The sequence below is a fragment of the Doryrhamphus excisus genome, chromosome 8 (genome assembly GCF_030265055.1).
Source record: "Doryrhamphus excisus isolate RoL2022-K1 chromosome 8, RoL_Dexc_1.0, whole genome shotgun sequence".
Lineage (NCBI taxonomy): Eukaryota > Metazoa > Chordata > Actinopteri > Syngnathiformes > Syngnathidae > Doryrhamphus > Doryrhamphus excisus.
The window spans coordinates 10,261,136-10,381,209 of NC_080473.1; the positions used below are offsets into that span (position 1 = coordinate 10,261,136).

General features: G+C 40.5%; 3 protein-coding genes across 5 annotated transcripts; 2 read left to right on the top strand and 1 right to left on the bottom strand.

Moving 5' to 3' along the window:
* The first annotated feature begins 385 nt into the window (after positions 1 to 385).
* kcnab1a (potassium voltage-gated channel subfamily A regulatory beta subunit 1a) lies at positions 386 to 69,066 on the top strand. Of its 3 annotated transcripts, none has more exons than XM_058079718.1 (14): positions 387 to 1,041; positions 43,143 to 43,186; positions 52,631 to 52,668; positions 57,764 to 57,843; positions 58,975 to 59,019; positions 59,252 to 59,296; positions 59,429 to 59,472; positions 59,551 to 59,637; positions 62,619 to 62,704; positions 63,551 to 63,671; positions 63,784 to 63,878; positions 64,448 to 64,568; positions 64,662 to 64,750; positions 65,530 to 69,065. In XM_058079718.1, exons 1-14 carry the CDS (start codon positions 767 to 769, stop codon positions 65,617 to 65,619), a joined length of 1,260 nt encoding a protein of 419 aa, XP_057935701.1. In that variant the 5' UTR covers positions 387 to 766; the 3' UTR covers positions 65,620 to 69,065. The 3 variants fall into 3 exon arrangements, with proteins under 3 accessions (XP_057935702.1, XP_057935701.1, XP_057935703.1); XM_058079720.1 differs by lacking the exon at positions 387 to 1,041 and adding an exon at positions 16,175 to 16,707; XM_058079719.1 differs by lacking the exon at positions 58,975 to 59,019 and having other exon boundaries at positions 386 to 1,041; positions 65,530 to 69,066.
* ssr3 (signal sequence receptor, gamma) lies at positions 68,330 to 70,137 on the bottom strand. The gene is made up of 5 exons (XM_058079721.1): positions 69,915 to 70,137; positions 69,560 to 69,686; positions 68,873 to 68,971; positions 68,647 to 68,778; positions 68,330 to 68,571 (listed from the first exon to the last, which is right to left on the bottom strand). Exons 1-5 carry the CDS (start codon positions 70,045 to 70,047, stop codon positions 68,505 to 68,507), a joined length of 558 nt encoding a protein of 185 aa, XP_057935704.1. The 5' UTR covers positions 70,048 to 70,137; the 3' UTR covers positions 68,330 to 68,504.
* Positions 70,138 to 94,001: 23,864 nt separating this feature from the next.
* tiparp (TCDD-inducible poly(ADP-ribose) polymerase) lies at positions 94,002 to 118,599 on the top strand. The gene is made up of 7 exons (XM_058080227.1): positions 94,002 to 94,332; positions 95,079 to 96,077; positions 108,670 to 108,859; positions 109,058 to 109,245; positions 111,930 to 112,238; positions 114,608 to 114,865; positions 116,126 to 118,599. Exons 1-7 carry the CDS (start codon positions 94,259 to 94,261, stop codon positions 116,313 to 116,315), a joined length of 2,208 nt encoding a protein of 735 aa, XP_057936210.1. The 5' UTR covers positions 94,002 to 94,258; the 3' UTR covers positions 116,316 to 118,599.
* Positions 118,600 to 120,074: the final 1,475 nt, after the last annotated feature.

The following is a 120,074-nucleotide window of genomic DNA, read 5'->3' on the forward strand; positions in this document are numbered from 1 at the left end:
GGTTATGGGGAGGCGGCGGGAGGGGGGGGGTCCAAAGTAATAAACACACCCATTGACGAGTGCATCTATTTGGGATATAAAAGGCCACATCATGTTAAAAAAAGAGAGGGGATAACTGCTGGAAGACAGTCAAGAGAGGAGATCGGGACTAAGTGACTACTAGGGAATACTGGGACACAAAAGCGGGATGATGGAGGAAGGTGGGTGGGAGGGTGGGTGTGTGAGAGAGCAAAAGAGGAAGTGGGGAGAAAAGAGGTAAAAGGATGGAGAGAGACGGAATAGAAACAAAACAGAGAGAGAGAGAGAGAGGGAGGGGGAGCGAGGGTGGGAAAAATGTCCCAGATTCCCAGACCGTTTAATAGGGAGCAAAACCAAAGTGTGCCTCTAATGCAGACTGGCTGTGCAGAGGGCAAAGTGACAGTGTGTGTGTGTGTGTGTGTGTATTGGGCGTGAAAGAGAGCGCAGCGAGATAGTGACTTCTACGCTTGTGTGCATGTATGTGTTGCTCTAGTCATCTGCACGTAGAACATATGTGCCGATGGAAGAGCACATGTGCCTATTAGGAGCTTCATTATGGACTTTTTTTTTCCATATTCCCTGGAATTTTCTGCATTTGACTGATTTTTTTTTTTTACATTGATGTGAGGATTCATCACTTACTTTGCTCTGAGCTTTACTCACCAGCCCAGCACTGTGTGTAGGCAACAGGCCTACGTGGACTTTCCCGAGCGTGCACCTTAGTGGGAAACTAAGGAGGACTGAGAAGATGTACCTATACAAAGCAACCTGCCCGGATATCCCGAACCCTAAGCAGAAGGTGGCCAGAAGGCAAAGCGGGGTCCAGGCTCAGGGCCTCAGCCAAGGGAGGCTTGTCAGTCAGACGGGTACGGGCACAGGCCCCCGAAGCTGCTTGCCTCTGATGCTGTGGGCCACCAACAAACCAAATGCTGTTTTGGAGCTTAAACATCTGGAGGAGTTTCTTAACTTTCACTCATTGTCACTGCATGACTCCTTCAAGAACCAGACAGGCATGGTCTACAGGTAAGATCACCTCTGTTCTTTTATTGCTGTGTTGCAACCCCCCCACCCCCGTCACCTGTTGCACTTGCTGTCCTCTGTAATCCTTATTCTATTTGACATGTGGATGCAGCATAAGTTTGAACAACAGAGTAGAAAACAATAACATTCATTCACTAAGCCCATCTATTGTCTGACGTTACTATTTTTAGGATGCCCTCTGTATTATGCAACGTGCACAGGAGTATTGATTCTCATCGGAAACTCAGACTGATCGGTCCCTACATTAGTGTTTGTTGTGTTGGCACATTAGATTTTAATAGCTATTATTTAAATAAATTTTATTTTTGACAGCCTTGCATTGTTGCATTGGTGCAAACCTATTTTGACTTTATTATTTGCATAACTGGAGTTATTTTATATATATATATATATATATTTTACTTTTATTTTATTTTGTCTTCACTATATTATATATATATATATATATATTGGTGCAAACCTATTTTGACTTTATTATTTGCATAACTGGAGTTATTTTATATATATATATATATATATTTATTTATTTTTATTTTATTTTGTCTTTACTATATTTTAAATATATATTTTATATATTTTTGTTTATATATATATATATATATATATAGATATATGTATATATATATATATATATATGTATGTGTGTTATTAATCCTTTTTTAACCAAAAAGAATATCAAAATATAATGTTGTATCATTGTAAATCAATGTTTGCCAATTGAAACAATATCAATCATTTTAGTCAATACTAAATATCATCGAAAAAATACTAAATTATGTTATAAAAACATATTTATTTGACACAGATTCTCATATTCTGTATTTTGAGGTGTTTATAACCTTATTTTCTCCCTACTTTTGTACATAAAAAGCAGCCTAAAAGTGAGAGTTCAAATCATGTTGTATTGGCACATCAGATTTTAATAACTATTACTTAAATAATTATTATTTTTGACAGCCTTTGCATTGTTGCATTGGTGCAAACCTATTTTTACTTTATTATTTGCATAACTGGAGTGGAAATTTTGTTTTTATATATATGTGTGTGTTAATAGTCTTTTTTTTTTTTACCAAAAAGAATATTAAAATAGAATGTTTGCCAATTTAAGCAATATCAATCATTTTAGTCAACACTAAATATCCTAGAAAAAATACAAAATTATGTTATAAAAACATATTTATTTGACACAGATCCTTATATTCTGTATTTTGAGGTGTTCATAATCCTATTTTCTCCCTACTTTTGTACATAAAAAGCAGCCTAAAAGTGAGAATTCAAATCAAACACAATGTAGGCATCACAAAATGATGCTTTCATAATGAGGATGTGATTGGTTGACACAAAAAGGGGCCGGACAAGAAAATTAAAACAATTAAAAGAGAGCTCTAGAATCAATCAGTAAATGTTCTAATGGCAGACAAAAAGTGTCAACATTTTGATTTCAGTGCTTCAGTCATGATGTTGTGTATAGTCTTGTTTGATCGTCTATCAAAGAGTACAAAAAATAATACTAAAAATAATAACACCCCCTTAACATTTTCCATTGTGTTGGTGCAGAAGAAATGAGAATCTGATTCCGTAAAGCCTTCCATCACGGAGGGGGCAGGGTGTGTGTTGGCAAGCTGTATCCCTTTTGGGTTGACCTGGCTTTAGGGGCTCATATGGCCATGTGCTGTTAGCACTTCGCCCTGGGATTTTGGCATATGCGGGTTCAAGAATGTGTTTGATAGCTTGTGTTCATTGCCATAGTAACAATGTACTGTATGTATGGCATATAGCATAGCAGCTGGCTGCCCTGAAGGCGTAGTTTGCGTTAATTCACAGAATCCTTATAGAATCACTGGGTGTGTGTTCTTGTGTGTACATCTGGGAGTGACATAAAGATATGTCCGTCCATTCAAAATGAAGATGTATTATTAAGTCATGGATGGCTGTTTTTTACTATAGAAATGCCATAGACCTGCACGGCGGACGAGTGGTTACTGCAGAGGTCTCACAGCTAGGAGACCCCGAGTTCAATTCCACCCTCAGCCATCTCTGTGTGGAGTTTGCATGTTCTCCCCGTGCATGCGTGGGTTTTTTCCGGTTTCCTCCCACATTCCAAAAACATGCTAGGTTAATTAGCGACTCCAAATTGTCCATAGGTATGAATGTGAGTGTGAATGATTGTTTGTTTATATGTGCGCTCTGATTGGCTGGCCACCAGTCCAGGGTGTACCCCAGGACGTGATTGCAAACTGGAGGCCTACCCTAATTAAGGGGGGATTTTGATGAAAATAATGAGCAATTTAAGAAAGAAAATTAACATATATGAAGAGCAGGGATTGACGAGGCTGTGTTAAATATTCTGGAAGATCTGGGTTCATATAGGGTTTGGATGTTCCCCCTGTGCATGCGTGGGGAATTCCGGGTACTCCGGTTCCCTCCCACATTCCAAAAACATGCTAGGTTAATTGGCGACTCCAAATTGTCCATAGGTATGAATGTGAGTGTGAATGGTTGTTTGTCTGTATGTGCCCTGTGATTGGCTGGCGACCAGTCCAGGGTCTCGCCTGAAGACAGCTGGGATAGGCTCCAGCACTACCCCCCCGCGACCCTCATGAGGATAAGCGGTAAAAAAATGAATGCCATAGACAACAAAAGTGTAGTTAAAAGTCACTGAAATGTGAGTTAAGTAAGCATCCAATTAGTCTAATTACATTAGTATGAGTGAAAAAACACCTTAATCAATTAAACAAAAGACGCTTTTAACCTAAATGCAGCTTAAATTTAATCCCACACCAAATTCAATCAAGTTGCTGACCAAATGGATTCATCACACGGCCGTGATATTATTGGAAAATGCAACAGCATGTTGGGAAGGTCGCAACACCGACGGGACATTTCAGACCTCCGGGTTGTAGAAGGTCACATTTTCAAGCATATGTCATGTGAATGTGTGTGTGAATGTGTGTGTGTGTTTGTGATGACGGTCTAGATGTTTGACAGTCCATCAGATGAAATGAACCGTGCTGATAGACTAAGGAGTGAAGGTGACAGCGTTAGTGTCCCCCACAGTTGGTCTGTCAATTTGACCTGTCACATTTCACTCATAAAAATTGGAGGAAATATCTTTTACTCCAATTTCACGACACGGAGCGCAAATAAGTGCAGACGGCAACTATCATAAAAACTTCAACCTTCAACCTTTGTAGCAACTTTGGTGTTGGTTGAGCAAAAACTGGAAACAAAAGAGAAAAAGTTCGTACAAATTTAATACATTAAATTTGAAAATGAAAATGAATGAATGACTGATTGAACCTCTGTCTGCACTGCATTTTACTTAAGATTTGAGTAAATAAAAGTAAAGTAAAGTAAAATCCATTCATTCATTTTCTACCGCTTATCCTCACGAGGGTTGAGGGGGTTGCTGGAGCCTATCCCAGCTCTCTTTGAGCGAGAGGCGGGGTACACCCTGGACTGGTGCCCAGCCAATCACAGGGCACATATAGACAAACAACCATTCACACTCACATTCATACCTATGGACAATTTGGAGTCGTCAATTAACCTAGCATGTTTTTGGAATGTGGGAAACCGGAAAACCACGCATGCACAGGGAGAACATGCAAAGGGTGGAATCGAACTCGGGTCTCCTAGCTGTGAGGTCTGCGCGAGTTAGTCTGAGTCATACATTCATTCATTTCGTATACCACTGGTCCTCATTAGGTTTGCAGGGGTATGCTGGAGCCTATCCCAGTTGACTTTGGGCAAGAGGCGGGGTACACCCTGGACTGGTCGCCAGCCAATCACAGGGCACATATAGACAAACACCCACTTCACAATGGACAATTTGGAGTCGCCAATTAACCTTGCATGTTTTTTAAATATGGGAGGAAACCGGAAAACCACGCATGCACAATCACAGGGCACATATAGACAAACAACCATTCACACTCACATTCATACCTATGGACAATTTGGAGTCGCCAATTAACCTAACATATTTTTGGAATGTGGGAGGAAACCGGAGTACCCGGAGTTCTCCACGCATGCACGGGGAGAACATCCAAACCCTACTTATATGAATTCAGATCTTCCAGAATATTTAACACAACCTTGTCAATCCTGCTCTTCATATCTGTTAATTCTCTTTCTTAAATTGCTCATTATTGTCATTAGGATAGACTTCATTGCGTTCCAGTTTCCAATCACGTCCTGTAAGTGTATCCCCACAATAACTTGGTGTAGCCTCCTCTCTATTCCAAACATCTCAAAGCTGCAGCATCATAAATAAAGTGTGAGTGTCCAGGGTTAGTTGAGCCGAGAAGATCCTCTGACACTTTTGGCTCACAAGCTCTGATGAAACAAATGACTTGTGACAGCAACAAAGAGAACACCTGATGGGAAAATCTCCTTGGAGTTTTATGGTATGCTGCGCTTAATTGCTTTTTCTAATCTTCTCTTTGGCCAGCTCCAATTCCAGCACTCATTCTAAATTAGACATCGACTTCTCAAGGCTTCTCAAATTGTTCACACTATTTGGGACTCATTTCAGAATATTTTTACAATATTACAGCTGTTTTGAAGTGACCACGTCTATTATTTAGCTAAGCGTTTTACAATGCAATTGTTATTTGTTATTTAAAATTATAGAGTTGATATAGCCCACACAAATAGGAGACTACGGTTCGATTCCCTGCTTGGGTATCTCTGTGTGGAGTTTGCAGTCGGTCTTCAGCGGTCCACTCTCTGTACATGTCTGTAGAAGACACTAAAGAAGAAGAAGACTTGAAGAAGACTGCAAAAAAAACATATTTATTCATTTGAAATTATTCAGGGCTGCACGGCGGTCGAGTGGTTAGTGCGCAGACCTCACAGCTAGGAAACCAGGGTTCAATTCCACCCTCAGCCATCTCTATGTGGACCCGGAGAAAACCCACGCATGCATGGGGAGAACATGCAAACTCCACAATGAGATGGCCGAGGGTGGAATTGAACTCGAGTCTCCTAGCTGTGAGGCTTGCATGCTAACCACTTGTCCGCCATGCAGCCCTGCTCCTATGCCATAAAATAGAATCATTGCTAATTTAGATTTCTACCCAAATGATCAAAAAAGAGGCAGACGAGTGGTTAGCGCGCAGGCCTCACAGCTATAAGACCCGAGTTCAATTCCACCCTTGACCATCTCTGTGTGGAGTTTGCATGTTCTCCCTGTGTATGCGTGGGTTTTCTCCGGGTACTCCGGTTTCCTCCCACATTACAAAAACATGCTAGGTTAATTGACCACTCCAAATTGTCCATAGGTATGAATGTGAGTGTGAATGGTTGTTTGTCTATATGTGCCCTGTGATTGGCTAGCCACCAGTCCAGGGTGTACCCCGCCTCTCGCTCGAAGACAGCTGGGATAGGCTCCAGCACCCCCGCGACCCTTGTGAGGATAAGTGGTAGAAAATGAATGAATGAATGAATGTTTTTTTTAACATTATTAGAGCAGGGCTGCACGGAGGTTGAGTGGTTAGCACGCAAGCCTCACAGCTAGGTGACCCGAGTTCAATTCCACCCTCGGCCATCTGTATGTGGAATTTGCATGTTCTCCCCGTGCATGCGTGGGTTTTCTCCGGGTACTCAGGTTTCCTCCCACATTCCAAAAACATGCTAGGTTAATTAGCGACTCCAAATTGTCCATAGGTATGAATGTGAGTGTGAATGGTTGTTTGTCTATATGTGCCCTGTGATTGGCTGGCAACCAGTCCAGGGTGTACCCCGCCTCTCGCTCGAAGACAGCTGGGATAGGCTCCAGCACCCCCTGACCATTGTCAAGAAAAGCGGTAGAAAAGGAATGAATGAATGAAATCATTCAACTCATTTTCAAGGTGACAGTATTGCCTTTCAGCCAATCACTTTATTATTCTGCTAGAACTTGTGATAGTATAAGGACAGCTGTCAAGATGTCTTATTTGGAGTGATGAAGCAGAACATAAGTGGTACCAGCTTGTAGGCATTAAGAATCCCTGGAGGGAGGATATAAAAGAGTGTGCATGTCCATGAATGGTTAGGTTTGTTACAAGAAAGGCAATTACTTCTTGTATTATTGTATGTGAGGGAGGGTGCTTGTTGGTAGTCTTGCCGTTAGGGGGCGCCGTGGACTTGCTACACTTTTGAATGCAAGCAGTGTGTGTGCCTGCACAGATGAGTGTGAAGAGTGCATTGAACAGCAGTTCCTATGGACGCTATGACTTCCTATGAGTCATTTTAAAGGTGCAGCTAAAATTAACACTGCGACAAATACAGGCTGTAACATTAATATTTCCAAGCACGGTGCGCCTATGGGGTGAAAGCCACAAACAAAAGGTGGCACAGAACATCAGATGGGTTCTCTCATGTTGTGTTTGCTCACAGAAGATGAATTGTGTGAAATTGAAATATTTGCAGAGTGCTCTGCTGGTGTGGATTGAAAGAGGATGTAATATCCAACCACCATAGAAAAAGAATTTCCTATGTTTGTTATTAGTTACGGGCTGCACAGCAATCTAGTGGTTAGCGCACAGGCCTCACAGCTAGGAGACCCGAATTCAATTCCAACCTTGGCCATCTCTGTGTGGAGTTTGCACATTCTCCCCTGTGCATGTGTGGGTTTTTTCCAGGTTTTTTCCTCCCACATTCCAAAAACATGAATGAATGAATGTCTCAGAATATCTCGCAAGCCTCACTGCGAGGAGACTCGGGTTCGATTCCACCCTTTGCATGTTCTCTCTGTGCATGCGTGGTTTTCTGGTTTCCTCCCACATTCTAAAAACATGCTAGGTTAATTAGCGACTCCAAATTGTCCATAGGTATGAATGTGAGTGTGAATGGTTGTTTGTCTATATGTGCCCTGTGATTGGCTGATGACCAGTCCAGGGTGTACCTGGACCTCTTGCCTGAAGACAGCTGTGATAGGCTCCAGCGCCCCCGACCCTCGTGAGGAAAAGTGGTAGAAAATGAATGAATGAATATTATTAGTTACGGGCTGCATGGCGTAATGAACGAAATGAACGAAATGAACGAAATGAACGAAATGAACGAAATGAACGAAATGAACGAAATGAACGAAATGAACGAATCAATTGTTTTGACCTTCACAGTCAATACAGTAGAACAAAACTGGACATGTGGCTGCACGGTAGGCAAGTGGTTAGCGTGCAGGCCTCACAGCTAGGAGACCCGAATTCAATTCCACACTCGGCCATCTCTGTGTGGAGTTTGCACGTTCTCCCCCGTGCATGTGTGGGTTTTCTCCTGTTTTTTTCCTCCCACATTCCCAAAACATGCTAGGTTAATTGGCGACTCCAAATTTTCCATAGGTATGAATGTGAGTGTGAATGGTTGTTTGTCTATATGTGCCCTGTGATTGGCTGGCGACCAGTCTAGGGTTTACCCTGCCGCTCACCTGAAGACAGCTGGGATAGGCTCCAGCACCCCTGCGACCCTTGTGAGGATAAGTGGTAGAAAATGAATGAATGAATTTTACTTTACTTTTATTTACTAAAATCTTCATCAAAATGCAGTGCAGACAGAGGTTCAATCAGTCATTCATTCATTTTCATTTCCCCCCCGCGACCCTTGTATCAGCACTTTACTGACTGTATTCTCATACTGCAGTAAAGCAGAGCCTAGACTAACTCTGTGTGTGTATTTTATGGGGTTAAGATGACTTATAAGTTAAAGTTTCAGTGTTTTCCCTTCAGACCGATTAGGAAAAGAGAGGGCCAGCGTGGCCTAATATCACAGACGTGTCCATACATAATCTGTCCAGGTAGTGGCTACTGTGCATTGCGTATAGTAGCATTAACACGTCATGCTTTTCAGGCTTGGTGCAGCAATGCAATGTATAGTTGCTGCAACCCCCCCCCCCCCCCTTTCTCACTGCAGTGTTCTAGAAGCAGAGTACAGAACACAACTTGTGATTTTTATTTCTCCAGTCTGAACAATTACTGATGGATGTATGGACTCCATACATCTCTCCGTGCAAGTCACTCATGCCTTTGAGAGTCCTTTGTGTGCAACCACGACCCCCCCCCCCCCCACCCCAACCCATCCCAACCCACCCCATTAGAATCATTTCAGTTTTTCATTTTTTTTTCCAAGCAATACCAAATGCAATACCTCTCTACTTGTTGGGAATTAACAGAACTGAGGCGACTGATTTGGTGTGATGTAAGAACGCTACTTCAAAGCGACACTTCACCTTCCTGTTAACTTGACGTGGATTTTATTCTTCACGTTCATGGTTCATTTTCTATGCACCATTAAGTCATAATATTGTTTTTGTTACATAAATAGATCTATTCACTATTTTACCTTCTGGTCAACAACAGCGTAAACGTGTGTGTTGTCAAGTATGGAATTACATTAAAGCCCTCTAGCAGAAAAGTGCTAAAGCGTGATATCGAAAACGATTAAGGCCAAGCGTGGTTTCTGATTCTCGGCTCCGCTTGCCATCTCAAAAAAAAAAAAATTTGCCACTATGCCATTTAATTTGCTGCGTTAAAAGAACTGCCACCATGTGATATACAGTAAGAGTAGTTTCTCTGCTCTTAAATACATTGAATACAACAGTACACACACACCACCTCCATACGGTTTCCATAGTGATGCTATTACCCAGATGATGGCTTTTGTGCAGTTGTTGCCACTCTTCAGAATCAAGTGTCCATATCCGGAGACTCTTTAGCTGTAGCGTGGGGGTGTACATGCTCATTAGGCTATAATACTGCTGTACATATTGGAGAACAACTATTATGTCACACATTTAGTCATTTATACTATGCATGCATAGTAATTAATATGAACTGTATAGTGGGATGACCAATAAGAAGAATATTTATGTTTCAGATGTGATTTCAGATTTCAGATTTATTATAAAAAAACAAATAAAAATAACAAAAGTAATTTTTAAGTTACCATTCCTAGTTTTTATGCCCATTCCGACTACCTGAGAAAAGACCTTCTTTACTGCAACTGTGGTGTTGATACTCCATTCCAGTTTGTTGCTGATGTGGGTCCCCGGGAACTTGAAAGTGGACACCTATTCCACTTCCTGGTCATCCTAAGTGGACTTTATTCAGATTTTCTTATGGTGTATAGTTAGTACAGTGTAGTATAGTAGTATAAAGTATATGTTGGCATGTTTTAGATGGTGGTTGATTTAAGGCAGGCAGTAGTGGTGTATCGGTCATGAACGAACGAGTCAAAAGAAGTAGTTCTTTTTTGTGAAGTCACCGCAAATGCTTTTTTTTTTGATTGGTTGGAGAGTCAGTTCACCGTACATTTTGCAGGGCGGGACTATCTGCATACTTGCCTGTCTTGTCCTATCGTTGTGACTCGCTCTGTGGGTGGGTGGGGTTAGAAAGACTGAAAGACCGAGACCGACAGATTGACCGACACTGTCGGTCCGTTTACAAAAAAACAACAAATTCTTTTGACCCGTTCGTTCATGACTGACACACCACTCGTCATCACATGTTGTTGCACTGTTGAGTCGTCGGAATGAACGTGAACATGAGTGAATGGACTGACTCAACACGACTGACCTGTGACTCTATGCACAGGGGGAGATCATAGGCTAACGACCTATTGACCGAAATGAAAGAAAGGTCTATATGTGCCCTGTGATTGGCTGGCGACCAGTCCAGGGTGTACCCCGCCTCTCGCCTGAAGACAGCTAGGATAGGCTCCAGCACCCCCGCGACCCTCGTGAGGATAAGCGGTAGAAAATGAACGAAATGAACGAAATGAACGAAATGAACGAAATGAACGAAATGAACGAAATGAACGAAATGAACGAAATGAACGAAATGAATGAAATGAACGAAATGAACGAAATGAACGAAATTAATGAATCAATTGTTTTGACCTTCACAGTCAATACAGTGGAACAAAACTGGACATGTGGCTGCATGGTGGGCAAGTGGTTAGCGCGAAGGCATCACCCCGAGGAGACCCCAGTTCAATTCCACCCTCGGCCATCTCTGTGTGGAGTTTGCATGTTCTCCCTGTGCATGTGTGGGTTTCCTCCCACATTCCAAAAACATGCTAGGTTAATTAGCGACTCCAAATTGTCCATAGGTATGAATGTGAGTGTGAATGGTTGTTTGTCTATATGTGCCCTGTGATGGGCTGGCCTCAAGTCAGCTGGGATAGGCTCCAGCCCCGTCCCGCGACCCTCGTGAGGATAAGCGGTAGAAAATGAATGAATGAACGAAATAAACGTATCTTTTAACTGAATGAACCGGAATGATCTGGTTCACTGAAATGAACATTTTTTTCCCACCACTAGCAGGCAGGGACATTGGCATACACTAAGAAGAGATTAAAAATGTGATTTAAAACCTCGGTACGCTGGTGAGAGCACCCTGATTTCAGGATCACACTACCTCATATGTCTGTAAGGTGAGCGGAAAGTCAGCCATGGTTTTTCCGGGTTGAGCAGCATCACCTGATGGTCCTTCAAACCTGACAAATGAACCATTTAATTGTTATCTACTGCCCCTGTAGTTTGTTATGTGCGGGATTACCTGCCATACTCCCTGGTGGAGAAGTGGAAATTGATCCTTTCCCTGTAGGCTGCCTGGCCGCTTTTAAGCCCCTTTTGAGGTTGAGTCTGGCCTGGCCATATTCCTCCCGATCCCCTGACTTGAGTCTATACACTTTAGAGATTTTTTTTTTATACACAGTTCAATGTTTTGTCTCCTCTGGTGAGGGTCACATGGTTAAAATCACCTGCCACAATAAAACCCCCAGCAACAACAGAAAATGGGGCAGGTAATGAGGTCTACATTTAACTGAGTCCGGTGAGCAATGTCTTTTAATAATGGTGTTTGTGCTCCAGCTGTTTTTTTAATGTATACACACAGTTCGTCACCACGGGTCGATACTCCTGGAGGATGTAGCACGACCTGCTAGCTCGATCTCACAGATGACCATAACTGGACGAATGAGTTGTAGTTCATCCGTTCATCCGTCTGCTTGCAGTAGTCAAAATTATCTGTACATGCAATGCATGTTTAAAGATAGATGGATGGATGGATGGATAGATGGATAGATGGATAGATAGATAGATAGATAGATAGATAGATAGATAGATAGATAGATAGATAGATAGATGGATGGATGGATGGATGGATGGATGGATGGATGGATGGAAGGACTTTCTTTATTGTCATTGCACAATAACACAGTCGGGAAATTACCAACGAAATGTCGTTGCCTGGCTCCCCTATAATAATAAATAATAATAATAATGTGGAGAATTCATAGATGACATCAAATATGAACAACAATGTACAATGTAAACAGTAAATTGCACAAATAATTAAAATAATTGTATATATATTATTATGTATATATATATACATATGTGTATATATATACGTATGTATATGTATATATGTATGTATATACATTCATTCATTCATTCATTTTCTACCGCTTATCCTCACGAGGGTCGCGGGGGTGCTGGAGCCTATCCCAGCTGTCCTCGGGCGAGAGGCGGGGTACACCCTGGACTGGTCGCCAGCCAATCACAGGGCACATATAGACAAACAACCATTCACACTCACATTCATACCTATGGACAATTTGGAGTGGCCAATTAACCTAGCATGTTTTTGGAATGTGGGAGGAAACCGGAGTACCCGGAGAAAACCCACGCATGCACGGGGAGAACATGCAAACTCCACACAGAGATGGCCGAGGGTGGGAATTGAACCTCCTAGCTGTGAGGTCTGTGCGCTAACCACTAGACCGCCGTGCCGCCCCGTATGTATATACATATATACAGTACATAAATAGATGACATCAAATATGAACAACAATGTATAGCGTAAACAGTAAATTGCACAAAAAATGTCAATAATTGTGTATATATATATATATATATATGTAATATATTGTAATTTAGTGTATTAAAATATGGCACCAATTGACCATTTTAATGACAAGCTCTTTGTATGGTTTAAAGGACTGCTACAGAAGTTTTCTTTTAATAACACAGGCCATTGCTCAACAACTGAAGAAGAAAAACGTCCATGTGAAGCTGAAGTGAGAATACCTGTCAGCTTTCTTTCCACTCTAGAGAGTACCTCACTGTACCCGCACCTGATTTTTTTTTTAATTGCCTTTCCTTCTATACATCTATTTATTGATTTCTCAATTCGTCGCCTCCTATACGAACCAGACGAACCACAATTACCGTCTATTAAACCCACAATTACGCAGCCCAGTGATGGGTCGCTGTACAATCTACAATCACAAGCCTGACTTAACATGCTGAGTCGGTGTGTGTGTGTGGGGGGGGGGGGGGGGGGGGGGGGGGGGGGCGGTGAGATGGAGCAGGAAATGAATGAACATAGCTTCATAGTGTTCTCCATTACTTGACAGGTGGATGAGTCCAAGGCCGAGGCTCGTCACTGTAATAGGCTTACTCCTCCAGCATTCATGCCACATGGTGTCTATCATATATCATGGATACAAATCACAAGCAACACCCCCCCTGTGGAGTAAGACACAAACACACAAATGCATTCTAGCTACCCAGAATGCTCCACTACTATGGTAAGATAATTGTAAAGGGAATACATTATTCAGTAGTGTCCACCCCTATGCAGCCACAAGAGGTTCAGTCCAATCAGGACAATGGCATGTATACCCAGAAAACACACTTTTCTGACAGTGTACACACTGGACTGGTCACCAGCCAATCACAGGGCAACAACCATTCACACTCACATTCATACCTATCTACAGTGGCGTCATTAGGCCAGAAGGTCCACGGAAAACGACCTTCTGCACACCAATGTGTCTCTTATAAGAATTACTGCCTTTATTGGGATTCTGATAAACCTGATGTGGTCTAATCAGTTGCACACTGAAAAGTTTCAACAACACAACAATCAAAATGCTATTTTTTTTTTTGCCCAAAATAAGAAAAAACGCCTTGCAGGTTTTACTTTGCTATGTATCTCTGGAGACATCCCAAGCACTGCAGACTGCAAGTTAAAGAGGATGGGAGTTTATCTCTGCTGGTACCTATAGATACTGCAGAGTCCACTGGACCTAAATAAATGGCATATAACAGCCTAACACTTTTATTAGTATTTCACTGGGCTATGTTTACATGCAGTCAAATAATCTTATCATAGTCGGAATATTAGCAATAACGCTCTTGCATGTGGCCATGTAAACACCAAAAACCCGAATATTACCCCTGGGTTACTCCTTTTTGAATTTGAATATCTGGTCATATTCCATCATCAAGATGTTGTCCGTGCGTCGCAGTTTTGATCGGGATAATCCAATTGTTTACAATTACCATTTATACATATATATGCATGTAAACAGGGGCGGCACAGAGGTCTAGTGGTTAGCACATGCAGACCTCACAGCTAGGAGACCAGGGTTCAATTCCACCCTCGGCCATCTCTGTGTGGAGTTTGCATGTTCTCCCTGTGCATGCGTGGGTTTTCTCCTCACATTCCAAAAACATGCTAGGTTAATTGCCGAATCCAAATTGTCCATAGGTATGAATGTGAGTGTGAATGGTTGTTTGTCTATATGTGCCCTGTGATTGGCTGGCCACCAGTCCAGGGTGTACCCCGCCTCTCGCGGGATAGGCTCCAGCACCCCCCGCGACCCTTGTGAGGAAAAGCGGTAGAAAATGAATGAATGAATGCATGTAAACAGGTTTTTATTCCGAATGTTTCAGAAACCGGAATATTGACCTTATTGCGTGCATGTAAACAAAGTGACTGTTCCTCGTTGGACAAGACTGAGTCGATATCAGAAATAAGATGAGGAAACATGCTAGACTTGTTCTGATAGCAATGAAAAGGACATCCTTTTGAAGGACTTGATCCGGCCAAGTCGTATCATGAGTTATTCAACAGATTCTCAATGCCCCCAACAGCACTTAAACAGCACTATTCTCTGACGGAAGCGTCATATATTTTGCAAGGAAAGGCTCCGCATTAAGAGGATGACGTTGAAAGTGAAAAGGAGAGCAATTTATCAAGCTGATTTGACTGGAATAGACAACACATGTCATCCCCCCCCCCCCCCCCAAATATTGCCTTTGTCAAAAGACATTAGAAAGCTACGGGACCCCCTGAAATGCCTATATTCCAGTATCAAGGCAAGACTTTGACCAACACCCATCAAATACACTATTGTTATATTAGGCAGGGGTGTCACTCGGTTCTGAGTAAAGGGGGGGCTTAACCCCCTGGAGATGCACCCCCTACCCCTAAAATAGGCCTAATGACGCCACTGTGCATAGGTATGAATGTGAGTGTGAATGGTTGTTTGTCTATATGTGCCCTGTGATTGGCTGTGTGTACCTCGCCTCTCGCCCAAAGACAGCTGGGGTAGGCTCCAGCACCCTTGTGAGGATAAGCGTTAGAAAATGAATGAATGAATGAATGAATGGTCCAATCTGGTCCCATTACGTCATGTGACGTATATATTACAAATATACTAATATATGTTTTATATACGTACTGTACCTGCTGTAACAGGTACATTCATGACAACATGCAATACTTGTGTTTTTCTGTATTTTGATCATTTTTAACATTACTAGAACTTTTCTGTGCGCATTGATTGACATCTAGTGCTAATTCCGTCAACAACTACTACTACTACTCAACATAGTGAGAAATTATATGTACAATTATATGTATGTGCATTTATAATCATTCATATATTTTTAATTGCACCACATGTACACATATGCGTCTTCCTTCCATACACAAATCATGAAGTGGGTATGGGGGGGTTGTTTTGAGTGGGGGCTTGCAATCAGCAAATGTTGGCAGCCTGAAGATGATGCTGTAAAAAACAGAGAAAGAAGTGAGTGGCTAAAGTGCTAATGGCAGAAATGTAACCAAGCACCCTGGCAGGACCTCGGAGTGACTACCAACCCCCCCACCCTGCCCCCATCTCATGTCCTCCCTCACCTTTTCTCCCTTCTCTCTCACACACCACTGCTCTCCACTGTGAGAGCAGCAACAGCGCAGCATCCCTCTCTCTCTCTCTCTCTCTCTCTCTCTCTCCTTCTCTCTCGTCCTTCTTGCAACGTTCCCTCCAGCTCCTCTGATTGTCATTCTGCCGCTGGAAGCAGCCTTAGAAGCATCACATCGGAGAAGAAAGAGTCCAATGAGGGTGCAACTTGGAGATTCCCCACAGAAGTCCACAGTCTTCCATGCTTTTTGATGGCTGACCTTTACATTTTTCCGAAGCAACGCCGGATGGAAGAGTGTTAAAAGCTTTATTTGGCGTCACATGGAGACGCAGCAACCGAAGAGCTTCGCCATCTCCCGCAGAACTTGAACACATAGACTTTCTCAGAAAGAGAGTCTGACCTGTTTCCTTCGACCGCTTCTTTTTATCTCCCCATCATCGTCTAACTGAAAGATCCAACATGCAGGTGTCCATCGCCTGCACTGACCACAACCTGAAGAGAAGCAATGGGGACCACAGCAAGCAGAACGCCACCAGCCCCAGCGTGGTCAACCAAGCCCGGGCCAAGTTCCGCACAGTGGCCATCATCGCCCGCAGTTTTGGTTCCTTCACTCCACGCCACATCTCACTCAAAGAGTCCACGGGAAAACACACAGGCATGAAGTACAGGTGTGTGTATCTATGTGGTGCATTATTCTGTTGGCTTTTTCTAAAACTCTTCTTCCTTGTAATTACTATCACACTTTGATCAATGAAAGTTAGAATAAGTGTTGCAAAATTGTAGAAAAAACAGACATAAAACTTAATTTATTCATAAATGACAAGACAAATAACAAATTCATTGAGCAAGGTTAAAAAGCCATAGCATTTCAGTATGTGGAATCAAACTATGGAATGGATTGAGTAAGGAACTCAAACAATGCACAACGATGAGCCAATTCAAGAAACAATACAAGCAGTTGATGTTTGCTAAATACAAGGATGATGTGTTATATATATATATCACAATATTGACGGTTACTATGGTACCCATTAATGGTAATGGTAATATAATAATAATAATAATAATACATTTTATTTGTATAGCGCTTTTCAAGATACTCAAAGACACTTTACAAAAGAATGAAGTTGAATAGAGCAAGTAAACAGAATAAAAGACACACCAAAATACAACATTCATTGGTTAGTACACAGTTAAAAAAAGCGGGGGCGGGGCACAGCAGTCAGATATAGAAGGTTAGACATTAAAAACAGATTTAAAGAGGTGGGTTTTGAGTTGTTTTTTGAAGGTGGGAAGGTCAGGGCAAGCACGGAGTGAATGGGGCAAAGAGTTCCAGAGAGTGGGGGCAGCGATGGAGAAGGCTCTGTCTCCCCAGGTAATGGTTTTATTTCATTTGAACATGCATCAGATTACAATTGAGTGCATCCCATAATCAGTTCACAGTTCCACATGTCCGAAAGGAGTAGGAAGAAGCAAAGCTTATTAAATCCTACCCTTCCATCTGGTACTTTTACAATCAGTAACTGTTACATTTGTTCACTTCCTGCTTTCCTCATACAATTTAATGTTTTTTTTATTTTTAATTTTTAATTTAATTATTACATTTAAATTATCATATTATATATTTATTGTTATTAATTAATTATTTTTTTCTTTTTTTATTATTATTTTTATTTTTTTTTAATTTTTTGTCACGTACCAAAGTATGAGATGATATGATCATACAATGACATAATGGGTACCATAGTAACTGTCAAAATAGTGATATATATAGCACATCATGACTGGTTCAAGACTCTTGTTTGAGTTCCTTACTCATTATGTCACGATATGGTCATATCAACCCGTACTTTGGTATGTGTCAAAAAATTAAAAAAATAATAAAAATTATATCGGAAAGCAGGAAGTGAACAAATGTAACAATTACAGATTGTAAAAGTAGCAGATGGAGGAGTAGGATTCAATAAGCTTTGCTTCTTCCTACTCCTTTTGGACTGTGAATTGATTATGTGATGCACTCAGTTGTAACCTGATGCACGTTCAAATGAAATTAAACCATCACCATTACCATAACCTTCCAGGACTTATGAATAAGTCTAGATTGATATCTGACAATTACCATCAGCCCGCCTCTTCTCTCTATCTTTTTTCCCTTTCTACTCACCTCGCACCTTCTTTTTTGTCTTTACTCACCAACACTCAAATGTTCCAAGTGCCATGAATGGAATAGAGCTCATTTGCTTCTGCTTCTCTCCCACGCGCCCACAAAAAAAAAAAAAAAAGTACCTCACCGACTTTCTCTCTGCCTTTTGCCGCTTTGATGAGACAGATCTGCAGTGTGGGCAAAGCGTCTGAATTCATTTTGACCTCTGCCAACTTGTGTGTTTGACTCGCTCGCTCGGTCTCAAGCCGAAGAATCCTGTGTAGAATTCTCTCCGAGCTCTGCAGAGTATACATGAATGCTTGCATCAAGTGTGGGTGTACAACAGAGTCCATGGTGACAGATTGCAGGTTGAAAGTGGTGCTATTATAAATGCTTTCACGCTCCGTGGTGGCCACCAATGCAAAAGTAATTTCCACAGAGAGGCAGTACCAGTTGGCGTTTACTGTGTATAAATCTCAGTTTCTTGCTTTGAGTCACTATTAGTGTAGTGGTTAACTCAGCTGTGATGGTTGGAATGTTTACTGCCAGTTCGGAATGGAAAAACTTTCTTTCATGAAAATGGTTCCGTGTACTTTCCTGATGTTGGTAAATGTAAATATTCATTTCAGAATACTGCGGAAATGCAGGTCGTTTAAAGGACTGTTAATACACTCCTTTTTGAACTCTACTTCAATTACTCAGTGTGTGGACAATATGTAATCTAAGTGGGCTCCGGTGCAGCGGCAACAGTAATGAGAGCTGGGAAACAGGTGCCCAGTGTACTACGGACTGGTACCACACGGCCTTGTGTTGGCAGCGGCGACATACAATGACGGTGCGACAAAGAAAATGACTATTTGTCAGAGTCTTTTAAATACATTCATATAAAGAACCGATTCATGTTTTCACAGAGAAGTATGAAGTATTGCTTCATGAGGCGCAGTATAAATACGAGTGATGGATGGATGGGTGAGTGTAACTGATAAAATGACATGACACTTCCTGACAGGATTTGACTACAGGGCGCATTGACGAATCAGCCTTGACAGCAAACATGATTGACGTGTGTTCTGATAGAACCATTGTCTGAGTGGTCTCTGCTCTCTCCTTTTGTAATGTGAAACAAAAACCCAACCATGTGGTTGGGTCAGTAATCTTAGAATATTTTAATTGAGTTTCCATTCAAGCCTTATTAGTGCACCATTGCATTAAGCGGTGCCTTGGTTAGTGGCATTAATCCGTTCCTGGATGTCCGACTTAAACCAAAATGGACTCTAACCAAGACAAGTTTTCTCATAGAAAATAATGTAAATTCTATGAATCTGTTCCAGACACCCAAAAATGTTAAAACATACAAATTTTATTGACAATTTTATATATTTTATATATAATTTGATATATTTATATAATTATATTTATAGTTCTATATGCAGAAAATGATGCAAAAAATAATTACAAATGACAAAAAGAATGGACAGCTGAAAAGTTAACATCACCTTTTCATAGTTTTGCAAACTGTTCATTCATTCATTCATTCATTCATTCATTTTCTACCGCTTTTGACAGCAAACATGCAACTAAATATGTTAAAGATAAAGTTGGCGCCTTGGTTAGTGTCATCAATCCGTTCCCGGATGTCCGACTTAAACCAAAATGGACTCTAACCAAGGCAAGTTTTCTCATAGAAAATAATGTAAATTCTATTAATCGGTTCCAGACACCCAAAAATGTTAAAACCTACACATTTTATTGACAATTTTATATATAATTTTATATATTTATATAATTATATTTAGAGTTCTATGTGCAGAAAATGATGCAAAAATAATTACAAATGACAAAAAGAATGGACAACTGAAAAGTTAACATAACCTTTTCTTAGTTTTGCAAACGGTTCATTAATTAATTCATTCATTCATTTTCTACCGCTGTTGACAGCAAACATGCAACTAAATATGTAAAAGATAAAGTGGCGCCTTGGTTAGTGTCATTAATCCGTTCCCGGATGTCCGACTTAAACCAAAATGGACTCTAACCAAGACAGGTTTTCTCATAGAAAATAATGTAAATCCTATTAATCTGTTCCAGACACCCAAAAATGTTAAAACATACACGTTTTATTGACAATTTTATATATTTTATATACAATTTTATATATTTATATAATTATATTTAGAGTTCTATATGCAGAAAATGATGCAAAAAATAATTACAAATGACAAAAGAATGGATAACTGAAAAGTTAACATAACCTTTTCCTACTTTTGCAAACTGTTACTGCACAAAATATCATCTTATTGAGTGGAAGCTGGCTGGGTGAGTTAGTTAGTGAGTTGGTTAGCTAGTTGGTTAGTTAGTTAGTTAGTTAGTTAGTTAGTTAGTTAGTTAGTTAGTTAGTTAGTTAGTTAGCAGAGCATGCTAATTCGGCTGCGTGTATGCGACTCAGACTGTACGACTTTGTTTTGCACCATTGCAACTAAATATGTTAAAGATACAGCGTTGTCTTGGTTAGTGTCATTAATCCGTTCCAGGATGTCTGACTTAAACCAAAGTGGACTCTAACCAAGGCAAGTTTTCTCATAGAAAATAATGTAAATCCTATTAATCTGTTCCGGACACCAAAAAATGTTAATACACATTTTATTGACAATTTTATATATTTTATATATAATTTTGTATATTTATATAATTATATTTATACGTAGTTCTATATGCAGAAAATGATGCAAAAATAATTACAAATGATAAAAATGATGAAAAGTTAACATAACCTTTTCCTAGTTTTGCAAACTGTTAGTTAGTTCGGTAGTTAGTTTAGCAGAGCATGCTAATGCGTCTGCATGTATGCAACTCGGGCTGTACGGGTTTGTTTACACCATGTTGTTTACCATCCATTCATATTCTATACTACTATACTACGAGCGTTACAGTTTATATTGAAGGTGAAGTTTTGCGAATTTTCTGATGCCCCCTGGCGGCCACGGCGCCATTACCATTTTCCTATATTACCTAATGGATCAGCTGGCTCTGGTTTAAGAAGACTTCACTATCATTGCAGTTCTTATAGGCGCAATAAAAAATCCTCTTGTTCACTATAATGTTTCCTTGGCAGCTCGGAACGGAGGGAGTAAGGACACAGGAAGTCAGCAGGGACCAAGTAACACACAGCAAGACAGGAAGTTACTCAAAAAAAAAAAAAAGCACAATAAGGAATATGAGATACATACGTAAATTTCTACACATTTCCCAATTGAATCCATTGTCATAATCTTTTCTTTGACCATAATCTAAAATCATGCCTGGGTCATTTAGTTCAGAGGTCACCAGTCTTCAATTGGGTCCTTAATTACTGGTCTACCAGTCACTACTCTAAGCACCAGTGATTAGATGGTCAGTTAGTCTCAGTCATTGCATGGTTTACCCTCAGAATCTCTATATTATAGTATATAGTGCCCTGCAACTAAATGTTGTTTTTGTTTTGTTTTGTATAGATATAATTAAGATTTGACCGAAAGTGGACGCTACAATGCAAATAACCACCAAAAAAGTCATCTCGATTAGTTTCCTCTTTAGGCCTTTAAAGCACAGTGCTTCTCGGCATCAACAAGGAATATTGGCTTGTCTGAAAAAGAGGCTAAGAGCTTCTCACGTAATCCTTGCCCTCATGGAAACCCAACCGCCAGTTAACCTCATTAAATTGTTGACATTTCTACATCTGCGACTTGCGGCTTGAATGACATCTATTTGCTTGTTTTTAGTGTTGCTCTTTGGTTTTGATGGGCTTTTATATGTGCTTTTTCTTTTGTCCAAACACGCTCTTTTGCAATTTCAATGCTATTTTCTAAATAATACATTGCATGCTCCTACCAAAAGCCTGTTAGAAGGGGCAGTCAGCTGACAAAAATCCTCAAGATGTAAGTGCCCCTTTTCCTCTCAGGTCACTGAGTAAATAGCATCTAGATGCTATTTTACAAGGTGAGCTACAATTTTATTTACAGGAAATTTGCACGATTCATCCTATGAGAATACTGCGGTTGCTACTTTTGTATTCCCAAGAGGGAAAAAAAGTTTTATGTAGTATTATTGTCAAAAAAACCCACAATATTTGTTTGTTTATATACAGTGCATATTGTTATTTCTTCACATAGGAGCATTTAAACACATTCGTGTTTGAGCTTGGCTGAACGGCGGTCGAGTGGTTAGCGTGTGTGTTTTCTCCGGGTACTCCGGTTTCCTCCCACATTCCAAAAACATGCTAGGTTAATTGGCGACTCCAAATTGACCATAGGTATGAATGTGAGTGTGAATGGTTGTTTGTCTATATGTGCCCTGTGATTGGCTGGCCACCAGTCCAGGGTGTACCCCGCCTCTCGTCCGAAAACAGCTGGGATAGGCTCCAGCAACCCCTGCGACCCTCGTGAGGATAAGCAATAGAAAATGAATGAATATTTGAGCTGCATGACAATAGTCAATATTGCACTACAAAATGATCAGTATTGATCATCAATAGGGTTTTTTTTTTAATATAAAACACTGTTTTTTTATCATGCTACATTATGATGATCTTCTGCATACAGCACACTTCTACTTTTAGTTTCAAACAATATAAAAGAGGTAAAAATGATCACAAGGGTGAAATAATCCCGTTATGCCTGCTGGTCACGCTTCAAATTACCACATAACAAATAAACAACGCTCTCTTCTTGTTGCCATGGAAATCATGTCCTTGGCTCATCATTCAAGTCAGACCACATGTGCATGCTAACTAAAAAATAAATCTGCATTTTTGCTAAGCAAAATATGTGTGACACGGTTAATGAGAGTGATTAATAATTTATTTATAAATAATTGCAGATTCACACTAAATCGATGAACCGGGTTGTGTCAAAACATAATATGATGACAAACTGTGAATTAATATATGAATTGATGTAAATGAAACATCACAAAGCAGGATAAAAGGAAGCATAGGGAAAACCCTGCAGAAAAAGGCCAAAAAGACAGTCTAAAAATGATTTTATTCGTGCAAACCTTATCACATTAAACCTGAGGTATCCAAATCCGCGTACATTGCGTACATTTTTAGTTTAGCTTCCAATATGGCAGGCGTCATGTTGCGTTATTAATGCGCTGCGCGAGTACGACTGTGTTCTTAGTGTATATTTTTTATCACAAAACATTTTTGTTAGCCACCTGCTAACACATGGAAACCGGAATCATCAGCGGCTGACTATATTTCTTTGCTAACTTTGCTAACTGTTAGCGCTTTGTTAATTGTTAGCTCCTTGCTAACAGAGGTATCCAAATGGCGCGTACATTGCGTACATTTTTAGTTTAGCTTCCAATATGGCAGGCGTCAAGTTGCGTTATTAATGCACTGCGCGAGTACGACTGTGTTCTTGCTGTATTTTTTTTTATCACAAAACATCCTTGTTAGCCACTTAGCTAACACATGGAAACCGGAATCATCAGCGGCTGACTATATTTCTTTGCTAACTTTGCTAACTGTTAGCTCTTTGCTAACAGTTATTCCACAAGTCTCAATTTTGTTTTTATTGTGTATATGCACAAAATAATTCCAAACAAAAAAGTTTAAAATTAAAATTTTAAAAATAAAAAAAATTAACATTCAGGGTTATTTTTACCTTCATTGTCGACGTGATTGTGACAAAGTCTGGCAGTAAGATCAACACGGACACCAGTTATTTAGTAAATTCATGAATGTCTCTCAACTTTGCTCCATTTTGGATTATTTTGCAGCCGTTATCAAAAGAAAAGCAGAGCTATTAGGTGAGAAACAATTGTTTTCTGCATCTATATATCTGACACTATATTTATATTAATGACACTGGCTATCCATGACCAAGGTTCCACTGTATTGACTATATACTGTATACATATCTTGACTTCTGATGCAATTTAATGACGTCTAGCGTGATGGTGGTTGAACATCTGAGTTCTGACTTCATAATTAATTAATTAGAATGTAGAGGTTCCATTACGTGGTATAATAAACAACATTTGTCAAATTATCGCTACTGATTTGATTTGTGTTGCCTTGGTTAGTGTCATTAATCCGTTCCTGGATGTCCGACTTAAACCAAAGCGGACTCTAACCAAAGCAAGTTTTCTCATAGAAAATAATGTAAATCCTTAATTAATCTGTTCCAGACACCCAAAAATGTTAAAACATACACATTTTATTGACAATTTCATATATAATTTTATATATTTATATAATTATATTTATAGTTCTATATGCAGAAAATGATGTAAAAATAATTACAAATGACAAAAGAATGGATAACTGAAAAGTTAACATAACCTTTTCCTAGTTTTGCAAACTGTCATCTTATTGAGTGGAAGCTGGCTGGGTGAGTTAGTTAGTTAGTTAGTTAGTTAGTTAGTTAGTTAGTTTAGCAGAGCATGCTAATGCGGCTGTACGAGTTTGTTTACGCCAAGTTGTTTACCATCCATTTTCTACTGATTTGATCCTAATATGGACGTTGAAACTCCCATACCCGTGTTAGCTTTAAGTAATTACATTGGCTTTAAACTGCCGTCTTCATATCATCCTCTTTTTGGGCACTTTATTTAATTAAAAAGCAAAGTAACTTGTCAGAATGTTCTGCAGTGTAGTAGGAGGGAGATGTCAAGGGGAGGTGAGAGCCGAAAAACAGAGGCAGGATGATGTCACAGTTTTTTTTTACTGCAGGTACCTCCATATGTAGGGTGGATGGAGAAATATTGTGATCTTGTAATTACCCGTCCTAGGAAGACATTTGGATATCATTCATATCAAGTAGTGTAGTAATAATGGACTACAAGCTTGTCTTGTCACATCCATTGTTTTCTATGCACCGCTAACTGTAACCACAGTATGTCAACTTGTTTCATGTTTCATGATCAACGTGGAGGAAGAAGGTGCAGAAAGAGAGACATCAAAGATTCAAACATACTGAGGTGTTTTTGCCGTATTTTGATTTAACATGACACGACTCTTTGATCTTTGGCACGTTGTAACTCAAATATTATAATCCTGAAGGATGATGACAATGTTCATGCCAACGTTGCGTCTATTTCCGTTCACCTGCTCCTCCTCATTATTTTGCAGATTTGTCATTCCACTGAGGTGTTGCGAAATGATTCAAAGACATGCAAATTAGATACCAACATTCATTCATTAATTTTCTACTGCTTATCCTCACAAGGGTAGCGGGGGGTGCTGGAGCCTATCCCAGCTGTTTTCGGGCGAGAGAGGAGGGGTACACCCTGAACTGGTCGCCAGCCAATCACAGGTCACATATAGACAAACAACCATCACACTCACATTCATACCTATGGATAATTTGGAGTCGCTAATTGACCTAGCATGTTTTTGGAATGTGGGAGGAAACCGGACTCCATGCAAACTCCACACAGAGATTGAACTCGGGTCTCCTAGCGGTGAGGTCTGCGTGCTAACCACTCTTTCACCGTACAGCGGAGATACCAACATTCATTCATTTTCCACCGCTTTTCCTCACAAGGGTCGCGGGCGGTGCTGGAGCCTATCCCAGCTGTCTTTGGGCGAGAGGCGGGGTACACCGGAGTTCAATTCCACTCTCTGCCATCTCTGCGTGGAGTTTGCATGTTCTCCCCATGCATGCGTGTTTTTGTTTTTCCGGGTACTCCGGTTTCCTCCCACATTCCAAAAACATGCTAGGTTAATTAGCGACTCCAAATTGTCCATAGGTATGAATGTGAGTGTGAATGGTTGTTTGTCTATATGTGCCCTGTGATTGGCTGGCCACCAGTCCAGGGTGTACCTCGCCTCTTGCCTGAAGACAGCTGGGATAGGCTCCAGCACCCCCCGCGACCCTCGTAAGAATAAGTGGCAGAAAATGAATAAATGAGTGGTCAGCGCGCAGGCCTTGCAACTAGGAGACCGGAGTTCAAGTCCACCTTCGGCCATCTCTGTGTGGAGTTTGCATGTTCTCCCCGTGCATGCGTGGGTTTTTTTTCCGGGTACTCCGGTTTCCTCCCACATTCCAAAAACATGCTAGGTTAATTAGCGACTCAAAATTGTCCATAGGTATGAATGTGAGTGTGAATGGTTGTTTGTCTATATGTGCCCTGTGATTGGCTGGCCACCAGTCCAGGGTGTACCCTGCCTCTCACCTGAAGACAGCTGGGATAGGCTCCAGCACCCCCTCGGGACATGTGCCTTGTGTGAACCCATTAATGACTGAATGGGAATAAACCAGTTTACTTATTTCATGTTCATTCTACATGCTGGAACTCCCTTGTGTCTTTTGGATGTTTACATAGGAAATGTTTGATTTGGACCTCGAAATCAAATCACTGCAGTAAAGTTGTAGATTATTTTCCCTCCCACCCACACAACTCTACTCTCTTGCTAAGCTACATACAAATTGCATACTTTTCCTTGCATACTTGTCCTTGTGAGGAATTATAAATGGCTTTCTTATTACTAGTAATAAAGTGATGCCACTTAATGGCATCTTTGATGGTTCTTTGCAGCCAAAACACTAAATTTGGGGAAAAAAAACCCCACCAGAAAAGCAACAACATACCTTTTAAAATGTACATATTTCCCAGGCTACATTACAGGAAAAAAAAACACTGCGCGTGTTTGTATCCATATGAAGGCCGTGTAATTGACTTTCTGTCTCCATGGAGATGCGAATGACAGGAAAAGCTGCAAGCGAGAGGCTCTCTGTTGATGTGTGGGTTTTTCGTCGAATGTATGTTTGTGTGTCTTAGTGGAGGTTTTTGCGGTGGTGTTTTCATACAGTACACTGTGGATTTGAGGTTGAGTGTACAAATGTGGTGCTGAAATAATACACTTGGTGTGAATGTGTGTTATTATTGTGTTTGGTTTGACTGCTGAGGTGATTATGTCATCTGTTAAGATAAGCTATCACACACACACACACACACACACACACACATCTTGGTGAGACTCAGAGTTGAGATGAATTAAAAGGAAATTGAAAAGTGTGTGTGTGGCATTAAAGACAAGTGAGTGAAACAAGATGAGAGGAAGTGATTGAGTGCTATGATGAGATATATGGACGTCTATTCAATCACACGGTGTGCCAGGGACTCCCTCAGCTAATTGTCAAATAGCACCAAGATGGATTTGCTCTCCTTCCTCTCCGCTTTCATCCATTCCATCCAGTTACGCGTCAGCACGGCGGCACCAAAGTAAATCTTCCTGAGCAGAGTTTTGACCTCGGTACTCATTTTTATGCATTGCTTTCGACAGAAATGGCTCTTTGAACCCAGTAAATTTAGCTGACCTTGCTGTGTAGAGGTTACTCATCTGAAGACCATGAAAGTAACATTAAGATCATGAAGTAAACGCTGCATGAGTGCTGCCAGCACCGTGGAGCTGTAGTTTATTGAGGGGGAAACATGAATTCCAACATGTAATGTTGGAATTTCTGAAGCACAACAAAATTCCCTCACTACCTGGGCCGTTAGGCGGTTTTCCAATGTGATAATGATCTCAAACATACCTCCACGGTGACTTGTGCAGCATCTTATAATCAGTTTTAGTAATAAAATTAATCAATTAATTCATTACATGCGCTTTGTTCTGCCTGAACCTGCCAAAAAATAACAACAATGAATAAATTGCCTTTGTTAAAGGGGACCTATGATGCTTTTTCCACTTCAGTCATGATGTGCTATATATATATCATATATATATATCATATTGACAGTTACTATGGTACCCATTATGTCATTGTATGGTCACATCACCTCGTACTTTGGTACGAGGTACATTATTTGAAAAAATAAACAAAAAAAACAAAACAAAAAAACAAACAAACCTTAAACTGTATTATGGAAAGCAGGAAGTGAACAAATGTAACAGTTACTGATTGTAAAAGTACCAGATGGAGGGGTAGGATTTAATACGCTTTGCTTCTTCCTACGCCTTTTGGACATGTGGAACTGTGAACTGATTATGGGATGCACTCAATTGTAATCTGATGCATGTTCAAATGAAATAAAACCATTACCATTACCATTACCATTACCACTTTTCTGACCCATAAATGTCGTTAGAATGTTGTATTCTCGTGTTAAACGCTGCCAAAGTTTCAAATAATGAGGTTTACGCATTTGGAAGTAAGCCCTGAAAAAAGTTTGGGATGGTTTAAAACGCTCGGTTTCAAAAGGTGTGGTAAAAGTGCCTCCTTTGTGATGTCACAAAGGGGCGGACTTCCTTATATGGCCATGGCTATAAGCCAGATAAGCTCTCTGCCCTCCCCTAAGCTCTGCTTCCTCACAGGAATACATTAAAACAGACCGTTTTCGCAGGAACTATAAAATTTTAAGAAATACAGATGAATAGGTGCAGATTCTAGAAGAACTCTAAAGCTTTGTGTGCTGGTTATTGTGTGTAGCTGCTCTATAGGAGTCCACAAAATGTTCCCTTTAAGAGTGCATCACAGAGGTCTATGGTTTAACATCACTTTTTCATCTTTTTTCTATCTTCTTGTATAATTGTCTCTTTTCCCTGTGAAGAAACATGTGATCTGATCCGCATACAGCTGCATGACAACACACTCTCACACGTTGCTAATTGTAGCTTTATTGAACGACCCCCTTCCAATCTCCAGCCTCCCCTCCTTGGTTGGTCTGTACTCTAATTATCCCTCCTCCCCTGCTTCCATCTTTTCCCCATGCCTTCATGTTCCGTCCCTGAAGAAAGAGAACATGCGTGTTGATGAATATCAACTTTTGTGATAAAAGGTCTAGAAGAACAAAAGGCCGGTCTAAATGAGGTTTATTCATTATTATTATTTTTTTTATGAGAAAAGACATTCATTAACTGGCCAGTGTTATTCATGTGCTAGCATGGCCTGGAAACACTTTTTAACTGAGACCTTATTAATCACTCTCACTTCTTGACAAGCTTATAAAGACAGTAGATCAACACCCAGAAAGCACATACAACAGGGGTCTTTGATTAAATATTAAGAACATCAAAATCTGACCTTTTGATATTACATGTTATGTAAAATGATGACATTTCTTTCAGGAAGGAAGAACATTTAAAAAAATTATTTATAACATGGCAGCAAAACAGAGGAGTTGAGCACAAACAGATTAGCGTGATTAGCCCTTCTCACTTCCGCTTTCCTTACCCAACCCCTCCCACAGGTCAAAGGTCACATAAGTTCCCTTATAAGTTGTTGGGAATGAATTGTGTCTCACTCTGTTTTCTTCTTTATGCATTTCAAATCTCTACTTAGAAAATCATAAACATCCAACACTGCAAAATTTCTGCAATTTTTCAACCGATCTTACTTTTTCTCTCTCTCTCTCTCTCTCTCTCTCTATATATATATATATGTATATATATATATATATTTTTTAATTATATATATATATATATATATATATATATATATATATATATTTATAGCTTTATTTTTCTCTTATTAATTTTTATTATTATTCTCTTATTTTTCTTATTTTTATTTTTACTTGACTGCTGTGCTGCCCTCAAGCATTATTATATAATATAATATATATATATAATAATATATTATATATAATTTATATATTATAATAATATATTTGTAAAAATATATAATAATATTTTAAAAAAATATTTCACGGCTGCACGGCGGCGAGTGGTTAGCGTGCAGACCTCACAGCTCGGAGACCAGGGTTCAATTCCACCCTCGGCCATCTCTGTGTGGAGTTTGTATGTTCTCCCCGGTTTTCTCCAGGTACTCCGGTTTCCTCCCACATTCCAAAAACATGCTAGGTTAATTGGCGACTCCAAATTGTCCATAGGTATGAATGTGAGTGTGAATGGTTGTTTGTCTATATGTGCCCTGTGATTGGCTGGCGACCAATCCAGGGTGTACTCCGCCTCTCGCCCGAAGACAGCTGGGATAGGCTCCAGCAACCCCCTGCGACCCTCGTGAGGAAAAAGCATTAGAAAATGAATGAATGAATATATATATGCTTGTCTTAAGTGTTTTATACACAACAGCGCCAGATGTTTCTTGGAATGCTAACCAATACATGGACTAAAAAAAGGTCCCACTAATCTGGAGAACCGCAGTGGTTGTATCTTCTAATATAGCTGCTGCAGTGAGTTCTGGCTGAGTGAGCAGGAAAGCAACGTTGTGAATAATGCAGAGTGAAGTGATGAAGCTTAGCGTGGTCAGAGTCTATATGAACTCATTAGGTGCTCACATCCAAGTGCATGCAGGCTTGCTTATTTTCTGTAAGAACGTTGGAAGCAAGTCCTTGTTGATTGGTTCTGATGGTGGGGGATTTTCAAAGGGTTACTCGATGGATTCCTATTTGAAGCTATAGTAGAAGTGATTCCAGTCTTCTGTGAAGACTATACAAGTGAGGTCATGTGTAAGGTCACAGGTCATGGAGGTGTTGGACTAGAGAACCTTGATTTATGCCGTTGTCGAGCTTGCTTCGTGAACTCGGACACAGTCATACCGGAACAGAAAAGGTCCATAAAGGTATACAATGAAATAGAAAAGGTCAAAATGTCAAATGTTGATTTAACACTTCCTTTTAAAAGATAACATTTTTCTACACTATAGTTTTATCGCTGAAGGGTCTTTAGTTTGATATTGGATTTGTTTTTTTTTGCTTCTTTGCGTTACACATTAAATGTCAAATGCTTGCTGTGTTGTATTGTAAATCACAATATTCTAGTATGGACTATTCAAATACATAAAGTGGCCTGCTTCATATGCAATTCAAATTATATTATATATTCCAAAAATGAGGCCAAAGTCTCTTTGTGGGAGAAATATAGTAGTTGATGAAGGCTGATGGGGTGTTTACTTTTGCATATGATTCTGACGCATATAGAAACTTGACCTAGTTGATAGGGGAGGGACAATTATTTCAATCAGACATATTTTTATTTTTTCAAGTTTTGTAAACAATATCGGAGTATGTGTACGTCTTTGTTTACACTATGCCTTCCGTATTTGTCCTGATACCAGGAAGTTTTGTGTGTGTGTGTATGTGTGTGTGCAATTGTGCAGTCTATAAAGTATATAAAGCAGCCATTAAGTGAAAATCCATCCGGCGTTTCTACTCCGTGGGATTTATCGATTATGCCCCCCCCACCCCGCCATCACACACACCCATCATCCAAACTGATGGCTACCAAATCTGCTGGCTCTGACTTTTCTCTGCATCCCATAAGGAAATGTACATCAATGATCATATGACAGAATGCATGTGTCTGCACTGTTTGTAGCATGTGGGGTATAATAAAAATAAAAATAAAAATAAAAATAAAAATAAAAATAAAAATAAAAATAAAAATAAAAATAAAAATAAAAATAAAAATAAAAATAAAAATAAAAATAAAAATAAAAATAAAAATAAAAATAAAAATAAAAATAAAAATAAAAATAAAAATAAAAATGGCCTAGAAATACATTTTAAGGGAAAATAGGGGTCGGTGTCATATAACGTAATACCAACTGAGACATTCTTTTATACAGTAAACACATGTTTCACAATTTACTGAGCTAATTCATAATATGCACAGCTTGTACTACAAAAGAAGCTTCTGTAATGTAGTGTATCGGTCAAGACCTTATTGATAAAAGAAATGCTTATTGGGTTTAAATAATTGATCAGAAGCCTGGTCCCGTTGTTAAAAAAAAAAAAGTCCTGGGCTCAGCATTGTTTCCTCATCTACTGTACATGCTGTATTAATTAAATCACTTGAATGGTAGCTGATGTCAGGTGGTTTAAATATATCCGTGTCAGCTGTTTTTTTCCCCCCCGTTCATTGACTTTAATGCAATGCAGGAGACTATTATACGTACAATACAATGTTACCTTCACAATGGATTGTTTTCAATCAATATAAATTCCTTAGTTTTAGTCTCTGTAGTGTTTGTCACTATCCTAAGCTGTATTTGTTGTTTTTTTCTGTGTGTGAATGAATGAATGTGAATGTGTGAATGGCGACGGAGTGGTTAGCACGCAGACCTCACAGCTAGGAGACCAGGGTTCAATTCCACCCTCGGTCATTTCTGTGTGGAGTTTGCATGTTCTCCTCGTTCATTCGTGGGTTTTCTGCGGGTACTCCGGTTTCCTCCCACATTCCAAAAACATGCTAGGTTAATTGGCGACTCCAAATTCTCCATCGGTATGAATGTGAGTGTGAATGGTTGTTTGTCTATATGTGCCCTGTGATTGGCTGGCCCTGTGATTGGCTGGCTGTACCTCGCCCAAAGACAGCTGGGATAGGCTCCAGCACCCCCGCGACCCTTGTGAGGAAAAAGCAGTAGAAAATGAATGAATGAATGAATGAGAGGGACCCAAGTGGAAGAGTGAGGATACAGGGAGAAGAGATACAGAAGTACTTGGGGTCAACAGTTCAGAACAATGGGGATTGTGAAAAGGAGGTGAAGAAGCGTGTGCAGGCAGGATGAAACGGGTGGAGAAAAGTGTCAGGCGTGATGTGGGATAGAAGAGTTTCAGTTAAAATGAAAGGAAGGTAGGTATACAAAATTGGGGTGAGACCAGTGATGTTGTTTGGTCTAGAGACAGTGCCACTGAGAAAAAGACAGTAAGCAGAAATGGAGGTACTAGCAGAGACGAGGATGCTGAGATTCTCATTGGGAGTGACCAGGATGGATAGGATCAGGAACGAGTACATCAGAGGGACATTACATGTTAGAGACCTTGGAGATAAAGTCAGAGAGGCCAGACTGAGATGGTTGGGACGATGGTTGTCCAGAGGATAGATGCTAAGTTTAGAGCTGCCATGTTGGAGGCATAGAGTAAGACCAAAGGAGGACATGAGGGTAGTTGGTGTGACAGAGTTGAATGGAAGCGATTGATTTGCTGTGGCGACCCCTGAAGAGAAAAAAAAGAAAGAGAAAGAAGAAGGTATGCAGATCCTGCAAATGACCATACTAAACTATGATATGGCGGCTATGGTTTGTAATATTCCAAAAGAAAACTCCAGGAGAGATAAGCTGCTTTTTAACTTAATTGGGCCTGACATGTGAAGTAATGTTACCTGATGTCTCGACATCCAGCAGATTGTCTGAGCAGATGTTGACATGGAAGTGCAATTACAAATTTGCATTGATGGTGGTGGTGGGGGGATGGGGAAAGGGTATTAGTAAGAAAGCAACCGACATATAATGATCATCTCTCTGAATCAGTAACAACATCTCATTATAGCCACATGTTCAAATATAAACAAAATCAGTTGCTAACCTAAACCTAGGAATTGTAATAGGGCCACAAATATAACAAACAAAACAAGCAAAATTATTATTTTATTACACTTTCTTTTAAAAAATATTTAAAAAGTTACCATATTGAAGGAAATTAACAAATCAAAATAAACAAATAAAATTCAAACAAACCCACATGAATAGCAAAAAGAAAACTAGCTTGTCAATCCATTGTAAATCACAGGAGGTCATTATATGTAACAGTATAACAACATAACAATCTAACTCACGGTGTCAGCAACACTAAATTCATCACACATCAACTTAACACTCCAAGTTTACCCTACAAATAGACAAACATGCACCAATAGGAATTGTAATAGGGCCACAAATATAACAAACAAAACAAGCCGGCAACGCCGCTTTGGGAGTTCCACCCAAACAAATTATTATCTAATACATTATTACTCGCACCTAGGTTTGTTCCACCAGTGAAACAAAATTATATTTTATTACATTTTCTTTTAAAAAATATTTAAAAAGTTACCATATTGAAGGAAATTAACAAATCAAAATAAACAAATAAAATTCAAACAAACTTACATGAATAGCAAAAAGAAAACTAGCTTGTTAATCCATTGGAAATCACAGGAGGTCATTATATGTAACAGTATAACAACATTCGATGCAGTCAACAACACAAAATTCATCACACAGCAACTTAACACCCCAAGTATACCCTAGAAATAGACATAATGATCATCTCTCTGAATCAGTAACAACATCTCATTTATAGCCACATGTTCAAATATAAACAAAATCAGTTGCTAACCTAAACCTAAACACCTCCTTGTTTTTTGGTCAAAAACCGGAAAAAGTTGCCAGGATTGACCGATGTCAATGAGCGTTGACAAATCACCGATGTTGCATGTCATGATTGAAATGACATTATTTAGTCCTGCATCTCATTTGCAACCATCCTCGTTCATCTGTCCTCAATGCTTAAACCCCCAACATGGAAATCAATGTCATGTTAATGTAAATATGGGGGATTTAAAATGCCTTCAGTGAGCCCCGGTTAGCTGTTACCAGGGTCTGATGTATACCTGCTGGATTATAATATACACGATGCGAGGTGCTTCGAAAATCCCAGTCGCTATTGGCAATTTATGTAGTATTACTAGTGTGTTGTATTGATCTGCTTTGACTTGAATAACTTACCGTAAAGCTGTTGTGAATATTTGTTGCAGTAGCTGGAATAACTGAGCAGTAACACAAGAGTGACAAACGTCTCACCCCCCCAACGGAGCTTATCTGACATATACATAGAGGATCAAGGACGTTGCAAATAGAGAACTGAGATTCACAGACACAAGAAGTCAAGATAAAATGATACTTTTTAGTACTACTTTTCTAGGATACTATTAGAACTGAGAGCGATATCAAGGAAAAAATGATCACAGCCGCTTTTAGGAATGTCAAGGAATGTTAAGGTACGTGCATTAAAATGTTCTTTGAATTTGACAAGAGGCAGTCTGGCAGGAATATTGCTAAAAAAGACTGAATCTCAAACAAGGACATTGCTGTCTTTGTCTCCTTCTGTGATATCGCAGCACATCATCACAGTAATACAACGCTCGTTCACAGGTTTTCCATCAAGTTTGACACGACTCAAATTTCCATCCGCCGCACTGACTATTGAGTGGAATTTAACTTATATAAACAGACGTGACAGGCAGAAAGGACATTGTACATGATGGATATTATTCTGCTTCAATATAAATGCAGCTTCAGCAGAAAATTAATGGAAGTTTTTTAAATATTTTTTTATGTGGCAGGGAGCTGAACAGTAATCACTTCTTCATCTTGGCTGGTCGAAATGTCTTCTTGTTCTTTCCTTTAAGACAAGTTTCCATAATGTTTGGACTTTAGGTCACCTGATAAAAAGCCAGTCTGATGGACTGTGAGATGGACTGATAGCTGAAATGTTGGATTGTCCCTCAAAAAGTCTACATCAGGGGTCTCAAACTCAATTAACTTCGGGGCCACTGGAGCTCGAGTCTGGGTGAGACTGGGCCGCATCAGGTTCCCCCCCCCCAAAAAACGCATTTATTAAAAACAAAAAAAATAAAAATTTGGTTCCAATTTTCTACAAGAAAAGCTAGTCTTAATTTTTATTTTTCTACACAAAATAAGATGAACATTTTTTCTGGGTACATTATACCATACAGCATCCATATCAAACTTGCGTGGGCCGCACTAACATTAAACTTTCATATCAAGGCGGGGGCCTCAAACCGCGTGTTTGAGACCCCTGGTCCACATATTGAACATTTTGTGTACATGTAAGTATGTTGGGATGCTATATAAGCTACAGTATTGATCAAAACACCCCCACCAACAGGATAGCAACCCGGCTGACACATTGAACATTTAAAGGGGACCTATTATGCTCATTTTCCAGCCCTTTGTATTGAGTTGTGGACTCCTATAGAGCAACGACACACAATAACTTTCTTTTCGTCCAACACAAAATCCAAAACTCAGCAATGTTGTTGATGCAGCACATTAGAACAACCTTTATAGAAACCTATGGAGCAACATTAGAGAACAGTTTCTTTGGGCCCGGAGTCAACCGTTGATTTGCACCTCAAAAAGAGGCGAGATTCCTTTCAAGACAGTATCCAATTTCTGGATAGGGAGGACTGCAGGTTTGAAGTGTGTCACTTCAAGGTTTGACAATCTGCAAGGACAATTGTGCTTCTCATGACCGTAATACATCGATGTTTTGTTTTCTACAAAGTTCATATTCAAATATGTCGCTACTCACAAGACAGAAGAGAAAAAATAGTGTATGTTAAGCAGATTAGTGAAGTCTAGTGGGACCCATTGATGTATAAGCGACCCTGCAATGTCTTTAAAAAGTATGTTTTATTTAAGACATTGTAGTGGAGAGCTCCAGGGAAGCAGCAGTCAAGCTGAGCAAAGTCGATAATGAAACCAGAGGGGAGACAGCAAGAATGTAATGGAAATCCAGAGCTGAGGAGACACAGGAGTGCACAGGACACAGAGGCACTCAGGTGTTAAGCGGGGAAAAAGAGCAACGAAAGTTTAACTTGACGCGGAGATGGACAAGGCCAGTTTCAGGAACTCTGCAGGGAGGAGGTATTGAAGCTATATGAGGTGTCTTTTATAATTGTGTGGCAACACGAGGGTGATTGGAGGTAATTTTAAACAAAACAAGCCGGAAACACCGCTTTGGGAGTTCCACCCAAAGAAATTATTAAAATTCAAACAAACTCACATGAATAGCAAAAGGAAAACTAGCTTGTCAATCCATTGTAAATCACAGGAGGTCATTATATGTAACAGTATAACAACATAACAATCTAACTCAGGGTGTCAACAACACTAAATTCATCACACAGCAACTTAACACTCCAAGTGTACCCTAGAAATAGACAAACATGCACCAATAGGAATTGTAATAGGGCCACAAATATAACAAACAAAACAAGCCGGCAACGACGCTTTGGGAGTTCCACCCAAACAAATTATTATCTAATAGAGTATTATTGACACCTAGGTTTGTTGCACCAGTGATACAAAATTATTATTTTATTACACTTTCTTTTAAAAAATATTTAAAAAGTTGCCATATTGAAGGAAATTAACAAATCAAGATAAACAAATAAAATTCAAACAAACTCATATATGTATAACAACATAACAGTCTAACTCACGGTATCAACAACACTAAATTCATCACACAGTAACTTAAAACTCACATGAATAGCAAAAAGAAATCTAGTTTGTCAATCCATTGTAATTCGCAGGAGGTCATTATATGTAACAGTATAACAACATAACAGTAAACACAACACTAAATTCATCACACAGCAACTTAACACTCCAAGTATACCCTAGAAATAGACAAACATGCACCAATAGGAATTGTAATAGGGCCACAAATATAACAAACAAAACAAGCAAATGTATTATTTTATTACACTTTCTTTTAAAAACATTTTAAAAGTTATCATATTGAAGGAAATTAACAAATCAAAATAAATAAATAAATAAATAAATAAATAAATAAAATTCAAACAAACTCAAACATGAATAGCAAAAAGAAAAGTAGCTTGTCAATCCATTGGAGGTCATTATATGTAACAGTATAACACCATAACAGTCAACAACACTAAATTCATCACACAGCAACATAACACTCAAAATATACCCTAGAAATAGACAAACATGCACCAATAGGAATTGTAATAGGGCCACAAATATAACTATATACACTTTTCTAATTGTTATACGTAAGCACCACTGCTACATTCCCTTTTAATCCTGGCCAGCAGAACTACACAAGGCGACCAGAAAGGGGCCGCACATCAGCACCAACAAGCAAGAGGGAGAGGGAACGACACAGCCATGGTTGGGTCCAACTCTGGCATCGAGCTTGCATACACACCAGCACAAAGAAAAATCTATGATATATAACATGCTATGCTATTACACTGCTTTGTTATTATTTCAATGATGAGCTCTTTATGAGGTTCCTAAAAAGAACAATTCCTTCATTTTGCTCTCAGTAGTACATGATTTACTGCACTATAGCACGACTCTTACTATGGGAATAGGTCTAAACAACTGGGTCACAAAACAGCTGAACACACTCATTTTAGCGGTGCGGTTTTTATTTATTGGGGACTGGTGCATGTGGAGCTGACTCAACATGGATTCTCATGGTGTCTGAAAATATGTCATCCATCCAGCGTCCCTTTGTTTATTTTAGCTGCTGAATGATTAATCACCTAAAATGTGTCTGTTATCAGTTTCCAGCATATTTCATTTGATTTGTGAGTGTTGCATTTTATCACTGTCAGACATACTTTCCTTTTTGTTTTTTTGTTTTTTGTCAAGCTGGTGTCCCAATTATTAAATAATGCTTAACTAGGCAAATATTTTATGTTGTCACTGGAATTTAAATGATAGGCGAGAGGCGGGGTACACCCTGGAGTGGTCTGCAGCCAATTGCAGATAATGACATTATTACTGCATTTTATGTATACTTTATGTGATCTGTGATATTGATCTGTCATTGATTTAGGTAGAATGTGAGGGTGAATGATTGATATGTGGCCTGTGATTGGCTGGCAACCAGTCCGAGGTGTACCCCTCATCTCCAGCATACCACCCTAATGAGGATAAGCGGCATAGAAAATAGTGGATGGATGGATGGGTGGCAGTGGTAACAGAAACGGACACAGTGGCTATTTCTAGGGTATACTTGGAGTGTTAAGTTGCTGTGTGATGAATTTAGTGTTGTTGACACCAGGAGTTAGACTGTTATGTTGTTATACTGTTACATATAATGACAGACAAATCGGAGGCAGGAAAGTAAATAATTAATTTTTGAGTCAGGGGACTTGTTTGTTGTGGAGAAAATTAAAAGATATTGGATTTTGATTTGGTCAGGAAATATGAGGAACGTGACCAATGAAGAACAGTGTTGCAGTCGAATTTTTGAGGCAAATATAACTGTGTCGAGTCTAAAATGAAGAGCTCAGGTGGCCTCCAGCGTGGAGTCCCACTCTGTCAGCCTGTTTTCCAATGGATGGAGAAGTGTGTCGCACAGTCTCCTGGGGCTCACTTTGCTCTGTTCAGAGTCAAACCGGTCATGAAAGTAAATCTCAAGTGGGCGGCGTCCGTTTTATGAAACGGAAACACTGGCCTGGCATTCTGACATTATTACTCAGTTTATTGACATATGCTTTATTGACTTTTTAATAGTGGAATATATAGGGGAGTGTATTGGCAACAATCTGGTGATACGATACGTATCAGGATACGATATATCACAATATATCACAATACTGTTAACAAGGCAATTTTTTTTTTGTTTTTCTTGTAGTTAAAGATTATTTTCCTGGAAAAAACTGAATTACACCAGCAATATGCACTTACTAAACATATTTTTATTCGATTAGAACAGTATGTTATGCTGTATCACAAACTTTTCTCTGTAAAAACTTAAAGTGTAGCATTTGGATAAATAAAGCTTTAACATCCAACTTTAAATTTACAAAAAAAAACAAATAAATTAAATTATGTCTCAAGATCCTACTCAAATGTTCACATTCTATTAGCTGTGAAAAAAGTATACAGTACTGTATACTGTATACAAAGAGTATACAGTCCCTGACTTATCCACCATCAGAACAGTATTTTTGTGGAACAAAGTAACTAACATCAGTAAAAAGTCCTTTTAGCATGCTTGAAATAACCATTATTTAACAAAATAGTGATATCAATTTGAAAAACAAAATACATGCAATATCACAGTACTACTTTTGTAGTATACAAAAGGACCTTCGCATTGCTTGCTAGCGGCAGGTCCTCATGGTGTCTCGCTAAGCAGATTTGTCGTGTTTCCCGAATACTTTATTCAGGCACGACACATTTTACAAACGGCATGCTAAAAAAAACATGCTAGGTTAATTGGCGACTCCAAATTGTCCATAGGTATGAATGTGAGTGTGAATGGTTGTTTGTCTATGTGTGCCCTGTGATTGGTTGGCCAACCAATCACAGGGCACAAGCTGTACCCCGCTTCTCGCCCGAAGACAGCTGGGATAGGCTCCAGCACTCCCCGCGACCCTCGTGAGGAAAAACAGTGGAAAATGAATGAATGAATGTTGGTCTATGTGTGCCCTGTGATTGGTTGGCCAACCAATCACAGGGCACAAGCTGTACCCCGCTTCTCGCCCGAAGACAGCTGGGATAGGCTCCAGCACTCCCCGCGACCCTCGTGAGGAAAAACAGTGGAAAATGAATGAATGAATGTTGGTATCTTGGCTGTACGGTGAACGAGTGGTTAGCGCTCAGACCTCACCGCTAGGAGACCCGAGTTCAATCTCTGTGTGGAGTGTTGCATGTTCTCCCCGTGCATGTGTGGGTTTTCTCCGGGTACTCCGGTTTCGTCCCACATTCCAAAAACATGCTAGGTCAATTATTCATTCATTCATTTTCTACCGCTTTTTCCTCACGAGGGTCGCGGGGGGTGCTGGAGCCTATCCCAGCTGTCTTCGGGCGAGAGGCGGGGTACACCCTGGACTGGTCGCCAGCCAATCACAGGGCACATATAGACAAACAACCATTCACACTCACATTCATACCTATGGACAATTTGGAGTGGCCAATTAACCTAGCATGTTTTTGGAATGTGGGAGGAAACCGGAGTACCCGGAGAAAACCCACGCATGCACGGGGAGAACATGCAAACTCCACACAGAGATGGCCGAGGGCGGGGACCGAACCCTGGTCTCCTAGCTGTGAGGTCTGCGCACTAACCACCAGACCGCCGTGCCGCCCTGCTAGGTCAATTAGCGACTCCAAATTGTCTATAGGTATGAATGTGAGTGTGAATGGTTGTTTGTCTATATCTGCCCTGTGATTGGCTGGCCACCAGTCAGGGGTGTACCCCGCCTCTCTCGCCTGAAGACAGCTGGGATAGGCTCCAGCACCTCCGCGACCTTTGTGTGGAAAAGCGGAAGAAAATGAATGAATGAACCTTGAATAAATACCATATACAGTCTATGATAAATGCCTAAAAATATCAATATCATACTTTTTTAATACCGATACAGTATCATGGGATATCGCCGAAACTATATTTTCTTACACCTCTAGTATGCAGCATCTTATAAAGAGCTGTTAAAGGTTCAATGATTAAATGACTTTTTTTTTGGACGAGCCAATGATACTACTATGGAAAGTATGAGAGAAAGTAAAGCCTGTCCGTCATCCGGCAAATGAAAACATGTTTAGGTGGAAATGAATAGCCTCATTGAGGGAGAAGCCTTGTTATGCTAGATGTGTTTGGAAAAGTGATGACAGGGGTTTAAAATTTCAATAAATATTTGATGGGCCAGGATGGTTACATCAATGTGTGTTTCAGAATATGTGTGTGTGTGTGTGTGTGTGCTACGTGGTTGTGTGTGCCTTTAAGTGTTTAAAAGAGCCTTTTGAGACAGATTACAAATGAGGGAGATGATGATTTTTCACCGCATCTCCCAAGAGGGGGAATCTTATTTTCTTCCTTCCTGCGTCATTGTCTCATCTCCTCTGTGATCCTCTTTGATGTCACTCCCCCATCCATCATCAGATTTTTCTAGCTGAACAATGCAGGGTACGAGTTCATCAGGAAAACATAAAGGCCATACATACCTGGATAACAGCCTGATTCAAGACCCTTCAAACTGAAGTCTGCTTTACCACCAAATTATACCTGTGAATCTTCCTTTCACTTTCACTTCACCGCGTACCCAAAGGAAAACCACACAAACAAGGGAGGACATGTTAGTCATACTCACACGGATACTGTGAAAAACTGTTGGCATCTAAGTCATAAACACTTCGTGTTGCTACAAATCATCCTCCTCTTTACTGCCTCGACGATGCTGGTGGGCCGGCTTAGCTAAAGAGCTCATGTCTTGTGGTTATTTTAAACGGGATTGAGTGCATCATTCAAAATTCATTACCTATAGATGGCAAAGTAACCATTACGATATTGAATGATACTGAAGTTGCATGTCCGGAATGAATCACTTGAGGGGTTTTGAGAGGCCGTATTTAAAATTACAAATGAGCTCCGTTCCTACGACTGTCATGTAAATTGGAACTTGGAACTTAAATTGGAACTTATACCAAAGTTCATTCATTCATTCATTCATTTTCTACCGCTTTTCCTCATGAGGGCCGCAGGTGCGGGAGCCTATCCCTGCTGTCTTGGGGCGAGAGGTGGGGTACACACTGGACTGGTTGGCAGCCAATCACAGGGCACATATAGACAAACAACCATTCACACTCACATTCATACCTATGGACAATTTGGAGTCGCCAATTAACCTAGCATGTTTTTGGAATGTGGGAGGAAACCGGAGTACCCGGAGAAAACCCACGCATGCACGGGGAGAACATGCAAACTCCACACAGAGATGGCCGAGGGTGGAATTGAACCCTGGTATCTAAGTTATAGAGTAAAAAAACAGTTTTGCACACCCAAAAGGGGCGTTGCAAAGAAGGAAGAGACCAGTTTATTGGGAAAAGGAAGTCTCAATGATGCAACCACTATACGCTGCTAACTCATCACTGCATTTCAAGCCTTACTTTCACTTTGACACAGATATTTTTTTTTTACTTTTGTGACAGCTCAAATATCTAAACAACTACATTTTACATCCAAATAACAATTTATTTACAAATATAACACCATGAACTACATACAAGTTTCACTTTTGTAACTGAACAATGCATAACCTTCTGCACTCATGTGTGATCCCTGCCGAGGTCTTATAAAATGCACTTCTGCCACCTAGTGGTCGTGTTTATGGTTGGAAAATTGCTCTAAAGTGAAATACATTAGTGTAGAGCTGCATCATCACCTATTTTGGCTTTTTGTATTACAAAATGTAAAAATATTTTGTTAAGATTGGCCGTTCGGGTTTATAAATATGTATAACTACATTGTTGTTATTAAATGAGTTAATTTCACGTCAATTCTTACTTTTTTACTTTTTTTAATGTGTCCGTCACAAATTTGGGAGACATAATGGAGGTCTAAATTAAAAAATTAACTAAAAGAAGAAATAAAAAGTGCAAATTTATTAGCTTTAAAAGTTTTATACACACAAAATGTAACTCAAATATTTATTTTTCGATGTCATTATTGCAGGAACCTGGGGAAGTCAGGACTCAGAGTGTCATGCCTCGGACTTGGTAAGTAAACACCATTTCCCCTTCATTTCTTTAATGTCTCAGTCAGTGGGAAATTTGTTTAGCCATAACTACTAAACGCTGCAATGTAAGCAAGTTACTACAACACATAAATTACACTCAGTAAAATTAAAATGTCTCACAATAGTCCTGGGAATGTTTGACTATTAAAGTCTGGCAGGTTTCTAATTAAACCAACATATCTACTGTGACATGACAATATACACACACCTTTATTCATTAATTAGCATTTTATGAAAATTGATCGAACTAACTTTTAAATGCTTGTATACACATACACTGGAGTGCCATCTAGTGTGAAATTAAACACTCATTCATTCATTTTCTACTGCACAAGGGTCGCAGGGGTGCTGGAGCCTATCCCAGCTGTCTTCGGGCGAGAGGCGGGGTACACCCTGGAGTGGTCGCCAGCCAATCACAGGGCACATATAGACAAACAACCATTCACACTCACATTCATACCTATGGACAATTTGGAGTCGCTAATTAACCTAGCATGTTTTTGGAATGTGGGAGGAAACCGGAGTACCCGGAGAAAACCCACGCATGCACGGGGAGAACATGCAAACTCCACGCAGAGATGGCCGAGGGTGGAATTCAACCCTGGTCTCCTAGTTGTGAGGTCTGCGCGCTAATCACTCGACCGCCGTGCCGCCCTGAAATTAAACAAAAAATTAATAATGGCAAAGTGGACGAGTGGTTAGCATGTAGGCCACACAGTCAGGAGTTCGATTTTCTGCTTAGGCATCCTGTGTGTTTTCTTCAGCCCACATTCCAAAAACATGCTATGTCAGCATGTTAGGTTAATTGACCACTCTAAATTGTCCATAGGTCCATAGGTATAGTGATGATAAGCGGCATAGAAAAGAGATGGATGGTGGTTCAAAAATCGTACCAATCAGAGTCATTGGTCCTTTTCCGACTACCTTTTTACCTAGGTGTCTCGCATACCAGTTCGATGCTGTTTCCTCCTAAAGTAGTTCAAATGTAGTCAGAGAGTTCTCATTCAAAGTGACGGAGCTGCGCAGTACAGAAAAGGTCAGGCTAATGCCGGCAGTCTGCCACATGCTGCGCCTAGGGCGGACATGATGCTGACAAGGAGAAAGGGGCTAAGGAGAAAGATGGAAGAGATGTTGCCAAGATCAATCCGTGCATGGTTGTGCGTGTGTGTGATATTGAATGACTAAATAGAATCTCTTACAACTGAGCAATAATGCGTTTCAAGTCATATCCTCCCAAAGTAGTCTTAGCGTTAAAGCAATTAACACCGCTTGTCCGCAAAAAAAATCATTCAATAGATCAAATTATGCAAATTGGGACTAGTCGCTTGAAGGATAGTCGGTTAAAGTGCCCTTGACTGACTGAACTTCCCAAAAACTGCTAAGGGGAAGAAGCCACACGGTTGAACTTCACCCCTCCCACACACACACACTGTCATCAGTTAACATGTCTGAAAATGATGTTGTGACCTTGACAGTGAGTGTCTACTTTAGAGCGTGACAACATTTAGTATGCAGGCAAAATAAAGTATAATAATAATATAATAATATAGTATTATAATAGTATAGTATAGTATTATAATAATAATATAGTATTATAATAATAAGTATTTTTTGTATTGTATTATAGTGTTTTTCCACATTTATGATGGAGTGTTTTGTTGAATTATAGTTCAACTATGGAATTGATTGAAATGGAAACTATGGAATGGATTGAGTAAGGAACTCAAACAATGCACAACGATGAGCCAATTCAAGAAACAATACAAGCAGTTGATGTTTGCTAAATACAAGGATGAAGAGTCTTGAACCAGTCAGTTATACTATGGTACCCACTATGGTACCCATTACGAGGTACATTATAAAAAATAAAAAAAAAAAACCCTCAAACTGTATTTTGGAAAGCAGGAAGTGAACAAATGTAACAGTTACTGATTGTAAAAGTACCAGATGGAGGGGTAGGATTTAATAAGCTTTGCTTCTTCCTACTCCTTTTGGACATGTGGAACTGTGAACTGATTATGTGATGCACTCAATTGTAATCTGATGCATGTTCAAATGAAATAATACCATTACCATTACTATGTGTTACGCACAATAAAAAGCAAACCTCAGGCGCTAGTGGTCCCCAGGCTGCACTTTGGACACCCCTGATCCAAATAAACAATTGTGCTCTACTAAAAACTGTTAGTACACTATGTTGTAAATGTTAACCATCCATGCACTGACTGTGTTATGAGCTATTTAACAATTTGCGTTTTACATTTTAAAAAAAGTGGGAATATATTGCTTTTGTAGACATTGCTATTGCTTTTTTTTTGGGACATTGATGTAAGCTGCGTCATAAATATGTGTGAGTACCTTTCCCCAAGTCTCGGCAAAGCACGCCCTTCCGTGATGTAAAAAAAAAAAAAAAAAAGACATAAAATGAAAATAAGATAATAAACTTGGACTTTACAGTGTCAATATAGCAGATCGCATTGAAAGTTTCATTCTGACAGAGCAGAACAGAATATACTGTATTTATACAGTATGTGTGTATATGCAGTATACACAAAAGCTATACAATAGAAATTCATTTTTTTACGGTATTATAGTGTTTTTCCACATTTCTGATGGAGCGTTTTATTGAATTATAGTTGTACTATGTGCTACGCACAATAAAAAGCAAACCTCATGCGCTAGTGGTCCCCAGGCCGCACTTTGGACACCCCTGATCCAAATAAAGAAATGTGCTCTACTAAAAACTGTTAGTACACTATGTTGTAAAGGTTAAGCATCCATGCACTGACTGCGTTTTACATTTTTAAAAAAGTGGGAATATATTGCTTTTGTAGACATTGCTATTGCTTTTTTGGGACATTGACGTAAGCCGCGTCACAAATATGTGTGAGTACCTTTCCCCAAGTCTCGGCAAAGAACGCCCTTCCGTGATGTAAAAAATAAGAAATAAGACACAAAAAAATAAACTTGGACTCTACAGTGTCAATATAGCAGATCACATTGAAAGTTTCATTCTAACATGCTTTTAAGTACAATTACAGAGCAGAACAGAATATACTGTATTAATACGGTATGTGTGTATATGCAGTATACACAAAAGCTATACAATAGAAATAAACAATTATTGAAAGACTCGTTATCGGCTTTTCTTAGAAAGGCAGCACAGAATATTAAACATAAATCTTTTCCCATTATCATTCTGTTCACTTTTACTCTATTGGCTATTTGCATCTTTGACAATTTAAACTGCTTATTCCATAGAGATAGAACACAATTTAATAGATGCATTCGTCAAATATTCTCTAGCAACTCACGCTATTTTTTTCAATTTGCAATCCTTAGTCAAATTGGGGTGGAAGGACGGGGTGGTGGATATATAATGAGGTTATTAGGGAATCAATAGGAACTCTCAGCACAATGCCGCAAATCCATCAGGCAGCTGCTTCACTGTGACGTCAACACGCATTGCTAATTGGTTTGGGACACATGCACACAAATCAATGAATAAGTTCATGAAGTCCGCCATCAGCACTTCTGGCCCGGGTTATTATTGTCCCGTTTTTTGTGCATGTATGCATATTTCGTAATAATAATAATAATAATCCTTTTTACACTTTGCTAATGATCTTTTACGAACAGATGAGGTATTGTAGCGCTGGATACTGTTTGGAAAGGATAAAGTCATGCAGCGTTCACTGTGGGAATGGAACTGGAGGAGTCGCCCTGATGGAGTGGGTGTGGTTGTCCATAATGGACAGTGTCCAGTGTCCTCCTGTCTGCCTCCAAATGAGTGCAGATAACTTGTTTGGCTTTCGGAGCTCATTTTGTCCATCCGGTTTATGTCCTTTTAGCTGGTGCTGCTTCCCCGAAAAAAAAACACAGCCACACAACCCGGGGCCTGACAGACAAGTAATCAGTAATCCAGCTAACAGTGGATGAGCTGACACCAATCCTGAGCAGCTTCTCACTCATCAGAAAGGGATGGTTGATGTTAAAGGCCTTAAGGTCTTAGCTGAGCCAGCACAAGTCTCTGTAGAACCGTCATGACGTGTTATGTCAGGGAAACCAGTCTGAAGTCATCAAGACCAGATGGGATGGACTTATTGGGCACTGGCACTATGCAGGATGGTTTTCATCATGCTGGTATACTTTCTAGCTTTCAAATTTCCTGTCTGTATACGACTCTTTCAGAGGACGGACATCCCAGCTCTGCAAACACCTTCTACTCTGATGTCAATATAGGCTAAAAAAATTACTGTTTAAAAGGCATAATATAATGAGAAAAGGTTGAAATGTCTAATAATAACTAATAATTATATTATTAGTATATATAAATACAATAATATTAGTATATAACAATATATTAGTAATATATTATATTAGTATATAATAGTATATATGATATAATATAATTATATAATATATTATATTATGTTATATATTATTATTTTATTATATATCATAATAATATATTAGTATAGATATATAATAATATTTTTAAAAAATATTTTACGGCTGCATGGCGGTCAAGTGGTTAGCGCACAGACCTCACAGCTAGAAGACCCAAGTTCAATCCCACCCTCGGGCATCTCTGTGTTCTCCCCGTGCATGCGTGGGTTTTCTCTGGGTATTCCGGTTTCCTCCCACATTCCAAAAACTCCAAATTGTCCATAGGTATGAATGTGAGTGTGAATGGTTGTTTGTCTATATGTGCCCTGTGATTGGCTGGCGACCAGTCCAGGGTGTACCCTGCCTCTCGCCTGAAGACAGCTGGGATAGGCTCCAGCACCCTCCGCGACCCTCGTGAGGATAAGCAGTAGAAAATGAATGCATGAAATATTTTACCTTGATAGTCCAAAAAGGCAGCACAAAATCATTTCCTGCAGATTATCTTGCTCTAATTGTCTCCTTCCTCACATTGGCCCCACAAATGGTTGGCAATCTGGTTTGGAAGACATTCTGAAAACATAACTGGGTTTTTCAACCTGGACAAATAGTGTATTTTTAACCTGGGTTATTTTTTGCCAATGTTGTTCTGTCCACATCCCGAAAGCAGCAGACAAAAGGCAGACAAGACAGAGAAAATCTCAGGAGTCAATTGTGATTCAAGTGTTGTTTTGGAGAAATCAATAGAAACTGAAGAGGCAGTACAGTAGACAGGGTCATGCAACACACCCAGAAATAGGACCAAAAGGATGTTGTGTGTTAGGAAGAATGACGGCGCAGTACACAGACGCACATGCGTAACCAAACTCAAACCCAACTTCTCATTCCCCATGTTCCCGTCTTGTTTTGTAGTGGGGTGAGCGTCATAAATAGCGATGCTCGTGCTTCATGCCTACCCAGATTTTTCACCAAAAACGCAATACACCAATATGGACTCCGATTTTGATGAGCTAGAAGACCCTGACCATTCTAAGAAATGATGGCAATGGTGACCAGGGACGCACTTTGTCCCTTATTACCTTGAAGGTCAAAACTCAAGTCTGTAAAATGTCAATAGAGTCCACTGATGACAGCTTGTCACAGGATAAGTCAATCAATGCCAGTGTATCTGATTGCTCACCTATCAAACTCATTGCCATTCCACTTCTCTGGCTGCTACTTTGCCTCACATTGGCGGAAGCTAGCAAGCTAGTCAGCGTTATCCACCTAGCTTCTGATCTTCGGAGACCAAATGTGACTTTTTAACCATAGTCAGTAAATTTGATTGCAGATGATAGGACTTCTATAAACCACATTAAACTATGTGGGCGAGAGGCGGGGTACACCCTGGACTGGTGGCCAGCCAATCACAGGGCACACATATAGACAAACAACCATTCACACTCACATTCATACCTATGGACAATTAACCTAGCATGTTTTTGGAATGTGGGAGGAAACCGGAGTACCCGGAGAAAACCCACGCATGCACGGGGAGAACATGCAAACTCCACACAGAGATGGTCGAGAGTGGAATCGAACTCAGGTCTCTTAGCTGTGAGGCCTGCGCACTAACCATGAGAGAATGACCGTGCAGGTCAGGCATGGCATCTGTAAAGCTGGAGATGCTGAGTCAAACTAAAAAGTGGATGGCCAGAGCGCTATCCACTTGGTCACCGTGCAGCCGCTCACAACTGTGAAATGCTAATTTACGAACTTTTAATCGTGATTAATCACTAATAAATAATAATCATAATAATGCTAATAAATTCCCTCGCAAGCCTTTACTGCCATCTCTCGTCTTGACAGTGAGTGCACGGGGAGAACATGCAAACTCCACACAGAGATGGCCGAGAGTGGAATCGAACTCAGGGCTCTTAGCTGTGAGGCCTGCGCACTTACCAAGAGAGAATGAACCGTACAGGTCAGGCATGGCATCTGTAAAGCTGGAGATGCTGAGTCAAACTAAAAAGTGGATGGTCACAGTGCTATCCACTTGGTCACAGTGCTATCCACTTGGTCACCGTGCAGCCGCTCACAACTGTGAAATGCTAATTTACGAACTTTTAATCGTGATTAATTGCTAATAAATTATAATCATAATAATGCTAATAGATTTATGTAAAGCTGGAGATGCTGAGTCAAACTAAAAAGTGGATTGCCACAGCGCTATCCACTTGGTTGCCTTGTAGCCGCTCACAACTGTGAAATGCTAATTTTAATCGTGATTAATCGCTAATAATAATAAATAATAATCATAATAATGCTAATAAATTTATGTAAAGCTGGAGATGCTGAGTCAAACTAAAAAGTGGATGGCCACAGCGCTATCCACTTGGTCGCCGTGCAGCCGCTCACAACTGTGAAATGCTAATTTACGAACTTTTAATCGTGATTAATCGCTAATAAATAATAATCATAATAATGCTAATAAATTCCCTCGCAAGCCTTTACTGCCATCTCCCGCCTTGACAGTGAGTGCAAGGGGAGAACAAACTCCACACAGAGATGGCCGAGGGTGGGATTGAACTCGGGTCTCCTAGTTGTGAGCTCACCACTTGTCCACCGTGCAGCCGTAAAATATTACGCACTGCATTCCCCCTTCCTGAGATTACGGATGCTTTGCCAAAAGCTCTTCCATGCCAACCGAAAATAACGACCTTAACTCTGATGCATCAATCGGTCAGAATGTTTTTTCAGTCAGACTTCTGTAGTCCATCATAAAAAAACAACAAAATAAAACCGAAAAACAACATTCCATCTTAATACACTTTGTATGTATGTAGTTAAATGTTTACTTTAAATGCTGCATTGCTGCAGGAAGAAGCGTCACAAGGTTATCAGATTTACTATTGTTGCATAGCAACCTTAACTTCAGCCACCAACCACTTTTCCACCTGCAGTTTCCAGGCATTTGTCATTCATGGAAATTCAATTTCTAATCCAAGAGAGAAAAAAAAAAGGTGATCCCATATTTGCAGTGGCCTTGACACTTGAGCTCGGCAGAGTTTTGATCCCACGCTGAGCCTCCCACTCAGACACAAACCAGCGGCTGGACTTCCGCAGCAGTGATTATAATTCCACTACACTGGAAACAGCTTTAAAGGGCTGACTGAACACACACACTTGGATGTAGATGCTATACATTTTACAGTATATGTACATATATATAGTATGTGTTTTTGTAATGGCTGTGTATATACATGAGACTTAGTAAGATCGCCATGGTTACTGATCTCAACAGTTTCTCACATCAGCCGTCGACTTCAAATTCTGTTGTGCATAGCGGCTCTCCAGTCATGTTGGCAGCAGCAGGACTCATCTGCTTAGTGCTACAACAACAACAAATCCAATAGCGTCATCTGCAAGTTAAATTACACCTCTGAGGAACCGATGACACTGATGTGTCGTAATGCGAGCATGTGTCTAACTGTGTCACCGCGACCCGTGGGTTGATGACAGTTCAGGGCAACAGAAGTCGACAGAGAGAAAAGAGCCAGGCATTCAGGTCCGGAGATTTATACATACATATCAACAGGTGGTGTCAAGAAAGTCAGAGCTTTTCTTTCTGTCACTCACACAGCAATGACCTGGAGGGATTCAACCAGCAGTCGAAAAATGCTCTCAAAGTTTGGGCAAGGTATCAAATAGTTGGAAGGTGTTACGACCAAAACAGTCAAGCAGCTAAGAATTTTTTTTCTACCAAAAACGTCTCTTGAAAAAAAATGGTCATATTATATTTTGGTTAATATAAGTACATTAGGGGCTGCACAGCGGTCGAGTGGTTAGTGCACAGACCTCACAGCTAGGAGACCAGGGTTCAATTCCACCCTAGGCCATCTATGTGTGGCATTTGCATGTTCTCCCCATGCATGCGTGGGTTTTCTCTGGGTACTCCGGTTTCCTCCCACATTCCAAAAACATGCTAGGTTAATTGGCGACTCCAAATTGTCCATAGGTATGAATGTGAGTGTGAATGGTTGTTTGTCTATATGTGCCCTGTGATTGGCTGGCCACCAGTCCAGGGTGTACCCCGCCTCTCGCCCGAAGACAGCTGGGATAGGCTCCAGCAACCCCTGTGAGGAAAAGCGGTAGAAAATGAATGAATGAGTAAATTAGGAGCTACACAGCGGTCGAGTGGTTAGCGCGCAGATCTCACAGCTAGGAGACCAGGGTTCAATTCCACCCTCGGCCATCTCTGTGTGGAGTTTGCATGGTCTCCCCGTGGGTTTTCTCCGGGTACTCCGGTTTCCTCCCACATTCCAAAAACATGCTAGGTTAATTGGCGACTCCAAATTGTCCATAGGTATGAATGTGAGTGTGAATGGTTGTTTGTATATATGTGCCCTGTGATTGGCTGTCCACCTCTTACCCAAAGACAGCTAGGATAGGCTCCAGCACCCCCGCGACCCCTGTGAGGAAAAGCGGTAGAAAATGAATGAATGATATCATTTTCATTTTATTCTCGTTCTGACTAATGACTATCAACTTGTGGTGCCGGGATCAGAAAAAAAAATCCAAACAATTCTGTTGCTCTACTTCTGCCTTATCTCTTTTTCATGCAGCCCTTGCAATCCCTTGAGCCAGGCAAATATAAATCGATGTTTGTCATGGTGTTTGTATTGCAAAGTCCTCAGAAGTTTAGAATGCTGAAACAATTTCGAATGGGAAACATTTTCTTGCACAACAAAGCTACATTAAAAATTCATTGAGGAAATGTGGATTTGTCTCTTTGCATGCCTTTTTGTATGTAATCAGCATTGTTTACTGGCTAATAAGGAGTATATACTATCTATCTATCTATCTACACAGTGTTAAGTGGAAGTCGCACATGGTGATCATCCATCACAGGACACATTGTTTCTCTCGGGAACATGACATCCTTGTTAGTTTGCTCCAGCAGTTCACAGCTCACACACAAACATGCTGATGCACCATTACCAATGAATTCATTACAATATTTAAATATCCTTGTCGCTTTCTGTTTTCCTTTCTCCAGGTACTTGGGTGACCTTCGGTGGTCAGATAACAGATGAGGTACGAGACATTTTCCTTTAACTTTCATGCTTATTTCATGTTGATTAATGTGTCTTGTTGTGCGTACTGCACACTCAAATGAATATTGAATGGGGAAGTTAACGAACTGTGGCAATTAGGGATGCGGCGATCAATGAACCAGTATCAATCAGTATCAGTAGTTGATTTCTGTTAAATTTCATGTGATAGACACATGCGGATAAATGCCTTTCAACGCCGATCACCTATGGCTACTACCATTGTTAGCTACATTAATCCATGCGTGCAGTGTAGTGTCTTGCCCTAACAAAAGCCTTGAGTAGTATCCAGCGTTTCCCGTAGGATTATTTGAAGCTGTGGTGGTGGGCTGCATGGGGGGGATGGTCTGGGCTTACCAAAATCAAGCTAGCGAGCTGTCACCAGAGAGGCAGTGAGAGGCAGTGTTTATATAAAAGGTATAAACAAAAAAAAACAGAATGTCAAATGAGATTGATCGGTACGTGACAAAAATAAAATAATAAAAAAAAAACCTATATTAGGAAAGCAGGAAGTGAACAAATGTAACAGTTACTGATTGTAAAAGTACCAGATGGAGGGGTAGGATTTAATAAGCTTTGCTTCTTCCTACTCCTTTTGGACATGTGGAACTGTGAACTGATTATGTGATGCATTCAATTGTAATCTGATGCATGTTCAAATGAAATTAAACCATAACCAAATGTGAGTGATCACACATGTTGGCATAGCTAGGCTTAGTCTGTGACAAGCTGTTGTTAAGTCATTTTCAGATTTTGGGGCATTTTTGACCCACAGAATATTGAGTTTTAGGACTAAGCATTGAAACCATGTAAAGAAACCTTTTAAGTCTTTATAAATCATCAGTAGAGCATAGGGTGGTTCAGAGAAAAAACCTGATTTTGACTGCAGAACGGTGACTGACGTACATATTTTTTTGTTTTAGTGACGCCTTAAACAGCTGAACAGTTGTTTTCTTCTATGAAACAATAAAATCAACACAGGAAAAAAGATTTTGACACAAAAATAATTCCTTTTATATACAGATTTAGAACATAACAAACAACATAATCATCTATTTACAGATGTTTGCATGTGTTTGAACTAGGAATGTTACGATCCTGATAATCCATGCATGAAATCGGCCACTACCAATACCAATACCAATACCAATACCAATACCAATACCAATACCAATACCAATACCAATTCCAATACCAATCACATGCAAGCATGTGTATATGTTTAAATCGGTGGCCGATGATGATCAAAGCACCTCTAGTAAATACATATTTTTGGGGCCCCTGGCAGTCAAGGGACCATGGAATTGTCCTGACATTCCCCCTTTATACGGCACCCCCATGCGGCATTCATCATAGATAACAAATGTATAATTAATCCATGTGATCACTATCGGATGATTGCAGTCCTGGATGATCGGTATCGAAATATTTGATTTGGTATTATGTAATTTGTATGTGGACACAAAACGTCTTGAGCATGTGTTTTTTTTTTCTAGTCTGTTACAAACTTAACTCCAAAGACTGGACATTTGAGTTGTTTTCTTGCTCACATGAACTTAATCGTAAATGTCAGCAGCAAGTACCATCGTCATTGCATAGGCTAGATTTTTTTTTCTTGAATTCTCACATTTTTAATGAAATTTCTGGCACTTGCGACTATTTTAGTAGCTTAAAAACAACCAAACAACACAAATAACACTCAGAAATATGCAGTGCACTTGAATGCCTCAGGAAGGAAGGTGTCCCAAATGTAAAAGAACCACTGTCCATTCTCTCTGGGGACAGTCTGGTTGTGGTAAAACATGAGCATTATTATCTTGGTAAATACAGAATATTGATGCAATTATTGAATTATTATGCATGTGGACCTACAACTGTGTAGCAATTATATTTATATAAAATCTATGTGAGTATATTATAGTTAAATCCCTTGACGATCAACTCTAATATGCCGTTGCTGTTACTGCCAGGACTTTCTCTGTCGCACACATGCACACAAACACAGTGTTACAAAACAGAGTACACCTCGAGGGACACACAAGCTTATGTAACTGTATCATGTCTTACCCTAAAGACTCTGATGGTATGCCCCAAGCTTGGCACCCTCCCTCTAAGCTATTATTTCCTAGTTCAATGTCACTGCTAACACGATGACACTTTTACAGTTTCGGTTCCAATGCTGATGTGACTGCCTCAAACAATACATTGTGGGTGTAAAGCTGGTGGAAACCTTTAAATCCGCAAGTAGACACAAAGCTATGTGCGTCTTTTTAGTGACAAAAATAGTCAGAGTCGTGTGTTACAAGAGGGGAAGAGAGGATGACTGGGTGGACAGACAACTCCAAGCCATCACGTGGGAAGCTGTTGGCTTTAAGAGTGCTCTGTTTCCTATAAATACATACAAAATATACCGCTTGTCTAAACCAGTCTTCTCTGCCCACGTTAGAAGCGTACAAAGTAGCTGAAAGACTTCATTCCGGCCAGTTGACCATTCCTTTAAAGGGTAATTTTTCGACCCTTTGTATTGAGTTGTGGACTCCTATAGAGGAGCTACACACAATAACCCGCACAGATTTCGCAAAATCTGCACCTATTCCAGCTGTATTTCCTTTGATTTGTGCTTCCTGCCAAAACGGTCTGTTTTAATTTATTCCACACCCACTTCGCTGTGGTTGGTCACACACCCAAAGTGCTTCCTAACTACAAACCATGTAAGGAACTCTGCCCCTCTGTGACATCACAAACAGTTTTACCACGCCTTTTCAAACAGAGCGTTTTGAGCCATCCCAAACTTCTTTCAGTGCTCACTTCCAAATAGATCTAAAGATGAATCCACACATTTTGCATACATTGGGTCAAATGCGGGCAGCACGGCGGTCGAGTGGTTAGCGCGCAGACCTCACAGCTAGGAGATCCGAGTTCAATCCCACCCTCGGCCATCTCTGTGTGGAGTTTGCATGTTCTCCCCGTGTATGCGTGGGTTTTCTCCGGGTACTCCGGTTTCCTCCCACATTCCAAAAACATGCTAGGTTAATTGGCGACTCCAAATTGTCCATAGGTATGAATGTGAGTGTGAATGGTTGTTTGTCTATATGTGCCCTGTGATTGGCTGGCGACCAGTCCAGGGTGTACCCCGCCTCTCGCCCGAAGACAGCTGGGATAGGCTGCAGCACCCCCCGTGACCCTCGTGAGGAAAAGCGGTAGAAAATGAATGAATGGGTAAAATGCAGTACCAATTTCTGGGAAAAATTTCGGGCAGAATTAATGAAAATTCTTTAGAGTCATGGTGGTCAAAACACTAAAAAAAGATGTTAGTATGGCTGTTTCTTTTTAAAATACATCTACTCTTTCCTTTAATTACAATTAGGCTTCGGGCCAATGCACACAAACTTTGTTAGACAGTACCTGCCGGCAATGAGAAACTTCATTGTGATAAATGATTATTGGCTCATTGCTGGACTTTGCTGTCAGCCATTAATTAAGGCTCATTTGTTTCTGTTGATTTCAAAGCACTCGGTCAAGAGGTGTCTCATCAAACTTGATTCCATCTCTAATCCCTCATGGGGTATTACTGTCACCCTTAGTCTTGTCTTTACAGATGGTTTAACTTAACAGTATTAAGACATTACTCATTGAGTTAATTGTTACTTTCGCAGTCCTTTCTGGCTAGCAGGACAATAACAGACGATACATATTTGATGATGCGTTTTCGGTAATGCCTGTAAGGCCAATGTTGGAAATGCGCAAGACGGACACATGTGAAAGCAGTAGCATGAAATCATCTCAGGATTGCATGAGTTGTCAATGGCAGGTTTGTGTTGACTCAGTGTTCACTGCACAATTTGGTCATTTGTTGCAGCAAGTTGTTGACAACTTGATGACGTTCAGTTTGCTCGACCCAACTTCCTATACACCTCAGGGAAGAACTAAATTTGAAACACTTCTATGCTAGGACTACGTTAAAAAGCCATAGCATTTCAGTATGTGGAATTACTATGGAATGGATTGAGTAAGGAACTCAAACAATGCACAACGATGAGCAAATTCAAGAAACAATACAAGCAGTTGATGTTTGCTAAATACAAGGATGAAGAGTCTTGAACCAGTCATGATGTGCTATATATATCACTATATTGACAGTTACTATGGTACACATTATGTCATTGTATGGTCATATCACCTCGTACTTTGGTATGTGACAAAAATAAAAAAAAAAAAAAAAGAATTTTTTTTACTATATTTGAAAGCAGGAAGTGAACAAATGTAACAGTTACTGATTATAAAAGTACCAGGTGGAGGGGTAGGATTTAATAAGTTTTGCTTCCTCCTACTCCTTTTGGACATGTGGAACTGTGAACTGATTATGGGATGTACTCAATTGTAATCGTTCCATGTTCAAATGAAATAAAACCATTACCGCCTAGAGAGTGAACTTGTATCTACGTCACTATAAACGAAATTTTTCCTTTATACTGGACGAATGTCACTGCAAAGAAAGACACAAGAGTTCAAGAAGCATGATTCTCCATAGATATATAGTTTGACTCTTGCTTGAAGTACATGGTTTTATTGCTATTTCCTGATAGCATCTGAGTCTTATAATGACAAGATGATGAAAGATAGAACCCTGGAAGATGGCATCACATTGAATATGTCGTCATAAGCTCACTAAAATTGCCAACCCCACAGGGAAATAGACTGCAGTCATAACTACTAAGATATTTATCACTTATTTTTACTCACTTGTCATGTTTATGTATGTAAGTAACGAGAAGCTATTTAATTTTAAGGGCTAATCCAATTGAGCATTGCCGAGAAAAAAAAACCTATACACAATTGTACAGTAAAAGAACAATACTATGTGAGCCTAGTGTGTTTACTATCTCATAGTGAATATTTTGATGCTCTTGACGCTCAAAGGCATCTTCCTTGATCATGCAACCTTTTTGTCTACTTTGGTTCAGTAAATGTCAAGTAACATTGATCTCAACGACATGGACATTCATGGATTGTGCTTGTTTGCCTAATATTTACCCTTCATACAGTATCCAGTCTTTGTGTATGTGTCCTCCCACCAGGTTGCAGAGCAGCTGATGACTATTGCCTACGAGAGTGGAGTCAACCTGTTCGACACAGCTGAGGTTTACGCGGGTGGCAGGTGGGTGTCACTTGAGCCTCTCACTTTTTATGTGCACTTTAGTTCCTCTTAAAGCAATATGTAACAATTTCATTCTAAAGTTTCTATGTTTAACTTTTGCGTTGAACAACATTAAGGTATTTTGTTGGGATATAACTGATTATAGCTGTGTTGGACAAAGAAGTAATCTACCTAAAAAAAATACCGTATTTTCCGGACTATAAGTCACACTTTTTTTCATAGGTTGGCTGTTCCTGCGACTTATACTCCAGAGCGACTTATAAATGAAAAAACTGTTTATGTTACATAAACACTGGACACCTTTACTGTTCATGTTTATTTTTTGTGTAGCTGAATAACCATTGTGTTAGCATATTTTACACCTATTCAGTTTGTTCTCTATTCTTTTATTAATGTTAGATTTTGCCTTCCATGAGGACGTAATGTCTGTTTTGGTCAAGTAGTTTGTAAAATAAATTACCCGTAAATTTAAATTAAATTACTTAATTACTCCAGTGCAACTTATGTATGTTTTTTTCTACCTAATTATGCATTTTTGGCCTTGTGCGACTTATACTCCGGAGCGACTTATAGCCCAGAAAATACGGTATACAAATGAAATTACACCTGATAGCCGATGAAAAAGCTGCAAATGATTGTGGATGCGTAACATTAATTTCTAATTAAGAAAATTACCCAAAAAGTACAAAAACCTGTGTAAAATGCTACATTTTACATTTTCATTACATTTTTTATAGTATTACTGTCAGACTTGAAATTGGATTACGTAAGGACTCAAGCTATGACAATCATTTTGTACTGCTTATCCTCACGAGGGTATGCTGGAGCCTATACCAGCTGTCTTTGGACGAGAGGCGGGGTACACCCTGGACTGGTGGCCAGCCAATCACAGGGCCCATATAGACAAACAACCATTCACATTCACATTCATAACTATGGACAATTTGGAGTCGCCAATTAACCTAAAAAAAATCCAGGGTTAAAACCCAAAACATCATCCCAGAGTCTTGTAATGGTTTGTCTTATTATAGTGTGTTACCTCGGGAGTGACATTTTATTGCCTATTTACAGGCTATTTGCGCTACTATGTGTAATTGTAGTAATGAAAGCGCTGTTTGTTTTACCTTGCAGGGCCGAAGTGATTTTAGGAACCATTATTAAGAAGAAATGCTGGAGGTAATGACAGCACAATACTTTTGGTATCACTCATTCCATCACACCACCTTGGGGGCGATGCAGCGAGAGAGGCAGCTAGCTATTCACGTAATAGTGTGGACAATAAAGCAACAAAATGTAGTCAACAAAATTGAGTTGGATTTTTGTAAACTAGTTCACGACCGCTTCAAAGTAAATATTGCACAAGCACTGTCTTTCATCTTTTTTTTCTCCCCTCTCTGTTATTTTGTAGGAGATCCAGCTTGGTCATCACAACCAAACTCTACTGGGGAGGAAAGTAAGAAATATAGGATTAATTTAACTTAATTAATTTATTTAACTTTTTCTGAACATATGTCCCAATGTGTTGCCAATTTTATTTTGTCGGATCAGGAAACTTTTTACATCCTTTTGTCTTTTGTGCCATCAGAGCGGAGACAGAGAGAGGCCTGTCAAGGAAGCACATTATTGAAGGTTTGGTGTACACACACTAAAGAAAAATCGTTGTGTCACCAAAATAAAAACCCACCCTAACCATGTGTCTCCTCTCAGGTCTGAAAGGGTCTCTACAAAGGATGCAGTTGGAGTATGTGGATGTCGTTTTTGCCAACCGGCCAGACAGCAACACCCCCATGGAGGGTGAGTCAGCCATGATACATCCAACATTAAACACCATCTTTGTTTATGTCCCGTCAGTAGTGTAATGACGATTTCCTCTGTGCCACTTCCTATGGTGACCTTCACAGGGACATTTTTAAATGTGTCATAATATTATTTTTCTGAAAAAAAAAAATATAGATATGCCGCATGTATCCAAGAAAGACACACTATAAACCTTACAATGTTATGTCCAATGAGTGTCCAAGCAGAAGCTTCGTAAGATTTGTCAGATGAAAACATGAACGCCCACTTCACTACTAAGGATCATTGTTACTGTTGATTTTTTACCCATAAATTAGCCGTATCATTGTTCAAGCCGCAAAATTTCAAGTGTGTGAAAAAAGTAGCAGCTTACAGTCCATAATTTTATTTGTAGTGTTCTTGATTTTGACTATAATTCATCTTTGTTTACGTCCCGTCAGTCGTGTAATGACGATTTCCTGTGCCACATCCTATGGTGACCTTCACAGGGACAGTTTTAAAGGTGTCATAATATGATTTTTCTGAAAAAAAAATTATATATAGATATGCCGCATGTATCCAAGAAAGACACACTATAAACCTTGCAATCCTACATCCACTTGGTGTTGTCATCATCACACGTTATCTCCAATGAGTGTCCAAGCAGAAGCATTCGTAATTCTACACTTAATCAAACGTAAGATCATTGTTACTGTAGTTTTTTTTTACCCATAAATTAGTCGTATCATTGTTCTAGCCGCAGGGTTTCAAGTGTGTGAAAAAAGTAGCAGCTTACAGTCCATAATTTTCTTTGTAGTGTTCTTGATTTTGACTATAATTCATTATTGATGTGCATGTTTGAATTTCATTGACTTCAGTAGTGATTGCATGGTTGCTTTCAGCATATTTTACCCACTTATATGCAAGCTTCATATATTTTTGTAATATATATATATATATTTCTATTTAATTAAACTTTACGATGTATAAAAGTCCCTTTACAAGTTTGTCTTCCACCCCCTCTCAGTTTGTGTTGCCAAGCAGCAATGAAATGTTAGCGCTTGAGTGTTGCAGCCTGGCAGGGGGCAGGAAGAAGCTTTTACCAGCACTGTGCTATTTGCTCTGGCAGGATGCTGCTCACTGGCTTATCGATGCTACATGTTAATTATCACTTATCATGTAGTTTATAGTCACAGTACTGTTTGAATATTCTCTTTCTTTGTTGTTACTTCATGTCTGTTTTCAAGATTGACTTTATGGACTTTCCGGCAGTGTTTGTATTCCAGTTATGTTTGACATGTTTTGAAAAAAATACAACAAAAAAACACAAGAAAAGCATCATCATCTTTGGGATCAGATGTGAATGAGTTGTGGAAATGTACTTACTATTGTGTACTTACTCTATACAGTGGAACCTCGGTTAGCGCGCGCCCTGGTTAGCATGTTTTTTGGTTTTATGTCAAAAATGCGCACCACTATTTTGCCTCATTTCGCATACATGCTCCTTCTTTGTTGTTACTTCATGTCTGTTTTCAAGATTGACTTTATGGACTTTCCGGCAGTTTTTGTATTCCAGTTATGTTTGACATGTTTTGAAAAAAATACAACAAAAAACATAAGAAAAGCATCATCGTCTTTGGGATCAGACCTGGATGAGTTGTGGAAATGTACTTACTATTGTGTACTGACTCTATACAGTGGAACCTCGGTTAGCGCACGCCCTGGTTAGAATGTTTTTTGGTTGTATGTCAAAAATGTGCACCACTATTTTGCCTCAGTTTGCATGCTGTTGTAGTTTTTTGAAAAAAATTCAACAAAAAACATAAGAAAAGCATCATCGTCTTTGGCACCAGACCTGGATGAGTTGTGGAAATGTACTTACTATTGTGTACTTACTCTATACAGTGGAACCTCAGTTAGAGGTGGTTAGAATATTTTTTGGTTTTATGTATATTGTTTTTTTTACTATTTTGCCTCAGTTTGCATACATGCTCCAGTTAGTGTACAATATGGCACATGTCTTGTTGTATTATTAATACACTGTGTGAGCCCATCGGTATTCTTAATTATTTTTTTAATCAGAAAACATCATTCCTTATTAGCATCCGTTTAACAAAATGCCTGTCTATGATGTCCTCAGCTGGTAACAGAAAAACCTTTATCAGCGAGTTGAGGCATGGGCAAAAAGGTGCCTTTTTCTAAACTCCCACCAGTTTGGTTAGTTATTCCCTATCCTGCTCTTAACCGATATACCATGTTGTTTTGCTAGAAGCACTAAGATGAACCTGATCCTATCTTGCTGAGGGAGGTTGATGTGTAATTAGAGTGAGGAACATGGTGATGATGAATGGCCCTAATGACGGTCTCTAGCCTGAGTTTTTGTTGGCACGCTCTGTCAGCAGTGTTGGAGCTAATTGCATCATTAGAGCTGTGTCGGCTTGTAATGTAAGCTTCACTACGTGAGCTTGTTAGTTTTGTCCTTTGGTGGCATCAACGATGAGTTGTCAGCTAACTGCCTCCAAAATGAAGACTGGTGCCCACTCTTAAGTTTACAGTCATTTCTTGTTTACTTAAAGGGATAGTTTGGAATTTTTGCCATAAAGTTGTATGACATCCCCGTCAGCAGTGTAGTACATCAACTGTGACTTACCCCTACTTGGTCCCTTGAGCCCAGTTCTGGTCAGATTTCAGAGATGGGAAACACAGTTCTGGTTAGTTAGTGGGGTTACTTCATTAAAGAGTTTGTCATGAAAATGTATTACTCATATTGCAAACTCTTTACTGAAGTAACCCTAATAACAAACCGGAACTACATTCCTCATCACTGAAATACGAACAGAACTGGACTGAAGGGACCAAGAGTAGGGTAAGTCATCGGTGATGGGGATGTCATACAACTTCATAAAAATTCCCTTTCACATTTTCCGATAAAAACTATAGCCGGTTGCTGCTAATCCGTGCAACCAATTGATGGTTTACATTTGTATGTATGTTGACAGAGATCGTCAGAGCCATGACCTATGTGATCAACCAAGGTATGGCAATGTACTGGGGGACGTCCAGATGGACAGCCATGGAGATTATGGTAAGGAGTGAATATTTTGATATATTTTTAATATTATATCTTTCTCTTGATATAAATCCATGTTTCAATTTCATTACTTCCATGTGGTGGTGGTTACAAATCTTGCATTAAAATACAATAAAGTGAAACAGTGTCTACTCCTTGGAAGTGGAACAATCAAATAATCCACTACAGTGCAACCTTGGTTAGAGTACGCCCCGGTTTGCATATGTTTCGGTTTATGTAAAAAATGTACACCAAAGTTTTGCCTCAGTTTGTGTATCCTGTCCCAGTTATCATACAAAAAGGTGAGTTCAACTCTGTTCATAACATATCTATGTTCTTTTTGGAATGAAAATCAGTGGTTGACTCTGCAGTTCTTTGCTAACGAACACATTTACGCCACAGTAGAGCCAACTATGTGTCAGGTGCCACGATTTTGTGTTAACATTTTTGGATGTCCAGAACAGAATAAATGTATTTGCATTATTTTTTTATGCGGGAAACTGATTCGGTTAGAGTACATTTCGGGTTTCATCTAACCGTTTGGAGATAGAGATTCATGCTCACTGAGGTTTGACTGTACTATTGTACAGATAGACAGAAATGAAAAGTAGTTCCGTTAGTGTTTTCTCTTGAAGGACACTGGGGATGAGAAACTATAAGTGGGTGGGAACATTGCTTTGATACCATTTGAATTAAATGGCACAGACTTCTCCTTCTTTCCTCTCTTTAAATCCATCCCATCACTGTCTGCCTGTCTTGTTCTTTCCCCCCTTTTTTTTAATCCTTTATCGTGACACTGAAGCACACTAATGAATCCATCCGGCTCTCCCGATGCTTGATCTGTCTTTGTTTTTTGCGCAGGAGGCGTATTCTGTGGCGAGACAGTTTAATCTGATCCCTCCGGTGTGTGAGCAGGCAGAGTACCACCTCTTCCAGAGGGAAAAAGTGGAAGTGCAACTGCCGGAACTTTATCACAAAATAGGCAAGGAGTCTTTTTTTCCCCTCATCATCTTGTCATATTTTTAACTTTTCACATATTATATGATAATGTATAATATTCTTGTGTCCCTTTCTGCCTCTTTCTTTCGAGACAGGAGTTGGAGCAATGACTTGGTCTCCACTGGCGTGTGGCATCATCACAGGAAAGTATGAGAATGGCATTCCGGAATCTTCCAGGGCCTCCATGAAGGTACCCGTGCCTCCATTTGATTAGGATTTAATTAGATATTAAGACTATAGTTGGACAAGAGAAGACAGGCAATGCCCAATGGGCACTTCATTTGATACACATACACAAACTAATAACATCCAACACAAGCTTCTAATGCTAAATTTGGATTGACAGGCGCAGAGAGCTGTTGATTTAACAGCGTATTTATTATCATGGTTGCGGTGTTGACTGCATTAGGCACATTGGGGTTTCTGGTCACCAGATGGCATACTTTCATTTAGCGATGTAATAAAATTAGAATACAGCAGATCCCTAATACAGTATAGTTTTTCCTGTTGGCTAAATTAGAACATGGTTTGATGGTGCCATCTGCTGGGGTGGAAGAATGCAGCTTTGAACCCAGCAGAAGGCACTGTCAATTCATTCAATAATTCCCAGCACCGGAAGATGCTTTGGCAAGAGTACTCGTTTTTTGGCTCGTTTTTTGCACTGTGTTGTCCATCACAAACTAGTCAGTTTACCCCAACCCCAAAATGAGCATCATATTTGTAACAGTTAATGTATACTCTTGTTCTCTTTCCTGTTAGTCGTATCAGTGGTTGAAGGAGAAAATAGTAAGTGATGATGGAAGAAAGCAGCAGGCTAAGCTGAAGGAGCTCAACCACATTGCAGAGAAGGTGGGCTGCACGCTGCCTCAACTGGCCGTAGGTAAGGACTTCTCAGACAGCTTTGACTGTTGGTGTTTAGAGATTTTTTTTTCACTTATATCTAACTCATGCTCTTTTTTTCTCCCCTTTGCAGCATGGTGTCTAAGGAATGAAGGTGTAAGTTCGGTCCTGCTAGGAACATCTAACCCTGAGCAGCTTACAGAGAACCTGGGGGCCATACAGGTAAGAACATGTATGATGAAAGTGAGTACAGCCATCACCTTTCAGCAACCATCTTAATCCATATTCTCAATACTTCTCATGCTGTAGAAACAGCACGATGGACAAATGTTTAAGTCTATCCACTTCTCAAGGGAGCCAAGGCTAGCCAAGGCTAAGCTTAGAAAATAAGACCATGACCAAAGAACAAAGACCGTGGCCATTATCTGGGGAATGAATCCATGAATCCCAGGCTAGTGATCGGAATTTCTATGCAATTATTACATTTTTAATACATTTAATACACTTTTCCTCACAAGGGTCGAGGGGGTGCTGTAGCCTATCTGTGACAGGCGGGGTACACAGTGGACTGGTCGCCAGCCAATCACAGGGCACATATAGACAAACAACCATTAACACTCACATTCATACCTATGGACAATTTGGAGTCGCCAATTAACCTAGCATATATTTGGAATGTGGGAGGAAACCGGAGTACCCGGAGAAAACCCACGCATTCACGGGGAGAACATGCAAAATCCAGGGTGGAATTGAACTCTTTGTATGAAAAAATAAGGGAAATATACAGCACTGGGCCTTTTCTCCCCGTATTTTTCCGCGAGACATATGTAAGTGTTATGGTTGGCAACTATGGTTGTGTTGTGGGTGTGTGTCACGGTTAGTAAGTGAGTGTATTGTATCTGTGGTCCTAATAAGTTTACATCCAAGTTTAATTCCCTTAGTATTATCTGTACTGCACCTCTGTGTAACTCTTATCTCAATGGTGTCTGTCTCCTATGTAGGTCCTTCCTAAGATGACGTCTCACGTGGTGTCAGAAATTGACCACATTCTGGGCAACAGGCCATACAGTAAGAAGGACTACCGCTCTTAAGTGCTGCTACAAACTTGCACACTGCAACTACGGACCTAATGGGCCATTTTTTCCCTCTTGGTTGGCCGCAGCCAACCTCAAGACCGGAGCGGACCCAAGCTGGCATTGCATGACCTCGTTGGTTTGCTCGGTTTTGCAAGGCTGAAATCGGGGGCAAATCTACTCAGCCTTTGTTGCAGATGCTTCTAGTTTAGCTTAGTGGCCTGTTATGGATTTAGATACCAAGAGTGAGCCTACTTTGCTTAATGGCAGCACAGCAGGAGCATTACAAGCAAAAAAAAGTGCCTTGCATGAGAGCAACTTGGAAGTATACAGTGGAAAGTTGTGAGCGTGACTCCTCCCACTCATACTCCCATATTACTTGTTCAGTTACCATCCGCCTGTTTTACTTTTTATCACAAATGTGACAACAAATGAAGCTAATTAACACCTGAGATGAGTTCAATAGCATCATGTAAGTTGCTATACCAATATGACCCCTTTTCTACTACCTATGAAATATATTAAGTAAAATTACACTGCACATACAAACAAATGATCAAATGCATGTTCTGAGTTTCCTCTTTTACAAAGCACATCATTCAATGAAGCCGATTGAAGAGGTTGTCTTTTGGCGAGATGGAAACGTCGCCCCCTGTGGTGAACCGAGGAACTACAGAATACACAGAGGCTAGAACAAAGTGGACACTTTTTCCTCCCGGTGCATTTCTTATTTTCTGCCTATCAATGCAACCTACATTGCTAAATGAATCAAGACAGCACAGCTCATATTCTCATAATAATTCTTAATGTCTGTAAAAAAAAGTATTGGTCTAGATTAGTCATATTTTCAGATATTTAATGTATATATCTGTACTGTAGAAAACTAGGGTATACCTTTGTAACATATTAACAGCTACCCAGAAGCCCTGCACAGGTTAGTATATGAATAAGATGTAAATAATTGTTTATTTGAGTTGCATTATTTAGTTGCTCATCCTCCTGTGGGTTTTGCGTAGATACAGGGAAATGTCTATTATAAAATAGCAACAGGACATTTTGTATTTTCATTTACCGCATATAGTTAGAAGTGGAATGTGACTATGAATCATCAATTCTGATCCTGGCCATTAATATCAGACTAAACCCTAGCGCTCAATAGAACTTTGTAATTTAATAGCATCAAAATGCAATATTTGACAAACATTCAATGTAAGTTAGTGGAATTTGTCAGTAGATTTTGAGGAACAAATGTTGGCCTGTCAATGTTTGTGTTTGTGTGACATTTTCACCACTCAACTGTGTGCCTTGACAAGAGGAGCAAATAATCAGGGATGTTTTTCAAAGTAAAAGTTCTTAAATGTGTTTAGGGAGGAATAAAGTCAGATGTGAAGACAGTAGATCCCTGAAAATAGTGGGAAAGCCTGCCCATTTGTGCTTTTTATCTAAATATAGGCCCTTGTTTTGCAGAAAAACCCACCTTGTCAGTAATGATTTAAAAATATTTGATAATAGCGGTCTTAAGTATACCGGAAGCAGTCAGAGCAATTCGTCTGCTCTTATTAGCAAAGAACAGCTTAACAAACAATACCAAGGACACGTGGTGCATAGCCCCGCCCACCTCTCTTGCTCACCATCATGGCGGACTTTCTGCTCCATAGCTGACTCGACTCGGTTCCATTCTTTTGTGGTGGAGTCTGCAGTCCTATTTAACTCACACAATATAACAGGTTCATCAACTCGAACCACTTACTCACAGCGTGATTAACACAAACATAAGGTACGTACCCAAACACGCTACAATACAGTAAATGTTGGTTTTTAAGATTTGAATGGCTGAGCGCGTGCGCTTGTACCTTGTACTTCCTGTTGGTGGCACTACATCCAAACAAAAAGAGCGGTAATGACGCTGAACGATGGATACTTTAACGAGAGGTGAACTGTAACAGCAATTTTTTAAGTTTAAAGGGGACCTATTTTGTTTTTCCCCACTTTTCTGACCTATAAATTTAGTTTAGAGTGTTGTATTATCGTGTTAGACGATGCCAAATGAGGCGAGTTAAAACTGGGGGTGGACTTCCTTATTTGGGTCATAATTAGGAAGTACTTTAGGCCAGTGACCAATCACAGCAGAGTGGGCCCGCCCGGAGGCGGGCCGTGTGTGGAATAAATTAAAACAGGCAGTACAGACAGGAGACCACAACTCAATACAGAGGGTCGAAAAATGAACATAATAGTTCCCCATTAAAGTGTCAGCTTGTGAAGCATGTTGTAAGGCTTCCAAGCATTTAGCTTGTTAGATTCCTGGCCTGAGTCAACGTCAAGTTAGCAAGAGGTTTTGGAAGGGGAGGAATGACTTTGTACTGCCGCCTAAATGCAGCACAATAAGTGTGTCAAAAATAGAAATCTCAATTACTTGCTTTTACCTAGTATTCACATGTGCTTTCAGAACGTACCCCCCACAGACAGCGGGGATCTACTGTAGTGAATGAACAGTTGGAATAACTGGTGGAGTTTCCATTCTTGTTTAAGATACAGAAAATCTCGGATCACATTTCAACATTTCTGGCAGAAAAACTGAGATGCTTTTTGCGTAGGTGACACACCAATGATAACAATGTGTAAATATGATGTGATCCTGAATAAACGCTATGCTAATGGAAACATTAGTACGTGTTGTTGGCTTTGTTTATTCTAAGTTGAGTATATTCACCATGTAAACACATGCCGATCAAATATCACTTGTCATGTTTATTGTTACAAAAAAGAGCAGACACCTGGAAGAAGACACTCCAGAAAATTGATCATGAATTTCATGAAAATGAAATGTGATATTTCCGCCTCCCATTTAACAGAACTCGAGTGAAAAACTATTTAACCCAACGCTGAATCATCATCATCCTCTTCTACTTGGAGCCAGTGGACAGCAGAGCAATCAGTCCAGAAGAAGCACTGATTGAAAGGATGTAGTTGCTGTGGAGTAAAAGGTGTGTTAACACGTTGTGCATATACATATAACACTACATATGAAAACTGTTGGGTACATACACAGTGGGGTTGAAGTTCTTGAGCAGGAAGAACGATGCGACGATGACAAGCACCAGGAAGAGAGTGTTGTTGTAGAAGATGGAGAAGGTGGTGGCCTCGTAGTCGGCCACCTCGTTCTTCTTCCACAGGATCCTAATCAAACACAAAATATAACATCAAACTCTTTAATTGCTGAATTAAAAAAGGTGACAGCCCAGTACTGATACGGTGCATATTTTTTTATTACCTCTCGTCTTTTTCCTTGCGGGACATTTTACGATTGTCGGCTTCTGACAACTTCCTGGTCACCTCCTTGGAAACGGCATCCTCGCGTTTCTGAGCAACTCTGTAGAAGAGTTGGGAAAAAATTTAAAGATGTTAAGAATTAAAGCTTGTGTCAGACTTCCTGAATCATTCTGCAAATGTTACATGACCGATTACATTTGAAGCATCACAGAACGTATAACTTGTGCATATAATAACCACCAAGCTATTGAACAATATGGGTTCGTTTAATGCACAGCAAAATTCCCCTGCACAAGGGAAAACCCTAATAATAAATGAAGAACAGTAGTACTAGTCTGTGTACATAATATATAAATATCGGGGGTGGCTTTGAGAAAAACTTGTGTTGAGAAAGGCTGCTCATCTTGTCTGATTCAATTATTTTTCAGGTTATTAGCTTAGCATTCTGTCACACACACACACACACGCAAATGTTAGCCACACATATGACTGTTCTTCAAAGTAGTTAAGCTCCACATGACAGATGATTGTTATTGTATGAAAAGAATTGCTGTATCCTGCAATAGTGCTAGCCAAAAACTTAACATACATTACAGTCTAAGAACAGAACTCAATTCATTCACAATGAACATTTCAATAACAAGATCATAGCAGCCATCCTATTCAAGAACAACAGTTTGCATCTTACTTGTGTTTGAGAACAAACTTGACGTTTTTGTAGGCGAAGGCCACCAGGTAGGTGCTGACCAGCGTCATCACAGCATACAGGACTGCAGACTGTACCAGATCCATGTGCCAAATCCTCCAAAAAAGCCCTAGAAGCAGAGACACCATCAAACATGAGAAACACCATTCAAGTTAATTATGTCCAGTAGCATGCGAACTGACATTAGCATGTGTAATTACTCGTGTTATCATACGTTAACTTCTGTAACTAGTAAAACACACGTATGACACAAAACGATACTAAAATTCAATATTTTTGCATGCATGATGACTTCCCTGAGTACAACAAATCAGGTTAGCAGGAGCTAACTACTCACAGATGGGGATGGCAGAAACAATGAGCGCATTTCCGTAAAATAGCGCGGTGGACTTCGCCGACAGGTTTCTACTGAAGTCCTGCAGGAGCAGGTCTTCTTCTGACTGCTGTTTGTTGCTGACTTTTGGGGCCATAACGGGGTTAGGAGTGTCCTACCGGCTAACTAACTCTCAGCAGCGGACAGAAGAGGACTGACACGTCGGTAGGAGAGCAGAAGAGGGACGCGTCAGCACTAATCCGGAAGTACACGACTATCTTCTTCGCGCATAGAAACTAGCCACAGCGTAGAACCAATATCGCCATCTAGTGAAAGAATAGGACCACTGCAGCAACATAGTAAAGAGTCCCCATGAATATGAATTAAAAAGAAACCATGTATATTTTGAAGTATATAATAGAATCTGACAGCACCAAAAAAGTTAAGATAATAAACAGGGAATAAAAATGTATACATATATCAAAGTGACTGTAAAAAAAACTACAGTACTTAAAATATCATAGTAGTGAGTTAGCATGACACAGCTAATTGTTTTCTCTTCTTGTTTGTCGTGCTTTTTGCCACATCATCTCTTATTATTACACTTACGTCAGCATCTTTTTAAATGAAAAAAGCCTTCATTCCAAGAGTACTTTCTCAGATTCTTCTCTTTTTATGTTGTAAAACGTACAAATTATCGGAGAAGTCTTTAATGCTCCTAGAGAAAAATAGTATCACTTTGCTTTTGGTTAAAGCCAGGCAAGGCAATATATTTAATATAATTAGGAAGTCACAATTTTGCATGTATATCATGCAAATGTTATCATTTTTGGGTCCAAAACACATCAACAAAATAATCTAAACTTGGGGTGAAGATAAAAGGACAGGGGAGTCCAAAGTGCGGCCCGGGTGCCATTGGCGGCATCTGACTTGTTTATTATTGACCTGCGCCACATTCTAGAAATACAATTAAAGACTAAAAACAGCAAAAAAACAAAAGCACAATGTGAAAAAATTTAAATGTTGATATTTACTAATACTAATATACTGATAAGGCTTTTAAAAAGATATATGATTTTTTTATGAAATATAAACTACATTAAAATATCAAGGAGCCTTTCTTTTTTCCTTTCTTTATAGAAATCTTACTTCATCAATCATGCTTTATATTCTGCCACATCAACTCTTATTATCACCCTTAAGTCAGCATCTTGGTATATGCGCTACTTCTGTATTATTTTTTAGAATAAATGCCTTCAGGGCTAAAAAAATAACTTTCTGGCTTGTATGCCACAGTTCATTCTCCATTTTTGTCTTCCTTCCTCCTCCTCCTTGCCATCCTATACTTCTCTTTTTATGTTGTAATACATACAAGCCAAAGGAGAAGTCATTACTAGACTTCCTCCACACTGCAAGGTTTACATTTCATCCACTAGAGGTCTCTATCAGCATGACACTCTATGAATAGCCAACCATTTTGTGCAGCACTACATGAATAGTGTGAATGAATTACTTACAAATGAATTTATAATGAATTACAATAATTTCTTCCAGTAAGCCCCTTGGTCACATGAGCACCTTTTCATCATCTGATTGCTTGATCAGAGCAAAACTGAAATGTATGTCTCTGGTGAGTAGATGTATTTTATATAAGTATATGGGTTATGTCTTGGTCATGTTATTAGATATTTATTCTCAACTGCTTCGGACGATGTTTGTACTCTTATTCACCAGGTCATGTCCAGCATTACATTTGGCTGAGTGTCAACTTTACAAGCACCGGTGCAAGTTAGTAGTTGTGTTATGGCGACCCACTCGTCTTCATAACACAACGCATACATTGAAAAGATCAGTATTAATAATTTATTGAGTACAAGTAGTAAGTAAATGGATCTAATCTATACAGGAGAAACTAAAAGCACATCTAAAAACTTCAAGGTAGGGCTTAACAAGAAGAAACTGATGTTTGAGTTGGTCACCTGTTCAGACACAGTCTCAAGTTCTTGTTTTTTAATGCACAAGATTAGACACATGCAATCCAGAAAATTATATGTAAATGTTACACTTGGGGGGCGGGGGGGGAGGGGTAATAAATTGACAATAAAAGCACAAATACTGCAGATTTCAGAAAACAACAAATGGAACGATACAGCACTCTACAAGAAGCAATGAAGTCTGCAAAATTAAATAATAAAAAAAATAACAATAATAATATTACAATGATAATAATAACAGGGGAAAACGACTGTGGCATGAACATGATTATAACTTGCAAAAAGGGGTAGGCATTTATAAGCTTTTGCTTCAGCCTACTCCTTTTGGGCTTGTGATCAGATAGTTGAACACAAATGTAAATAATGGAAAGTTATATTTTGATTGATGTAAGAAATGCACTGTAATGTTTCATATATTTGCCCAAATTAAAAAAAAAAAAGAGTGGAAGCTGCATAAACCCCTCCACAATGCAACCCAAACAAAAATCTTATGTTATGTGGAAAGTGAGGAATTATAGCATGATGATGCTTTGGGAGCAAACAACGCTTGCAGCCATATATACAGTATATTCATATCATGGCGTGATAAGCGGTCGTTGATATCAAACATACCAGTATGGCCTCACAGGAGCTCATTTTTCCCCTTGGACTTGTCATCCAATCATGTTATTTGCTGCTGGAGACCAGTTGAAAATAAGCACAGAGATATTTGACCTGCTGTTGCCCCCGCATCAGTTCTTAACCCCCTGCTGTGCTGCTCGCTTTCTTAACTCTGTTTGCAGCAGCAAGCAGAAGGCTATATGTGTGTGTGTGCGTGTGTGATGCATCCAGGCAGGTTTGCGTGATGTTCCTGTCTTTAAATGGGGTAGAGCTTAAGGATTAACTGTGCACTTCAGGGGTGCATGAAGGAGGAAACTAGAAAATGGGAGGAGGAAAAGATCCCAAATGTGCTGCCAACACAACGCCAGGATGGCTCACTCACTCATGTAGATTACTTTGGCACACACTGACACACACACACACACACACACACACACACAGACCCGACACCTTCAGCATGGTCTGCCTGGCAATGTTGTGACTGTAGCCTGCAGTATGAGCATGACAGTTCTCTTAAGTAGAGCCCTTGTTTTCCCATTCAATGACTTTGTGACACTTGCCTAAAGCTAAGCTGTGGGAGACCTACTTTACATCTGCATGCCACATAAACATGGTGTGTGTGTGTGTATCAAGAATTCTGTGTAAAAATATCAGTGGTGTGAGATTAGTTTCACCAGTGAACTCAAACCACTGTTTGTATTTCCACAAAAATTCTTTCCATAGGAAATCATGCAAATACTAATATACTAATACTGATAGTAATACTACTCCTCTGGCGTTACAAGATCGGTACTGGCCTCAGTATTACATAGAGCACGAATTGCACAACTCATCCAGACCAAAAGTAACAATAATTTTACTTTACACAACTAAAAACCTGAACAAAAGATGGTTGATCAACAATCACTTTATTCAAACAAACAACCACACCATAACATCCCTTTTCCTGGCTCATCCAATCAGTACTCTGGATACATTCACAGACTCAGAGACTATAAAAAAGTAGAAATTGGACAACTAAATTTAGCGTGGCCATGACCTAAAGTAAAAAACTTTGAGTTTTGGCCCATCTGCGCAATTGAGTTTGACACCCCTGTAATGATGCATGCCCTAATAATATGCACGGACCTTGCTATATTTTAGTACCAACAGAGATGATGTTGACCGGCCAACAGAAGCAAAAAGAAGTGAGCTGTAGCTTTAAGAGGGTTTTAAACTTGAATTTGCGACATGCCATTTTGCACATTAACTCATATTTAGTCTCCAAGCTGGATTGAAAAAAATGTCAGTTTTCTACAACACATCGCTTTCTTCTCCCTATTAAAGCTGAGAGGGCGCTAATGGAGACCATGACTGTGACTTTTCTCATGAAATGTGACTATAACTACATCAGAGCTAATGTACTTGAAACAGCAGTTTAAGAGGGCCTAAAATAACTTTATATTGCTCCATAACAGAGCACATTCGCACAAGATTGCATGCTTTAAAATAAGTCAGTGGAATTTATTTGTATTTAGTTGAACTTACAAAGTGTGTTGCAGACAAAAATGTTGCAGACAAAAAAAGAATGTGACAAAGTATCAAATAAAATTGACATGGAACTGATGGAATCTATTTATCTGGTTAGACCAGTGGTGCCCAAAGTGCGACCCGAGGGCTATTTGCGCCTCATGGCTTTGTTTTAATTGGACCACGATGCATTGTAGAAATAAAATTAAACAAAAAAAACAGCAAAAATATAGAAAGATAAAACAAATAGAGTGAAAGTATAGTGTTCCTTTGCTCTATCGTACAAAGTTCACCTTTTCCGGAGCCTGGCCCTTTAAGAAGAATTGCATTGAAGTTGAGTGTCTTTCTCTTGCCTCCGTCGTTTGTCTGCACTGCCCATTGTCTTCCGCGTTCAGTGGTCTCAATGGTCTCGCTCTGCATGCCGTCTATCGTCAACAGAGCCTGTTGTGTTGTTGCATGGATGTTTCAGATCGTGGGTTGGAAACCGCCCATACACATGGCTATATCACTATAGCTCCAAAAGGCCTCCACCATCCCAGTGCCTGTAGATGTGGCATGATGCCGTTCACTGGACTAACAATACTGGCCTTTTTTGGGTCCTTTATATAGGCCTCCAAAACCATTCATTCATTCATTTTCTACCGCTTATCTTCACAATGGAGTGCTGGAGCCTATCCCAGCTGTCGTTGGGCGAGAGGTGGGGTACACCCTGGACTGGTGGCCAGCCAATCACAGGGCACATATAGACAAACAACCATTCACACTCACATTCATACCTATGGACAATTTGGAGTCGCCAATTAACCCAGCATTTTCTCCCCGGAGAAAACCCACGCATGCACTGGCTGAGAATGGAATTGAACTCAGGTCTCCTAGCTGTGAGGCCTGCGAGCTAACCACTCGACCGCCGTGCAACCCCTCCAAATCCAATTCTTCGTCCACTTTTGCAGAAACCAACCCATATGCAAAGAACCGTAACAACATGACAACTCATCATTAGCTCAACGACCCGAGCACTAAGTCAACAATAAATCCACAAGGTATAATCATAACCCTCCTACAAGTAGAAATAGACATACATTTCTTTCCACAGAGAAAGATGAACATTTTGTATTATTAGGATATATTATTATTTATTAGTAATATAAAATCAGTATGTGGATCAAGAAGATACGCTGTGGCAACTCCATAAAGAAAACACCAAAAGAAACAAACATTACAACGAAGAACATCACATAAAATGTGATTAAATGCTAAAATTTAGAAAAAAATGAGAATACGTCAATGATGTACAACATTTGGGGACGTTCCACTCTCGGAATTTTTGGGAATGGTTATATTTAACACCTAAGTCATCCTCCATGAACCACTAATAATACCATTTCCACCTTTTAACAGAGGGAGGGCTACTCTTCCCTTTAAAATGTCACCACTAGGTCTGTAATTATCATCACTCCAATGGCGCCATGAAGGTACATCTACCATCAAATGTATGTGATCTTTTTACAGCTTCTACATTTAAGAGAAACCCCCCCACACACATTTGTATCTTCTTTGTTCCCTGTGATTTATGATTCCCCCCTTCTTTAGCACAAAGGCCCAGAGGAGTACGTAATCTGCTGTAGACCAGGGTGCTTGTAGTCGGGGGTCTTATTAGAAAGAAGTGAAATAGGTGTCCCTTAAAAGGACATGTGTTTACACTTTATGCCCACTTAGACCATAAAACATTTCCTTGCCTTCAGGCTGTGTGAGTGTGTGTGTGTGTTTGCGCATGCTGCACACACATGTGATCATGAGACCACAAAGAACAACTTAAGTCTGCAGTCACACGTAAAACACATACTGATAATAAAACACCCTAGAAAGTCACATTCCATTGTAATCCAATGGTAGCTTTGTGGATTCAAATGACAAAAATCAATTCCGTTAGTGCTTCTGTCCCCCCACCCCCACCCCCACCCCGAATTGGTGTGACTCATACCGTACGTGTGTAGGTGTAGACATTATTTATCAGGTCAGCCAGACCCGGGCGTTGAGATTCATAACTATCCGGATTGCGATGACACAGGCTCAGCTTCCCGAAAAGTTATGGTGACCCTCCAGGCAGAGCTGAGTCCCAAAACAAACTCACACGTGGTTTCCATTCCTTCAGCCCGATAAACCACAGATATCACTGTGTATTTTTACAACAACCGCTAGATAAGAATGGGCTGATGTCTTTTGCTATGCGCATGTGTCCGCTAAGACACTACACAGTCCTTTACTTCTTAGATGAATTACATAAGTATATAAATAATATTTCACTTTTTACCTGAGCTACTGTTACTATAACATGACTCTACTTCATCTATCACCTTCAGGTCACTGGTGTGTGTGAGTGACAGGAAGAAAAGCTCTGACCTTCTACAGAATTCAACATTAATAGACGACCCAGAAAATACAATAACTAAGGCACGGCCACTTTATTATTCATCACATTCACCAGAAAGTTTCATCAATATTTTTTGCATAATGCTAGTCACAGAGACAAAAAAAAACAACAAACAAACAATTTTTTTTGGCTTGGCGACGGTAATACCGCTTGCACGGAGAGTGTGTGTGTTTCTCGACAATGTGTGGCGACATAAGGGCTAACCTGCTGCCAACTTGCTTTGCATCAGCAGCAGAACGGGAGCGGAGAATGTTGACATTTTGGCAGAGGACCGTTTGGCATCTCAAAGGTCACTGCTGTGGATTTTTGGTGCAGTGTGTGCGTGTGTTTTTGTGTACACTTGCCTGCCAAAAGCTTTTAAAGTGTGTGCCTTTCTTGTCGATTCTGTGTGAAAAAAGCAACAGTGAGCGATAAACAAAAGGTGCAGGAAGTGCTGGACACAGCACAAACAAAATAGTAGGAGTCCCCCCCCCCACACTAAAAAACACATACATAAGACTTGATGCTAGTATCTTTTATAAAATAGTGTATCATACTGGTGCATGATTAGCATGGATATTGTTTATTTGCTTACCACAATGAATAGCAATAACAAGTAAGTAACAAATAAGAAATAATGTAAGTATAGTATAGTAAGTATAAAGAATGGGGTGGAGGACACAACCCTGTGGGGTGCCCCTATTGTGGTGAGTTAAGTTGCTGAAACATTCATTCATTCATTCATTTTCTACCGCTTTTTCCTCACGAGGGTCGCGGGGGTGCTGGACCCTATCCCAGCTGTCTTCGGGCGAGAGGCGGGGTACACCCTGGACTGGTCGCCAACCAATCACAGAGCACATATAGACAAACAACCATTCACACTCACATTCATACCTATGGACAATTTGGAGTCGCCAATTAACCTAGCATGTTTTTGGAATGTGGGAGAAAACCGGAGTACCCGGAAGAAATCCACGCATGCACTGGGAGAACATGGAAACTCCACACAGAGCTGGCCAAGGCTGGAATTGAACTCGGGTGTCCAAGCTGCGAGGCCTGTGCGCTAACCATTCATCCACATTGTTATATATCAACACAAAAACACCACATTCTGTGAGATTTGCAACCGTGGAGGGGTAGAATTGCATATTTCCCAGCATGCTTTGCTATAATTAAATGTTTTTTTTGTTTTTTTGAAACATAAGGTAAAAGTAAATGAGGTAAAAGTGTCCAAAGTGGGGGCGCAGTTCATCTGTGTATGTTGCCAGTGTGTTCTTATCGCAGGTGGGAATGCCCACAAACTGGTGATATTTTGGGAATAAAGTCCATAGACCGCACTGCTTGAAGTCACTAGCAGTAATAAAAGCAGCATCAGGGTGAATCATATCTAGTTCGCCAATGACGTCGTGGAGTTTACAGATCGCTACTGTAGAATTGGCTCTCGGGGGCTGAAAACGTAACAATGAATTCCCTTGGTACACAATCGGGCCCGCATTTCAGCAGTAAAAACACCCCATCTGGCAAGCGGTGCTTGTAAACGGTCTGTATGTCTCCACAACACAAGTTGTTGATAAACACACACGCCTTACCGGAGGCTGCGGTCCGGTCTCGGCGGATTCTGGGGTATTGTCTGAAAGCCAGATCTCAGTGAAAATTACAGTGCAGTATTCTATTATTTTTCTCTATTTTGGATTACTGAGTGTATGTTTATCCAGTTTGTTTTCCATAGACTATTTGGCAGTCCTTGCTCGAGCCGTCGGCGGTCGATCATTCTATACAGCACTTTCATTGGTTATGATGGAAGGATTACCCTTTGCACTAGTTTAAGTGTTTACATTACTGTGTTGTTTTTTAGGCCCAAAAATTAACTGGAAACAGTGTTCCTGGCTGGCTCGCCATCTCCGTTTTAGATCATCCCGTAGCTGTTTGATGGTGATGGGGTCACAGCTGGCAGCTTTTTAAATGAAAAACGCATTTCTCTATGGTACAGATGAGTGTGCTTGATCTGTTCTTGAAACATTGCAATAGTTGATTATGTGAAATAAAGAATTGTTACATTTTGTTAACTAAGGTTGACCTATGCAGCTGTACTGTTGTTTATCATTGCTCATGAATGTACCAACGTGCTGCACACCATATGGGAAGGCTCTTTTAGTAGTCAAGAATGAGATGAAGATGAAACATGTGTGAGCTAACAGGAATTCTTCTTCGGCTGTCTTCATTGCTATGTGTGAGGATTGTATGGTCTAATTGATAAAACGTTGGCAATTACTCATCTTCTTTTATCTTGCATGTGAATGTTCGGCCTGGCAAGCAAGAGTGCATTCACACACACACACACACACACATACGCACACATATATTCATGCACCCATACCCTTATGCAGTGATGTGCTAAGTGTTGCTGTCCCTTAGCGCTGTCTGTTGCAGTATTATAGTTCATCTTCACCACTTTTCTGTATCGGTCAGTTTGCTGCTGCCCCCAGTTTCCCCTTGAAATACTGCAAGTGTGCTTATTATATGCTATATAACAACTTATACTTATTTTTTTAACCTTTCATAATGATTTGAGGTGCATGAGAAAGTGGGAATATAACCTTCACTGTCTTATTAACAAATAAATGTTGCACAACACAGCAAAAACAGACCACAGAACCCATGTTGTCATTAGGAACAAGAAAGACGTCCATAAACCCGTTACTGAACATTTCCTGTCTCATGGTTGGGACTCTGTGAGGGTGGCAGGACTTGAGCAGAACCTGATTTAGACCCAAGATGAAAGAAAGAAAGCTGAAAGAAGATGGATTTACTTATTACAAAGAGCCCTCTCGAACGTACACGGAATAAAAACAACTAAATTCTTGAATCCAGATAGAATCAGACTGCGTAAAGACAACAAAAAATATTTTTAATTCCTATACAATTAGATTGAGTAAAAACAACAATTATTTCAAATTACATTGAGTAAAAACAACTAGATTCCTTAATTCATGTACAATTGCAAACGGGCACAACATTAGGAATGTAATTAAATAATTAAATAAATTAATTAAATAAATTTATTAAAATCATGTATTTAAAAAAACACATCCATTTCATTTCATTTTATTCATCTTTTCTTATTAAAAACATACAACTCATTATTTAAACACCATAAAAACAAAACTAAAATACATTTATTACAATAGAATAACAAAGGCGACATTAAAAACTAATACAGGGGGTTGGACGGAGGTCCGATATGGGAGGAGACGCCAGCGCCTCCGTCAACCACAGGGGGACCGGGGTGGCAGGAACTACCGGGGGATGGAGCGTGCTCCTCCTGCCCCATCCAGGGGACGGGCTCAGACCCTCCCGCCTAACCCTGACCCTAACCCTAACCATTTCATTAAAAAAATACATAAACGAGCTGCCCACAGCCACACCTATTAATACCAATGCTTTTGGATTCATACAAATGAGAGGCCCCTGTGGTTGTTTGCTTATATACACCATACCACAATATACCTCTATAGAAGTTACTGTGGTTAACTGAATATAGATACATAGGATAAATACATGAGAGCTCCTCCATTGTTGTTCTTTGTTACAAACGATGTCCTGAATGCTGTTGGAGAAGCGGGAACACCAAATGCCAGCCGTGCCAGTATTGTGCATTAATTGTCTACAGATGAGCTCATCTTATATGCATCTCGACTCATTTGCATGTTAAACACCACCTGAAGCAGATGTGTTCAACATGGAGTCAAAGAGACACTGTAATAAATATCATGAAGCTCTGCATGCACATGTGCATCTAAGACCTTTTAAGACCTTTAAAAGGACTTTTCTTTTTGTGCATGCGTGCCACTTGGATGATGTATTCAAAGTGCATGTGAGAATCAAGCGTGTGTCCAATTCCACTGCTAGAGGTTGACATGTTCGCATGAGAGTGTGAATGTGTGTGTGTGTGTGCGTGCGCGTTACTGACTGAGACAGAGGTTAGAGTCTTATGGGAGAAGTGTTGTTGCATGTTTGCATGTGAGCATCCAGCGGCATAAACTTGTGCGTGAATGGGCGACTAAATGAGAAGTGGACTATAAGGTGGGCCAAGTGTATGTGTTTACATGCGTATAGTGTTGTCCTAATGAAATGTGAAAGCCCTCCAAGTCACCTCTGCCAACCCCCCCCTACTACTACTCCACTGAATACTGTCTGCCCATCTCTTATCCCACTCACACACAAACATGCACGCAGGGCTCGTGTTAACATGGAAGCGTTAGCGTGGAAAGAGGTGGGTCGCGGACCCTCGTTGTCTCCGTACCGCGAGGCGATGCTCTCCCTGGGCATGAGTTAGTACAGCTGGCAGTCCTGCAGCCTCCAGACACACACACACATACCCACACACACACATACCCACACACACACCATGCATGCAGACAGAGGCACGCGAGGCTGTAGGTCATGAAGCTGCTGGCATGAAGAATAGACGGGTCTGACACCAGAAAAGCAGACAGCCTTTCTGACACGCACGGGAGAGCATTAGCAGCATATAGAACCATGTCGTGTTTCATTGTGACTGTGTGTGTGCAGACACGTTAATGTTGGAGAATAACAACACATTTCAGTGTGGGCATGTGTGAACCTATTACATCAACAATGACACCATGCTGCAGTGTGCATAGGTGAATGTCAAGTTAACATTTATGACTCCCTCAGACAATTCTTTTAACAACTGTACAGGTTACAATGCACTGTTTCGCATAAATTTTGTTGTTTTAATTTTCTTTTTTTTGTGTCATGTCCTGTTGCTTTGCTGCTTTGCTTATGCTTTGCTTATGTCGTATAACTGGGCTGCACTGACCGCACAGCTAGGAGACTCCAATTCAATCCCATCCTTGGCCATCTTTGTGTGGAGTTTGCATGTTCTCCCCGTGCATGCGTATTCCGGTTTCCTCTCACATTCCAAAAACATGCTAGGTTAATTGGCGACTCCAAATTGGACATAGGTATGAATGTGAGTGTGAATGGTTGTTTGTCTATATGTGCCCTGTGATTGGCTGGCGACCAGTTCAGGGTGTACCCCTCGTGAGGATAAGTGGTAGAAAATGAATGAATGAATGAATGTCTTATAACTACATTCTATCACAGCTCCATTTTTGCACCTTGTATAAATACTGCATAAAATCCATTTTTGGAAATACCTTAATCTGAACATGTTTTGACAAACAAATACAGTATCAGAATTGAGGTAAAAGGTGTGAATTATTGAGAGAGCGCACAGAAAACAGTGTAATAAAGCAGAGACATATAAATCCTATGAACTCCCTGTAAACCCACCAGTATGAGATCACTTCCTGACACTGCTTTGAACGTTCCTGGAATGTTTCCAGAAATTCCCTGGATAACAGCTAGGGGTCAAGTGTTGTGACAGTGTATATCTACTGGTATAATGTGTGCATGAGGGTGCTGAGGTGGGAAATCTGATTGGGATTTTTATCTCACTGAGACAATACAAGAAGATGCCCGTGTCATCCAGGCTTCATATATAGCTTTGCGTTTCAAGTGATTTTTTTTTTCACACTATAAAGGACGCACTTTAGAGGTGCTCATTTTTCAGCCTTTTGTATTGAGTTGTGAACTCACTAGAGAAGCTACACATGATGATTGTTCTAAATCTTCCAGATTTTGCACATCTTTGTGCTGCGTTTCCATGGATTTCCCAAATGGTCAGTTTAATTTATTCCACCAACAGTTTGACTCCAGGCACACCCATTCCAGTGAGATTGGTCACACTCCCAGGCCGTCCAGAGCAGTGTTGGGCATGTTACTTTAAAAAAGTAATTATTTATAGTTACTAGTTACTTTAAAAAAAAGTAACTGAGTTACTAACTGAGTTACTCCACTACAAAAGTAACTAGTTAGCAGTCAAAGTAACTATTCCCCCCAAGTCAACAGGTGTTTCTGTAGGGTTGCTCACACAAGACATGGACAAAGTCTTTTTTCGGCGACATAATGTACATTTTGGGCTGCACGGCGGACGAGTGGTTAGCGCGCAGGCCTCACAGCTAGGCGACCCGAGTTCAATCCCACCCTCGGCCATCTCTGTGTGAAGCTTGCATGTTCTCCCCGTGCATGCGTGGGTTTTCCTCCCACATTCCAAAAACATGCTAGGTTAATTGGCGACTCCAAATTGTCCATAGGTATGAATGTGAGTGTGAATGGTTGTTTGTCTATATATGCCCTGTGATTGGCTGGCGACCAGTCTCTCGCCCGAAGACAGCTGGGATAGGCTCCAGCACCCCCGCGACCCTCGTGAGGCTAAGCGGTAGAAAATGAATGAATGGTTTTGGAGGCCTATGTAAAGGACCCAAAAAAGGCCAGTATTGTTAGTCCAGTGAACGGCATCATGCCACATCTCCAGGCACTGAGATAGTGGAGGCCGGTTGTAGCTACAGTGATATAGCCATGTGTATGGGCGGTTCCCAAGCTATTTTTGTACATTTTACCTTTGACATCAACGAGGTTAAAGTAGTGTCTGTACTTCCATTTGGCAAACGCTATCCTCCTCACTTGCCATTTCTCGCTATGCTGTGTCGCACTTTGGACGTGCTCTAAACACCAGTCCATCCAAGTTCTCTGATTGGCTGAAGACGAAATCTTACTAAATCTTAGCCAATCCTCATTGCTTATGTGGTTATCTCACCCCCTCCCTTGTCACTCTGAAACACTGCGCTGCAGATTAGTTATGAAGTCAGTGGTAAATTTTTAGGCGGCTTCAGTAACTAGCAGTAACAGCGTTATTCTGACAGTAAAAGTAATTAGTTAGATTACCCGTTACTGAAAAAAGTAACAGCGTTAGTAATGCTAGTCAGTAATGTTAGTAAAACGTTATTTTAAACACAGTTATTCCCATCACTGGTGCTGAGGATTTCAGGATACATAGGTCTGCGTTTACTGAGTACTGGCAATCTGCAGCCCATTTAAGGAACGAGCCATCAAAACCTTATTTCATGGCTTTTTTTTCCAATCTGGCATAGTTTAACACAAGAATACAACATTGTAACAACATTTATAGGTCAAAAAAGTGGAAAAATCATAATATGTCCCCTTTAAACCTTGCAATTTTACCTGCACTTGATGTTCACAACATTACTTGTTAGCTCCGATGATGAGACGTGAGACGAGTTCAACATCTGCTGCCGTCCAAGCGGTCCAAACAAAATCTTACTTAATATTTGTCAGATAAAAACACTATCACTGCACAAGACTTCAAACTGTGATATAAGCGTCCATGTCACTCAACTTCCTGAAGTTACACTCTAAGCATTACGGCAACTAAAACTTCAGAAGCACTTTTCATCACAAAACCGTTTTTACCTTTACATTTACCTTGAGAGTTTAGACAGTAGATATAAAGAAACCTGTCAGTGAATCATACTGTCGAGTTCTGAGGCTTTGCAGAAGGTCAATAGGAGGCAACACATTTTCCACATTACCTCCTCCTTCCTTGCTATTGCTGCTTTTACTCCCACTCCTGTCTCTATTTTAGTGTCCTCCTCTCACATTTACTCCACTCTTCAGAGCGATAACTTCCACTCTCTGCTTTTATTACCTCTGCGGCAGTTTGCTCCATCTCATTTCACTTCATGTCATCACGTCATTTTTTTTTTTTTACAGAATGATGTAGATACAAATGACATTTTCATTTGTTCATCATAGCAACTGTAAAAAAAAAAAAACAACACTCTTGAAAATGTGTGGTTTGAATGAAAAAAACATCTGTGAAAAACCTGACATGAAACCTCACATTTGCGACTGTCCAAATGTATATGTTGACAGGAAGACCTGCTGTTGCCATGCAGGACAGAATGCTCGTTTATTGCTTTCGCCCCCACCTCTGTCTCTAAGCAGAATGTAGAGACAAACACACACAAGCATTGTCCTAACATTGTTATGCGAGTCTGTGTTCATGCATCCATGGCAACCATAAAGCAAAAACAATGTTAGACATTAACTTATAGTGATTGAGCAAAAGGTGAAGGGTCATACATGTTTGCACATGTTTTGCATGAGTGTCCACCGGTACACGTGTTTCCACGGCTGACTCACATGATCTTTGCGGTAATAATGTGTAATAGATTTACTTTTCTGCTTCTTTACACTTTAAAGTATATATGTACGATTCTTTCCAGTCACATTAAGGCAGCAGTGACATCCAGCACCTTTGTAAATACGCACGAAACGTTATCGCTAAGCCACAGGCTTCTCAAATGTGAATTATTTTACCTTCTGCTCTGATGCTTTTGTATCCTCATCATTTGAACTGATGGATGATAGTCAGTGAAAGACAGAGAAATATAATATGACAGTGTGTGTAGATGAAAGGAGACTCACAAGACAGTAGATGATGAAAAAGCTGGATAAGAGACGCCGAGGAACAAAGACGAGGAAACAGGATGCAACAAGGACACACGTACAGTCAAAATAATAGAAATAGAACAATAACTGGGATGGCACAGAAGAAAAGTGTGATGACTGCGTTCGTATGTAGATATAAATCTTATAGATGTGTTTACTGTGCAAGATATGGACACAGGAAAAGTATTTCTTATCTAAAAATCCATCCATCTTTTATGCTGCTTATCCTCACTAGGATCGAGGGTATGCTGGAGCTTATTCCAGCAGACTTTGGCCGAGAGGTGAGAGTCACCAGCCAATCACAAGCCAGATACCATTCACATTCGCATTCATACCTATGGACAATTTAGAGTTGACAATTAACCTAGCATGCACTAATTCCCCCCCAAACCGTCTTTAAGGTTCTGTTATAGTAGGATTTAGTGATTAGCACCACTCAGGTCCACCACAGATATCTTCCAAATATGTCAATAAAGAACTTTTAGGATTGATTTTTGTATTTTCATTTTGCATGAATTTATAATCGGGCTGCATGGCGGTCGAGTGGTTAGCGCACAGACCTCACTGCTAGGAGACCAGGGTTCTATTCCACTCTCGGCCATCTCTGTGTGGAGTTTGCGTGGGTTTTCTCCGGGTACTCCGGTTTCCTCCCACATTCCAAAAACATGCTAGGTTAATTAGCGACTCCAAATTGTCCATAAGTATGAATATGAGTGTGAATGGTTGTTTGTCTATATGTGCCCTGTGATTGGCTGGCGACCAGTCCAGGGTGTACCGTGCCTCTCGCCCGAAGACAGCTGGGATAGGCTCCAGCAACCCCTGCGACCCCAGTGAGGATAAGCGGTAGAAAATTAATGAATGAATGAGTAATTAGTAGCGGGCTGTACGGCGGTTGAGTGGTTAGCGTGTAGACCTCACAGCTAGGAGACCCGGGTTCAATCCCACTCTCGGCCATCTCTGTGTGGAGTTTGCGTGAGTTTTCTCCGGGTACTCCAGTTTCCTCCCACATTCCAAAAACATGCTAGGTTAATTGCCAAGTCCAAATTGTCCATAGGTATGAATGTGAGTGTGAATGGTTGTTTGTCTATATGTGTCCTGTGATTGGCTGGTGACCAGTCTACAGCTGAGACAGCTGGGATAGGCTCCAGCAACCCCCGCGACCCTGGTGAGGATAAGCGGTAGAAAATGAATGAAGTTATAATCTCCACAAGAAATATCCAGTGTTAAAACATACTACTGGTCATTAGCATTAGCATGCATACAAACTGTATTTGTGTCATGTGATGCTAAAACAAATATATACTGGAGCTTGACTCTAAACAGACAGGGTTGTTATTGATTTAGCAGCCAATCCAACCAACTGAAGTCTCGAACTGAAGTGTTTTTATTTTATTGATATGTTGTTTTTGGGGTACTGTTCCTTTAAGAGTTGACTGCGTACAAGTGAATGACTAAAACAAAAATGCACAAAAACAAAATCCAAACAAGCTTCCTCCTGGAACAGGCTGTGTTTGATTTCTAAGGGTGCACTGCACAATCAACCAAACAGGGCACCGCAACAGGATTAAAAGAACAACAAAACTTACCGTAACAAACAAACCGTGGGGTCACATGACACTCCAGCTGGGTGCTGCCAGCAACATGACTAGGGTGTATGTCAGCTGCCATAGCAGAATGAAACTGATCCACGGTAACAAAGAGAGGGCTCGGTCTCTGACTGAGAAAGGAAAGCTGCAGATCACGCTGCTCTGACTGTGTGACACATTCAGGCGCTCGCTAAACTAAGCTCATACGGGAAGGGAAACCAAGGCTTAATCTCTACTCCTAATCAGAAGCCACCGATCGATCTTCATGCAAGGACAGAAACAAATCCTTTTAAAACAAGACAAAAGATACTTTTTCGACTATTGGAAAGAAAACCTTGTATTGAGGAAGAGAACGTGAAAGGTATCTGTGGCATTCCAGCCCTTTAGACCTGCTGGGCTGGTTTGTGGGTCATTAAAATTCCACTCCTCCTCTCTTGAAGCCTCTGTTTGTGCCCCAAGCGACATGTTGGCTCATGTCCACCCACCTGCCCGGCCTCGCCTTCCACCTTTGCTGTGTTATCTCCCCGTGGCAGAGCACATTGCGTACTTTGAGTGTCGGGAAGGTTAGACTCCATTTCCTCATGGCGTCTGTACTGAGTAATGGATGATTCCTCACCGTTTGGTTTCCACACTCAGAGTTGGTCACCACTTATTTTTATCTTCTTTCATACTCTCTTTCCTAATTTTTTTTTGTAGCCATTTTGGTGCCTGTTGCGTCTCTGCCTTCACTGAACCATGTCAGGCAGGGGTGTCCAAAGTGCAGCCCAGGGGCCAATTTTGGGGGCCAATCACTGCATATTCTTTAATAACGAATTAATTGATTAGTTAATTATATTGAAATGGGCTGCATGGCAACCAAGTGGCTAGCGCGAAGGCCTCACAGCTAGAAGACCCGAGTTCAATTCCACCCTTGGAGCTTGCATGTTCTCCCTATGCGCGCATGTTTTTTTTCCGGGTACTCCGGTTTCCTCCCACATTCCAAAAACATGCTAGGTTAATTGGCGACTCCAAATTGTCCATAGGTATGAATGTGAGTGTGAATGGTTGTTTGTCTATATGTGCCCTGTGATTGGCTAGCCACCAGTCCAGGGTGTACCCCTGCCTCTCGCCCAAAGATAGCTGTGATACGCTCCAGCACCCCCCATGACCCTCGTGAGGATAAGCTGTACAAAATGAATGAATTGGCGGCACGGTGACCAAGTTGCTAGCGTGCAGGCCTCACAGCTAGGAGACCCAAGTTCAATTCCACCCTCAGCCATCCCTGTGTGGAGTTTGCATGTTTTTCCGGGTACTCCGGTTTCTTCCCACATTCCAAAAACATGCTAGGTTAATTGACAATTCCAAATTGTCCATAAGTATGAATGTGAGTGTGAATGGTTGTGATTGGCTGGCCACCAGTCCAGGGTGTACCCCGCCTCTCGCCTTAAGACAGCTGGGATAGGCTCCAGCACCCCTGCGACCCTTGTGAGCATAAGCGATTGAAAATGAATGAATGAATTATTTTGAAATATATCACACAAATAACAATGTGAAATGTCAAACACCTTAGCACTGGACTGGTTTTAGCTTAGTGAAGAATATGAACGTGTCCCCCTGAATCCTTCAGGTTTTCAGCCCTTGTGAGCGCCACCACTATTTGTATCTGTATCTGTTCACCCATCTGAATTATCTGTATTCATATCTGTATAATTACTTATAATCCCTCCAGTTGTTAGCCCACAGATATTATTGTTTGCTGATGAACAACAGGCTTTGGGGAAATAAGACAAACTGACCCATAGCACACACACACACACACACACACACACACACACACACACACACACACACACACACACACACACACACACACACACTCCCTCCAGCCCTAATCTCCTATATCCCACCTCCAGCCAAGAGCCAGGCCATGCCTTTGATCAGCATACATTGTCAAGGCACAATGGGTGACCTGTGTGTGAGGCCACAAGGTGGGAGTGAGGGGGTGGGAGGTCTCAAATTGAAGTGGCGGATATTGTTTTGCTACTTCCTGCCCTCTATGCTCTGACCCAGGGGAACCTCAACCAAGGAGCCTTGTGTTTAGCTGACCCTCAACCTCTACCCCTTCTCTTTTCATTCCTTCCTCTCTCCTTGAACCTCGGCTATACATTCATGCCAGACAGTCATCAAGACCACCAGAGTGCACACACACACAAACACACACATTCCTGCAAGGTCTCCATAGCAGCAGAAGTCCTTGATTGCATGCAGCATTAATAAGTAAGGATCATTCATAATACCGCCTACAGAGAACATACTAACTCCTTATTTTTAAAATCACAAATACTTAATCTTGCTGATATAGTTAATCTTCAAACAGTTAAAATAATGCATAAGCCTAAAAATAAGCAATTACCTAAAAACGTCATCCAATACTTCTCTACAAGAGAGGAGAAATATGATCTCAGGGAAGAACTACATCTGAAACACTAGGACTATGTTTAAAACCATAGCATTTCAGTATGTGGAATCAAACTATCAAACTAAATACAAGGATGAAGAGTCTTGAACCAGTCATGATGTGCTATATATATCACTATATTGACACTTACTGTGGTACCCATTATGTAATTGGATGGTCATATCACCTCATACTTTGGTACGTGATAAAAATAAAATTAAAAAAAAAAAAAAAAACAAAAAAAAAAACCTTAAACTATATTAGGAAAGCAGGAAGTGAACAAATGTAACAGTTACTGATTGTAAAAGTACCAGATGGAGGGGTAGGATTTAATAAGCTTTGCTTCTTCCTACTCCTTTTGGACATGTGGAACTGTGAACTGATTATGGGATGCATTCAATTGTAATCTGATGCATGTTCAAATGAAATTAAACCATCACAATTACCAATAGTTTCAGCTTGTAGTTGAACAACACCAGCTCACTTGTCTTTGTCTATTTACGTCAGGGCTACCCAGCTGTCCTTTGTTATTTATAATTTTAAACATGTTACACATATATTTAAAGATAAATCTCTGTGTTTTTATTAGGGGTGCTCAAATCGATCAATCGTCAATTGTATTGGCCGATATCAGTGAAAAAGCACAGTATCGATATCGGCCAACACTTGCTTTATAAAGCCTCTTCTACGCATGAGGTCTGTTATAAAGCGGAGCTGACCACCACAGTACCATTAGTACCAGTAACTTCCACCACTTATTAAGGGTGCAGACATTTCAAAGCAACATAAACACTACAACATTGTGTGGAGCAGATTACAATATTTCTCTTCCTGGCCCTGACAAGCGAATCAGAAGTCTGATTGGCTAAAAAACAAAAACACATCCCCCTTGCTAATATTGTGTTTGTATTATTATTTAAGTTGTCAACAAAGAACTATTTTGCACTATGTTGTGTTTATTACTACTATTTTATTACTAACAACACTGTTGTACTTCTTGCAACCACTTCTGTCCAATAGGAGGAAAGAATGATGTCAGGTGGCGTGCTGTGACGCATTTAAAGTCGGTACGCTTGGAATTTTTTGCATCTGGACAAGAACCACAGCAGTAGGAAAACACATTGTTTATTCAACACATCAACTGATTGGGACCAGAATGAGTAAACTGACACTTCTTGTCATATTCTTCTTCTATTGTCTGCTATGCTTTGGAATAAGCATAGTTATCTGATTATAAAGTATCCTATTGAAAGCCTGTTCAATCCCGCAATCTGGGGTTCACTTTTCCTGCCCTCACAACACAACAAATTTGGTTTGCTGGTCGCAGTCAAAATAAAAATGTGGGCCCGTGTTAGCGACCTCATGCAGGCTGTCTGCATCAGCGTGTTTGACAATAGCATGTCACCGCCAGTGACAGCCTCGTCGATGTCAGCACTGCTGGGAACAATACTAATTGATGTGCTGCAATATACCCTCATGTAAACTGGTCTCAGTACAGTATAAAGCAAAAAAATATGAAGTTATTTTTACCCACCAAGCATTGACGTTAAAGAACGGAAGAGGGAATGTCACCTGCACATTCTTGCTGTAATAAGTGCAGGCATGTGCACAGATCAGATCCTAATATATACACATTCCAATAGTAACCTTATTTAAAAGGTACTTTTTCTACCATTGCTAAAGTATGGTGGTGTCAAGCCACTATGGATCTAAAATTTTCATTTGACCCCCTTCTGACAGCCATTAAACACACAGAGTAATATATTATAAGCAGCAAAGCCAAAATTGAGCTAACTGTGCCATGTCTGCTATGACTACAATTTCTATGTATTAAAGGATCATGGCAAGGTAACGCTTTGATAGAGCGTCCTCTTAAGACGTGTTGAGGCTTGAACAATGCTTCGTCTTCGTCAGAATGTTCGACATCTGTCGGTATGCGACTGAGCAATTACTCTTTTAAATGTCAGCTGCTCCCTGTTTAGAAATGGGCAAGCCTGTACTTTCCCTATGACCAACTTTAATTTCTACAGGCTGCTTTGACAACCCATCAGTAATTTTGCTCATCTGCTTGTCCTGCAGCTGGTGCAAATGTGATCTGTGTAGGGTTTGTTTGAAGAAACGTTGCACGACTCGCTTCAAATTGCGAGTCGTATATATATATATATATATATGTCGAGTGGTTAGCGCGTAGACCTCACAGCTAGGAGGAGCAGGGTTCGATTCCACCCTCGGCCATCTCTGTGTGGAGTTTGCATGTTCTCCCCGTGCATGCGTGGTTTTTCTCCAGGTACTCCGGTTTCCTCCCACATTCCAAAAACATGCTAGGTTAATTGGCGACTCCAAATTGTCCATAGGTATGAATGTGAGTGTGAATGGTTGTTTGTCTATATGTGCCCTGTGATTGGCTGGCGACCAGTCCAGGGTGTACCCCGCCTCCCGCCCAAAGACAGCTGGGATAGGCTCCAGCACCCCCGCGACCCTCGTGAGGAAAAAGCGGTAGAAAATGAATGAATGAATGAATATATAGTATATATATATATATATATACATATATATTAAAGGAACAGCACATATATACACTTGCACAATTCAATATGTCTGAAAAGAAGTAGGAAGAAGCAGAGTTTATTGTATCCTACACCTACTTTGTGTTTAATAAGTCATTCACACTACGTCTTTACCACTTGTGATGTTTTTATTGACAATATTTTCACACTTGAATCATAAATCATTAGTTTAAAGTTTGTTCATCAAGCATCATCAAGCATTAAAAAAAGGTGACAAAATATCCCAAACTTGTGTATACATTCCAACGTGTACCTAAACAGCAATTAGTCATTGTACACCCTTGAGAGAAATCCACACTATAGAAACTGCAACTGTTTGGTGGAGCTGGCTTTGTCAGCAAACAATGAAACCGTGGCTGTGAGGCCATGCAGCACAGCAGGTTCCTGGAAAAACCACTTCTGGTTAAACAGGGAGTAAGATGGAAGCAGTCGGTAAACTTTGAAACAACAAAAGCAAAACCGTATTGCTGCCATAAATCTGTTCTCCAATTACCCCCAAAATCAGGTAGGGAACTCACTGGGTTTTCCATATTTTCAGTCATTAAGTGTAATTTTCAGATTCTTGCTTGAGGAATAGTAAACCGCAAATAACCCCATGTGTAACGTGGGTTTAAGTGAACCACACCTTTTAAAACATCAGCAAATATTTGACAGTGCACTTCATGTACCAGCAAATCATCAAATATTAAAGGTCCGCTATCATGCAACTTGACTTTTAGTGATGTTCCAACATTAATATGTGTCCCCAGAACCTGTTTTTCATCATATAATGAAAGAAAAACCTACTTTTTCGTGGATATCATACCCATACCCCATCACTTCACAGGGGACAAAAAAAAAGTGTCTACACGTTATGAAAAAAATATGAAGCTCTGCCAACTGTCTGTTAGTCAGCTACAGACTATGTTTATATATGTTTTAGCAGGATTGTACAAAAACTGCACAACCAATTTCCACAAAACTGTCTCATTTATTACTGTGCGTTCTTTGTCATACAGCAATCATGTCATGTTACCAGAATGTTGACTAAGGGACAGCATGTGTAGTTTATTCTATATATAAATTATATATATTTTGGTAGACTGATGACAAAATTGGTAGAATGATCAAACCACCTGAGAGATGGGTCTTGGACTGCCTGCAAGCGGAACACATGAACGTAACCAGGCCATAGCATAGCAGCACCCAAAATACTATATCATAAAAAAATCCAGTTCAATCCAAGCCCAGAGGCGTAAAGTCAGTCGTTAAACGTACCTAGCTATTCTCAACAAAGGCTCATTACAGTTGGGGTGAGGTCTTCAGAAACGCCCTCTTGACATTATGCAATGTATATAGTCTTTGTTATATCTCCGCTGGTAAAATGTCATCTGGGAAAAATGACGCCATGGAAACAATCTTATTTGACCCGGAAGATTTCATGTTCTTTTAGTCTTTTGTGACTTTTTGTCCTACAGACTATAGTATGCTCCTTTTTCAGCATGAGTAGGTTTAAGAAATGTAATTATGTTTTTTTACACTTGGTCTAGAGAACCCAATTAAAGGCATTTTAATATTTTATCAGATAGAATTGGAGACCAGGGTTCAATTCCACCCTCGGCCATCTCTGTGTGGAGTTTGCATGTTCTCCCTGTGCATGCGTGGGTTTTCTCCGGGTACTCCGGTTTTCTCCCACATTCCAAAAACATGCTAGGTTAATTGGCGACTCCAAATTGTCCATAGGTATGAATGTGAGTGTGAATGGTTGTTTGTCTATATGTGCCCTGCGATTGGCTGGCGACCAGTCCAGGGTGTACCCTGCCTCTCTGGCCCGAAGACAGCTGGGATAGGCCCCAGCACCCCCCGCGACCGTCGTGAGGATAAGCGGTAGAAAATTAATGTGACGAAGAATGAAACAGAATGGCATTATATGTACTTTTCAAAAATAAAAACACTTTTTTGTTTACTTTACTTTATTTGCCTTTTATTTAATCTCCAAATGTATCAGATCATTTTGCCTGACCCTGTATAAGTCGGAGTGTTGAATGAATGTGAATGTGAATGGTTGTTTGTCTATATGTGCCCTGGGATTGGCTGGCGACCAGTCCAGGGTGTACCCTGCCTCTCTGACCCGAAGACAGCTGGGATAGGCTCCAGCAACCCCCGCGACCCTCGTGAGGATAAGCATTAGAAAATGAATGAATGAATGAAAAATAATTTTGGTTCAAGGTGCTTAAGGATGTATTCACACTATAATGTGGTATTTTGGTGCATTTTGACAGGACACAAAATAAATAAATGAATAAATATTACTACTACTACTACTAATAATAATGATCATAATTATCATAATAATTATATTAAAAATAATAATCTATTTTTGTCAATGGATAGAATAATGCTCATAGTGGTATACATGCATTAAGTCGGTTGGACTGCATATGTGACGTATTCATTGTCCTATCAAGCTAAAGATTACAAATCCCTATTCATTTTGCTCCAGGACTTGAAACAAAGACCCTTCCCACCCCCCCCGCCCCTCAAAGGCAAATTCACACACATGCACCTTCTTCCGACCACCACTAGACGCCTCCTCGCCTGCTCCGTGGTGGAGCTCTGCAGGACCGGATCTTGAGTCCCGCCCTCCAGCAGGTTAGGAGGCGGAGCTTTGGAAGGACTGTGGAGAGGAGAGGCGCAGAGCGAGCGATTTTTTTTTATGCTGTACGGCTCAACTACACGAGGCGAACTAGACATGAAGTAGAGCGGAGACAAGAGCAATGAGAGCGGCGGGGGGGCAGCAGAAGGACAAGACGAGGCTTTGACGCGGACAATCGTCTTCTCGTCCGCCGCACGGATACCGTGGAGCTTTGGCACGGAGCCCCGCCGATGTGCGCACCAGCCGATTTAACGCACCAAAGAGGGCAGAGACTTGAAAGAGCTGAAAAGGCTTTATCGCACAAGTAGGTCGTTTTGATGTCTTTTGTTGTTGTGGGGAGACTCGGTTTGGGGGTTTGTGGGTAGCTACGAAGGCTAACACGGGAGAAGTACGCTAGCTAGGTGGGTGAAAGGCAGTGCCCGATGCTGTAGTGTCGTGGGCTTTTTTGCCGCTGTTACGCCGCAGTGGATGTGTGTGTGAGAGAGAGAGAGATGGTGTGTGTTTGCGTGGACTACCGTGTGTGTGTGTGTGCATGAGATGGTCGTCTACGTGCAAAGTTGCTCGGTACGCCGCACGTAGACAACCGCGGTTGCCTATCGGACTCTGGTGATCAAAATACACCATCCCCGGAAAGAGAGAGTTAGTTGATTTTTATCTCTTCTTCTTGCTTGGAGGCACTAAAACATGTCATTTGAAAGAGCTTTGGAATAAAAACGACATTATATAATTGTCACAAAATAAACGAAACCGGCTACTGTGCGCCGGTTTCTCTTTCTTCTCGCTTCATTGAGCTCATTATCTATTTTTTTTTAAGTTCTCCACGTCATAAGCCTCGTTGTTCCAGTCATAGTCACTTTCTTCAGGTGTTAATATCAGGTTTCATTTCAGCACATAGACAGCGCAGACTCTTTCCAGGAAAGGAAAGAGAACTGAATTCTATTAATCATTGAATAAAAACCAAATGAGTGACTTCATGCTGGGAAAACATTAAAGGATCATAGATGTTACCTTTAATGACTACCTCTGTATCTCTTCTTTCCCCCCCATCAGGACTGTTGAGAGTTACGCAGGCAACATGGCTAAAACTTTGCACATTCTGCAGAAATCCACAGACGGTGTACCGACTGGGATCTCCCTGGATGTGAGCTTAAATGTGGACGAAGGGGAGGATTTCACGGAACAGTCGATAGTAGGACTCTCAGATAAAATACCTCTGGTGAAACCGTATTTCAAAAAGAAACAGAGGAAATTAGATGCCAAATGCCTTCACCGAGCCTTGGAGGAGCCCATTTTGACTACTCTACTCAGCAGCGACATACCGGGGGATGGTGTGTTTGTGCCGCGGAGCCAGGCTGGACGCACCCCAGGGAAGTTGTGTGCGGCGGCGGCAGCGGCCAAACAGAACTGCATGGGTCCAGTATGTGGTTTGAAAGACTCGCCGGCTGCTGACGACACTGCATCGGGGACTGCGGTATTGATGCCTGCAGGCGGTGATGTGGAGATGGCTGATACTACTGCGGAGCTGGAGGAGACGGAGCGGCGAGGGGAGCGACCCAAGACCGGCCTCAGGGCTTCGGGGAGCCAGTTGACAATAACGTCTACCAGCAGGGATGTTCCTCCGATAGTTCCACCACAAGGTTCGCACCAGGAGGGTGCCATCAAAAGTAATGACCTCCAAGCCCCCGCTGTTAAAGACTGCACTGCCCTCCAGGACACCCACCCCCTACTCTTGCAACCCCCTCAACCTGATAAAGGAGAGCTTTTTCAGGATAAAAGTGAAGAGGCTTCCTTGGACCTAGTCTTTGAACTGCTCACCCAGCTTCAGTATCACACACACCAGTCAGATTCGGTGGACATTTGTGTGGATTTCCTCCAAGGACAATGTGTTTATGGTAGTGACTGTGCCCACCACCACACTGTCCTGCCCTATCACTGGCAGATCCACAGGAGTGACACTCAAGTGTGGCAAAGCATCGCTGATGAATCCCAGGAACAGTTGGAGAGATTGTACTGCAACCCGGACAATGACAAAGTCAGGCTGAAGTATCAGTAAGTACCACCCCCACTGCTTATTGTTTACTGTAACACGCCTTTCTCTTTGTTTATGCCCTTAACACCCCCCCCCCCTACTAAAACTTCCATTTTGTGTACATTTTTGCATAAAACCTATAAAAATAATGGCTAGATATTCTTGCAAGAATTTGCCATTCGGAATAATAATAATATTAATAATAATCTGTAAAATCTAAGTGGTTAGCACGCAGACCTCACAGCTAGGAGACCAGGGTTCAATTCCACCCTCGGCCATCTCTGTGTGGAGTTTGCATGTTCTCCCTGTGCATGCGTGGGTTTTCTCCGGGTACTCCGGTTTCCTCCCACATTCCAAAAACATGCTAGGTTAATTAGCGACTACAATTTGTCCATAGGTATGAATGTGAGTGTGAATGGTTGTTTGTCTATATGTGCCCTGTGATTGGCTGGCGACCAGTCCAGGGTGTACCCCGCCTCTCGCCCAAAGACAGCTGGGATAGGCTCCAGCACCACCGCGACCCTCATGAGGAAAAGCTGTAGAAAATGAATGAATGAATGAATGAATGAATGAAATACAGGGCCAAATTTTGTATCAAGTCTCATGCCCCATTCTGTAGCAGTTTAGCTTAGGAAGTGTTCAAATGCTCACATTGCTGTCTATTCCCCATGTGTAGAATAGCATTTTTACAAGCCTATGTCAGCATAGGTACTCCCTATATGCAAATAATATCTAAATACAATAAGGCATATACTACACATGGATGACAATAGATGTCTATAATGTGATTAGTTCTACGGTGTTCTCCAAAGGCTACTGAGCTGTGAATGGACAAGTTCCAATGTCATGGCGACAATAGCGCAGTAAGATGATATGCTGCATGTGGACGATAAGCGACTTCTCGTTGAAAACGTTACACTTCTCCCTTTTTCTGTGTCGCCATTGCTGACAAACTGAAAGCTTTGACACCGCTCCTGAAGTGTGTGAGCGTACGGTGGTGGTGGCGGCACAGATGAGCGGTAGCGAGGTCAAACTTGTTTTTTTTAGGTAATAATACCATGTGTGAAAGCAATTATTATCCACTCTAGGCGTGTTTTCTTATTGTCTGTACAAGTAATATACCATCTGACCTGCTATCTTAAACTCCGTGATTCATTTCCTGTATTTGCCAGCCCAAGTCAGCTCTCTGCTTGGCTGCAGCTGTGTCCTAAGCAGACTTTAGAGCACTCATGGCAGGGAGTAGTGAACTTCTGTGACCCCCCTGTGCGGTCACTGACACAGCCGCACTTGGCAGCTTCTATCCCTCGCTCGGTCATAGACATGCACACAATAGTGTATACACTTACACACCCCACACGCACGCGCGACGCTCGGCACGCAGATGCTCACACGAATCAGATGAGAGAAGCTCAGCGGCTCGCAGCTCTCACACGCACACTGTTTAGCAGACAGAGATAAACCTCTCTTTCACTCTGCTCTCACACGCCCACAAAGATACACTCACACATACACACACGCACACACACACATATGCAAGCACTTGGCAAACTCTGGTGGGGTGACATAAAGGAGCATGCTGTTTCCTGCGGAACTGAACTGTATGCATGCATAGTCACACACAATAAGAACAAGCACGGTGACCTTGTTCTAAGTAGAAAAAGTACCCCAAAGACGCTGTTTACACAACCTGTGTATTTACGCATCAATACAATATTTAACATATTAAGCATTTGTTAAATTAATAGCTTGCCGACATCTTTTTAAAGGTAATTTTTGGTACAACTCGTGTTTGTTTTGTTATCCACATATATATTTCACTATCTATAATCCAAATCAGTGATTGGGTTTGTAAGCATGGTTTAGCTGGATTCCATTCCCAAAAAAATCTAAGCAAAACAAAAATAAATATCACATGACAAGGCTCTCTGTATTGGTCAACAGATGGCAGCTGGGATAGGCTCCAGCATACCCGTGACTGGGGATGCCGCGATCCAATCACATGATAAATAGGGCTTAATCACGTGATTTCAGACTTGATCGGAATCGGACGTTATCTCCCGATCGGGACTTTGCTGTACAGTATATAGTTAGCCTGAATGCTAATGTTAGCATAAATAAAAACACTGAACACAATGAGTACAATATAACACACACAGCTCTTAATAATGAAATTAAAACCTCACCTTTATGGATTCCCGTGATGGAACATGGGATATTTAGCACACAGAATTATGTTACACAGAACAAACTTTTAATTCATGTTTTTTCAGTGTCGAACAGTGCGTGTAACACAGCTAGTTAAACAGTAGCCTACCAGAAAAGTCGTTTGCTGTCCTCATCCTCCTCCTAGGAACTCATTCCACTAAAGTCGTCCTCTTCTCAACTGAACTTCGTCACAAATTAGCTCTTCAGTTTGAGTTGTTTTCTTGATCATGCAGTAGTCAAACTTTCGAAACCTGTTGATGATAGTGTAGCATCTGAGGTGTAGGAAAAAAACTCACTTGTACCCTTACCATCAATGTAGCCTCTAAAATCAGTCTTTGGCAAGACAAAAACTCACAAACTTGTCCAACTTGTCCATTATGTTAAGCGAAAAAGCCAAGTTGTTAATTTGCAAATTGGATCAGTTCAAAATTGGAACTCTTTCTCACCACAATTAAACCACACCGAGTGTGTCTCAGACATACACCAAACACAGGGCAGATTGGTTTGGTCCAAACTGAAGTTGGATTTACCGTAATTGTGATCAAACAAAGCACACCAAGGATTAACTAACCAAAGAGTGCTTGCAACAACAATTTGGATTGTTCAGTTTAAACTTTAGCGCCAAAGATGACAATATAAAAGCAAATTTACCCATTAACCTTGGAAAGTTCAGTTACTGTTCAGTCAACTTCAATGCCCGTAAGTTCCCCTAAGGAGAGTCTTCGTGATATTCGTTCATAATTTACAGAAACCTTTGAGCCACCGTGTGCTTTTTGTTTTTTATGAAATGCATGGCGGCTCAACTTTCACGTGTATGCACAACGATTGATGTCAGTTGTTGACTTTAACTGAAACTCTATGCAAAATACTCCTCAAACAGGATGTGCACCTGGTGATGTCAAAGCAAATTTGGCTGCGAGTCTCTTCCACTCTCATTCAGTCAGACAGGCTCATCTGGCTCCGGTGACAGAAACTGAGCACGCTTACATCGCTGTTAAAATGTGTGTTACATTTTTTTCATCACTTCTCATTGTGGTTCATTTCTTTCCATGTGTTTGTGTTTGTCGCAAGAACCAAATGTGTATTTGTATTTTTTTTTTTTTTTTAGTATAACAGCCAAATTTGAAACCGACTTCTGCAGCCCTGACCTGACCCCCTAAACAAGTTTGACTGTTGGTAGACTGAAAACTTAACACTCAAGTGAAAAACATTCATTCCAACAGCACATGACCTCTCACTGAAGAATGACATACCACTCTCGGGTTCACCAGGTTAGCAAGTTTGGCTTGTTTTAGACATTGACTGGCTGTAAAATAACATGCAAGATCTGGATTTTTCCAAATGAAGAAAGAAAATTCAAGATTTAATATTCTGCATTATTCACTTTGCTCCTCCACTCATTTTGACTGATCCTATAGTTAAAATAAATAAAAATAAATAGATGGACAAAATTGCATCTCCGCTTCAGAGATGAGAGGTGATCTATGCATTCATTCATTTTCTACAGCTTTTTCCTCACAAGGGTCGCGGGGGTGCTGGAGCCTATCCCAGCTGTCTTCGGGCGAGAGGCGGGGTACACCTTGGACTGGTCGCCAGCCAGGGCACATATAGACAAACAACCATTCACACTCACATTCATACCTATGGACAATTTGGAGTCGCCAATCAACCTAGCATGTTTTTGGAATGTGGGAGGAAACCGGAGTACCCGGAGAAAACCCACGCATGCACGGGGAGAACATGCAAACTCCACACAGAGATGGCAGAGGGTGGAATTGAACCCTGGTCTCCTAGCTGTGAGGTCTGCATGCTAACCACTAGACCGCCGTGCCGCCTGTGATCTATGCAAATAGTGTTAAAGTTTTACTGGACTTGATCATGAGGGTTCATCGTGGTTCTGGTCCATTCAGCTTATTGCTGGGCTGAATCTCTTTGATACTGTTCTTCAGTCGGCCTATTCATGATGATCACTGTGGTTACCGCAGGACAATGATAAGATCGATTACCAGTTAAAGAGCAGCAGATGACTTAACAAGCTTGTTGTTATAGCAACACAAGCCTATTTCACTCTCAACCATGTGAAGCTCATGAGTTTCTGGTTCTTATTACGTGCAGTAAAGCCTGGGTGTAAGTGTGTGTTCTGTGCTGCACTGTTCCCATGTGTGAATAATCCGTAGCACAGGTTAATCCCATCCATATGATAAGAATGAATGAGGGGTCTACTTAATCCGCCTTCGCCATGAAGTCAGCAGTGAGGGGGGAATGTTGCAATCATCACTTCTAAAAGTGGGTCTGTAATAATCCTCATCAGTTCGTTGGCTGTACTGTACTGCCACGTGTGTGTGTGTGTGTGTGTGTGAGAGAGAGAAAATGAAAATAAAATAAACCAACACATCAGTACTTTTATTTCCATGATTTCGACATAGCATGCAAGTTTAGCCTGAACAGGAAAACAGGACGTCTCATTCAGACATTCAACAATCAAGCCAATTTCCTGCAATATTTGTGTAGTAAGGGCGTATTTTCAGACATAAAAGACTTCTGGCAATTTTTTGCTTAACCTCATGACAAAGTGTGTGTATGTGTGTGTGCGTGTGTGTCTCCTAGGGTGTGTTCTTGTGTGTTTGCAGGCAAGTGAGAGATTGCGATAGGTCGGCGATAAAAGCCCTGCTTGTCATTAACTGACATAAAGAGTCACCGACCACGAAGGGCAACGTGACCTGAGACTACACTGTGTGTGTGTGTGTGTGTTATCGTTTATATGAAATTATGGTTGATATTTAGATAGTTTAGTGTCCTGACATTAAAAGAAAAATCAATATGGTCTTATCTATGAGCACATCTTCTCTGCTGTGTTTGTGTGTAAACATGATGTGTTTGTTGATGTGTGTTAAACCGGTGACTTAACGTGGTATATTAACATATAATGTATATATAGACATAGACATAGACTTTCTTTATTGTCATTGCACAATAACACAGCAGTGAAATTGCCAACGAAATGTTGTTGCCTGGCTCCTGTGTAATAATAAATAATAAATAATAATGTGGAGAATAAATAGATGACATCAAATATGAACGATGTACAGCGTAAACAGTAATTTTATATTTTATTTTTTATATTTTTTACAAATAATTTAAATTTTGTATACATACAATTTTATATTTAATTTAATATTATATTATTTTTTATTATATATTATGGATATATATTTTATATATTTTATATTATATATAATATTTAATATTAATATTTAATAACATATTATATACATACAATATTGTATACATACTATATCAATTTGTACCATAGGAAATAATGCATATCCAATCATGGTGGTGGAGATAGTTTCACATTGGACATTGGATATTTGGCTCTGTAGCTACAGCGGTAGTTCCCCCTCACTGTAGCCGGACTTCTCTGTCTTTGTGCGCTGATTGTTTCGACCAAGGACCTTCAATAAATTACGATTGTGTTGAGGAAAGTTTGTGTAAAAAAAAAAAACGTCCTAAAAAGTCCTATATTCTAAATCACACAACAATTTTCCACAGTATTTTCCGTGCCCATTTTTTCCAATTTTATCTTTTTTTGGATGGACTTTTGTTGGATTTTTTGTTACAAAAGCCAAACAATACTTTTGGACATGCTGTATAATAAAGTAAAACGTTTATTAGGTTCAGCCACAACTCCATTCCCCAAACTCTCTTCCTGTTTACATTTTAGTGTAAACAAAGCGATCTCTCACAAGATTTGCTCAGGCATATTTTTTTTTAATGTGTGATTAAACCAAGGAGGAAACGGACCAAACCAGTTCACAAACAATGGTTTCACTCTAGAACATGTCAACAAAAGTTGTGAAAGCATCTGAAACTTGTCAGTTAGAATGTTGGCTCAAACCAAGACTATATATATATTTTTTATCATATACAAACAGTATATACTGCAGTCTGCCTTCATTCCTGTGATAACCTTTTAAAACCGCCAGACCTTGGGTACCGGGGACATCTGTTATCGTAAATTGCTGTTTGACCACCTCTCCTTCCTCACGTGCTTTCAATCTCGAAAGGGATGCCTGACACATGATACTATTTTCATTATCTCACTCTTCTCAACTTTGACTCCGCATCTAAGTGGTGTTCCCTCCTCTCTCTGTCAGCTGCTGAAGCTGATTACATTGTGAATGTGCCTCTTATGTCTCTCATGTACCATCAGGGGCAGGTTTTAGACTCTGAAAAGCCCTGAGAACTGAAAGACAGGACACAGTGAACCATGATCTTAATGTTCTGGTGCAGTGCAGAACAGGGAGACAATCTCACGGGTACAATCCAGTGCATGCAGGAGACACATGTGTGCATTTCTTTCAATTTGCTGTGTTTTTACAACCTAAAGCGCTTAAAAAGCAGACTGGCATAAAACCTCTGGAAAGGCTAAAAAGTCATCATTTAAATGACCAGACACCATTGTGTGTAGAAAAATATGACACTTGTATGCTGTTAGCTGGGAAGCCATCTGTGCAGAAGCTGTCGGTCTAATATAACTAATATATATTATTATTTATATACGTATATTATATAATATAATTATATTATTTAAAAAAATATATTATATTATATTAAATTATATATTATATAAACATTATATTATATTACAGGGCTCTACGTTAAAAACCAAAATGACTTGCCCATGGGGAATCCTTAAGGTGAGAACTACTTGCCCGAACTTGCCCCATGTAAAGTGAAAAGACTGCCATAATGATATCATATATGAATATATGCTGATAATTCATCAGATAATAGTACTGATGCATTGTATTTGGAGGAATGTCTGAAAATTTGTGTAGATGTATGTTAACATGGCAAGCCATGCTACCTTACACATGGTAGTCGTAGTAAGCAGTGATATTTATAAGTTGTGCACCACAATGAAACATTTGACACATTTGTGTACTAGTAAAGTGTTTTTAATCCAGAAAAAAATGCTCAATGGTCAAACAATAATTTGTGAAGCAAAGGTGAGAAAAATACACAGAGAAATGAAACCGCTAGATTTTGTAGCTTGTGCAAAATCAGCACTTGGTATTGGATCTAATGGGTGGTGTTTCATTGTGACCACTTCAAATTGTCACAGCAATGTGATTCACTCACCTGTGCCATCATTTGATTTGCTGCCGCTAATAAAATACTTGTTTAGGAGGCACTGCTTCATCACTTTTTGCTCTTTTCCTTCACAAGTTGTTGAAGAATTAGACGATGTTGACAGGGACGCCATGATAGATGTTTTCCTAGTAAAACGATCGCTGATTGGTTGATCGCGAACAAGAACGGGTGTGGGTAAAACGCGGATTGTGGATTACGGACCGCGGTCTAAATAAACGATTCTGATTGGTCCATTTCAAGATTTGCAAGGATTGGTTTGCAAATTACCACCGGAATTACGCAGTCCGTGTTTTACCAACACCCAACAAGAACCGCTTTAAAAAAAACTCTTGGCAGTATGGCATGCTAAAGTGTACTTGCCCGACGGGAATATTAATGATTGGATTTACTTGCCCCGATTTTGTTTTAACTTGCCCCGGGCCATCGGTACAACGTTATTGTCGAGCCCTGTATTATATTATATTATATTATATTATATTATATTATATTATATTATATTATATTATATTATATTATATTATATTATATTATATTATATTATATTATATTATATTATATTATATTATATTATATTATATTATATTATATTATATTATATTATATAGCTTTAATATAATACTTTAATAGAACTTTTTACAGCCCTGTTGTGATGTTGGTAATGTTGCAAAACACTGTGTTAAATATGTTGGTTTTTCCATGTATATTTTATGCAATCTATCGACTTGTTGTTGTATACTTACTCCTGAGTAACACAATATATACATTCATTCATTCATTTTCTACCGCTTATCCTCACAAGGGTTGCAGGGGTGCTGGAGCCTATCCCAGCTGTCTTCGGGCGAGAGGCGGGCTACACCCTGGACTGGTGGCCAGCCAATCACAGGGCACATATAGACAAACAACCATTCACACTCATATTCATTCGCCAACTAACCTAGCATGTTTTTGGAATGTGGGAGGAAACCGAAGTACCCGGAGAAAACCCACGCATGCACGGGGAGAACATGCAAACTCCACACAGAGATGGCCGAGGGTGGAATTGAACCCTGGTTTCCTAGCTGTGAGGTCTGCGTGCTAACCACTAGACCACCGTGCCGCCCATCTGATTTTCAATATATTTTAATTCATTTGTGAATACAAATTACATTTTGGTGTGAAAATCCGGCTGACTCAAACTACTACTAAAAAAATATGACTTCTAGGTCTGCACGGTGGTCGAGTGGTTAGCGCACAGGCCACATGTGCACAGGTGGGTTTTCACCGGGTACTCCGTTTTTTCTCACATTCCAAAAACAAGCATGCTTGTCCAGGGTGTACCCCGCCTCTCGCCCGAAGACAGCTGGGATAGGCTCCAGCACCCCCGCGACCCTCGTGAGAATAAGCGGTAGAAAATGAATGAATGAATAATATGACTTCTATAACTTTAATTTCTTGTGTGTGTAAACATTTTAGTCTCCCTTTGACTTCCTCTTCTTTGCTTGTGAATTGAATGGCACTAGCAGTTGCATCCCCAGCCCTAATATTCATTGATATAGTTTAAATAACGCTGTCCTTTTGAAGAACTGTCAGTTACTCTTGTTTACGTTCCTTTCCATAGAAAATGAAGTAACATAGATGAAGTTAGATGGTATGTGTCGGCACTTGGCTTGTTAAAACAGAATAACTTGTTGTGACCGTGTTTTGACTCATTGCCCTCCCGCAAACAAGATGTCTGTACGTGTTTGGGCATTGCCAATGGAGACATTTGCCAAAAAAACAGACATACTAAAACATGTTTTCATCCGTCATTTAGGTGCTCTGTGCTAACAAAACCTGGAAGAACATTTATTGTGTTAAATCAAAAGGTAGATAGGTATGATAAATTGTGGTCATCACTGCTCATTCCCATGCTCCACCCTTCCATAAGACAATAGAAGTTGGTTATTTGTTGTTGATCGGATATGACGATGCAACTTTTTTTTTTGATCAGAGGAACTTGGATACCTAAATAAGATGATTAACATGACATCAAGCTTAAAGAAGCCTTCGTCAGCAGATCTAATCGACTTTTTTTTTTTTTTTTACCCAGGCATGACTATATGAGATTTGCGTGTGTGTACACGACTTTGTCTAAAGAATGTGTGTGAGTGAGCGCTCTACTTTTTTTTTTTTTTGCGCTTGTCTGTTACGTTCACAATAGCATGACTGATGCTGGTATGCGGGTCCTTGTATGTACGTGTAGCCGTGAGAAAATGGAAAATGTGTGTGTGTTTATATGTGAGGTTATCGGCCATTTTGACAATGTCATTAGTTTTTTTACTTTTTTTTTACTTGTTTTTTTGCTGGGAAAAAGCTAGTTCTTTTTCCGGAGACAACCCCGCCCGTAGTGTTATGACTGCACATTCACACCCATCAGCTGCTTTTGCAGGTTTGGCTATTTTTTTCATAGTCTTCTCATCTTTAGCATGTCTTTGTTGATTTTTTACTTAACAAACTATTTAGTTTTCCCTTCACTGTTTTGTTCCCCGAAGTGTAGTTCCCTCACAAAGCACCCTACCCTATGTGCATTTTTTATTGCTGCTAAATAACCCTCCATGGGGCCATAGAAAGGTGTGAGTGCGAACAATTTCACAACATTAATATTAAGTTACATCCATTTGTCATGTATTCCTATATGCCATTGTTTTCTACATGTAAAACTATATTTATTGTCTATAAAACAGATTTGTTTTGGTGAACGGTGGACTGGATTAATTGGATTTACATTTCCTTGGTTTTCATATGTTTAGGTTTTCGTCTGACCTTTTGGAACAAATTAATAGCGAGAACCAAGGTGCCACTGTGTTTGATTAATTTCCCTGTAATAGCTTAAGCTGTGCCCAATGCCCTTTTGATTGACCTCCATGTCCCAAGCACCTCGTTTGAGTGCACTTAATTTAACCGGTGGAATTTTATTTTTAGACCAGCACAAACCAGCCGGGGAGCGAGGAACGGAAGAGCTTAGTGAAAAGGCTATGGAAATCACGGGGTGACCTCTCTGTTGTTCAGATATGTGAGGACAACATGGATGAAGGGGGAACAGAAAAGCGGTGAGGCGCAAGGATGTCTGTAAATACCCCGAAGTTCACTTTGCTTTCTAATGATTCAAATCCGAAAATGTCATTATTTAAGAAAATATACAGTTATACCCCAAGTGTCTCTGGGGAGGGGTCACACAGCTGCATAAAATTGTACTTTACATTCTGTTATCTTTTATTTTTTATGCAACTGGATCTTTTTCTCTTCTCTGTTTCATCATTCGATTTTGCTCGTCACAAAACATTCCGTAATTACTGGAATGTGGCTACAAGTTTTGCATGAATGTTTCAATATATTCTCTGACTTCGCCTCTGCATGTGTGCAGTCAATTCACTCTAGTTTTACTTCCTCTTGCAGAGAGATTCAGTCACATGATGACTAAGCAGCAGCAGACTGCAAATACACTTTTGATGCAGTCTGTTTAGAATTGTGTGCTGGGTGGACTCAGCATCTTGCTTTGTCATGCTTTTGACTGCTTGGAAAATGTACGTTTTGTCATGCAAGTATAAAGCAGTAGGTTGCTACTTTGTTGTAGTAGTAGTTATTTTTGGTGCAGTAACAAATGTGTACACTATGTATCTTTTTTTAAATACAATTCTAGACAAGCATGCCAACCTCCTAATGTCAAAACAATCCCCATTAAAAGTCTCCCAATGCTGGACTATGCATGCCAGGCGAGTATGACACTTTGTATAGCAACCCTATGTGCAGTCCTTTGGGCGAAACTGCCTTTGGACTGCCTGTTTGTTGTCTTAAATAATGCAATGACGTTGAACACAGTAGCAGTACAGTAAATATACTTTGCTGAAAACAAATTAAACTGGCGTGTTTTAGCGTTTCAACAGGAACATGGGTTTTATTGTTTTTAGAAGCTCCAGTTTCATACACGTTTTCACATATTTGCATATGTATTTGCATTTTGTGACTGTAAATCTGAAAAATTACCTTTTTTGTGAACTTCTTTGAACAATTTTGCCAGGTTTTTTTTATTTTATCCACACAAACACAGACACACACACACACACAGCTTTTGCTCTTTACATACTTCCAGACGGACACACAATCACTAGGGACATTTCTGTCAATTAGTTTCCCGGGCAACAAAATCAATGAGCCCATTAACCTTGAACAGGATGTGTGTGTGTGTGGATTTTGTGTTTATTTTGGCCATGTGAGTATTTGACATAGTTGATGTGTTTCTGTGTGTCTTGAATACAGAGTGTGTGTTGTGTTGTGTGTGTGTGTGTGTGTGTGTGTATGTCTGCCCCCATGTCTAGCTTTGCTGACTGTAGCATAGCGTGCCAATATATAATGCCCATATTTATGCGAGTGTTATGTCTGACCCAGAAACACTATTTGCCAGAGGCCATATGGGGGGGGGGGGGACTCGCGTAGAGAAGCTGTCACCCCACCCAAACACACACATGCACAGACAATGCAGGTTTGACCCCTCTGTTTGAGACAGTGTAGGTTAACAGAGGTCATTCACACAATACCGTTTTCTTTTTTATGCTATTTCTTTAACCATTAGCAAATATTTATTGTTTAGATTTGACATCTTTCTTGTGTTACATGAAAAATAAGTATCTGAACCTTTTGGAATTACTCACATTTCTGCATAAAATCACCATCAAATGTGATTTGATCTTTGTCAAAATCACACAGATGAAAAAAACAGTGTCTGCTTTAAATGAAACCACCCAAACATTTATAGGTTTTCATATTTTAATGAGGATAGCATGCAAACAATGACAGATTTGATTCACATTTGATGGTGATTTTATGCAGAAATTCCAAAAAATTCAGAAACTTATTCATACCACTGTATACTGTACTTAACAATGGCACTTTTATTTAGTTTGTTGAAGGTACCCTGTTGCTTTGTTGATTTAATATGCCGCTACATCATGAGTTTTTTGATCAAACGACACAACCCGCGTCATTACAGGCTGAATGTGATGTTTCCATTATGGTGTTCATATTTTTCTCAGTTGCAATGTGTAAGTCATGTCAGTCCAGACTGACTCACTGCCTGAGTAATTAGAGGTCTGGTCAACTTGCTCCAGGACACCAGGGTTAATGTGGCTGCTTCATAAACTGTGACCAATTTACAACAGAGCTGCATGCCCTGTGAATGCAAATTACCGGGATTTGAGTTTAATAACGTCTTCATTTTCCACCGTGTGCTTTCAGCGGGTCAGTGTTTTCCCTGGACTTTGGAGCCATGCGGGTTGGTGACCTGAAGTTTGACCGCGTTCGCCGGCTGACCACTCCTCCCAGTCCATTCCCCGTGCCAGGGACAAACTCAGGCCCCGCCCCCAGCTGTCACACAGTGTGGAAGTACTACTGCAGAGACAACTTTGGCTGGAGGGAATACTCTGAGGTGAGGTCAGGCACAGGCAACCAATGGAATGGAATCAATACTGTCATCTGAATTAACACACACACTCCAAGAAAACCATCATCATGCATTTGCATTTTTTCCACAAACAAATTAGCAATGATGGACTCTTGACTCGTGATGTATTATGAATCAAAATGATCTTTTTTTTCCTGTCCATCTCTCCCCTCTCTTTAACAGCCTGTGGTCAAGCTCATTGAAAAGGCAACTGTAAGGGGTCTCAAGGAGGTGCGATTCATTACGCTCCAGAACCAGTACATCCTGAACATCAGGGAGGGCTTCCAGCAGAATGCCATGTTTGGCTTCAGGCGTCAGATCAAAAAGCGACCCATGTTCATGTCGCCGGTGATGCTCGCACCCCTTTTAGAGTAAGTATAACATTAGATTGGTTAGCACTTGGTGGCACGGCGGTCGAGTGGTTAGCGCGCAGACCTCACATCTCTGTGTGGAGTTTGCATGTTCTCCCCGTGCATGCGTGGGTTTTCTCCGGGTACTCCGGTTTCCTCCCACATTCCAAAAACATGCTAGGTTAATTGGCGACTCCAAATTGTCCATAGGTATGAATGTGAGTGTGAATGGTTGTTTGCCCTGTTGTGTCCTGTGATTGGCTGGCGACCAGTCCAGGGTGTACCCCGTCTCTCGCCCAAAGACAGCTGGGATAGGCTCCAGCGACCTTCGTGAGGCAAAAGCGGTAGAAATGAATGATTGAATGAATGATTAACAGAAAGAGACAGAAAATAGGTTACAAGACCATCAGCAAGATGCTTGGTGAGAAAGATTTGAAAATAGAAGTAATACAAGGTGCGATTAAATGTGATTAATCATGAGTTAACATGGAGAAAATGTGATTAATCACAATTGTGAGGAAGTGGTAGAAAATGAATGAATGAATGAACCTGAATGGCTTATATACATTAATGCAGTTAAATAGTGAGCCACATGAAAGACAAAGACAGCTGGGATAGGCTCCAGCGACCCTCGTGAGGAAAAAGCATTAGAAATGAATGAATGAATGGTTAGCACTATTATGTGGACACATTTGTGAGGGATCTTGTTTCTTTTCGGATGTTGGAATAGCATGTTTAGAGCCAAGTGAGCATAGAGCAGTTAGAGGAAAAAAAATAGTATAATGAGACAAGAACAGACAAACACTGAGGAACGTCAACTCCTACAGTATGGCGTATGAAAAAAAAAAAACACAAGAGTGACAATCTGTGTCCATTTTCTTTGCACCATTGAGATGACCCCGCCCTGCTTGCTCACTGATACTCCAGAAGAATGTGATACCAGATTCAAAACAAGTGTCATCTCACCTCATTTACAGAGTTTTTCAATTCCCAGGCAGAGCGCCAGTCTTCTGTCCCCGTCCCACACGGAGCAAACTAAGAACGAGCTGTTCGTACAAGACCTGGCAGTCATAAAAAGGAGAAAATGTAGGAGTGTCGGAGATGGAGGAAGAGAGATGATGATGATGAGACGGTGGAAGCAGAGTACAGAGAGGGACTGAGAGTGAGAGTGGGAGTGGGAGAGAGAGAGAGAGGAGCCCAGCCAAGAAAGTGGAAGATGGAGGGCGTTAAATAGTTTCCAGACCGGGTGAATGGAGTGTGAAACGTGACTGTGAGAAGCCGGGATTTGGGACGAGTGATTTTGTTCCTGAGAGGTTCCCAGTGAATGCTCCGTCCTTGCTTTTTAGTGTCCAAAACAAGTGTGTGTGTGTGTGAGGAACAGTGTGTGAAAAGCTTAAAGGTGGAGGTCATTAGTTTGATTGACACTCCTTTCCCTCAGTTTCAGTGGGTCACTCTCTTCTTATCTGTTCATTTCTCAATTGCTTAGTGTCATCTCTTCAAAGCCCCGTAGGGATGGAGATGTCGATTGTGGAGAGATGGAGACCAGACAGACAGGATGAGAAAAACTGTCACATTGGCTCAGAATCACACTGATCAAAGCCTCTTGACAACGTGTGCACATTCTTATGGCTGATAGCACCCGCTGCATTTTACACAGGGAAGGCGAGAACTTGACAAAGCGTTGTTGAGGACTCACATGACATACAAAAAAATCACTTTTCTGACAACATAACCGCTTGTGTAGTGTTCTTATAACCACACAACTGTCATTTTCATAACAATGAAGCCGAGATTAGGAAGTGACAATCAGCTGGCCTTCTGACATCAACCGCATGTCAAGAGATTGAGGTTTTGGATAGTACTTTACATGTCGACATTTCTCCGGTGTTTGGACTTTCTACTCGGACGAATGGTTAGCGAGCAGGCCACACAGCTAGGAGACCCAAGTTCGATTCCACCATCGGACATCTCTGTATGGAGTTTGGGTTTTCTCCGGGTACTCCAGTTTCCTCCCACATTCCAAAAACATGCTAGGTTAATTAGCATTCCATAATTCCATAACTCCATTCCATAATTCCTCATGGCGTCTGTACTGAGTAATGGATGATTCCTCACCGTTTGGTTTCCACACTCAAAGTTGGTCACCACTTATTTTTATCTTCTTTCACAGTCTCTTTCCTATTTTTTTCAGCCATTTTAGTGCAGTGGTGTGTCCAAAGTGCAGCCCGGGGGCCAATTTTAGGGGCCAACCACTGCATATTCTTTAATAACGAATGAATTGATTAGTTAATTATTTTGAAATGGACTGCACGGCAACCAAGTGGCTAGCCTCACAGCTCGGAGACCCGAGTTCAATTCCACCCTCGGAGTTTGCATGTTCTCCCTGTGCACTTTCCCGGGTACTCCGGTTTCTTCCCACATTCCAAAAACATGCTAGGTTAATTGGCGACTCCAAATTGTCCATAGGTATGAATGTGAGTGTGAATGGTTGTTTGCCTAAATGTGTCCTGTGATTGGCTGGCAACCCCGCCTCTTGCACAAAGACAGCTGGGATAGGCTCCAGCACCCTTGTGAGCTTTGTGAGGATAAGCGGTAGAATGATTGGAATATCTGCCAAGAAATGTTTGGTTCAGGTTATAAACACGTACTACACGAAATTAAAAAATCTGTCTTCAATCCCACTTCTTCGCTCTCTTTCTTTTTAGGACTTTGGGTGGCCTCTCTTCATCTCCACTGTCCTGTTCTTCCTCCTCTTCCACGTCCACCGTCTCATTGATGGATCTCTCAGCATCGGATCCTCTCTCTCCGACGACAACCAACCTGCCCACCCTTTTCCCCGAGACGTGGTTGCCCATGGCGATGAGCCAGGACTTTCTGCAGGTGCCTATGTCCCGTGACGACCGCAGCTACAGGACCGTATACAGCTTGTTCCACAAGACAGTATCAGAGACAAAGTTTAGGATAATCAAGATCCTTCGAGTGCAGAACCCTTTCCTTTGGGAGAAGTACAAGAGGTGAGTGAGGCTTCCTTCCTTGTACAAATGACGTAGTATTGGATGCATGGAAACATTATGTAACAAGGTGAAGAGCATGTTTATAGTGGGGTATGGGTACCACGCTGTAAAGACAGGAATAACACAACTGTGAGGAAAATATGAGAGGAGACTTAAACTAAAGCACACCACTAATGTTATGATAATGGATAATAATATATCATAATAATGCAGTCTTTCCTTTAATATGTAATTTTTCATGCCGTACAGTTGTGGGATTCCTATTTCTGACATAATTTCTCTCTGAAATTTCTAATAAGGGCATATCTTATCTTATAGGCAGTTTGTACTGTCAAACATTGGCAGCATTTCTTGAAATGATGGCTTTTCAACTGTATTAAAGAGGAGCAGTTCTTTTGCGATGAATTTGCGCCTCAATTTGTAATTACTTTGCCGACCAAACGTGTCAGCGAATGTTGATAGTGAGGACGAAGGGTCTGCATCTCGATTTTCTTTTCCAGATGTGATTAATTTACTATAATTGTGTGTTTTTTTTAAAATTATTATGACTTAATTCTCTGAAAAAGTGCAGTTTTTAACCAGGGCTGTCAAACGTAATGCATTAATGACGCGTTAACGAAATTTTCCTTTAACAGCGGTTATTTTTTTGATGTAACGTGCACTCCTGTATTGTTTTAAATTATGGCTCGTAGTTCGGAAATTGATATCCTTTCCAAAAATGTTGTTGTAATTATCGTTGTAGTTGCACATCGAATTGAAAACATCTTTCTATCTGTGATTAAATGTGATTAATTCTGAGTTAACTCTGGACAAAAATTTATCAATCGTGATCAAATGTTTTAATCGATTGACAGCCTTACTTTTTACACAACATTAGAACTATTTAAGATCTTGAACTACATTGAATCAAAACATCTTTCTATATGTGATTAAATGTGGTTAATTTTGAGTTAACGATGGACAAAAATTGATCAATCGTGATCAAATGTTTTCATAGATTGACAGCCTTACTTTTTTCACAACATTAGAACTATTTTAAGACCTTGAACTACATTGAATCAAAACATCTTTCTATATGTGATTAAATGTGATTAATTTTGAGTTAACTGTGGAAAAAAGTGATTAATCACAATCAATTGTTTTAATCGATTGACAGCCCTACTTTTTACACAACATGAGAACTATTTTAAGACCTTGACTTCACTATTATAATTGGGATTTTTTTTCTCTATCCTCAGGATTTTCCCTTCTACAGTACATAGGCCCCAATACTCTTTTGTAGATTAGTTTACAAACACAAGTGTTTCCTTCTAATGAATGAGAAAATCTCACCAAAGCAATCCCGCTTTGCCTGAGTAACCTCTCTAGTGTTAATTGGCTGAAATTATGCAATCAAAGATTGGGTATTCTTTAGGATATAAACACAAACAGATGCTTTGTTGTAGCCATGTGTGATATACATGGTATCACATCATTCCTCTGAAAAGAATAAAATCAAATGCAACATTTTTTTTGTCTTTTTTTTGCTGAGTTTGTGAGCATTTCACACTCAGCTGCATTCAAACAGAGACGCGATTGCATGTCGAGGGATGTGAAACGTGGTGAGGGGAAGAGGAAGAAATTAAGGGTGCAAATAGAGCAAATGAAACCAGCCTGGTGGAGCTTCGTGAGAACGAGTTAGCGTTGGTGTGTGAATAAAGCGGCTGGAGTGATGTTTGGGCAATGGTGATGTTCCTGTTGTGAGCACAGTGGGCAAACCGCTGTGGTCGGAGCAGGGCGGGTCATGGCAGCTGTGACACACACACAAACACACACACACACACAGACTGGTACTGCAAGGGTTTCACAATGACTGACATTGTGTCATTCTGAAAGCAATGCTCTATTGTGAACAGAACTTGATTACTTCCCACACTCTTATTTTAACAAAGAAAGCGTGCATGTTTGTTTGCTTTTCTACATAAATTTGCCATCAGGCCGTCCACGCGTTTGCGTGAAAGGGAAGTCGACTCTGCCACGCCGAGAGGCATCCCAACTCTTAAAATGACATGGTAGCAAATTGAAGGGTATGTGTGTGTTTGTGTGAGCGTGCGCCTGCTTGGATGCGTGCCGCGGCCGTCTGAGTCGGGTCACAAGCCGCGGGTTCATGAGAGGTCATGCCTGGGTCACCGCCAAGCTGGCTTTCGCTTGTGCATGCCTGATTGATCGGCTCACATCAAATGAGTTGCGTGCGCGTGTTGCTGAAGAAAAAGGATTAGCCACAACGGTCTTAACGGTTTTAGCGCAAACAAGTTTGTGATCACATTTTTGATACGCAGCAACTTGGAGCTTTTCATGAACTGAAATCTAATGTTATGTTCTCCCAACAGGAAGAAGGAGTACATGTCCCGGCGTATGTCCGAGATGGACCGGCTGCTGAGCGAGCGTCACCTCTTCCACGGCACCTCAGCAGATGTGGTGGAAGGCATCTGCAAGCACAACTTTGATCCGCGTGTCTGCGGCAAACACGCCACCATGTTTGGACAGGGCTCCTACTTTGCCCGCAAGGCTGTCTACTCACACAATTTCTCCAAACGCTCGCCCAAAGGAGTTCACTGCATGTTCTTGGCCAAAGTTCTCACTGGCAGGTGTGTATGCATCGTATGCAACGGCTGGTCGCATCGATAAAAAATGGTAATAAGACGTGAAGCTGCAGTCTGCAGGGTCTCTTCATGGGTTCGTCTTTTAAAGCAATTGTTGCCTTTTAGAATGAAGGTCACCAAAATATGTACGAATTTTACAAGCATATTTTTCTCATAAATTTTGGTTGAATTCTAAATTGTAAGACCTCAGAGACAACAATACAGTTTGGAAAGCTGCACATTTCAATGTGGCACAAACATCCGTGCGACGTATGAAACTTATCTGAACTAATACAATCAGTGAAACTGTGAACTGATCATTCAGCATGCTAGTTGCGGTGTGATATCAAAAGTGACCTATTATGCTCATTTTCTGCACTTTGTATTGAATTGTGGACTCCTATAGAGCAGCGACACACAATAACCCGCACAGAAAGCTTTCTAGAGCTTCCAGATTCGGCACTGTTTCCATGAAAACAGCCTGTTTAATTTACGTCCCACAAGATTTCTCATGCAATCTTGATACCTACTGTGTTAACAATAGTTTTTATGTGATAAACAAAGACTTAACATCATTCAGTTGCCCGAGTCATCAGAAATGATCCTGATGTAGGTCTGTAAGAACCCTGCATATACTAAATTCATACACCCTGGACTGGTCGCCAGCCAATCACAGGGCACATATAGACAAACAACCATTCACACTCACATTCATACCTATGGACAATTTGGAGTCGCTAATTAACCTAGCATGTATATATACATATACTAAATGAACTAAACAATTACAATGGTGGAATACAGCCACTCTTTTTCTATATAATATATTGATATATCTCTCTATATACCATATATATACAATGAAAACACTACACTGGAAGTCGTTCAGTGCTGGTTTCCTTAATGTAATCATATTCATAACCCCAGAGACAGGCATAAAGACTTATGGTCTGTTTGTGGTTCTTCAGAGCGGGTAAACAAAGCGGTGCTCTTGCCTTGGCTCATCATGTATACATTCGGTGTACATTGGCTTCATGTTCTTATATGAACCCACATGCTCAGATGCTTTTATTACTCAAGCTTCCTTAAGCACACAAAAGAGCAGCAGCCTTGTAATCATTAAATTTAGACGAGTCTCTTCTAGATGGTAAATTATTCCGTAAGCCTTTCAGACAGACTAAAAAGAACGTGATGCAAAAAAAAAAAAACATGTGTTTTAATTGTGTACATTAAGTAAACATACAACGTTTCTCTCTTTGGTTGCAGGTTTACTGTAGGGAACCCTTCAATGCGGCGACCGCCCCCTATCAACCCCCGAGATCCCTCCAGTGACCTTTATGACTCCTGTGTGGACAACTGGGTGGACCCCCAGATCTACGTTATCTTCAACGATGACCAGAGCTACCCTTATTTTATCATCCATTACGAGGAGGTACCCAGCACTGTTGCCCTCTGAGCCCACCTCACTTGTTAATCTGCTCAGGCGGGGGGCGGTGGGTGGAGTTTGCGGCTTGGAAAAAAAATCAGCACAGCTGTGACTTTTTCATGTTTGAAACCTCACCTAAAAAGGTTAAAACGAAGATATTTGCAAATGATGCTATTATAAACTGGATTCAAATGGACTAGATTGCAAGACCCAGACCGGATTCAACTGGAAAAAACTGGACCATTGAAGGACAACATCTGTGTCACTCACTCAGTATGTTTACATGCACAGGAGACACATGCAAACACCTTCATTCAAATTGGATTGGGAATCTAATTATTCCTGCATGTTTACTCTTGGATTCATTGGAAATAGCATTTGGAGTTTTGCAAATGATCAATCGTGACTAGAAATCACGTCTTTACTGTCTCAATCCACCAGAGTTAAACAATACTGGTGCAAAAAAAAAATTAATTGTGCCTCTGGTTACCCTAATGAACGTCAAATGTTAAATGTTTTGAATAAAGCGCATCCACAAGTACAGCAATTTATTCAACTCACTTTGTCATTCATACCTATGGACTTTGAGAATTTGGGGATTTTTTTTAAGCTATTAACCAGTAACAACACGCGACTTCATTGGCTAATTCAGGGCTCCAGATGACCTTTTTTTTTTTATTTAGGGACGTACAAGGTAATCGACTTGCATAATAAACATTGACCTTGCCTCTCATTTTCACTGTATTACTGATAAATAGTATTAACTCCAATGCCACCCTCTTTTCACACACGTTTGTCTGCTTTCAAATTTGGTTGAAATAAAATGTACATCAAAAGTACCCAGGAAATATACAATACAAGTATTAATCCAAGCTTAAAATAAAAAAAAAAAAACAATGTAAAAATTTGTCCTTAATACATTGCATCCAAGCAAAGCATTCATTGGTGCCTGCGGGGTGCTGCGATGACGTCAGCATCCCTTAGTGTTTCACAAACATTTCTAACCCTTCATTTGACCCGAAAGCTTACCTCATTTGCACATTACTGTCAACTGTCAAAATCAGAGCGGAGAGAGTAAGATTATTAAGTCACACCAGTTAGCATGTATCCCGTGCTAACCTGATAGCCACTTGTGGCTTCCATGTGGGAAAATAACGAGTTGCAAATGTACCAGATTGCTTGCTTGCTTGCTTTAAAGACAAAACGTCACCAAAAAAAGTCACATTTGGAGTGAAACTGGGCGTACGGAAGAAAGTGTGAGCCAGGCAAAATGTGTAAACAAAAATGGTAGCTTGAAATGAGAGCGTTCACACATCGGCATCGATAGGCTTGGACTGTGATATGTTTTACACGGTGCGTACTTTGTGAATGAGCATCCTTTTATCTGGTCACACAAGTGCCAGTAGATGAAAAAACGACTTGCGATGTCTCATTTTATTCGCAAAATGCAACCAATTAGTCCGGATCTGGAGTCCTGTAATTGAGCTAAAAGAGCATTGTTGCCTCCCAGTGTTGTCGAAGCAGTATCACCAAAGATGGCATTTAAATCGGGAACGAGAAGTATCTACTGTATGTTTGTAATGTATGCATGTGAACGTACTGAGTGTTCAGAGGTGGCTGGCAATAGTCGTCTTTAACTGTGTTTACTTAACGAAAAAGATACTTTCTATTGAAGAAAATCCAATTTGTGTCCCCCTTACCTTTTTTGACTTGGCTGTATATGAGTACAAATCCACTGCAGGTGACATTTTGGTTGGCTTCTAGGACTTCAGAATTTCATAGGAAGCAGCAACCAACCAACAAATTAAAAAAAAAAAGGCTTCCACATAACTCGAAAAAGAAATCCCTCGTGTGTTTTTCAAGTCTACGTGCTATGTGTTTTTATTTAGTGGACATCAATCTCGTGACCTCTTCAAACCAGACAGGAGTTTTTGTGAGACTTTTCCAAAATGGACATCAACGTACTGTAAGCCTTCAAGGCAGAGGACTCCTACGAAGCTAGAACTGTTCTTGCTTGGCCTTGTTTGCCTTGGCGTCCCACACCACTTTCTTTGCTTTCCAAAAAGTGGGACTTGTGTACAGTTTTTGATGCTGAGGCTGCAACAATGAATACCCCCAATGAATACATCTCTCTCCCTCTCGAGCTCTCGAAGTGCTCTTGCTAAGAGACACGTTTGATTGAGACAAACTGTACACACCTTCTTTGTTTATATTTGAACTTGTGTGCCTTTTGTTCATAAAAAATGTTTATTTATGTTAGTTTAATGTAACATTGATTGAATAAAAAATGGAAAAGGAAAGAGAATGCGACCGTGTGGTTATTCTAGTAGGAATAGATCATTCAGTCAACATAGGAAATGGGAAATCAAAGCATTTTTCCTTATAAAAAAGGTGGAAATTAATGATCAATTAAGCAAATATTTGTAAATTAATTCATTCATTTTCTATCGCTTATCCTCAGAAGGGTCACGGGGGTGCTGGAGCCTATCCCAGCTATCTTCGGGCGAGAGGCAGGGTACACCCTGGACTGTTGGCCAGCCAATCACAGAGCACATATAGACATCCATTCACACTCACATTCATACCTATGGACAATTTGGAGTGACTGATTAACCTAGCATGTTTTTGGAATGTCGGAGGAAACCGGAGTATCCGGAGAAAACCCACAAATGCATGAGGAAAACATGCAAACAAGAGTGGAATCAAACTCACGCTAACCACTCGACCGCCGTGCAGCCCCATAAAATGTTATATGTTGCATAATAATAACAGTCCTGTGATTGGCTGGTGATCAGTCCAGGGTGTACCTTGCTGACTCTCACCTGAAATCAGATGGGATAGGCTCCAGCATATACCACAGCGACCCTAATGAGGATAAGCGGCATAAAAAATGGGTGGAATTGAACCCGGCTCTCCTAGCTGTGAGGTCTGCACGCTAATATTTGTAAATTCATTCATTCATTCATTTTCCACCGCTTTTCCTCACGAGGGTCGCGGGGGGCGCTGGAGCCCATCACAGCTGTCCTCGGGCGAGAGGCAGGGTACACCCCGGACTGGTCGCCAGCCAATCACAAGGCACATATAGACAAACAACCATTCACACTCACATTCATACCTATGGACAATTTGGAGTCGCCAATTAACCTAGCATGTTTTTGGAATGTGGGAGGAAACCGGAGTACCCGGAGAAAACCCACGCATGCACGGGGAGAACATGCAAACTCCACACAGAGATGGCCGAGGGTGGAATTGAACCCTGGTCTCCTAGCTGTGAGGTCTGCGCGCTAACCACTAGACCACCATATTTGTAAATATCGACAAAAAAATTGTCGATATTCACACACTGCCATATTATGACATTATGTTTTCGTTTTTTTCCACTCTACCCTCATTCCAGGGATCTTTACTGCAAAATATAATTGTGTTGAGGAAAAGAAGTCATCATGACCTTTCACCTCATTTCCTCCACATCTTTGTAAAAGTCCTCTTTTGTTTGTCCCTCAGCTCCACTCGCTTCTTGGCCTCCGGTCACTGTCATGTGAGACTGTCGTGCTGAGCTTCACTTTTTTGGTGGGGGGGTAGGGGGGCGTTGGTGGTGGTGGGGGGGTTTAGGGAGCAGGAGTTATTTTGCTCTCTTCGTGCCTCCTCGCTGGGCTGCGTGCCTGTCTGCTCCTCTCGTGTGCATGCAAGCTTGCTCAGGTTGCCCTCTGTTTGCCCCCATCTCTCTCTCTCTCTCTCTCTCTCTCTCTCTCTCGCTCATCTCCCAGTCTGTCTCTCTCTCTCTCTCTC

Bases quoted from the DNA above. Each gene is read 5' to 3' on its own strand.
- kcnab1a (XM_058079718.1), top strand. From the start codon at position 767: ATGTACCTATACAAAGCAACCTGCCCGGATATCCCGAACCCTAAGCAG. The intron at 1,042-43,142 runs GTAAGATCACCT...TCATTATTGCAG, and splicing joins CAGACAGGCATGGTCTACAG to GAACCTGGGGAAGTCAGGAC. The intron at 62,705-63,550 runs GTAAGGAGTGAA...TTTTTTGCGCAG, and splicing joins GGACAGCCATGGAGATTATG to GAGGCGTATTCTGTGGCGAG.
- ssr3 (XM_058079721.1), bottom strand. From the start codon at position 70,047: ATGGCCCCAAAAGTCAGCAACAAACAGCAGTCAGAAGAAGACCTGCTC. The intron at 68,972-69,559 runs GTAAGATGCAAA...ACTCTTCTACAG, and splicing joins AAGTTTGTTCTCAAACACAA to AGTTGCTCAGAAACGCGAGG. The intron at 68,572-68,646 runs GTATGTACCCAA...TTTACTCCACAG, and splicing joins AAGAACTTCAACCCCACTGT to CAACTACATCCTTTCAATCA.
- tiparp (XM_058080227.1), top strand. From the start codon at position 94,259: ATGTGCGCACCAGCCGATTTAACGCACCAAAGAGGGCAGAGACTTGAA. The intron at 94,333-95,078 runs GTAGGTCGTTTT...CCCCCCCATCAG, and splicing joins GAAAAGGCTTTATCGCACAA to GACTGTTGAGAGTTACGCAG. The intron at 96,078-108,669 runs GTAAGTACCACC...GTGTGCTTTCAG, and splicing joins AAAGTCAGGCTGAAGTATCA to CGGGTCAGTGTTTTCCCTGG.